Genomic DNA, 121,896 nt, shown 5'->3' with positions numbered 1-121,896 from the left:
TTTTCCACACAAGGATAGGCAATTGAAGTTTTATTTTCCCTTAAATGAAATAATTTAAAAACAGCATACTAAGCTCACTTGGGTTATATTTGTATATTTACATTTGTTTGATCGTCTTATACATGAATTTGGGAAAACTTTGCAAACAAAAAACCAAATTGAGAAGGTGGCCAATACATTTTCAGGGCACTGTATATTTCAACGGCCAACACCTGAATCCAAGGTTGGTTATTTCCTTTTCTAGGATAAATGGCAGTAAGTACAGGTATGGTCCAGTTAATAGATATAAATAATCAGTTGCTATAAAAAGAAACCTAAGTCACTGAGTCACTTATGCTTTTGTGAAGGTCATGTTCAGGCAGTTTTGTGGTTAAGAGTAGGAGATAAGGGAACTGCAAATACTACGCCCCGACGGCTCCCTTGGGAGAATCACATCACAGAAAGGAAGCGTAAGAGGAGATGCAAGACATTCAAGAGGCACTCGTGTCTGAAAGCTTTAAGTTGAGTAGCCTTTTTTCGAAAATTTGGGTTTGAGAGTTTGACTAATGTGCATTCTTGAAGTTTGCCAATGATAATTTTTAGATGTGCTATGATTAAATTTCCTGACACAAGCCTTTGAACACAAGTCCCAAGCTGAAAAGCAAGTGAAAATACGTCACTTATTTCCAAGCGTTTTTTTCCCTTTTTTGTTTTGCAGAATCAGGCAGGGTTCTCCGAAATCAATTTGAATAATCTAATGTGCAACTTGGACTTTAAATTCTGATGGTCCAAAGTGATTTAATACATCCATTGCTGTAAAATGAAGGTGGGGGGGGAAAAAACCACATACAAAAGTTGACTGATTTGACATTTATTCACTATCAAGCTAAGTGCTCCCATATCAAGATACATTACCTTGCTTTTACACTGTAATGTCATTAAGAGTTTACATGGTAGAGGGAAGAGTTTTATCATCTACGTTGTGTGAGCCCTATATAGCCCTGAAAAATAAAATACAAAAAACGAAAAAGAACAGGACATGAAATATAAGAAATCTGGTTCATGTGCAAAGAGCACACCACACACTGCAACGAGTGCTAACTGAGGTGAGGTGCCTGAAATCCCCCCCGCTTATCAATTCCACTGGTAACTTTTGTGCCGGGGAGGCAAATTGAGGTACAATCGGATGAGCTGCGGTCCCACAATAAAAACTGGGGGGGGGGGGAAGAAAGAAAAAAAAAAAAAAAAAAAAAAAAAAAAAAAAAAGTATTATCGTAGAATTAAGGTAAGTGGTAGAGTCAAAGGGATAAAATACATATATCGCTATTTTATTTTATTTTTTGGGGGGGGGAGATATTTCTATGAGACATAAAATGAACAAAACAGTCATGTGACATGTAATGGGACTGCTGGGTTGCAACGTCACCCAGGCTTCGACTGAGCCTTGAGGCTCTGCAAAATATCAGGGCGTCCAGTATATACACAGGTTTCCCGCCTCCTGCAACAGCCGTGTCTCTAAGTACTAAGCACAAGTGGATCCCTCACACACAGCTATCAGTGAGTCAGCTCAATGGGGCTATGTACACCGAGGCACAGGTTCACACAAACCACAGGCCTTATTTAAAAAAAAAAAAAAAAAAAAAAAAAAAAAAAAAGGTTGATTCATCCTATAGAGAAGACCTGAACCGCCCCACTCCCCCAACCCCAAAATTACCTCAGGCTCAACCCCTCACAACAAACACCAGCGCCCTCTCGTGACCTCCATCCTCCCTCAGATGGGTCCAATGTGGAGCTCAGCGAATAGTGTATCTGACGTACGGCACTTCAACGTCTTCGTCCGACAAGTCGTTGCAGCACAACTCGAACACCAGAGCTTTGACGTGCTTGCCCAACTTCTTCTTAGACACCTTGGTCACAATCTCAGTCATACTACAGGACAGAGAAGAGAGGCTCAGAGAGGACTTCAAACTGCAGTTATCAACTATTTTAAGAATACAGTATTCTCCTGATTTATTCATTGGATAAAAATTGATTTTGCAATATTACAACTATCACATTGAGTTGAGAACATGCATGTGAGATGCAGGTCTGGTGAGTGACAGTGAATGACAATGTAGGGTTGGCTGGCTGTTAACTGCCTGACAAATGAGGGCGTTGCGGCCAGCGGCAGCTTGCGAATTAAGGTGCTTCTCGAGTGTTTGTTCTCTTACCTTTCTTCCATTTTCTAAGATACGAGATTGTGTGTCAGGAATACTAGAAAAGACCCGCCCTACTCTGCCACCTATTGGCTAGCACCTGTTGGTCGGACACTTCCGCAACACACGCACGGCGGGCCTTGTCCCAAATAAATTACTAGGCCAGATTTCCGACACCACGCTTACAAATATGGACTCATCCCCTTGGCTCTTATTTATACATGGAGTGATGCGAGCGACTGCAGGAACAATCAGTGTGGAAAAATGATCTTCGACCGTTTTCTTTTGTAATCAAATTGTAAGAGTTATTCGTTGCAGTCCTAACTTCAACCTGTGATTACATGACATGGGAGGTGTACTCACGGCAGATCAAGCCTCTCTCTGAGTTTGGCAGCAGGCATGAAGAATGAGTAGAGCATGGACACTCCCTGAGAAAGCATGGTGATCTCCAACTTATGCTCGTTCTTAAAAAACAACAACAAAGTTTAGTTTAGTATAATAGACCTTGGGGAGAGACAAACAGGAGAAGAAGCCATACTTTAAAGAAGTCCAGAAACTGCCGCAGTGTCATCTCCTCTCCACTGGGCTGCAAGCCGCTGACCTCGAAACGATCCCATAACGTCCATTCGATTTCATAGTACTGTTAAGGGGGGGGGGAAGCAGAAATGTGATAGTTCGTCATGGCGTTCGGCCACACAGCCAACAAACGGTAGGCTTGCAAATCGTCTCCTCAGCACACACTGAAAACGTCAGCGTGAGAAGGTTAGTCGAACTCACTTGCACCCAGGCGGATGGATTGCATCTGCCTGGTGCATCAGTATTAGCATGGCTGGATCATCATGGGAGCCACTTACCGGTGGGCATTCCCCCCCCCCGTGAGCTACACATGCACTAAGTGGAAATGCGTGCAGCAAGCCTTCCTACCTTATGCCTGGGAGCAGCGATGGGCTCGGAGAAGGCGAAGAACGGCAGGGACAGATTCATGAACCCGTTCTTAAATGTCTCCAGCTTTTTATGCCCTTGGACGATCTTGATGAGCTCAAGGCACACCAGACCCACCACGGCAGCGGTGGTGGTGGCGATGGCGGGAATGATCTTGCCAGCTATCAGCTTGCTCTGGATGGCGGGAGGACAAGGACAAATACAAATCAGAGATAAGAAGGCCGAGAATGTAAAAGGTGTGACGGTTTCCAAGGTGCAAGCGCCCACATTATGTCTGTCAGTAGGGGGGATGTCATAATTCTCTGCCCTCAAGTTGGATGCTGCGACTATGAAGTCCATGTGAAAGTTGGTATCATCATCCTGTCGTCAGGGAGCACAAAGCAGCAGGTTGTAAGACCAACAGAAAATCAAGCCAACTAAAAAAGTAAAGGACGACAGAAACTGTACCTTTTCGAAGTCAATAGCGCAGAGCTTGAACTGAGAAGACTCTGGTGGAGGCAGCAGGACTTTCAGCTCCTCTAGTCTAGAGTCATCTGTTAAAGTAAAACGACATTGTATATTTAAAAAAAATAATAATAATAAAGGTTGGTAATGCATAGCTGTCACCCTAAAAAAAAAATCACTTCCAGAACAATGTGTCCAAATTTGCCTGAATTTACAGATTTCCAAATTTTGTCAAGAAAATTTCCATGAATTATGGCTTCAATATTTGTCATTTAACCTTGTGGTGCACGCAGTTGCAGCCTGAATCGGAGTACCAGTATGAGATTTTTTGTACGCGCACAAGTACTCGTAAGAAGCAATGTAATTACGTCTTCTCTTGCATGCTATTTATGTTGCATATTTATATTTCCAGTATCCACAACTGCCGCTGAAATGCTAAAAATGTCCCCATTGTGGGACTAATAAGGGTTATTTGATATTACAAATATGTATTAGTCATATATTATTAACCTGCCCATGTTCTGAAGTGACGTGTGCAGTGACGTACCAATTCATTTCCGGTTCAGATGATACGTCCTGTGTGGACACGCATTATTTTCTCTCTTTAAACACTTATTACTTGGCCTGTTATTTTCGAAGTTTTTTACTGTCCGCGAATACGCGGCTCCAGCCAGACCGATATGACAAGTGTATCGTTTCACCGAATCACTTATTTCAATGTTTTGCGACTGCATGACACGCGCTTAGCGCTTAGCATAGCTTTGACATCGTCTTCGCCTGTCAATTCCTCGTCCTCCCTTTGTGACACTTGTTAAGAAGCATTGTCAGAATCACTACCATGGAGGCGATGATCAGAGACTTACACTGCATTAACATTGGACGCAAAGAGAACGTTCACCTCTGCGGCTTGGCAGCCGGGGTGTCATAAAATAGCGTGCACCGAGCAGCTGTTCACTGGAAGCACCGGTAATGTCAGACGCTGGATTCCCCCCCCCATATCCTGACAATTATTGAACAATCAGTGTTATGGCCGTAACAATTCAGCATTCGGCGATTTCCGTAACAAAATAGACGTTCCGTAACATTTGGCAGCTCTAGTAATATTTCCAATCGTGCCCGCTTACCAACAGATGAATTGCTATTCTGTAGCTCCTGATCAGAGACGTGAATTTTCACCCCTGAACGCGGCGTAAAATTAGGCACCTTGACCTCTTGTGAGAACTTGACCACGTCCGCACGATCGGTGCAGCTTTCTATGCCATACGTCTGAGCAAACAAGTTGGCTGCAGCCATTATGTAGTCTATGTGCAGGTCCTAGAAGACAAAACAACTTCCGTTATTTAGGGGCTGGACGTGCCGCTTGAGAAGAAAGTCTGTCTTCAAACAGGTGGAGGACACAACAAACACTCACGTTGCTAGTGCTGAATTCTAGGGGGTGAGGACACCTCTTTGGACCAGACCAGAAGGGGGCGCCAGAACTGGTTAGCTGGAAGCCAGATCGCAAAGCGTAAATTGATGTAAAATATTGCAACAGGTTATACTACCGCACAATCACAAGCGGTAGTGTCTACACCATGCCAATGCTACACAGTAAACAATAGAATGGAGGACATCCAGCATTTTTCGTTTGACCCCTTCTGTCATAGGGACAGGGACGGGACGAGTCTGACTCGATTCACCTCCTGCAACAAATTGATGAAGAAAGCAAGCGCCTTCAACTTTTAAAATCTGACGTTTTGAGCCAATCTGGATTTGGAGCAAATAGACTAAACTAAGGTCTTTTGTAAGCCGTGCCAGGCAAAATTTCAAAACAATTTCCAAAAGGAAAGAAAAATTACCTTTGCATGCACTATTTAAATGTTTGTGCAGAACTGTAATGCTTATTAGTATTATAGACTTCATATGCACAAACGTGTCAAAATAAATTATGGTGACATAACATGCTCTCACAGGCATGAAAATAGAACTACAAAACTTTCAACAGGTACCCTATTAGGGTATTTCTACTTCCTACTGAATAAAGAAATGTGATTTCTGATAATGAAGTCAATACGGAATTGCAACAAATCAAAATCAATTGTAACCCAAATAATCCAAATTTAATCTAATCGTGAGGTTCTTAACATTACCCAGGCCAGCTATCAAGTATTTTTAGAAATGAGTAATCTACCCATTATCTTATCTTAAAAATGTTGCACTATTAAACAATTTGCACGCGAGGGGCATATTTTGTTGCTTGGGGTCACCATTCATTGAGTGTGTATGGCTTTAAAAGGCGGGGCCTGGCCTGCTGAGTGACGCGAGTGCCGGCGAATGAGACTAGAGTTGGCAGGCTGTGAACTGGCGTCTGCATGTTGAGGGATTCACTTTTGAGTCTTCCCGTTCGCTCAACGAAGCAAGTGTAAATGCACGGGCGGCCATGCCTATCCTTGACCAATTGAGTGGACCTTGCAATTTGTTCACTACATTAAGTTGGCAAACATAGATGTGCTATTGTGGTAACCATTGCACTGAATCTTCCTTAAGAGTGAAACAATGTCAAACTTGGGACTAACTTTAGTCCGTGTGGAAAAATGATCACTGCGAAGCTTTGAGGCAGGATTCGATTAATCGTAGCAGTCCTCAAGGTAAAAGAAAATTCATACAGTGAAATAAATACCTGATCTGGGGGGAAGTTGTGCAATAGCTGGCGGATGTTGTTGCTGTATTGGCATTGCCAGTGGTTGCGTGCCCAGGCTACACAGTCAGCAAAACTGTGGGGGCAGTCTGTGACTAGACTCTTGTAAACAGCCTCTAGCAACTCAGCTGACTGACCTCCGGGAAGTTTCAAGGTGCGCTCCATGAACTTGGGGTCTCTGCAAGAAAGAAAATAAAAATTAAAAAAATGTTAAATTGATCAATCAGAATTTATCAGGTTTTTTGGTTTTGATTACAATTTCTTCTCTACTAAAAATACCATAACGAGAAGCAATGTTCAATAAATACATGTTAAAGTTAAATTTAGTGTCATTGAATCAAAACAAAGTTAGTTTCATGCAAATAATGATGGCTAAATATTTCCCCCCCCCATTTTCTGTTCCGTTCATGACGACTAATAGGGCAAATGACAAAACGAAATATTTTAGGACATGAATGAGAAGGGTTACGGTAGCCAAAATGTAACAACAACAAAAAGGTAAACTTGTTGGATAGATGCTAGTCTGCTTTCTGACTGCTGTTGATATGCCATTGAGCAAGGCTCTGACCCGACCGCCTTGGCTTCAGAGGTGCAGTACTGTTTTGCGCACCGCTTTCACTTTCTTCATGCATGCTTTTGAGCTTGTTCTGTGTGGTGTGCAAAACAAATATACAGCAGAGGCCAAGTTAAAATTCCCCTGTAGGGATGATGAGTAAATTAGTACAAAACGCGTTATATACACAGTACTGAATACAACTGCACCAGAGCTTTAGTTTGCATAAGAGCATATTAACCAGTGGTAGTTTTAGTACAGCACCTAATAATTTCACTTAAAGTTGTTCGAATCGCAATGATTGTGATGCAGTGTGTGTTAATCTAATCTTAATAAATCACTTTTTTTTTTTTTTAACCACGCAACACAAGCAGAGCTGTGGCAAACCAAGTAGGTACAGTGCTGTGGGAAAGGGGCTACAATTTTTGACTTTTTCTGTGCTAAAGACTCCAAAAGCAAACAATTATTGCACAAGAAAGTACTTTTACAGGAGAAGCTAGGAAACCTAAAAGCAAAGGCCTGGCTGGGTTCCGCAGTAAACCAACTCACCACCTATATATTAAAAAAAAAAAAAAAAAAAAAAAAAAAAAAAAAATAGCAACGAGTGATGCCTGAGCTGACTTACGAGAGATACTGCAAGGCGTTCTCTGGTGGCTGCTTGAAAAGGCCCTCAAACTCATCGCGGGCCCACTAAACAGAACAAGTGGAGACATCAATAACTCGCTTGACTCAAACAATGTTTCCCTTTAAGAACAGCTATTATGCACGTTTACTCACTTGCAGTGTGTGCTCAATGGCATTTGGGAAATTCTTGAGGGTACAGATGGGGATGGACTTCTCAGGTGGATCCTGGCTAGAGCTGTACGACTCTGTAAGGAAGGGGATCACGACCTGCACATTGCCTTTGGTACCCAGAGTACCAGACTCTAGTAAGGGTTTACGGTAGTACACACACCTCCGATCCATGTACAAACCTGTGTGTGTAAAAATGAAAAAAAGAGATCAAACACTGGGAAGCATGGAGGGAGAAAGAACTATGTGGTTACTTACGTGCATCAACATTGTCCAGTGCATTGGCTACTCCATCAAGGCTTTCAAAGAAGTCGTCGTCGTAGATTCTCTCCGTGTCGGGGCCCACCCTGTTCTGGTGCCCAGTGATCTTGATGGAGGGGTTCATCTGTTTAACCGCTGCTGCAGCTGTATCACTTTTCATTTTCTGTTCACCACACAAAGATCAGAGCAACTGAATTGTTTGTGATCTGATAGAAAACAATCGGAAATGTGCTGAAACGAGTTCAGATCAAGCATAGCAAACTTGTACGCACAATACACGGGTAAAGCAGGAATGAGCTATTTAAAGAGAACCAGACACCAACCGTAACATCTGATTGTCTGAAGAGGAACTGTCTGTTGAGGTTAGACTTCTCTATGGTGTCCATATCTGTCACAATGACCTCACCCTCGCCACTAGCCAGTCCAATCATGGCAAAGTTTTTTAAGAGCTCACAACCAATGGCACCAGCTCCGACCTGGAAAAGGTCAAATGTGTCAGATACCCAAAATGAAACAGTAGAGATACAGCAACTCAGACAAAGACAATTCACCTGTTTTTTTTCTTGTACCACAGATGTATAATTTTAGGTGTGGAGTCTTCCTATTTATGCCTTGAGGAGACTCCACACCTAAAACTTTAGAAATGAGTAAACCTTTTGGAATAAAGGTGAAACATCAACAAGTTGCCTTGATTCAACCCTTGCAGATTACCATCACCTGGATGACTGACAATCTACACAGACATCAACAGAATAAAAAACGTTTCCTATTAAATGCATCACTAATTTAGAACAGCAGTTTATGTGAACTGACTGAGAATGGGACAATCAATGTTACATCATCCATATCAGAAACCAATTGAACATTTGTTTGAGCACCTCTTGCTTTTGGGATATAACTACTCTTTAGTTTTCATTTGGATCATTTCATAGCTGCATTTGCCATCAGCAAACCTGTCATTTTTACACAGCTTTAGCAACAGAAGGCCATTAATGCCAATGGACGGAATCTTAACGACAGACTCACCAGGAAGTAGCGTTGCTTGGCAAGCAAATCCTGCAGCTTGGTGCCAAAAACTGCAATCTGTCCATCGTATCGACTGTTCCTCTAGGGAAAAAAGCGTTTGTTAGCATTACGCTACAGTCTGGATCCATATTTGAGGGGGATTTGCTAACACCTACAGGGGCACACTCTTCCTCTGTGAGGACAACTCCCTCCTCTTCTGCCAGGCATTCCAATGCATCGAAGTACAACCACTGCATAATGGGCATGAATTTTCCTGTGCATGCCTAAAACATGGAACAAACGTAAATAATTTAAGTTGATTAATAGTTAACCAATAACCAACAGCTCGCAACTGACCTTCATAACTTCCTGTGCAGCCAGACCGCCAATGAAGGCGTTGACAGGCGCCAGGTCGCCAGCAGCAACATAGCACATCTTTTTGACGAGCGCTTCATCAAGCTGCTCCACTTTAGCTGATCCAGACTGAGCAGAGTTCAGCTCCTTGGCCAATGTCAACATTTCTTCACCATCAGCCTGAAACACATAGCCAACGTAGTTAATACTGTGCATAATGTACAGATCAAGTTCGACCAAAAAAAGTCATCAGAAAAGGCACACGGTGGTGATCACAGGATTGTTTTAGAGTCCTTGACCTACTGCCATTGACATTGACAAGGAGATTACCTGGTTCCATGGTGCAGGAAGGCGGTTGTGTTTTTTCTGGAAGGCGTGGATGGCCTGAAAGCCCACGTGTAACTGTGCTGGACGCTCAAACTTGCCAAAGTCTGTCATTATGAACTCTGGTTCAGCCATGGAGGAGGAAATGGATTTCTACAGCCCAAAGATCAATACAATGATGACTCACGAACATAACCGTTAAACATTACCAACTTCATTTTGTTTTAGATACTCGAATATGAACTATACTGCTCGAGTGGGCCAACAATAGAGATGACAAACTCGATTTTTGTAAATTTATGGTGGCATTGCACAACTCAACTTACAAAAGTGAATTTCTTGGGCATCTTGACCTGGGAAACGATTCCTCCTCTAACATAATCTGTAAATCCTGCTGTATCACAAATGCTGAAGGTGTAGGGCCCTGGATGACAACAGAACATGTCAGTCAAGTGACGGTTGTTTTAAGACCAACTGCATTCTCACAGATAGAAACAGGCCTTACCCAGAACTTTGATTTCGACCGGCTGGCAGCCATTTAGTTCGGTCATTCCTTGAACCTCCGAGAAGGTTACAAAGTCTCCGCTTTCAAAACCGTGCCGGGCCTCATCCAGGCAAGTCACAACACCTGGATTGTCCTGGTGAAAGTATCACGATTTAGTCAAACAATCAACACTGATGTTATTCCTTCGGTAAACAAAGCAGGTGGGAAGAACTAACCTTTGTGATCATGGAAATCATGGCGCTCAGTGGCTGTTCACCATTCGTGTCGTGCACTATCATCTCCTCGCCAAAGTCGCAAAACAGCTGGCTACAAATAAACAGACGCGTCAGACAACATCAGGCGCCTCGTGGAAGTCAACGATAAAGATCTTACCCAAACAGGCCCCGAGTATCTGCGACGATGATCTTGATGCCTTTGCTGTGGCAGAACTCTCCCACTTTCTGCTGCTCCTCCATCGTGGAGATCGTTAGCACTACAACCTGAGGTGCAAAAAAATGACCATTAAAGCTCTTATGTTTCCATACAAGAACCTTCACTGAGTTTCAAATAAGGCTTATACCTGGAACTTTGTCAGGAAGTCTTCTGTGAGCGCACCCGTATATGCCGCCACGGGGACGTAGTTGTTGAGTTCAGCCAGACGGGACTGACTGACTTCTGCTCTGTTCTTCCCCAAATCCTCCTCTCGAATGTAAAACTAACAAAGCAAAAAGAAAAAGACAAAAACAATCAAAAAAGCAATCAGACATCTATGCACACTCTAGCAGGTATTCTCAATCGGGAAAACTAGAAGTATCAAATAACCACAAAGAAAAACCTAAATTCTTAAGTCTCGACTTAAAGGGAGGGCAAGTTCATGACTCAACAGAAAGCCACCTTCAATGACGTCCGAAAACTGGCCCGAGCTCTACTGTGATCACAATTCAACCGGAGGCCACCCGCTGATAAATCTGGGTCAGTCTTTCACAGTAATTGAGGGAGAGGTTTGCAGTCGCACTGTTTTGAATTCAAGCAGTACAAAGCCTGTCGTCGCAATAAATCATGAGGGAAATGTGCTCAGTCATTGTAATTTAACTAAAGTTTATATTTGAAAAAGCATCATCCTAAACTCTGAGATGGCAAAATATTGCATTTAACATGATGAGTAAAGTATGTCAGTGGATGTTTATGGAACGCATTGCTGTGTGGCTCTGTGCATGCCAGTTGAGCCTGCACAGAGATATGGATTCTCAATTAGTTTCCGAATCCATTTTCCTTAAGTCAAGTTGCAGTAAAACATGCAAATCATAGGTGAAATCCATTGCCAAATCTAACCAGATTACACCAGTTGAATTTAAAAACTGAGCAAATGGTGGAAAAAAAAAAAAAAAAAAAAAAAAAAGGAGATTCTCCTTGCACATGCCCACTGACCTGAGAAGAGAGGTCTCGCCATTCTGCGACACCTTGGTCGTGCACAGTGACACTTCGAACTCCCCCCAGAATGACGGTCTTGGCAATCTCCACTCCGAGACCTCTCATCCCGGAGATGAGGACATTGGAGTTTTGCATGCGCTTCATTGCAGCATGGCCCAACACGTACCTTAAGAAGGAATAGGTGGGTCAATACATCAATGAAGTGCCGGTGGTGTCCTCATCACAATCTCAACCATCATATAAATGTAGCAGAATAATCAAACTCTCAAGTCCTATTATAAGTGGCCAACCATATGTATACATACCAGTACAAAATCAAGCATCTTAAAATGTGTTCCCTTCACTTTATACTTTTTTTTTTTTTTTTTTAAATCATTTTTTAAATTTTTTTATTGGATGTACGTGATTTTGGTTATGTCCCACACCACTCTGCTAACAAGTTTGTTTAAGGAGTCTTTCTTTACTACCAATTCAAATACCTTTTACATGCTTTTTTTTTTGGTCCACAGGTTATTTGATGAAACAAGTCATTTTGATCAACTATCTTCATAACTATATTAAACAGTGGATAGTTGCAGGAAATATTTACAATTATGTTTGATCATTTCCATCATGTGTGTATTTGGATGTTAAGCTGAGAAGGGCCTAGCTGAATCTGTGAACATTGGCACTTATTCCATCATTCTGGATTTACAATTGTCTGCAGAAAAGAAAAATCCTCCCAAATTAGACTTTAATCATTTTAGGTTTGTTTTCTGATGAAATATTTGATTTCCAGCCAGTTTTTGGCCCGCCCACATTTTGGACACATCACGCACAGAAGGAGATGGCATTTCCTCACTGAACTACTACATAGCCTGCGGTATAATTTTTGCTTATTTTGAAACAATAACGAGTGGAAATAGTGATCCATTTTTTAAAAACACTAAAACGCCTCTGAGGAAAAAAAGAACCACACAATCCCGTGAGATAAGCGTTTGCATATTCAATGATTTCCAAATCATGTTCAATCTATGTTGAATTGAATACACTACAAAGATAAGATATTTAATGTTCAAACTGATAAACTTTATTGTTTTCAGCAAATCATTAACTTTGAATTTTATGGCTACAACACGTTTAAAAAAAAAAAAAAAAAAAAAGCTGGGACAGGGTCATGTTTACCATTGTTTCATCAACTTTTCTTTTAACAACATTCAATAAACGTTTGGGAACTGAGGACACTAATTGTTGAAGCTTTGTAGGTGGAATTCTTTCCCATTCTTGCTTGATGTACAGCTTCAGATGTTCAACATTCTGGGGTCTCCGTTGTCGTATCTTACACTTCATAATGCGCCACACATTTTCAATGGGAGACAGGTCTGGACTGCAGGCCGGCCAGTCTAGTACCCGCACTCTTTTACTACGAAGCCCCGCTCTTGTAACGCGCGCAGAATGTGGTTTGGCATAGTCTTGCTGAAATAAGCAGGGGCGTCCATGAAAAAGACGTTGCTTGGATGGCAGCATATGCTTCTCCTAAACCTGTATGTATCTTTCAGCATGAATGGTGCCTTCACAGATGTGTAAGTTACCCATGCCATTGGCACCAACAAAGCCACATACCATCACAGATGCTGGCTTTTGAACTTTGCGTCCATAACAGTCTGGATGGTTCTTTTCCTCTTTGGCCCGGAGGACACGATGTCCAGAATTTCCCAAAACAATTTGAAATGTGGACTCGTCAGACCACAGAACACTTTTCCACTTTGCGTCAGTCCATCTTCGATGAGCTCGGCCCAGAGAAGCCGACGGCGTTTGAGTGTTGTTGATAAATGGCTTTTGCTTTGCATAGCAGAGTTTCAAGTTGCACTTACGGATGTAGCGCCGAACTGTATTTACTGACATTGGTTTTCTGAAGTGTTCCTGTGCCCATGTGGCGATATCGGTTTTTGATGCAGTGCCGCAGGAGGGGATCGAAGGTCACGGGCATTCAACGTTGGTTTTCGGCCTTGTCGCTTACATGCAGTGATTTCTCCAGATTCTCTGAACCTTTTTATGATATTATGGACCGTAGATTAATTCCCTAAATTCCTTGCAATTGTACGTTGAGGAACATTGTCCTTAAACTGTGCGACTATTTTCTCACGCACTTGTTCACAAAGAGTTGAACCTCGCTCCATCTTTGCTTGTGAATGACTGAGCAATTCAGGAAAACTCCTTTTCTACCCAATCATGGCACCCACCTGTTCCCAATGAGCCTGTTCACTTGTGGGATGTTCCAAACAGGTGTTTGATGAGCATTCCCAACTTTCTCAGTCTTTCTTGCCACCTGTCCCAGCTTTTTTAGAATGTGTTGCAGCCATAAAATTCTAAGTTAATGGTTATCTGCTAAAAGTTAATTTTATCAGTTTGAACATTAACTATCTTGTCTTTGTAGTGTATTCAATTAAATATAGGTTGAACACGATGTATGTGTGTGTATAATATATCATTTACACACACACTGGCAATATAATACAAACTTGAACAACGCGGTATTTGGAAACTCAAGCAAGCTGTCTTTTGTTTTTTATTTCCTTAGAGGTTATCATTTTAGAGGTGACCGGATTCTGCCTGAGAGCTACGATATGTAAAATATGAGTTAATACTCCCCGTTAATATAAAAGAAATATTTTTTGATCAATTAAGTAAAATTTTATCATTTCCCACAGCACACCTGAAGATAGTGACTCAGGTAGAATAGGGACAATTTTTCTGTTCTGGCCAATACAGTAAGGGAAGGACGATGGAAGACTTACAGTTGTCTGGAGTACAGGCCTTCATCAATGTCAGCGTCATTGCCATTCTTAGCCATGCCCTGCAGAGAATGAATGCACAGGAGATTATGAGGGGGGAGCAATGTCTCATTTTTGACTTGTCACGCACGGTCAGTAAGGGAGTGCGCTTACGTTGGCAGGTGTGTGGGACAGATCAGTTCTGACGGAGTTTGAGGAGGAGCAGTGGGATCCCGTCTTCGTCTCTGTTCCTGACAAGCGACGTTTCTTGGACAGCGGCGAGCTGGACATCTGCGGGTCACCCAAAATAGAATTTGGGTCACATTCAATGCCGAACAATCAGCACGGAACAAATGACAACTCAGCCACAGATGATGTGGTTCCATAATTGCGGAGGATGCCGTCGAGAATGATGCTACAGAATCCTAGCTGTTTTGGTGAGAAAGGATTTCTCACCCAGAGAGCAGCTGGCCTGGCTCTGAGCCAACAACAAATCTGCTAGACGACACATCGAACCTCGGAAGAGCTATGAATAGAATCATTATGCGCCGCTTTCATACTCAGGGACAGGTCTCCCTTGTTTTTTTTTTTTTTTTTTTTTTTTTTTTCCTCCGCTCGATTGTGTATGAGACCTGCTTTTGGAAGAGGAACTGTGACAGCTTGTGAACAAAAAAAAAAAAAAAAAAAAAAAAAAAAAAAAAAAAAAAAAGCGCTGAATCATTGAAACGTCCCTGCGGCTAAAAGTCCACTTGACAAGAACTCAGCCACACGCAACCCGAAAGGACGAGTCCATTCGGCCTTCTGACCGGGGAAAACACGCCCCCGGGACGTGCGGATTTAAGCGGCCGCAGGTACGTCGGAGTCCTCGCCCGCCCGTCGTGGAACACTTTCACCCGTGTCGGTTTACCGTGTTCGGCGGGTTGTGAGAGCCTCGAACGATCCGGAAAAGCAGCGAGGACACAATTCAAAGTTGGGCTGAGCGGAACAGTGGACGCGAGCTGAAAACGAGAGCGTACCGCACGCCGCCTGACGCTGCAGCGCGATGAAAGCGAGCGAGCCCGTTTCAGAGGCTTTAATACAACGCCCCAGAAAAAAAGCGCGTCACGGCTGCGTGCCACTAATCGCTTAAGTCGCCTGGCGAGCGAGCGGCAACACGAGGAAGCCGAGAGGCGACGGCAAACGCCATTAGCGCGACAGCCTCGGCCTAACAGGCCCTCGCGCGGCTCCCCGTCGCAACTTTCGCCAGCTAGCTAGCTAGCAAAAAGCCTTCGCCGAAGTTGCCGAGCGCAATCAACGGCGAGCCGATGCGCTCGCTCGTTAACAAAGAGGACAACGTTTAACGCACGCGACCCCGTTCGCCTTAAGTCAGCTCCGGCCGCCCCCATTGATTTCGCGTTTCTTACCAATAATCCTTCCCGGGGCCTTTCCAATGCGAACCCGCTCCTCGCCCGTTCCGCTCGGATGTCAGCGATGAGGAAAGCGTGTCGAGGGAGGAAAAGCTTCGTGAGAGATCGGCCTGCTCGCGTTATACTGTCGAGTCACTGCGTCGCTCGCAGCGCCAGGGCTCTAGTGCAATTGCTGGCTTTACGACTGCAAGACGGGAACAAAACCAAAATGGCAGATGGGGAGAAAGGGGCGGAGGAGGCGTGACGCGCGGCCCGAAAGATTCCACAGGAAAGGTCGGCTCGCTTGCACGCTCCTCGCGCACGCCGCCGCCCCATTGGCTGCGCGCACCCGCTCGCCCCGCCTCCGCCGACATGCGCGAATGGAAAGTAGCGCTTGTACTCTACTGTACAATCAACTGCAGCATCGATTAGTCGAGACATTCAACGCGAGTATCCACAAACAAACAAACAAACAAAAAACGCATGCAAATTGCACAGCTCTCATGCATTGCAACATTTTGGTTCCAGCCAAGTCACCTCATTGCGGACAGTTCCAAATCACGCGAGCCTTATTTTGCCTCTCCGCGCTCCACTGTCTGCATATTTAATCCGAGGACAAAAACTTGCGACTTGAAGCAAACGTAGCACAAATACAGGGCGATTGGACAGCCGCTGCTAAGAATGGCTAAATGCAAGTGTAAAAAGATGCGGTGCATTCTTCGCCATCGGCCAAATAGAGGTTAAAGGCGTTTATAGCTGAAGAAGATTATTGGGGGATGGGGTGCCTGCTTGAATGACAAAGGCACACGAACGTGTGGGCCGCACAATTCTCGGGGACACATGTCGACACGGGTCCCAGTCTGCTCATGTTTTCCCCGCAACGTGACAAAACCGTCACTTCGAGCACGTTAGGAAATGTCAACGGAGCGCACAGGCTGCATAACCCGAGAAGATGCTCGGCAATTCTGTGCCCCGCTCACGTCATAGCGTTGCTCACCTAACGTTTACTCGGCAATCGAAGCCATTTCCACTCATTTGTTTCACGAGGTCCTGGCGAATGGAGCTTGATGCAAATGACAGCGGGCATGTGCTTAACTTTTAGCACGTCTCATGTGAGCAGCAAACTGTTTCCCAGCTGCCATGGTGTGACGATACCTTGCCAACCAACAATAAGAAATCATAATAATTTTACGAAACTACAAGGAATGTCCCCATGCTCATCTATCAGACACTTAAGTCACGACGATTATGCTATAAGGGAGAATTGAACTAGTGCAGCGTTCTCGCAACAACGCAGCGAAAACGACTGCGTAGTTGTTAGCGTGCGTGCAGCTAGCCTTCAAGCTATCTAGCCACCCAATGACTTTTCCCAGCTTGTTCGCTAGCATGCTAACATTAGCCACCTAGCTCGGGCTAGCATTCACGAGACCGAGTGTGCACAACTTACCACATCCGATATTACTCTGCCTGGTCTGTAGTATTAAAAAAGAAAAATCGTCCTGTAGCAAAGAAAACGTCCGAACAAACCGCGTGACAAACTATCGTCGCCGTTGAAGGCAGTGAGGGAAGTGTGTCAGTTTTTCTTCTGGACGGTGCCCGCTGCTAGCTGAAGCGGTTCTTTGCCCCCTCACTAGTTCAGTCAGCAAAGCAAAGCAAAGCAGCAACATGTGCACGTTCAAGACGCAACCATCTATGCCTGTCCGAGGCTTCAGTCAAAGCCTTCGCAATGATTTACTTCAAGATGGAACTTCAAATCATCATGTAAGTTCACCCAAAATTATGCTTCTAAATTGATCGCGTTGTATACTTGCCTATTTTTTTTTTATCGTATTTGCGTAGTTTATCACGGTGTATCTTTTTTCCACCCCCGTGCCCTCAAAATGATGGTCTAATCCAAAGTGCCGGCAAGGTCAAATGGGAAATGTAGGCGCGTCGAGATCCTGCGTGTGAGCGTTGGCCAACATTCATTTGAAGCCTGTGTGCGCTCCAATCACATTTCACTCATTATTGATTTAAACTAGTTTAATAACACCCCCCCCCCCAATAAAAACATAAATAAAATATAACCGGTAAAGATAATATATATATATATTTTTTTTTATTGCAAGACTTGCAGACACAACATAGTTTACATAGAAGGGTGGATAGACTTGATCCAGGTGGAGGTACATCGACTCCAAAAAAGAATGACTGAACTTTAAATCTCTTTTTCATTTCTGATAAGTAAAAGTAAAATAAGTCGAGTTCTTTATATCAAGAAAATATATAGATTTTCTGACAACTTTAGCAAAGAATCAAGGGGTACAGAGAAAAGAAAATGGCTATAGTAAAATTAATAAAGTACAAATCGAAGGGCTTGAATAAGGCGCGTTGAGATCCTGTGTGATAGCATTGATCAACATTAATTTCAAGGCTGTACGGCCTATAATCACATTTTAGTCAATGCTGGTTTAAACTAATTTATTAATCACCTGCCAGTCAAAACATCAATAAATAAAACCGGTAAAGATGATATTTATTTTTATTTTTAATGAAAGACTTGCAGATACAATATATTTTACTATTGGGGTAGAATGGTGGATATATTGATCCAGAGAAAAGCACATAACATGAAGGTACATTGGCCCAAAAAAACCTTGAAGATAACGTAAATCCCATTTATATTTGTGATAGGAAAATAATTTGAGTTATTTCTTCCCAAAAGGCAAGATTTTTGAATGACTTTGGCAGGGGTATTTAGAAATTAGTAAATCTCTTTTGCGGTGATAAGGTTTCCTCAGTCCACTTGGCTGGAATTTCGACCTCGCTCTCAAATGAATGGCTACATTAAAAGGATGAAAGTACAACCCCAAGTCCAATGAAGTTGGGACGTTGAGTTAAACATAAATAAAAACCGAATACAATGGTTTACAAATCTTGTTCGACCTAAATTTAATTTAATCCACAACACAGACAATATATTTAATGTTCAAACTGATAAACTTTATTGTTTTTAGCAAATAATCATTTATGGCTGCAACACGTTCCAAAACAGCTGGGACAGGGTCATGTTTACCACTGTGTTTCATCACCTTTTCTTTTAACAACATTCAATAAACGTTTGGGAACTGAGGACACTAATTGTTGAAGCTTTGTCGGTGGAATTCTTTCCCGTTCTTGCTCGATGTACAGCTTCAGCTGTTCAACAGTCTGGGGTCTCCGTTGTCGTATTTTACGCTTCATAATACGCCACACATTTTCAATGGGAGACAGGTCTGGACTGCAGGCAGGCCAGTCTAGTACCCGCACTCTTTTACTACGAAGCCACGCTGTTGTAACACGTGCAGAATGTGGTTTGGCATTGTCTTGCTGAAATAAGCAGGGGCGTCCATGAAAAAGACGTTGCTTGGATGGCAGCATATGCTTCTCCTAAACCTGTATGTACCTTTCAGCATTAATGGTTCCTCTCTGATGTGGAAGTTACCCATGCCATTGGCACTAACACAGCCCCATTCCATCACAGATGCTGGCTTTTGAAGTTTGCGTCCATAACAGTCTGGATGGTTCTTTTCCTCTTTGTCCCGGAGGACACGGCGTCCGCAATTTCCAAAAACAACTTGAAATGTGGACTCTACAGAACACTTTTCCACTTTGCGTCAGTCCATCTTCGATGAGCTCGGGGCCAGAGAAGCCGTTGGCGTTTCTGGGTGTTGTTGATAAATGGCTTTTGCTTTGCATAGTAGAGTTTCAAGTTGCACTAATGGATGTAGCGCCAAACTGTATTTACTGACATTGGTTTTCTGAAGTGTTCCTGAGCCCATGGTGATATCCTTTACACATTGATGTCGGTTTTTGATGCAGTGCCGCCTGAGGGATTGAAGGTCACAGGCCAACCATGTTGGTTTTCGGCCTTGCCGCTGACATGCAGTGATTTCTCCAGATTCTCTGAACCTTTTGATGATATTATGGACCGTAGATGATGAAATCCCTAAATTGTACGTTGAGGAACATTGTCCTTAAACTGTTCGACTATTTTCTCACACACTTATTCACAAAGAGGTGAACCTCGCCCCATCTTTGCTTGTGAATGACTGAGCAATCCAGGGAAGCTCATTTTATACCCAATTATGGCACCCACCTGTTCCCAATGAGCCTGTTCACCTGTGGGAGGTTCCAAACAGGTGTTTGATGAGCATTCCTCAACTTTCTCAGTCTTTTTTGCCACCTGTCCCACCTTTTTTGGAACATGTTGCAGCCATAAAATTCTAAGTTAATGATTACTTTCTAAAAACAATCAAGTTTATCAGTTTGATCATGAAATACCTTGTCTTTGTAGTGTATTCAATTAAATATAGGTCGAACATGATTTGCAAATCACTGTATTCTGTTTTTATTTATGTTTAACACAACTTCATTGGAATTGGGGTTGTAGAACTGGAAGTGCTTGATGAATAATGTTAAAAGATGTTTAGACATGAGGACGTTTACCACACACAGCATAACAAGAATTAGGAAGCAAGTTACAATAAATCTATTTACAATTTGCAGGACATGATTCAAATAGTGATTTGTCATTTCCGTTGGACAACGTTTGTTTCCCGTTCTGCGCATTTTTTGTCCAACTACAAAAACCACCTGCATTCCAGAATGATGCTGTTGTGTCGTGAGCATACAATGCACACATTTTTCAAAATCATGCTCTTCGTAGCTTCCTTTCAAAGTTCTGTCTGTTCCCTTTGATTCAGCTGTTAAGAGTTCGGTGCAATAAAGATGTACTAAGAAGTCATCTCATCTTATCGTGTGCTGTCTTGGTGTGACAGAGTAACTTATAAATCAAGACCAACAAGAGAGAATAGGATTGATTTCCCATCCATCCATGCAGCCAGCCGTTTTCCGCACTCCCATCTGGACTGTTTGCCTGTCAATTGCAGGAGAATAAGATTATTGACACCCAAATGAAGTCTGTGGCATGTTCTGTACAGCATTTGATCATCATCACTTACTTCATAACCCTCTGCCCATCCCAGCTCTGGGGAAATGTCCAGAACATTCAGTGCCACTCTGCCCACACTCTTGATCTCCTGTAGCCCAGACCGAGGCTTCAGACGGCGGGGAGGGCGGAGGGTAGGAAGGAGGAGGGATAGTAAGGCGAGGGAGCGACGGCAGCGCGGGCCTGGGCGAGGTTGGCAGAGGTGGCGGTGTGGCCAAGGTTTCAGCAGAGGCGTGATGATGCGCGGTGCGTGCCCGGGAGGTGGCAGGCGAGGCGTGCGTGCTCCTGATGCGTAGCGTTTCGGGTGGGCAGTCACTGATTTGCTCCAGCAATGAGGGCATGTCTCCCTCGATCTTCTCCAGCACCGCCACCATTTGCTTTTCTATCTGCTCAATCACACTGTCCATTTGCCAGTCGCTTGTCGTACTGCTGCCCACTCCTCCGTGATGCAACCCGGTCCCGTACATTCCGAAACTACTTCCACTTGCATACAAGGTGCAGTATGGACTCCCATAGGACCCTGCCACCCCCACGCCTACGGTCCCAACGTCTCTATTGTACGGCATGGCGTGTCGGCCTAAACTAGCAGAGCTGCCAATTGCGTAGCAACCCTGACCTGCTGCAGAACCTTCGCTGGCAATATTAAACTCTGCACTATATCGGTCCGTTTGCTTGGCGTCCCTGTCCCTCCTCAACACAGGACTAGCTTCACCCCTTAACCTAACACCGAGACCTACATCCGGCCTAGCTCCCGGCGCAATTGCCGGAGTGACTGACGCTCCCGCCGGAGTGACTGACGCTCCCGCCGAAGTCTCTGCCACCGCCTCGGGCAGTTGCGTCTGACACCAGCTTCCGTCATTTCCATCCTTGTGTGTAGCGATAGCTGAGGCTGTGGGCGGAGGCCCATGAAGTGTTGCAGTCATCTTGCGTTTATTGCCGGGATCAGGGGAGGTGCAGGTCTGTTTCCTGTCAGGATGAGAACCTGAAGTACTGTCTGACAGCTCGGCGCGTTCAGCGGTGGTAGTGGGCGTTTTCTGGGATTCTATGTTTTCATCCAATTTGGCAGCTGTTTTCTTGGTATGACCGTCTTGCACTTTCTTTGTGCCAAGCTTATCGCAGGATGGCGATGCACCAACTTTAAGATTCACCTTTACCTCCTGCTGGTTTTCGACCTCCTGGTCAATGTCTGCTGGTCTTTTTTCAACCATTACCTCTAAAGGCACACCGCCCGTTATCACCCCGCCTTCTCTGACCCTGCCACCTTCCTCGTCACTTGTCACCTCGGACACCCCTTCTTTTACTTCCCCTGCACCTTCACCACCCTGTGCGTCAGCTGAACTGTCAATCGCCGACTCGGAGTTCTTCAGACGCTGCATGAAGGTGGTGACGCGGATCGCTTTCTGCAAAGAAAGGGAAAGCAAAAGGATAACAGAAACGTTCTTTACATATAGGCCCACTACTAATTGTGTCTCTGCAATACATTAAAACTTTGCTTGTATAATTATTATTAAAGCATTACAAAAAAGCTTTAATGTCTTGCATCTGACAGAGCTTATTAAGGCACCACCAAACTAAGCGCTGAAATGTGATTCGTGTGAAGTGAATTGTGCCTGTATTTGCTTCCAGGTGGATTTGATACAATGCACCCTGGTGTGAATCAGTCTCAAGACTCCATCTTCTCATATTCCTCATCGCTGACTTGATACATTCAATTCTCCTTTCGACTCCCCTGACTGTAAACACTGAAGGAATATGGGAAAATGTGGGATCTTAGAAGATGTTTCTGAACCAGGGAACTGATTATCCGGAAGTCAAAAGCTCCTGTAACACAGAAATAATGTTTATATGACGAAGCAGCTTCTAGTGTACTAGCGCAGAGGTAACATTGAGGTGCGATGTGGATTTTGATACGAGGAATGACAGGGGGCCTTGTACATGGCATCATTACATTGAAATGGTCCACAGTGGTTTCCTTTCCATTTTACTCTCCTTATCCACACTAGCATAAAATATTCTCCAACATCCCTCTTGCTGACCATCATGTCATTTGACCGAAGAAATGACCTGATTTTCTTTTTTTTTAGACGAGTGCAGATGAGGAGTATGAAAGGAGCAGAGCAGGCCACTTTGAAACTTTTGACTGTGAAAAGGAAAAGTGGGACAGTGGATCTCCTCTGGGACAGGCAGAGTGAAAAGTGCATGGACAGAGCTCATGAGGAGACCTTCACCAGTCAAGACATGACCAGCGCATCTTGTGGCCGACTGCCTTTTTTTCTTCATGTTTAATCCTTTTGGAGTATGCATCCATAAAGCAATCAATTCAAATGCACGCTCAGCCACAGAGAGATGCTTTTTCACTGAAACATGCCCGACTGAATGTGCAGTTCCACCCACGCTCTGTCCTTCCATTGTCTATCATAATGATCTACAATACCTTCAACTCCTGGGAATTATATGGGGAAAGAAAGAAGAAGTTGATGGCTGTTACTTGTGCTTTTTACGTCAGCAATACCACCTTTATGTTCCCCCGCTCTCTCCTTGACATAAACATTTCACACGATCTCACGTTATGATATACTGCATTACTGTATCTATTTTTCACGCTGCAATATTTTCTTGGGATGCGCTGATACCGATGCTGACACCGTACGTATTTATGCGTACTCAGACTCAAAAAAATGCTCCGATACTTCGACTACCGATATCACCTTACCAGCCCGACAGGTGGAGTAGCACCCATGTCAAAATGTGTAGAGATGACTTTAAAGTAAATACGAATGACAAAACTTTGTCAGCTGACTGTAAATTATGCTCTACAAAATGGAGGCTCACCTCCACTCGGGCGGCAACCGAGGTGGCGTTCTCAAGAAGCAGTCTTGGATTTCTTTTTTTTTTTTTTTCCTTTTTACTCACCTTTTACCTCATACAGAGGTAACATAGCATCTGTGTTCCGGCAAACTTTGTGCTTTCTTCTTACCTCATCCCACCTCTTTACTCGTTTTGTGTTCGGACTGAGACGCCACGTAACTGAAGTGCCTTGTGTTACAGGCTACATAGAGTAGAAGTGCAATGTGTGGTCCAACTGTTCGGAAAGCATACAGTTGGATGTTAAAGTGTCAGTAATAACAAGTGTTATGTTTGATGGCAAGACGTTATGACATTATCAAGTATTGCTACTCGGTTTCGGCGAGTACTCAAATGTAAGTACTTGCGCTCGGTCTCAAAAAAGCGGTATCGGTGCATCCCTACTAATTCCAATCATCATTACTATTAACTTTTACTACTTATACTATTGATACCATCAGTCTTCCCTTTTCTACTACTTTCTCCCTGAAGCTTAGCCATGGCTACTATCTGTACAGTAATGTCATTTTTTTTTGTAATGAGATGGAGAGTGAGCCTAACTTCCTACCCGCCATTTGGCCTTTGCAAAGTTCTTCTCAAACTGGGCGCAGACACCATCCTTGAGGTTCTTCTCTGATGCGCCATTACCTGCAATCCTGAAAAAGGCAGTCCTCAAAATGTCAGACAAAGCCCTTTAGTGTGTCCAAATACATTTGCTCTGCACCAATACCATTCGTGCCAAAGTGCATCTTGTGCTGTGATTCTCAGCATCTGATCCACCTCCATGAGACGACAGACAAGCTCCTTAGCTGAGAAGAGTAGAAGAAGAAGAAGAAGAAGAAGAAAAGTGACTTGCGGCTTTTTTTCCCTTTCAGTGCTTACCACAGCAAGACGCTCACGTGATTTATTGGGCACAGTCAGACGCAACGCACCACTTTTTTTTTTCTTCTGGGCTCGGGACCAACAGTGTGCTGACTGAGAATCAAACCTGTATGTACCACTACACTACCACTGGCCTTAGTTGAAAGAATCAACGCAACTAAACTCGACATAACGAGGAGATAGGGATGAACCGAGTGTTTACCAATAAAATGTCATACCATTTCAAATGGTTAGTATTATTGTTTTATATTGTAATTATCATTACTACTTAGCATCATTGAGCGTTAATGCCTATGTCCCTGGCTCCCAGCATTGCATAGAATAATATATATTCTGTGTTTGCTGTAGTTGCTTATCATTTGCTATTCCATTCAGCAAATCTTCCTGTTTAGTTTGCAGCTGCTCTAACAGCAGCTGCAAACTGCATTTGTGCCACCCACTGATCTTCAATGATTACTTCTATATTATTAATCAACATCGCCCCCCCCCCCAAAATCAAATAAATGTCGATTGATTTTATCTTTTGATTGTTTTCTCAAAATTCTTATGTTAAATGTCTCTCTCTCTCTTGCATTCCTTATGCTGCTCTTTAATTTGCTCCTCCCTCCTCCTCATTACATTTCACTGCATCTTTCCCATTCTCCACCTTTCCCCATTACATTCATTTCAGCAAGATTGTGATGCTATAGAGAACCATGATAATCTAATGTACTTGTGATGACACGCGCTCACTAGTTAATCTCTAAATAGCTATTTGTTGCCATCGTGTGGTCGAAACGCGTACCTGCAGGGGAGATGTCATCCCAGTATGGAGAATCAAACTCAAAATCACCAGCAACAATGCGACAGAAAATGATGCGATTATGTAGATCTGTATTCTCCTCTTCTGTCTCATCATAAAAAGGAGGGTTACCCGATAAGCTAAAAAACAAACAAACAAACAAACAAACAAAAAAAGCACGATCGTCACTTGACACAGAAAAAGACGTGTTGAAATCGGTTCATCTGTACAAGCGAGGAAGACTTACAGAATGAACATAATGACACCTACAGCCCAGCAGTCCACAGGTCGGCCATATCGATGACGAGCCACGACTTCAGGTGCTGAAGATTGGTGCGGAAAAAAGTGAACAGGTGAATCTGCGAATGCCGAATTGCGAATGTGCGAAGGTCCACTGTATAGATAAATCCCAATTAATAATCCTGGTATGTGATCACATTTTACCCAAGTATTCTGGTGTTCCGCATGGTTCTGTAATGGTCCCATTCTCAAATCTAGAAAGGTAGAAATCTCGCAGAACGACTTTGTTGTGGTTGTTCTCAGTGTAGTACATTAGGTTTTCCAGCTAAGTAACGTGGGGGGACAAAACATTGTACACTTTTAGAACAAAATAGAACACAATGTAAAGGCGCGTTATAACAAGAAAAGGGGACAAATACCCTGAATATGGAAATCCGACAGTGTCTGAACAAACCGACTGGAGCTTTTAGAGGTCAGCTCATTTCTTCTTTCTACTTTAATGTCAAATAATTTGGCCTTTGCAAAGGTCCCTGTTATATTGCATTTCACCAAAGACCGAAAAAGGAAATGCCTTGTTCTTTCTCGCCTTCAAAATGTTAATCGCTAAGGCGATTTCCACCGACAATGACTTCAACTGATACTATTGTGACCGATAACGATGCTGACACGTACCTGTAAAAGTCCGAAATGTAATGCCATGGATTGAATTGAAAACTAAGGGTATTTGTTCCCAATGCCCATATATTGTAAGAAAGCATCATATGCTGTCTACCAACCTCTTAAATAATACAATCATATAAATGAATGCATAGACATAATAAAATAGTACTATGTAACCTGGCTATACTGTAAGTAATAAGTCAATTAGTCTAAAAGAAAACTCCACCTTCAAGCACCAGAGGTCATTTGAGGCCAAATGGACACGTAACCGAATGTGTTGATCGTGAAGCCTCGAGAGATGGAAGAATAAGAAGTGGCAGAAGGTGAGCGAGAGTACCTTCAGATTCCTGTGGACTATGTTGAGAGAGTGCAAGTACGCCACTGCCTCCAGGACTTGTCTGATGACGTTGGAGGCGTCTCTTTCTGTGTAGTTGCCCTGGTCCTGAATCCAGTCGAAGACATCGCCCCCGGTGGCCCTGTTGCGCAAACACACACGCGCACAAACATCACAGAGAGAAGAACTTGCTGCTTGCTGTTTGGCATATGTTCCAATGCCATAAATTGCTTTTAACGCAGTAGAGAAATCCTGCGTTTGCATCTTTTTATGTCAGTTAGTCAGACAATCTGCTTCTACCGGCCCCAAGGTAGCGCTGTGAGGAATAATAATAACAAAAAAATGGGAGGCGTATGGGTCCTTACTTATATTTGGAAAGACTATAAACGATGGTTAAAGCAGTCGTGCCTTGCCACAAAGCAGGAGCCTGCAATAATCCAGTCTGTCCATCTGAATTCTCCTAACACAATCCAAAGGCCTTCCCCCAAACATCTGCAGTTATTGCGTGACAAGAAGTTGCAAGGACATGCTTGGCTGGCTGCACTAGGCGCCTATCGATCCTCTTCGGGTAAAACATCGCTTCAGGGGCACTGAGTTATGTAGAGTGTTAGCGAGAGCAAATATCTAATCAAATCTCACACCTCTCGCTGTTGAAGAGGGTTCGACCAGAGCACGCAGTAATAAGAGCAACCCCTTTGCCTTGATGGATTTCTGTGTGTGCTCCATCAATGCACTGCTACACGTCTAATTAAAACATGCATTGTTAACTACCCGTGTACATGGAAATAAAGACACTCACAGTTCCTGGATGATGTAGTATTCTTTCCGGGTCTCGAACGTGTCTATAAGCTGAAGGATGTTTGGGTGGTTGACCCTAGAAAAGCATCAAATGAGTCAGATCAATTAGAAGGATGCCAATTCTTCTCTCATGACAATACTGTATTGGTGTCGGAAGTAGATATGTAAGAGTAAAGCACGTGTTTCCCAACCTTGATTGAGGCGAGGAACATATTTTACATTGTAAAAATCTCACGATGTGATGGAAAAAAATAAAAATAAAAAATTATTATTTCATCACTCATTGTGAAATCTGGACCTATTTAGTTGAACACAAAGCTGTAATTAGGTTGGCCCTTCTGCCATCTAGGGGAAGAGAATCTAATTGTTCTGATTGTTATCATTAATTATTCAACGTTAATTGATTATTCATTATTATTAAAGTAACGCGCAAATGATTGATTCCTCGTTAGTCACGCCTTCTGTCTCAGACCGGTTGTTCTTCCTCGGACGCAGGCGGCTTTTGTTTTCACACATCATATTTATCATGTACTGCAGTCAAGTCATAATGACGGTTTCCACAAATATGGCAAAAAAAAAAAAAAAGTGATTTTTTTTTTTTTTTTTTTTTAATTTGAGTTTTCTTTTCTTTGCAAACTCCCCTTTAAGTGAAATTGGACACCTGACAAACTTTCTCGGCACAGTGGTTGGGAATCACTGCTGTAGAGCACAACTTATTGATGATTACGGAAAGAATGAAGGTAGAAGGTAAAGACAATCTCAACATTTCTCTTTCTGCCTCGCTCTCCTCCTCAATCATACTTCCTTCTGTGCACAGACTGACTGCGTACAATTTGAGGATCATGATCTCGTTCTTGGCGGCCTTGCGGACTTTCCTGCCATCTTTCTTGAGAAATTTCTTGCAGACAAAGACTTTGTTTGTTTGCCTGTCTTTAGCCAAGCACAGCTCACAGAACTCCTTCCTATTCCGCAAAAAATGAGAGAGGAGGAAGGAGGGACAAAAGAAACAGTACAGCAACAACATTATTAGAAGCAGGATTACTATTTACAGCATAAAAGATGATGTGAATTGAATTTTATACAAACATTGGGAAATCATCTTCCGATCCTTCGAGGTTTTAAATAAATTGAGAAGCAGTGAGATGCAAAATTAAAGCAAAACCTTTCACAGGACATCTGTTCTATTCTAGAAAGGCAGCAGAAGAAATGATCTTCATCTGATTATTATTTTTTCATTTTGACATGCAAATGAAATAGTTCTTTAAAAAAAAAAAAAAAAAAAGTACAATTAGAACACAGGCGTTCTCTTCATCACGTGATGAAGCGCACTTAAGTTTGGGCTTCTATGTGTTACATAAAAGATCTGCACAAATCTCTGAGGCCAGATGCTGATGTTGCCATATGGCCTGTGAGTGCGTGTGTGTGTCCGAAATGTTTGGAGTGGGAAACGCGGCAGTGATTTTCACGCCACAACCATGAGCAAAAGTCAACATTTTGCTTGGCTTTGCTCCGCAGAAAAAAAATCTCTTACATTTGCTTCGCACAACCCCCTTCGGTCCTTTTGAATGCACGATTTGGATTCTCAAGCCACAAAATTGGGGCTCCTGACATCATTCCCTTTTATGCATACTGTCTTTACGAACGGCAACGGCAATGAATTAAACATTGCAGAAGAAGAGCGACTCAAAACACATTATGCAAAGATTTACGGTACTTACGCTCGGAGGACCTGACCGATTTCATATTTGTCTGTCACATCGGATATACTATCGTAAGTCTGCCCATCACGCAGAGCAAGGCACCCAAATGGCATGACGGCATTCACCTACAAATAAAAATCACAGAAAGCAAACACAAATATGAGGAGCAAAGCATACATTATTTGGCCGATATTGTCAATAGAACGATGAATGATTTTTCAGGAATGCATCTTTAATGAAAAGGTACAGATCTAATTAAATAAAGGTCAACGTGCGAGCAAAATGGCATACTAAAGCTTCTGGTTGCAGGCTAGTCTTGTCAACAGAGACTCACTAATCTTCTCCACACTCTGCTGAATCCGTTGGTAATTTTCAACATCTATCAAGTTCAAATGAAGCTTTATTTATAAAGGTCAATGTCCCTCGGCGCCTGGAGCGGCTGGGGAAATGAGCAACACTGACTGCGGTTGAAAGCAAGTTTGAATTCATCTGTATATTCACGTCAGAAGGTGATTTCGTTTCGAGCCTACGGGGCTCGGATGAAGTTATATTTGACTTCACGCACACACTGTATATCATTCCAAAATAAGAGTGTCCACACACCGATGTGAGTGAAGTAGTGAATCAGCAATCAATGCGGTGCACCTTCTCACAGTCCTGCACCCACCCACGTCCGAGACGCTCCCTGGAAGCTAACGCCGCGCCGCGTCTTCTAACGCACGCTCCTTGTTCTACCGCAACATTCACCAGATGTACTTTTGTGAGATCATTCATACTGCACTTGTGTACTCTTGACCTTTCAATGGAGTGGATTGTTCTGGCCACTTTATCTGCATCTGTCTGAAAAGGAATCCGTGAAGCTGACCAAGTTAAAGCGATGGGATCACTTCAGAGGGAGCGCGGACGAACCGAGGTCATTAAGTGAACTAATAAGGCTGCAATGACTTCAGAATTGGGTTTTTGAAGATTAGCCGACCGAGGGAGACGAGAACAGATAACGAACGGAGAACGGTTATGACAGAAAACAATGGAGATCCTCGGGGGTGATGACATTTTCAGAGTGCTAATTTAGGATTATGGAACAAATCAAATCAATGCAACGACGGAAAATCCTCTCTCCCTCCGTATGCAACGTCACCGTTGCAGATGATCAGACTACAGGTGCTTCAAGGGAGGCGGGGCTTGCGAGAATTTTGTAATCCCACTGCTGGCCCGAATCTCTAATCTGTATCTCTAATCCGGAGCACTGGGATACACGATGTGTGCGTGTGTCTGCATGTGCATTCACGAATGTGTCGGTTTGAGCGAAGCACAAAGGTCAAAGCAGATATGTGCTCATCCGAGTTAGACTTGGATGATGAATGTTTGCGTGCGCATGCGCGTCCATATGTGCGCCGCGGTAATTCAGAGCAGGCAGAGAGGAATTGAGCGTTGGATTGAAAAAGGCCGAGAAGATCACGTAAGGGAAACGAGATTCCCAGAAGAGTTTCCAGGATGGCGAAAAATGAGACTTGATGCGAATGAAGTTGGATCAAAAATGTTTTTTCTGTTTTTTTCAAGGCGTTCTATCCAACCCTGCCCTCATATTCGCTCATACTGATTGATAATTTTGATTCACTAGTCGAGGCACATCCAATCCATTTCGTCAAGGGGGGGGGGGCACAAGTCTATAAATTTGTGTCCATGGCGCATTGGAGGAGGACGAGTCTATGCATATCTTTAGAGACATAAATGCGATTAATGTAAACGAGTAGCATGTTATCTTAAAGGACATTCTGTCTGGATGGAGATCATTATATCTATCAACATCAAATATTTAACACATCGCCCCAGACTTTGGAACAAATTTAATCACTAGCAGGAGCTATTGAACATGGTATCAATGCGAGCCAGTGTCAGTGAAACCTAAAATGACTCTTATTATAGTTACTTTACTTTATAGTGAGCACAGTTTATTTTGTGGGTCTGATTTTCATGTTGCTAAAGGTGTAGCTTCTAAAAATAGATGGTTTACATGTGAAACCATATGGTGTATTTTATTCAGGGCTTACAGTGGCTCCTTCCTTTGGGTATGCTTATATCTCTTGTGAGGTCACAGGAGTAGGTACGATGTAAAGATGCTGTAGAAACACTTTTGCGTGCAGAATACCGACTCTGAACAAACCTTGAAGTGGAGGCCGAGTAGGAGGCGAAAAGGGAGGAAGGGAGATGAGAAGAGAGTGGTGAGAAAGATGAAAGACGAGGAAAGAAAGAGGGGCTCTGCCACTTGGTGAACGTGTGGAAAATACCGCGGCAGTGCAAAAGACAAAACTGCAGAGGCAGATTTGAGACTTCGCAGCTTCCCAGCTGTGTGAGCGTGTGAACGTTTCCAAAAGTAAAAGTGTGTGTAGACATGTATACGGAATGTGTGAACATGTCTGTTTATGAAAGGCTACTATGGTTAAAAAAAAAAACAACAACAAAAAAACAACAACTTAAAAAAAAAAGTTTTCACGCATGACGCCACAAAAGAACATTTTGGAGATGAAAGGAAAGCCACACTGCAATGTGCTTAAAATACTGTCGGCTGCGTTGTGCAATATTGGAACAAACAAGAATAATGAAGATGATTTTTTTTGTTCTTTTTCTTTTCTGATATGAGTGATAAGAAATGTCAAGCTGGCATATCTCATTATAAGACATTTAGTCTGCATGAGGACTTCCTGGGAAACACACAAACACAAAGGAAACACGTCTCGCTGTTGTGTAAAATGTCTGTGGCTATGCTGAGTTTCATAACTGCTCTGAAATGATGACGTCAAGCTGAAAAATGAACAAATGCAACTTAAGTCAGTATTGGCGAGAGGATTGATTCCATTTAATATGTTTAGCCATTCATCCCAGGTGTTCCTAAACCTTTTCAGTTTAAGACCGAGTGGTGGGAATTCAGGGTCAGCAAAGTCTTATCTGCTGGCCTCCAACTATTCGAAGACCCACATATACAGTTTCAAGTTGAATACTTGTTTGGCAAAACGGCGTCATAACCAGACAGATGGATCGTTTTGCCACTTCCGCTCTCCTTTTCTCGCCTCGCACAAACATTCACATTTTAGCAGCGGGCGAAGGCGTTATGGTGGCAATTGCGCAGCAAAAGACAGAAGAGCATCAGGCGGTTACAACAAGCGTGCCAAACCAACGGATGTTGTACGACGCAAATGGAAATGACAACAGTGAAATGCGGCGGTCATCGCGGGAAACTTTACGACCGCTGCTCCTGCCGGGGCTTGCCTTGTTGTGTGCCGTGTTAGAAAACGAAATAAATACATTTGGGAGCTCCTCGGACACAGTTCCAACAGGCCTGCGCGCTCAGTGGAGTAATTGAGTCCTCCGCCGATTTCTCTTTTTCTCATGCGTAAATCGGTGCGCAATGCAATCGTTGCGCAAGTCTTTGTCGATCGATACTCGAGAACTCTCGTTCGCATTCGCACGGGTCGTGAAGAAAAGCGTGGGACACAACGACAGAGTTTGGGATTCGTCATTAGAAATGTTATGAGATTCGCAACCCCTTGTAAGCATCGCAGCGGGTTTAATTAAGAAACAATAACACAATCAATATGTGAGACGCAGGTGAACGCGCACAAGATATTTTGCCATTAATATCACTTTGGCCTGCGAAACATTCAAGAGGAATTGGTCCACTGATGACTCCCAAGCTCATTGCCCCAGTTGACAAGCGCGTGTTGGATATCGAGTCGAGTGCGCGGCGGCGGCGGCGGCCGCCGCCTCAGGTCGCTGGGCAGGCTTTATTACAACGTTGCGACGGGAAAGTGGCGCTGGAGCAAGACTTGCAAGGGATAGAGAGAATACCCGGGAGAAATGAAGAGACAGGCAAAGGGATCATCTGAAAATAAACTATATTGGGTACCACACATTATGAGGTACGCGTCAACATATAATAGCTAGCTTGTGTGTGTGTGTGTGTGTGTGTGTGTGTGCGTGCGTGTTGGGCAGTCAATTCAATTGCTTTTATTTCTTTCTGTTTTCACTGGGGTGCTTCTCCAGCTTGCACTAATTCCCTTACTGCTCATAGCGCCACTCTCATTTCAGCTCTTTATGATGTGTGCGTGTTTCGTGTAGTGCTGATCTTCGCCCCCCCCCCCCCCCCCGCAAAGAAATACAGCGTGTCTATACACACACACATGAACTTAATCAAGAAATGCCGTGTTCATCACACATCACAGAGAAGAAACGGTAAAATAATATATACACGCAGCCTGTGAATCTATTGACAAATAGCGGATGCGTATGTTACTCCCTTTCTCCAGCTGTTGTCTTTCATCAGGTTTTAGTCCCCTCATTAAGAGAGTCAGCCGGTGCAGGACTTGCACAGTAAGTGCATCCTCGGGGGCGAGAGTAAACAACAACAACAAAAAATGTATTGCTCAACATGCTTTCCCGGCCTTTCTGTAGAATCGTGCAATATGGAGGAGTCTGTGTGCTCATTTCGACAAACCGAAGAGTAAATCCAAGAGCGGAGACAAAAACTTCGAAAGATTCGGCTCATTTGGAGGAAAACCGATAGATGGGAGAAAAAGATACTTGAATACAACGGTTCAAAAAAATGTAAGGGTGATCATGTTTGAAAGACACTGCAAAAACAACTCGAGTTGTATTAAAATTGTATGAATTGGATAAATGATTAAAATGGATGAATTTAATTTGTTTCGATAAAACCAGGCAAATGTGGAGCTTGATAGATTATCTGTCAGTTATTTCCAAATGTTGGCGGTGAGGTGGAGACGATATGGTTCCAATTGAATATTCGTGGCATTCGCATAGTCAGCCATGGGTTGTAATTGAATTAAAAAGTGGATTTCATATTTCATGATCATCAAGGTTAAACCAGATGTTAATTAATGTCCCGATAGAATTTCAAAAAGTACATGTTCATTGCTTTAAAAAGTGCATTACTTTAAAAAAGAAAAAGAAAACAAATGAAATTTAGTAGCAATGGATTTATCAAGTTTACATACGATACATGCATAATAATACTTTGGTCCTTAGCACTGCGCACTAAGGGCTATTTTGTACACATTGTGAATACATTATGAAAGTATATTAATGTGTAACGTTGTGCAGATGGCATTTTTATGATGTCAAGATCCTCATAATGAATCCAAAGCAATTGTGCGTGGAAAAAAAAGATCAAGAAAATGAGAGCATACGTGTATGTAGTGCTGCTACTCAGCAGTAAAATTACAACCAATTATCAATCATTATTCACTATTTTAAGGTTGTGTGCAGATAAATTACAATGACATGTTCTTTTTCGAGCCAAGCCTTTTGCATTTTATATTTCACATGACGATACAGTTTGTACATCCGCTCCCATCAATGGCAAATGCCATAATGTCACGTTGTCATATTCTTGAAATGTATTCATTCATTGTTTCTGTTTCGTCTATAGACAACAGAGACAATGTACATGTATTTCTAATAATAACTCTCAAATATCTCCTTTAATAAAGGAGCAGTTATTACTTTTAGCTCTCTGTTGCAGTTGTATGTTCTTCGCGGATGATTCAAAAACATATTTCACCCTTCTCCCCCTGAGTGCAGCTGAGGAAAACTGAACCTATATATGCAAAGCTTGTGATGCAGAAACAAGGCGGTCGCCACACATGTTGCCCATGAAAAATATAAACCCACCGAATGAAACTCCTCCTGTCTACACGCGCACATCTCGCAAAGAATGAGAGCTTGAGCTCTCAGTTAAAAATTTAGTTGATGTGCTGAAATGAAGAAATGTGGAAAGCGGTGCGTTCGTGCCATTTAGGTGCACGGACGCACAAAGGCTCCGCAGTATACAGTGGAATATCCTTCACTGTCAAGACATTCGCCCCCGAGAATTCCCCTCGAATGGTCTGAGAACAGAACGCGTACACATCGACGCACACCTAAAGCTTAAAACCGAAACACAAAACACCGGCGGCTGTGTTTACATGGGCAGCAGTGTTCCACAAAATGCTCCACCGAGCCAAGACTTCATTTAAATGGAATACAGACTAACACCAGGTGTTATTGTTCTGTTCAATATTGTATTATTTACATGTAAGATCTTATTAAATGCTCGAAAAAGGGTTTCAATGGACTAAAAGTCTTTGTTGTAACAAAGCTAAGGGACTTTATTTCTAGAAGAGACCCCAGCTGCACTCATGCGTTACATGGTTTGACTGAGGCAGTTCTTTTCAAATCTTGATGCAGAAACCACATTAAAGGGCGTAACATGCACTTTTACTTGTACATTGGCAGTCGGCACCCACTCAGTGATGCCGCTCAAGTCTTAAGAAGGAAATTAGGACATTTGGTCTCGTGGGAAAGATAAAGTGAGAGCATGGGAAGGTTAACTGAAGACAAAAAAAAAAAAAAGATCATCTCGAAAGCGAAAGACGCGGTAAGGAAGATGAGAACAAGGGAATAAGGAATGCACTGCACTCAAACACACAGGTCACAGGAATTACTACTGTACATTGTATTCACCTTAATCTCTGTTTTGCTTCAAAAAACATCTCCTCATTGTTATCCATTTGAATGCAAATATGTTTGTGTGTAAATAAACATGTTTTTCAGTGAACCCACTTCCAGCATTGTGCTGTTTTCTACTGAACGAACTGGTGAGCGAGCGCCTCATGGAAATACGAGAGATGTTCAACAGTCTAATCCGAGCGTATGCTTGGAGTGTATTACTCCTTAAGACCGATTTACACAATAGGCATATGCAGCAAATAGACATGGCCATCACCCTTATGCGGGCTTACATGTTACGGAGGCGCACGGTGTGTGTCACCATGATGGAATTACCCTGCAGGCCCCGAGCTGGGCTCCTGAGTAGTACGCCGTTGAGTAGTGTACGATGAAATATTCACTGAGAATGTCGTGCAATAGTCCCTGACTTCAAATGTCTCCATCTGCATTGTATTACAAATAACCTCTGACTTGAACATGTTATCACCATCACAGGTAGAGGATAACTAGCTCAAAGCAGAAACAATTGTCATGGAATAACAGCCGAGAGGTCTTAATTCTTCTAAATTCTTGAATATTTGAAAGGCGCCTGCACATATCGGCAAGAATTCGAATTTGTTTAAAGATGAGGTGTCATATTTCTGAGATGAAACGAACTGGAGGTGTGGAATGACGCTATTAAAATAGAGCCTGCCCCCCTTATAAATGAGTCATAGGGAAGAGAAATGCCAATGAGTCCTCATTGATGTGTGCTCTCATTTACCTTTGGGAGCGCAACTTGATTGAACGCTATTTTAAAGGCGTACATTTCTTAGGAGTCTTTGTCGTCTTGATCACAATTATTGTGATTTTAAAATGAATAGACACTCATTTAATATCACATTAATAATGTTTATTATTGTGGTCATAATTCTGGAGTGGTGCATGATAGCACTGCATCAAATTTAGCGATGCTTCTAATATTTTGACGACAGAATTTAGAGATCAGCTACCCCCCCAACCACCGACCGGTACCGGCCCATGGCCCAATGGCCCATTTGCTACCGGGCCACACTGAGAATCAACCCCCCCCCCCCACCAAAAAATGTATTGCTCATCACAGATCGAAAGAAACGTTATTCCAAAAATCAGTTGCCTGTGACTCAGTATACATGCTGATCATCTCAGTCAAGTGTAAAAGTGGAAACAAGCTTGGAAAAATTACAAAAGTCTTTGGAGAGCCTCGCGGTTAAAGGGGAAAAGGTGAAATGAAAAGATGAAAAGCTGTATTTCGTTGGCAATATCAGCAGTCCTATTAAATAAACGGGTTTATCGCCACAAGTGATTTTCACGCAGCAAGTCCGCCCTGCGATAGGCTCGCAAATTCGCAAAACTGCCACAGAAGCACCGAACATCTTGCTTCCTTTTCAACATTCTCCTTGTAGCACCGCTGACATGAATTTATTCGCCGTTTGGTCGGGCTCGCACCGTAGCTTAAAGCAGGAAGCACAATTAATGTTCGTTTTTACAAGACACCAAATCCTGTTGAAAAGCATTTCAGGTGCAGGCGTGATGGAGCCAACAGAGAGGTTTATACTGAGAGCAGAAAATGAAATAGGGTAAAGAGCGATGAGGAATGAGTTGCGGCGTCAGACGATGAGATAAGCGATAAGATTGAGATGACGATGACAAGGAAGAAGAAGAATGAGACGCAGCCAAAGCGGTGTGGATGACAGACGTAAAGGGCATGAAGGAATCAACGGCATAACCGTTCCTTGGGAAATCGATCAGCCCAAGCCAGAAGAAGACTTAGTTTTGGGAAAAAGTCAGCATGATGGAGGACCAACAGAAGCAAAGCTCCTTCTTTGGTGATGGAGAGAAGAGAAAGAAAAGCAGTGAGGCGTGGATAGGAGTCATAAGGATGAAGACTTTCAACAGAGAGGTCTAGCTGAGTGGAAGACCCGTTCTATTTTGGGCAAGTGTGTGGCTATAGCCTACAGCTCACACGTTATGGCACCCAGTATACCTGTGGAGCTGGAATTCACTGCAGGGTTGCCATCTATGCGAGAGGGGAAACATTTTGCTCATTCATTCATAACGGTCTCCAATATTGAAATGGAAATTCGCCTGAACCGATTCGCCAAGGTGATGAAAGTCCCTATGCACTCATAGTGTGTCTAGTTTCACCCCTGACCCCTCCGAGGAGTTGTATTATACTGTATACTTACACTATATTGTATGGACTAAAGTAATGACAGTTTGGCTAGATTTCTCATGAACATTGGATATGTAAATAAGCTTTTCTTTGATTGGATCACTGTTCTCCTTAATTTGAATATGAAAAACACTTTGGCTCTGACTGGTAGTAGGCTAGATCTCGGCGGCTATCATCACGATAGCTGGGTTTTAAGCAGGAGGTGTCCGAGAAGTCACTACAGGGATAAGCGTTCATAGCGACATCGCTTTTCGATCCTTCGATGTCGGCTCTTCCAATCATTGTGAAGCAGAAATCCTCAACCGCTGGATTGTTCTTCAACCAATAGGAAATCTGAGCTGGGTTTAAATCATCGTGAGATAAGTTAGTTTTGCCTTACCGATGATGTGTTGTCGAAATAGTAATCAGAGATATAGCCCAAACCTGCCTGGATACCGATAGCTGCAGATGCTACATAGACAGTTTGTGCTAGCGTTGTCCTTTTTTGCCGACGTTTACAAAGTCCCAAAACGGCACAGTTCTGGTTCTTAAATCCTTAGAAATGTCTGCCAAAATAAATCGAATTGATTCCTCAACTCCTCTGAGGATTCAACTTTTAGCTTTGCGTAAGACGCAGTAGCGCTGTCGTTCAGCCATTTTCCAAAGTTGAGTTAAGTGGGTGGGTACCGACCACGAACAAGTGGGCAAACACTTGAATAATAAGTCGCATGTCCATGTAGCACTGACGCCTGAAGTGGATTGGCACATTTTTCTTGCCTTTTGAACGTAATCGGCTATTGCATACAATTTGGCTTGACCCAAAGAAAAACTGCCATAACTATTTTTATTACTATTATCCTTTCGATAAAAAGCCTTAAAGTGTCTGCTGGAACGTCAGGTGTGTTTACTTGCCTTTTCTCCAAAACAGGCCCAGTGTGGTTAATGTAACGCTCATTAGAAGAGATGCACAGGGGTGGCGCACCAAAATCTTTTATTTATTTCTGCCTATTCCCTTTTCTTTTGAGCCAGAAAGAAAGTAATTGAATTGAAATTAATTTAAATACCAAGAGTGGAAATCGCCTTGACTCTGCGACTCGAGACTCGACTGGTTTTGACTCGTTTACTTCCTGAGTGAAACAGAATATGTACTGGTCAGTGCAGCTGGACCCTTATCGGCACTAGAGAGCAACATATTAAATTAGCATCGCGGCTAATTGGCTAATGGCAAGTGTGGTGAACATCTCACCTCAGGCAGTGACGCACATGAACTGGCGGCACCTGTGACACATCCATCTATTTATAGGCACCTCGTGAGCAGGAGGCGCTGTTGAGCCATCAAATAAACCCATTTGTACGAATGGAATCATTCATGTTACCACAGCAAGGCCGTCACATGGAGACATTCTTCATTAGAACAAAAACAACCTTAATAGCCCCCCAACTTCAACGCCCATGGACGTGCATGCAATCAGCTTCAGCTGAAACGATGAAGGAAATGTTCGTGGGAGGTGATACTGTGAAAACTCGACTTGTACTTTAAAAACAAAAACAAAACAAAAAATTCAATTGAATTTCTCAAATTTGATGATAACTTGCTCAGCTGTCAGAGTCTTTGAAGTACTGCTTGAAAACACTGTGAAAAGGATATATCCAGGCAAGGCTTACACAGAAACAAAAACACAGCGAATATGCTCTATAAATACAGTGTGGAGGTAATGTTCATCGTGTAAAGTGGGCGGATTAACTGGAACCAGGTCAGAGCAAAAGCAGAGCATGCTCCAGCTTTTCTCCCGTTTCGCTGCCTTTCTCAGCATCTTGTTTTATCACTTCGGCCTTCGCTCTTGTCCACCCCGCAAAGTATTCGACAGAGCCGATTATCCGTCACCAGACATTCAGTTAATCAACAAGTCCAAATTATTATTTTTTTTGATTGTGTTTTTTTTAATGAGAACAAAAAATAGCTTAAAACATTTTTTTTTTTTTTTAGCAATTTTTCCCCCAAAACACCGAATTTTCTGTCTTGGATGCATGTTTAAACCATGCCGTGTTTGGGGGTTGAACAACTTTGGATTTTTTTTTTGTAGTCGACGGTAAGGTGATGGGAGTTGAGTCGATGTCGATTAATCGAGCGCAAATCAATTTGTATTGCTTTGCACTTTCGCCTCCCGATGTTTTGGGGATTTGCTCACTCACTTTCCCTGCCGTCCTCGGCTGCACTCCCCCCATCACCCCCCTCCGCCCCTCCGACGTGTTCATCCAATCACAATCAGAACACTTCATGACCTTGCGGACAGTCGGAACGTGTAAAACTCTAACACCTCTTCATGGAACCCAACTACAATGTCTGCAATGTAAAAAAATAAATACAAACGGAGGAGGAGAGAATGCTATGCAAAAAATGTTATTGTAGCAAATCTGCTGTTGTGTTTCGTGGATTGTTGTTCGAGTTTTCTAAGATCCGAGTGCCTGTGAGACCCTGAGGTAGTCCGATTGTGATTTACGATTGGATGGGTGAGGCCGCTGGAAAGAGGAAGATGAAGGCTCGAGCGTTTAACGTTAATTTGAACAATAAAGAGGTTATTCATCGTACACCGCTTGTCTTTGTTTTGTCGTCTAAGCAGACACTTCAGTATTTATTCTGTCTTCGCTGTTACAGGAGTGCGTTTGGTGAATTCGCTGAAGGCTGACATAATGATTTAGTCAGCTCGCCTTTTCAGATGAGCCTTCATAGCACGTTTGCTTTGATTTGATTTGAGGATAGACTTGCATATTTGGCAAGTGACCGTGCTACCGGTCTCATTTTTAGTCAAATATTTCCACACGTTTGAGGCACCGCTGCTACTTAACGCCGCCGATCGCCCGCCTGTTGGTTTCAGCGAGGTTGATAATCTCGCAAAACGTGATTGGCAATTAATCGGCTGCAAGCTATAATCGTCATTGCGCGTTAACTAGTCGGTTCAACCCCGATGCTGTGTCGCTCAGAGAGAACGCGCGTGATCTTCTGGACTCTATTGAGTGAACGAGCATCATCCATTCTCATCAATACCATTCACTATATCCTTGTCTCTCGTAGATGAGTCGATGCATTCATCCGTTAACGAGGAGCCCCTCTGCAGCACAGCGAGGAGATTGGGTTGCAAAGCAAAAAAAAGCCAAAGGCCAAATTGGCCGATTGGTTTCGAGGTGGACAAGGGAGCAAGTTTAATTCCTGGAGTTAGCCGGAGTGAAAAATGCGCCGTGGTGAAGAGAGCCGCCTTTGTTGTGAAGCACTACTGTATTAAACTCATCCATCCTGAGAGCGATGAGAATCAGAGCATCTACAGAGCAGTCATCATTCACCTGTAGCATCGCTCGCTTTGCATAATATAAGCATAAAAGGTCTTTTACGACTAGCGCAGCCAATACATACAGATGACGCCGGACCTGTTTTCATTCCTTTTCTCCTCTTGTCTCGTTTAGATCATTTCAACTGATCCGTTTTCAGCCCGGAACCTTCCTGTTTCCTATTTGCCTCGAGAAATAGCATCACCCGAGAGAACCCTATGCTCCCCCGTTCTTGACCTCGTCCATGCATTCAAGCGGATAAAGTAGGGCCGCTTGACACTCACCGTTACCTGACTAAACCATTTTTTTTTTTAAAAAGCAATGAAATCAACCGTGCTCATAGGATTCGTTACCTGTGCATTTAATTAAAACACACACACACACACATGTACAGGTGTCCATATTTGTCAAAGCAGGGGAACAGATTCCTGAAGGTTTCTTGGCATCCTCCGTCACGATGGGATGGTGAGCCGCAGTTGAGGGACTGATAAGCCAGTGCCATGTTGGATCCATCATTACAACAGCTTGGGGTGTTACGTAAGCGCTCATAGCTTGGGCTGAGCACAATAATAACGACAAAGGGCCAAGCAAGCAAGTATACAGGTCATGATAAATACGTTGAAATTACATCTGGACGAGGAGGAACCCCAAAAACGCATCACGGGGAAATTGGACCCAATGGAGTCGGGTTGCCGCCATTTAAGGAACAGAACCGGCACTGTTTTACTCTCACCATATTCTCTTTCTACCTTTCCGATGTCTTTCTTTCCTAGGCCGGCACGTTCTGGACATTTACGCAACAAATAAGGTGGAAGTGAAAGGAAACAGTGACAGAAAGAAAGCGAGGCAAAGGCCTGCAGCAAAAAAGGACTCAAAGTAAAAAGGTAAAGAGCAGATGGAGAAATGATAGATGGTGACTATTTTTAAAAGCACAGAGAAATAACGGTATATCAGTGATGTACTCCTTTTCTCTTTATTGCATTTTTTTTTACATTTCTATCCGATCCATATTCTACACTGTACAGTACTTCTAATCTCTCCTCTTGCCCCCCTGTACCACTACAGGGCTGCGAGGACAGTATAATTCATAACTAATTCATAGCTTCTCGCCACATATTGTACGTATTTACAAGGGCTTGAATACCGGTTAATTCCGTATCTCACCAAGACGCGCAGCATAACACATCTTTTGTGTGAACGATTAAGCTGCCCGCCACTTTGGTGGAAGACGGAAGGTTTTTTTTTTTTTTTTTTTTTTTTTTTTTTTTTTTTTTTTCCCCTCCCTTTTTCACAATTTGGCTTTCCAACTACAGCATTGAGTGAACATTCGAATTGCTGCGTATGAATGCATTTATTGTGAATTAGATATGCGGTACTCATCTAATAAATAGACATCACAAAGATAAGGCTCTCCTGTGCCTGGAAAAAAAAAAAAAAAAAAAAAACCCACACAAATAAATGAAGCCATCCGAGTGTACCGAAAAAGTTATTTTGCTTCTTTCACTAGTTTGCAATCTCTCTGTTAGCGGCAAAAAGGTTTGCATAAAAAGACGTGTACGGTGTGTGAAATGTATAAGTATAAGAACAGGACAAACTATAGCTGTATCTACAGTTTGCATACGCAAGATTTCATGAAGAATTCATGAGTTCAGCATCTTCTTTCCCATCTTGCGGCGATGTGTTTTACGAGTACCCGGTGTATTGGTCGGCGAGGATACGCATAAACCGTCCATCCATTCTCTGTACCGCTTGTCCTCACGAGGGTTGCAGATGTGCTGGAGTGCCAAGAAAAAAACCAAATAATGTTTTTATTGTGCCATCGTGGGAGAACGAATGATAACGAATGCCGGCTGGTCACGGGTTTCACCCGCTCCGCCAATCCCTCTCGTCTGAATGCTGCGTTTTATTTGGAGTTTTGTCCTGTCTGATCGTTGTTGTTCTATAGCTGCTCCCTTTCACCCTTTAACATTTGGAACCCAATCAAATCCATACTCAGTTTGAGGCAGATCTCTCGTCTGTCTCTCTGCCTTTGCGAATGCATTCCGGGCAATATGGATCGCGTGCCATCAACAGCAGTTAGTTATTCAAACTTATTTTGCTTGCATAGTGGCGTGCTTCTGCATTTGGGGAATGAGATAAAACTCCCTACGTGGCTTTTTCAGAGACGAATAGGTGCGTGCATCCGTCGTGTCAATTGCCGTCGCCAAAAAAACAAGTACTGAGGTCTTGCAAGTCAAGCGTGGCTCCGGCTTTGAATGCAACCAACCTGATGATTAAGAATCAGTTGGCCAGTGGGCGGATATCATCTGCTAGCAACACTGATAAGCTGTGTCGCAGTCCGCAACCCTTCCCAGAAGGCATCTATGATAAATCCAGCCAGGTGTCATCATCATCCTTGTTTGTAACTTTTACTATTTGCTCGCTTGCTCGACTGTGCTCTTCTGCCGCAATCTTTTTTGTCTCCACAGCAAACGGACGCACTGCTAGCGCTCATGTTCTCTCTTCTGTGTCATGTGCGCAAAAAAAAAAAAAAAAAAAAAGAAATACCCAGCTATTTATCACCAGGTTCATGTTCTGAACCAGGTGAAATTCACGAAATAGCAATCCCATATTTCTGGGATTATTTATACACATTTGAAATCTGTTTGGACGCCCCCAGACTTCGATTAACCTTCCCCACACTCACGTTAACCTCTATCATACTGACAAACACTTTCTACTGTCTTAAACGCCTTTTAAACTCTTAAACTCCTAATGCACAGCAGTACTGTACATTTTGTTCCTTGTATTATGTGTTTTAATGACTTTTTCTTTTGAGTCTTACAGTTTTAGGATAGGAAGCGTTTATTGTACCACAAAAAAAATGACAGCATACACTAAAAATCCTGCAAAATGGTTAACACACCACAAAAAAAAAAAAAAAAAACGTAGGCTAGATTTAAATAAAAATGTCAGGATTATGAGACAAGAGACTCAGCTGGCCGCAGATGAGATGCAAGTAAGCATAAAATGAACACGACATATGGAACCTCCGGCACTAAATTAAGTTCGGGTGAAACATATGCCGTGTTTCCAGCTTATCCTGAAGCAGACACTTATCTAACATGGGTGGTATGTGTGTTAAAAAAAAAAAAAAAAAAAAGAAGATGTTTGTTTGCTCACGTTCCCCTCGCCTGTATAATTACGAGTGTCAACGGGATCGTGTTCTCAGTAGCATCTTAAAGGAAAGCATTAAACCTTTAACCACGCAAAAAGCAGAGGGCTTTTATTCGTGCTTTTGTGCCGCGTTGTACTGTAATGAGATATTGATGTCTATACAGCACCTACACACAGCCTGCTGTTGGATCTCTTATTGATGAAATCATAAATCTGCTAAAATGTTATTTATCTGCTGTGGCCAGGACCACAATATGCGGCACTGTGCGGATCCTGTGGTGAATAATTTAAGCAATAATAATGCCCATGTTTGCTATTTTTGAAGATTTATGCAGTTTCTATATTCTATTCATTTAATAAAAAAGCCCTTGAACATAAAAGATCAGATTGAAGTCAGTTTAGTGCAATACCACAAATGTTATTGGTTCCACCATGTTCCTGTTTCCCTCTTTTCCAGATGAAGGACTTCAAGAGATCAAAACAAAGGCAGCGAGGGATAATTTTGATATGAATAACAATTCAATAGCAGAAACATGAAAACAAGAGCAAGAGAGGCAGCTCCTTTTAATGAGTTTTGAAAGCGGCGTAATATGGCCAAAGCGAGAAAGCTGTGAAAATTACATATCTGCAGAAAATTCATTCAGAAGCCTTTTCTCATTCAGCAAGGTCGAGAGTTCGGCACGGCAGAATAGAAAGCAAATAAAAAGCAAGCCTCACAGCTGCATGGAGATCTGCGCCAAAATAGAGTCCTTGGCCTATGGCTTCACTTTTCTAGCAAACATAATAGACATAGATTTATTTTCCGGATAACGTTCATTTAAAAAAAAAAAAATGAAATCTGAACTCTATGGGACCAAATCATGAAAATCATGCACTTATCAGGTACAATTAGACAATCAGAAGAGAGTTGCATGAAAACAGTTCACATGAAAATGCAGGATTTTGATTAACACTCGCAGAGAGGTATGCAATTAATATGTTTGTAAAAAGAAGGTCGTTTTTATACTTTGCAGCGGTCTCGCACAGCGTCCAACTGAGAGATGCTTCCAATATTTTGTACTTCTCATGGGACAAAATAAATATAAACATAAATATAAAGACTCAATCATCCAAAAATGAAAACAAAAAACATCCATTTTCCGAGCTGCTTCTCCTCACTAGGAAACAAACAAACAAACAAACAAACAAACAAACAAACAAACAAAAAAACATCAACAACACGAGACTGCGGATCCAAATGATAACCTGGGCTGCATCCGAAAAACAACAAAGGACGGCATAATCATAATCAAACTGCTTTTCGTTTTATACACTGTACACGACATAACTCAAAAGCCTTCTGCGTGCACAGCCCTCCTTTTTTTTTTTTTTTTTTTTTTTTTTTTAAACCATTAAAAAGTACCCACAACAAAAAGGGCAAAACACACACCTGGCTTGAAAGCCTTTTGTCCTTAAGGCATTTCTCTCCACTCTAAATGAGGTCTGTGGAGATGATTTCAAACGTACAATCCTGCAGGGGCAGCGACTAGATGGAAGAGATTCATAGGTAAACTGAGCATCCACACTCGCTCACTTTTTTTTTTTTTTTGTCAGATTCTCTCACATTTCAATCAGCTCTTTTTGGATGTGTAATGTTATAAATGGACGAAATGCAACTATGGACACGTCAGGATTATTTCAATGTTGCTGCAGGCACTTCATGCACAGATCATACTTTATAGAGCACATAACAGCACCCGCCCCCCATCCCTCTCTTTCGCTCTCGTTCAGCTATCTGAGCTGGCTGCTTGCACTTATTTCAAATGTGCACTTAAAACCTCGGAGCATCTGCCTTGATTCGACAATAAGCCTTCGGTCAACACATCCCGGGATGGCGCAAGTAAAGCGAACGCAACCATAAAGGACTGTTTTACTTTACATCCAACGATACAGTAATGGCATCTTTTGCATGATGTAAAATTACATGCAAATCAACAAGTTCCTTTATAACGCAGAAGAGTAACGGAACTATGGCACGATCATCATCATCATATTGACAAAACATTTCTTCAATGTTTTCGCTCGCTGCCAGCTGGAGCGCGAAAGTGTCCGTAAGACGCACATCATGCACCAGTGAGTTCTTACCTTAAGTTGCGGTGGCACTGGAGAAGTGTGGGTTGCGCGCCTTTGCAGCCAAACTATCCAAAATGGAAACGCTGAAACCTGTCTGGACTCCCAGGGAGGCGATGAACAGAAAACGCCAGCCGTCTGGAGTGCAAACGTGCTGCCGAGAAAAGAGGAGATGCAACTGCAGCTCCTGCTCGAGAACAACCGTCTGCGAATTTAGTGGGAAGAATTACTTTGCTCCCTTCTGACTGCCAGCCCTCCTCCCTGCTCCACTCACCCACTCCACACTCACTCACTCACTCACTGGGAAAGAAATCATCTTTCATGCGAGCTCACCATTAGAAGCCGTTTGAAGCCCAACATGCCCAAATGTGTCCTACAATCCAAAACTCAATGTAGCCACATCGGAGGAGTTAGGATTAAACTGTGGGATTTAGCCTCCATCATTTCATCCCATGCGCCGATGGACAATAACATCAGTGATTGGCGAACGAGCACCACTGTTAGGTGGGTAGAGATGGAGGGGGGGTGGGGGCGGTGGGGGGGCGGAGATTAAAAATCCATGGGAGTGTAAAGCATCACGCGGTGTCAAGAGGGGTCACTGGGGTCACTGGGGTGAGCTGTTTGGCACGTGAACGTGCGGCGTATGCGTACGCGTAAACGGAGCCAAGTCAGTGTGCGTGCTAACAGATGGCTACTGCACTGACGCACCGGCTAACTCCTGGGTTCAAGCGCATGCTTTCTTGGTTTCCGCGCGAGCCCGAGAGGCAGTAGTTATGTTTTATTATATATAGCAGTGCATATATAGACAAACAATAAACCTAAAATGCATCTTTTTGGTATATTGCTGGAAGTCAGAGTGTAACTCACAGTAAGACAGATTCCATTCGACTGTATCAGTACATTTATGTTTCACACGTTTTCAAAATGCAAAAATAGCTTGACTATGACAATGACCTCTCCTGGATCAGGGATATGAATACTTTACGAAATGTAAAACAAATTCAAAATAAATGTCATTAGTTTCTCCGATCTAACTTCTTAAAGTCACTCGCTTGTGTCTTTTAGCGGCCAGACGATGTCACACAAATGGGGCTCAACTGTACCCGTACAGTCACCTCGGGGTCCTGTAGTTAATGTAGATTCACCAATGAGGGACAACAATGCACTCATTTCGTACCTTATCTGATAAAAGTGGACTTGCGTTGACTAGATTGTCTCTAAAACCTGTCCACACACCACGTGTCACCAAAGAGCACCAGCAGGACTCGTAAAAAGGCAGACAAGAGGTGTGAGAGAGCCATTATGTTTTGTAGTGAATGGCTGTATTCTTAATGAGACGCACCTCCGTGGGTACTGTGCAACGCGGCTGAAAAACACACTTATCATTAAACCCCCCCGTGCACTGCTGGAAGAGGAAAACAAGACGGAAAGAATACGGTCAACTAAATTGTGCCATTAAACGGAAAGCAAAAGCGCAGCTGCGTGGCCAAAAAAGTCAACTGCGTCACTGGGTTTTGAGGACGTGCCAAATGTGTCACTCGGAGCTGGCGCAGGCAAGGCTTCAAGGCCAACAGACAGAAAGAAAGAACGCTCTCCTCGCAGAGTTACACCAAGGTTACACCAAATAGAGCCGTTAGTGTTATAGTAACGCTCGCTTACGATTGACTCGGGATTGCTCTAGTCTTTGTTCTCTGTCACTAGTCATCGCAAAGGTCAGAAACCGCAAACCGCCTCTTTAAATGTGCTTAAATCGGCGTAATTGTTTCCTATTGTTGTGCATATATGCTGCAGTCGTTATGCACATGGATTCACATGCATATTTTATCCCCGCGGGTCTTAATTTAGAATAAAATCCCACACAGCCTGTAATCTACCCATACGGCGTGGATTTTATTTTGGCATAAAGTAACACGATTAGGGCGTACGCACGCACACACACACACACACACACACACACACACATGGTGTTTTTACTGGACAGGCTCCCGCTTCCGTTCGACGGAAGCTCTCCTTCGTATTTCGTGCTTTCACCTTGCCAGCCCTCTTCCGCCACCCGCCAGTATCGCTCATCGCTTCACTGCCCATCCGGTCTGCTTTTCCTTCTTCTTTGCTTTCACTTCTTTTGACCTTCTCAAGTCGCTCTGACTTTTTTTGTGGCCTTCATTCAGAGCCAGTGTTGACCCACATCGAGACTTTTTGGCAGCTGTCAACTTACCAGAGAAGGAAAAGGGGAAAAAAGGCTGATGATTCATTTTTTTTTTTTTTTTTTTTTTTGGAAATGGGGTAAATCAACATTGTCATTCTTAAATGACAAAGATGATTATGTATAAGGCACATGTTCTGGTATCTGCAAAGTCGTTCAGGATGCAAATACAATTTAAACCTGTCACAAACTGTGTGTGCACCTGCTCCCACCATGAGAGATGAATAATATGGTGATATAGAATGGTTTGTCGCACATAATTAATGTAGCATAGGAGAGTTGGCCTTAATTGGAACGGCTATATTTGAGTTGCAATGTAGGACGGGCAAGTCCTCCTTTGACTTCAACACTGGTTTGGGACAACTTTTAAAATAAAAGGCAGTCGTTGAAATAAAAAAATAATAATAAAAAAAATCACAATAACAGGAGGAAACGACCGTGACTGCAGAAGCTTGTTTATTTATTTATTTTAAATCATACAATACCTGTATATATTTGTAATCAGACCTAGGCCATGCTTCTGTTTTTCTTCCACATTGTGGTTCTCATTAGTTGAAGTTTGTAACTAGCCGGTTTGTTGGAAGATGGTCAGCGAGACATAGCGCTTTTAGCGCGCTCGCCAATTACCTACAGAATACAAATGAGGAGAAGAAGGCATTCAGTGCCGACAGCTTCTATTTTGATCCTGCCTGATGAATGCTTTTCTCTTCAGCTGTCGACAGTCACAACTTTCCGAGACAAAGTTCCCAATTACGGTGCAGCCATAACCTTTTTTTTAAATTTTTTATTATTATTTTTTTTTTTTATTGTTCTCTTTGCAGTGCTTTTCCCCTCACGTAAAGGTGAGTCATCTCGCATCACTCACAGAACCACGCGCAGATGGGTGGAGGACTTTAAATACTTGGGGTCAACTGTCCAGAGAAATGGTGAGTGTGGTCAGGAAGTGAAGAAACGGGTCCAAGCAGGTTGGAACGGGTGGAGGAAGGTGTCAGGTGTGTGATGTGACAGAAGAGTCTCTGCTAGGATGAAAGGCAAAGTTTATAAAACAGTGGCGAGGCCAGCCATGATGGACGGATGAGAGACGGTGGCACTGAAGAGACGACAGGAAGCAGAGCTGCAGGTGGCAGAAATGAAGATGTTGAGGTTCGCTCTCGGAGTGACCAGGTTGGATCAAATTAGAAATGAGCGCATCAGCTGGACAGCCGAGGTTCGATGTTTTGGACACGTCCAGAGGAGAAATAGTGAGTATATTGGTAGAAGGACGGTGAGGATGGAGCTGCCAGGCAAGAGAGCGAGAGGAAGACCAAAGAGAAGGTTGATGGATGTCGTTGGGGAAGACGTGAGGGCAGTCGGTGTTCGAGAGGAGGATGCAGGAGGAGGGGGAGGCTTACATGGAAAAGGATGACGCGCTGTGGCGACCCCTACAGGGACAAGCCCAAAGGAAAAGAAGAAGAAGAAGAACCTCTTTCAAAGTTTCATCTACTTGTAGCAGCAACCTTGGATGACAAATTAAAGTGTTTTTCATTCCCATTTTGCAGAGAGTATGAATTCAGCCTTTTCCACAAACAATTCAAAAAGTGATGAGGGTTAAAGCGATTTGAATCAATGAAAGCAAAGCCAAGTAAAACCGCTATAAAATGCCATACAAATAAAATGCATTGTAATTTATTTTGGGATCACTAAAGTTAATATCTAACCTTCACAAAGAAAAGATGATAATAAAGATGTGCTCAAGTCAATGGAGGAAGGAAAAACAAACTTCAACAATAGCTGGCGACGGTAAGCCCTCTTCCCGAACCCGGCTGATTATTTTGGAGGCCGTGTGGGGACCTTGAGGGTCGGTGTCAAGGAAGTGAATAGTGCACACAGCCCAAAAGTGAAGCCGAATAATAATACAAAAAACTTTGTGACACGGATAGTTAAAATTGAGAGGTGGGCAGGAATGTGGGAGGAATGGTGTGATGGTCTCCAGATTCCTGAGGTTTTTAATAAGACTCTCCTCAAGGACTCCAGCAACGATTTGGGTCGAACTATTTCTTCCTTATGACAAGTACCCCCCCCCCCCCCACCCCCCAATTTTTAAAAAAATAAAAAAAATAAATCAAAAATATACCCATCAGGCATCATGTTTAATTCCAAGCCAGCTGTGACAGGTGGCCATGCTTATCTTCCAACTGTCCTCCTGAGCCTTGGCATCATGTTGCATGTCATGCTTTTCGATTAGTGACTCGCGCGAACATTTTTGTTTTGTTTTGTTTCGTTTTCTCTTTGGATCATTATTGTTTGAGGCCGCAGCCGTCGCAAGAGAATTAAACCAACTTGGTGGACTCAAAATGACTCTCACACAAGAGATTTTCACATTGCCCTTTTCTGCCATCTAGTGCTTCAGGTTGGTTATTTACCAAATTAGAATTAGAATTAGAAAGATCAGAAACAGTAACGATAACAAAAGGACGTGTTCAGTCAGAATGAAACATGGGTGTCAAACAAATTTTTGTTGCGGGCCACATCGTAGTTATGGTTTCCCTCGGGGGGCCATTATGACGGTGAACCCATGTAGCCTATGATCGCCTCATATTACACATGCACAACAAATTAATGGATAACTAGCTCTAAAAAATGATACCAAGAAACATGGTTTGCTTTTGCGGGGCACATATAAAATAATGTGGTGGGCTGGATCTGGCCCCCGGGCCTTGAGTTTGACATGAGTGAGGACAAAAGGTCAACACACTTTATACACTGCTAAAATGGCAAAATATGAGAGGATTATGAATCACTTTTCAACTTTTGATGTGCACGGTTCATGCCATACATACCTTTGCAGATTTCGGCCCAAAACATCAATTTTAGAGGGACGTCCAGTTCTAAAATTGTGTCACTGTTGTCGTCACATAAAGCTAGTATTTTAATAAGGGTGTGTAGACTTTCTTTTATCCATTGTACAGCATAAAAGTGTTTTTGGTGACCGTCCCTTCGTAATAAAATCCATGCTGTAGGCGCAGCTGTCAATCTCACCCTAGTGACGCCTGAGAAGGCCATTAAACTCGCTGCCAACGACTTCTTTCGCCACCTGCCAAGCAAAGATGGGTGAGCAGTCCGACGCAACACAGAGACTGAATCCCGCTTTCCTAGCGACGCGCCGGCAAAACCTCACCTATATGTGCGCGTGTCGTCAGCGGTAAGCTGACCGTGTTCAAGGAGATGTTGGCGGGATGCTGCGCGGGAATGTGCCAGGTCGTCGTCACCACGCCCATGGAGATGCTCAAGAGCCAGCTCCAGGATGCCGGCAGGCTCGGTGAGGTTGTTAAAAAAAAAAGGAAAAAAAAGGGAAAAAAAAGAAATAAAATGAAAAATTAAAAAATATCTATATTTTTAAAATTATTACTAAAAAAATAAACAAATCTGCGAATCACTCTGTGGGTGCCGAACTGCGAGTATGTGGGTGTCCAGTGCAGAAAAAATACATTGCACTGTTTAAAATTATTTGACCAAACAATGTTTGAAGACAGGCGGCACGGTGGAAGACTGGTTAGAGCGTCTGCCTCACTGTTCTGAGGACCGGGGGTTCAATCCCCGACCCCGCCTGTGTGGAGTTTGCATGTTCTCCCCGTGCCTGCGTGGGTTTTCTCCGGGCACTCCGGTTTCCTCCCACATCCCAAAAAACATGCATGCGAGGTTAAGTGACAACTCTAAATTGCCCGTAGGTGTGAATGTGAGTGCGAATGGTTGTTTGTTTATATGTGCCCTGCGATTGGCTGGCAACCAGTTCAGGGTGTACGCCGCCTCCTGGGATAGCTGGGATAGGCTCCAGCACGCCCGCCGCCCTAGTGAGGAGAAGCGGCTCAGAAAATGGATGGATGGATGAATGCGCAATAATTTTGAACGAGGTGTATAGTCTACATTTTGATGCAATTGTGAAAGTTCCTTTGCTTCATCCACCAGCGGCCCAGCAGAGGGTGAAGGCGAGTGTGGTAACGGGTCTAAAGATGGCGGAACCAGTGCCGTCCTGAGTCGTTCCTACAATGCTCGCCCCCCGCCTCATCTTAGGACGGTATCGGCCACGCAGATCGCCAGAGACCTGCTGAAGACCAAAGGTTGTACAGAGGACTTGGAGCCACGTTAATGCGGTGAGATTGTGTTTCATGCACAGTGGACCCCCGCTATTCGCGGGGGATAAGGACTGGGGCGGACCACGAATAGTGAAAACTTTTTTTTTTTTTTTTTTTTTATTAAACCCCCAAAATTCATGGATAAGCGCAGATAAACCACCATGAAGCGATTTTGGGGTTGGTTCCTACTTACAAAAGAAAAAAAAAACAAAGAAGTACACAAAAAAAAACAAAAAAAATTGGAAAAAAATGAAACTTTTTTTTCATCCACGGATGCCGAACCCGAGTGTATGTGGAGGTCCACTGTACTGATGTAAGTGCTCCCCTTCTTCGATAGCTAACATGCTTGTTCGTGTCCTCCTTAGGGACATTCCCTTCTCAGTTATCTACTTCCCTCTTTTTGCACACCTGCACCAGCTTGGTCAGCATTCGTCAGAAAACCCAACAGCGCGCTTTTATTGGCCAACTCGGATTGACTGCGTTTCTCTCCACCTTGTTCAGTGGTCAAAACAAGACTACAATCCCTGAAAAAGGGAACAAACGAGGAAACGTACAATGGAGTGGTGGATTGTGTCAGGTATGCTGGGAACATCTTATTCTCTCATTAATGTATTGCCACCCCGAGGTCATATGAAATATTTGCATTTCCTTTCATTGCAGAAAAATCAAGAGAAAAGAGGGTCCTGCGGCTTTCCTAAAGGGGGCCAGTTGCCGGGCGCTTGTCGTCGCGCCTCTCTTTGGCATCGCCCAGGTTGTGTACTTTGTAGGAGTTGGAGAGACGTTGCTTGGTTACACACCGTATAGCGTTTATTCTGCACAGACACACACATAGTGATGGAAAATTAGGAATTATACCACTGTAAATATTTTTCCGAGATATATTTGCTACTTTCTCGAAATTGAGAAAAGTGTAGCAAACTAAAAATGAACTCAAATTATGAGACTGTTACAGTTTCAAAAATCTAAGAAAAATAAATAAATATTCCATCATAGAATAACCTCGTTGTTTTTTATCATATTTGAGTTCATTTTGCAATTACACGTGTAAATAGAGAAAATAAACTGTTACTTCTCTTTGTAGCGTGTTTTGTTTTGGACGAGTGAAACGTTCTGATGCAAAGCGTCGGCCAACGCCGGCGTGCACGCAGAGAAATGCTCGCGCTGCAGTGTTGGAGTAACTGTCGTCGCGGTCATCCTGTGGCCTCTGCAACATCACCCGCATAACTCAAGCGTTCAGCTGTCTTTGCAAGTCAAGCGCGGCACCTCCTCAACTGTGTTGTTATCGAATACTGTTCGCTATGAAGTCATCAGGGAAATTAGTATACTATTGTGGGAATGACAGATTTCCCTGTCACATTGTAACACTTCTTAAATGGAGGGTCGTTTCAGCGCAGGTCAAATAATCCAAAGGGGGTTCCCTAAAAAAGCTTGAGCAGGCACACATTTATGGGAAAAAAAAAATCAAGGAAAACTGTTTAAAACATTTAGATGCTTTATTCTACTTCAAACACCTACCGTGTCAACCTGAGAAGCCCAGAATGGTAAGCAAAATAAATTAACAGAGAATTGAATAGAAAACGGCTTGTTTCGTGAGGGAGCATTGCGTGACATCGAGCGTATGCATGTAACGTGGCTTGAGGAGCACCGGGGGACTTTGGCCCCGGTGCACAACGTAACGTCCACTTGTTTGAGTGAGCGCTGACCTCATAAATGTTCTTTTAGATCAACAGAAAAAACAAAAAACAAACAAACATACAAAACGCCACTTCCCATTACACGGCCCATCACCTTTGTATATCTAGTGGTATGTCACTCCTATAATATCAACAAAATACGGTTATGTCCTACGTAGCTTGAATACATGTAACCGGTCACGCATTTTTAAAACATTTTTTTCCCCCCCTCTTACAGTTGAGTGCAACAACTAATACAACACCAAAAAACAAAAGAACTGGACTCATGCGTGCTACTCGTTGAACGTGTGCTCACGAAATGCAGTCCAACGTCACTATCGTATGTACACTTTTTTCTACGTTCTACATCCAGACAGGCAGCACATTGTCGCTAAAAAAGTTTGTCACTGAAAAAAGGCACATTGAAAGGCTGTTTTTGGCCCTATGGAATTATTATTATGATTTTTTTTTTTTTTTTTTTTTTTTTTTTTACGCAAATGCTGACTGTGCCACTATTTCCAAACTTTATCTACAAGCAGTACGATCGAATCAGCCACAAAAATGTACAGCTACAAAAACTTGACAGATATTTACATAATAGCGCATAAAGTGAATTAGAACCAACAATTAAAAAAAACCATAAAAATTTGATATTCGTGCCGCTGGCTTAATCCTCCGACCAAATGAGTTCAAGTCATTCTTACCGTAGAAATGTTGATTTGTTTTGTTTATTATTATTATTTTTTTTCATCCCCACAATTTTTAGAGTTGTATTGCAGACAAAGTTTTGTCTCATTTCTATCTTAATAAAAAAAAAAAAAAAATACAGATAAATATAGTTGCAAAATCAAAAAGGGGCAAAAAAACAAAACAAAAAAAAATGGCCGAAAAATAAAATAATAAAAATGGCTAAAATTACTGTCAAACATTGGATATGAAATAACCTAATCATATATCCCGTAAAGCGAAGGTAAGAATTTTCTTCAGTTTATAGCAAGATGTCAAACTTAGGCCCCGGGGCCAGATATGTCCCGCCATATCATTTCATGTGGCCCACGTAAGTAAATCAATTAAAAAATGAAATCACGTGCCTCTCCATCATGTTCCTCTGGACCGGGATTTCAAGTTGTCTTCACTCTTAATAACACTGAGAAACGGGAGGCATTTTAAAATGAAAAAGTAAGTCGTGACGCGGACAGGTGAACGTGTCTGGACCATTTGCAACAAAAGCCATGCGGGTGTACGAAAACCGGGAGAAAAGATGTCAACAACCGAATGAATATGAAACCCGAGGTTCCATAATGATATGATAAGGTGAAGATGCATTTATATGGTTGCACAGTCATAACGGCCTTCTGAGGGAAAACCTAACAGCAATTTGGCTCGCAACAAAAAATGAGATTGACACTCCTGGTTTTCGAGTAATCATGTTGGGGAAAAAAACGCTACTTGCTGGCTATAGACTCATGTCGGAATCAATAAATAAGCATGTCTCCCGAAAATGTTAACCTATTGCTTCTCTTCCTAAGACTAAGACAAGCGTATGGGTTGTATGAAAAACCTCGGACACTACCGTGAAGGTATGTGGGCTCAAATTTGTGTTCGCGCTTGCCAAACGGTCACAGGGGGAAGACGATCTGAAAGATAAGAAGGGGCAACATAACATTGTCTGTAACAGAAGTCGCCAAGTCCCATCTGCATGGTATGAAGTTGTGAAATAAAAGACCGCACGAGAAAATAAAGGGAGATCCTTTGAGAAGTGCTTCCCGGATCACTCGGCAGATGACGGTGACGATCTGAGTTGTTCAGATGACCTCCCTACTGTTACGTACAGCGCAGCAAAGCACCATACTGAAGATCATCCCGATGATCTGGAAGAGGAAAAATTCAGCTTTAGAAAAAAAACAAACCCAAAAACAGTCAAAGCTGAGCATGACTTTTGGTCGCGGTCCTCAAACCCTAACTCACCATGACGCCAGCGATGCCGATGCCAACGTACCCAATGATGAAGAGTTTACTGTTGAAGAAATCCTTTACACCTGTCTCGCAGTCCTGCATGATGGAGAAAAGAAAGAAAATGTCCTACTGTCACGTGGACGTCAAGTAAAAATATTGCCCGGTACAAAGGTTAAAAAACAAAAAAGAGAAGAATCTTACCTTTGTACCTGGTTCTTGATATGAACAGTTGTTAGCTAGCGTTCCACAACAGTTCAGCTAAAAGTGCACAGCAAAATGTTTTACAATACACAATAAGTGGCCAGACGCGACAGGAAAATTCTCGTTTTTGTAATGCGATGACAATATATCATTTCTGAGTCTCTTTGCTCAAATAAAAGCTGAAAATGCAAAACACACAAACAGGTTTCAAAAGTAAACAATAAGAGTTGCTTCTATTATTATTATTATTATTATTGTCAAATAGCAGGACCTCTCCTAAACCAAAATGAAATGAAAGACTTATTCATGTCATTGATAATGCTTGCAACTGAGTACTTTCAATCAGTTAAACGCCATGTAAAATTCCATGTATGAATAGTGAGAGAGAATAATTTCCAACTTACTACTCTTTGGTACGAGATGATCAACGTGCTGTTGTTATTTTCATTGTAGGTCGTGGCATAGAAGTTTTGGACGTCTTCGATTATCTACGAAACGAATTGTAAAGAAGTGCTGAGTAGGCCTGTGCACATAATCAGCTCGCCAGGCTATAAGGTTATTATTGTACCTTGTCTTTGTTTAAGAATCCAAACACGCCTGCTGCCACCTCAGCTCCAAAGATGATCAACAGACATGCAAAGAACTGTAAGAGATTCAACGATACAAAAAAACCCCCAAAAAAACAAAACAAAAATGAAATCTTGGTACGAATTGATTGAATCTCAGATGTTACATTGGGACTCACTGACGCCAGCAGACATTGAGATTCTCGAACAGCTCCGCAGCAGCCGAAGAAACCGACCAACATCACCAGACTGCCAGCTCCTATCAGGATGTACACTCCTGCAAGAACAGGGAAAAGCGACTTCACCTCTTGACGTGTCTATTTCTATTAAATGCCCCATTATTCTTGCGTATTAAAGAACCATAAATACGTTATGTTTCAACTTTAAAAAAAAAACCCTCAAATGATTGTGACATTTTGTGAGGAATTTCTTATGACAAATCCAAAAACACCACAAGTTGTCTGCAAATTCTCATGGGAAACAAATTGTTGTTGTTTTTTTTTTTTTTTTTACTTTTTTTTTTTTATCAACCAGCAGGGGGCAGCATCAACATAAACCTGCTAACTGAAACTCCAGCGCCTTTACCCTTTCAGATTGCAATGTCATGAACAGATAGCAAGAGATATTGTCCCGAATGTTGGTTATGTTTTCTAAGTAAAAACAGTGCCATCGCATGTAGTGCCTCCCAAAGAGAGAGGTTTGAGGAATGTTCAAGTGGAATAAACACAACCCCCAAGATGACCACATCTCCCATCAAGCTTCTCACTAGGACAAAGCGCATCATGAAGTCATCAAGCGTTCGGTGCAAGGATGTTCGGAAGCTTTTTACTGTATATCTCTTATGTCAAATATAATCAGAGCAGGTTGTAATTTGATGGGTTGCTGTGCAGCGTCTCTCCCAAGTTTCCAGAGGAAATTTAATTGGCGGTGGGACTTTGCAAGCGGCAAATGTTTACGTCTCGGCAGCGGTTTGGAATCTCGCGGTGCTCTTGTTTCGTCCGTGTTCACGCAATCTGTGATCTGTTCAAATAAATGCCATTGTCAGTGCTGTGGGTGTAGCTGGCTCTTCTTTGGCTCCGTCCGCACTTGTCACATCTGCCTGGTTTGCTGTTCTGGAACCTTCTGCTCTGACGACCAGACGCTCGTTTGCGGTCAAATGTCGCAACGATTCCGACTGCAAATGTTGAGACGGGGTTGACCTCAGATGCTACAATCGAGACGACAGCGGACGATAAATGTCGGAGAAACCCAATATGACCCTCATGATACTATTGCACGACTACAAAAACAGTTATTTCAAAATGCTCCACTACGCAGCATGTCATGTCGCGGATTTGACATCGCGGATTTGACTCATTGCCGTGATTATTCTCTTTACGTAGTAAATGCCTCCATTACTAAAGAAAGTTCCTGTCTGTGCACAGCGCTCATGTCTGCTTATTTGTAAAGCCTGCTGAGGCATCATGATGAACATCTTTTTCATTTTGAACTGTGGGGAAAATCACCGAACGTAAATGCTTTTCCATTGTAGCAAAAACGTGTGCACATGTGGCTTTTTGTGTGTGGTCACTGAGTGCTTGACCACAAGGCGGTGGTCGGAATATCCTTCGCGATGTCGGGTCTGATTCGTTATTTAGCAGGGAGTAGCACGGAAACATGTCAATGGCAGAAGAGAAGAGAGCAACGTGGCTCACTTTGTGAGCAGTTGGGGGAAACGTGAACGTGACAGCAGAGTAGTAGTAGCGCTTGCTGCCACGGTCAAACACAACGATGTGTCATTTGAACACAATTGGGAGAATACAGTAGTAGCGTTGCCTTCGTCAAGTATTTTAGCTTAATGCTGACAAATAATGAAAAATGCCGTCGATGGGCTGAAGAATAGCGTCTGTGTTATGTGTGTGTGGTGTGTTATAACCCTTTAGGCCACGGATATTTAAAAACAAACACGTGGACAGACAATATTAGGACACTCACAGGCATTTATTTCTTGTCCTATGTGAAAAAAATGACTAATGTTTCAGCATCTTATTGAGTCAGTTGTGCAACACTTCTTGGCGTGTGTCTCTGTGTGTATTACACTGCCCCCGGGTGGCCAAGGTGCGCACAACGGAAGGAGCAGCACAATGCCCATTGAATGAAAGCAAAACGTGGGGAAAAAAACGGTTTAATCCTTTAGTTTTGATTGAATGATGTAATTCCTGTAAAGTACAATATTATCACTGTGTATAACCACTGTGATTGCTTAGCTGGGCTTTTGGTTCAACCACTGACACGTGACCAATGTAACGTACAAGGTGTTTTTGGTACCTACCAATGAAGTACGTGTCTGGGGCCTTATCACCGTTGAGCAGGGACACGGTTTCCGGGTCGAAACGTAACCACAGTCCCACTGCCAGAACAAAGGATCCCATCAGCTGCGGGTTGGATGTGAGCAGAAAGATTAGGATCACATCAAATAGAATTGAGACTGAAAAAAAAAGAACATAGTGAGTAGACTAACAAATGCAAAAGGGACGATAAGCGGTACAGAAAATGGATGGATGGAGTGTAAATGTTTCCCCCTTAGTGGAGGAACTGTTTGTCTACTTGAATAGCTACGGTATGTAGTTTAAAGCTCATTCCAGATCTTGAGCTAATTTGGAAAGAAATCATTTCTATTAGAGGATGAGAGCTTTGTCTCAGTAGCAATCTAACAATGGAAAGAAAGATGGTAAAAGTGCAGGTTTTCTGCTTGACAGACGACTTGTTCTTTCGCGCTGCCTAATTGTGGTTTCCCACCAAAATAAAGCAAATGACGACAGGAAGTTTCCAGACGGGGCCCTCCACCCTTTGCACTTTAGCCGTAGTATATACAAGTGTAATTTTCGGTGTGGACAAAATTAAATGATGGCTCAACAGCAGGATTAAGTATTTGTCGGCTATTTGACCTGCTGCTCGGACCAACAAATTCCATTAAAAGGAGAGTTTAAAACACTCCGAGCCATCTCTGGCTTTCCAGTTGGCTGTGTTCAGCAGTGTGACACCTTGAGCCTAACCAGGCCATCCTGTCTGTTTGGAAAAGTGGTTTCATGCTGCTCACGTTTCCCTTCATTCCGCATATGTTGAACAAAAAGTGTTCTCCAGCCAGTGCAAAGTGTTATGGGACAAGCCTGAAGTCAAAGTCCTCCAGTGAGATTGGAGGCGCTGTGGAGGGCATAAAGCGTGGTTCTGCTCGCCTGACACGTCCATACAAAAAGCTTCCACTGCCTCATGTCCTCTGAGGATAATCCAGTCTGTACGCAGGCTCAAAACATGTTTATGTGCACAGGGAAACAAGACGAGGAGTATTATGCAGCGATAGTCACATGGTCCGTCTGTGTCCTAAATCTCAGAATTTCTCTCAATAGGTCGTGTGACAATTTCTGTGTCCTCACTCTGTTCGGTCCACGTTTGGGCATGACAAGCTGTTCTCCATCTGTAGTCTTGATGCCAGCCTCCGGTTCCACTCCCTTTCCTATTTATGATCTTTATACGAAAAGTTTGGCGAAATAAAGTCAAAATATTATGAGAAAAAAAAAAAAAAAAAAATCTGAAACTAAGGACGGAATGATATTATAAGAAATATTATATATAAAAATTACAACAAGAGAGAAAAAAACAAATTAAGCAACAATAGCATCGTTATTTTACATGAAAAATATAATAATAAATTGAGTATTTTTTCATTATTATTATTATGGGTTATATTTGATTAATTCATTTTTGAGAATAAAATGTACCTATTAGAAAAAATATGTCATTTCACAGGAATAAAGTCAATATGTTCTAAGCAAAAACGTAAGAATGAAAGAAAACTGTACCCAAGTAATGATACAATTAAAATGTATTTCACATCAAAGGTAAATGAAAATGACCTCAATAAAAGTTGAAAAATAAACAGTTATTCAAGATGTAATGCAAATGAAATTTATCAAGCTGCTGCTGCTTCAATAAAAGTGCAAAAACAATCGCAACTACGGCGGTAAATAGACGACTGACCTCTGTTTCGATACATGGAATCGATAAACGATGTTTACATCAATCTGTGCACGTCACACGTCTGTGAAACGGCTGGTCCCGATGAAATCAAGTGACCCTTGTAAACGCCAGCTCGGAATAGATCACGTCACGTTTAAACGGTTCACCAGAGATCTCCAATCAGAATGACCAAAAAAACGTCGACATGTAAACCCAGCTAATAATGCAAAAAGGGTTCGTCTTCATTTAAGAGGGATTAAGGTCAAAGCTGAAATCAGTGCATTCTTCTCTCTATCAAGATATTTTTCAACTCTTCAAACTTTCTAGGATTATTGCCTGGCATTAGAGCACAAATGAATTAGAATGCTATCCAATCCGAGATACATGTTCTCTGTCAACGTTCTACTGGCTGTAATTCTCAGTCAACGTGACATTTGAAATATGCCCTCTTGGGAAGAAGCACTGTGGTAACAAATCCCATTTTAGGGCACCAAAAAATGCCATCAACCCCCTCACTACTAACATACCCCCTGCTTTACCCCCCGCCCCCACCCAAACACTTTGCCTTGAATCATTTCCCTTCCTGACACCAGCCACACCCTTCCCCTCCCACGCCTCTCATCGCAAATCTCTCCCCCCAACTTTCCTCCATGTTTCGCCCCCCTCTCCGCCCCACCTTGTCCCACGCCCTCCCCCAGAGGACAAAGACCCGCTGTCTCCCTGCGACTATAGGGTTTGGCGCACAAAAGGAGGGAAACTGACATACACAATAAAGGAGAGAATAAAATGAGGAAGGGTCTACCCTGCCTATGGACACACACTACAGATGTGGCCTGTAACCACATGCGTAACGATACTACACACTCGCTCGCACGAATTGTTCGTCTGGTCCGTTCTGGAAGGTGACGGAAATCTCTCTGTCGGAGCTTCAATAGTTCTTTGATGGTGTAAAGGCAAGTTTTAAGGCAGTGCAGTTAAATGGTGTTTTCGTGAGGGAAAATTCCATGAGAGCATGGAGAACAGACACATGGATGTGGTCTCACTTAGGGACAGTCTGTGGAATTCTTTTTTTTTTTTTTTTTCTTCATAAAACAGGGTTGACTGTAAATTTAAGCTTCAGCTTCATTTTGAAGTGAACGAGATGAATGAATGAAAAAGACAAAGTTTAGGGAGTGTTGTCTTTTTGATATGTGGGCACGTTAAAACAAATGAGCAGAAGGAAAGTGTACATAACAGGGTGATAATTATGGGTGGGGTGAAGCCCATTGTACGCTAGAACATGCGAGAAAGTACGAGCGTCTGTGCATTTTACCCCCCAACATGGGGGGTAAAATAAAGATGATAAAATAATCATCTTTATTTGCCAAGTATGTCCAAAACACACACAAGGAATTTGTCTCCGGTAGTTGGAGCCGCTCTAGTAAGACAGCAGACAGTCAATCGACAGAGAGCATAGAGACATCAAGACATTGAGAAAAACAGTCACTGAGCAATAAAGGGATGCTAGTTATCTGGTAATGCCGGTACAATTTTTAAATTTTATTATTATTATTTTGTTTTGACAATTGTGCAAAAAAAATGCAGAGTCCTCTCGCACTTAGAGTAGTTTGAATTACTAATATAGCCGGTGCAATGACCATTGTGCAAAGGGCGCCGAGACTTCGAGGAGTGTTTGCAGTTTGAAGTGACTATAGCGCAATAATCTGGGACAATGTCGATTGTGCAAATGTTGCAGATACTCCTCAGTCAGTGGGCAAGTGGCGCAGATGCTACTCTGGCGTGAGTGGCCAGTATTGGTCAACAACAGATATGCAAATAGTGCAGTGTGGTGAGACTACTACAGTGAGTGCACAAGTATTGTATAATTGGCCCCACAGAAATGTGACAACAAACTCAAGACGAAAAAAATTGGCAGCATGTTGCAATGGAATTGTAGGTTAGCTGTTTAAGAAGTTGATTGTAAGAGGGAAGAAGCTGTTGGAATGTCTGCTAGTTCTAGTTTGCATTGATTGGTGGCGTCTACTTGAGGGAAGGAGCCGAAAGAGCCGGTGACCGGGATGTGGAGGGGGGTCCGAGAGGATTTTGCACGCTCTTGTCTTAGTTCTGGCAGCGTGCAAGTCCTCAAGGGTGGGAAGGGGGTACCGACAATCTTTTCAGCAGTTTTGATTGTCCGTTCAGTCGGAGTTTGTCCTTTTTCTAGCAGCACCAAACCAGACTGTGATGGAAGAACACAGGACTGATTCAATTACCGCTGTGTAGAACTGCCTCAGCAGCTCCGGTGGCAGGCCGTGCTTTTTCATAAGCCGCAGGAAATACATCCTCTGCTGGGCCTTTTTGGGGATGGAGTTGATGTTGATCGCCCACTTCAGGTCCTGAGAGACTGTAATTCCCAGGAACTTGAAGGTCTTGACAGTTGACACAAAGCAGCTGGACAGCATGAGGGGCAGCTGTGCCAAAGGATGCTTCCTGAAGTCCACGATCATCTCTGCAGTCTTGAGCGTGTTCAGCTCCAGGTTGTCTCGGCCGCACCGCAGCTCGAGCTGCTCCACTTCCTCTCGATATGCAGACTCGTCACCGTCTTTGATGAGGCAGATGACAGTGGTGTCATCTGCAAACTTCAGGAGTTTGACGGCCGGGGGCGTTGAGGTGCAGTTGTCCGTGTAGAGAGAGAAGAGCAGCGGAGAGAGGACACAACCTTGGGGAGCTCCAGAGCTGATGCTGCGTGTGGATGAGGTGGTCTCCCCCAGCCTCACCTGCTGTGTCCTGCCCGTCAGGAAGCTGTAAATACACTGGCAGTTGGAAGGCGAGACGCTGAGTTGGAGAAGCTTGGAGGAAAGGAGTTCAGGGATGATGGTGTTGAACGCTGAGCTGAAGTCCACGAACAGGATCCTCGCGTAGGTCCCTGCACTGTCGAGGTGTTCTAGGATGAAGTGCAGTCCCATGTTGACTGCATCAACCGCAGACCTGTTCGCTCGGTAGGCAAACTGCAGGGAGTCCAGCAGGGGACCTGTGACACTCTTGAGGTGGTCCAGCTCGAGGCGTTCAAAGGACTTCATGACAACAGATGTCAAGGCGACAGGCCTGTAGTCATTTAGACCCGAGATTGTAGGTTTCTTGGGGACTGGAATGATGGTGGAGCGTTTGAAACAGGATGGTACTTTGCACAGTTCCAGAGATCTACTGAAGATCTGTGTGAAGACCGGAGCGAGCTGGTCCATGCAGACTTTGAGGCAGGATGGGGACACATGGTCTGGGCCTGCCGCTTTGGGAATCTTTGGTTGTTTGAAGATGCTTCGTCTCACATCCTGTTCGTGGATGGTTAACGCAGAAGTCAGAGGTGTGATTGTGTTCAGTGGTGTGGCCGTGTGGGTGTGGGGTGTGAAAGGGTCCTTTTCAAATCTGCAGTAGAAGGTATTCAAGTCGTTGGCTAGTCTAGTCGAGATGATGATGAGGTTTTTGTGGATTGAGATGGGGCTCGTTGCAAACACAACTGAAACCATCTCAGTTTGTTTCATATTGGAGCTACCCTGGTTATGAAACATTTGCTGCTCAATTGATCGAAAAGGTTAGGGCTAGGGGTAAGAGTTCGCCTAACCTCGCCCAATCCTAATCCTAACCCTTTCCATTCAATTACTTAAAGACCCTGTCAAATTAATTCAGAAGGTTTGTTTCTAAATATATGATACATGTTTGAGGAGAGCTGCCGGAAACGTGCAAGGACAGAGAACTACGTAGTAAGAAATTCTCACCATTTTCGTTTTCCACATATTCTGGGCCCAGTGAATCATAGTCGCCCTCCCCCATGAAATAAGAACTTGGGTGCTTTTGTTATCCAGTGCAATGGCAACGTGCAGTTAGCTAGCTAGCTATGCCTACACCACGAAAGTACATCTTCCCTACGGATAGCCTGCTGGCGTGGCCGCTTTAGAGTGCCTCGTTGTCACCCCTGCGACAACCCGGTGGGCTATATTCCAGCCAGGCTTGAAGTCGATACACTACATTTTCATGGCTCAAACATTTAGTTATGTGTAGGCATACGAAAGATCCTAGACAAAAAAGCATCTGTACGTAGTAGTGCTATTTGCGGGACAGTTGACAGTTGGCTGGCCGTCTTTTCATCGCATTCAGAAGCCTCAGTTTGTATACTTGGCGATTTATTTCATCATTCACATTTAGAAAGCATATTTATTTTAATTCTACAAGGATTTTAAACATAGGAATAAGAATTAAAAGCTGAATTTTCATTTTCGTACATTGTGATGATGATAGAAAAGCTCCAAAGTGCATAATTGTGTAGTGCAATGTTTATCTTGCACTGTTTATATCTCTGGCTAAAGTCTGTGACAGAACAAGACACTAGTTGAACGATGCAGAGCGGATACCAGCAAGATATTTCGCTGTGAGCCGTTTACTGAAACATACACGACACACAACATAATGACAGGAGAATGTTGGAGGTCTGCAGACATTGAATTGCTGTGATCATGAGATGTGACAAATCGCTGTTATTAAGCGCGCACAGCGCTACCAAAAATAATAACCGTCGAGCTGTGACATCAGCACACGCACCCACATGACATCCTATTATGCTCACACTGATTTTCTGCCTTGAACTGGGTCAAGTTCATGCCAGCTGACCCTCTTTTTGCTGTGTGAGCGGGTGCGTGAACACGAACATCCCTCACCATCTCACAATGACCTTTTTATCTCTATGGGCCCTCACCCTCATCTTCTCTCACTAAATAAATTCTTCTTTTGGCCTCCGTCATTCGTGTGCCTTTCTCTGTGCATCGGCCACACCCATCGGGATGCACGAGTCATTATTCTATATGTGGAAATGGAGACACTCAAACGGAGGGGTCTGTTGCTGCATTTGGGAGCCAAGCGGCCTCTGCTGCTTGTCCAGGCTGGAGCAGAAGGCTGAAGTGATGCTATTGTCCCGCTGTCACAATGGATCCATTCACACTGAGCCTAAACACAGACGCTGGCTGGAAAATCTCTCGCTCACGTACACAAAGAAAAGTTCCACTCTGAGAACATTGCTCGCATAGGAAAGGTGACCACTCTCATGACCACCTGACTGTCTTAAGTCTCGTTCGGAAACCTCAAGTGATTTGTGCTAAAAGCGCCCCAAGCAGCTTGTACGTGCGCTCACTTTATCAATCGACTCCGCACTGTGTGCCAGTGATGTAATGTGGCGCCAACTGCTGACTTGAATTTCCTAGGTGACCCACAACCACTCCCACTCTTCATTCAGACTTTCCTTTAGAAAAAAAAAAAAAAAAGCAGGCGTCAATGAATACTATCCCCCATGTGGAAAATCTGATTTGGGGAGTTAAATAACAACAGAAAGCTCTGGCTGTCCCTCACGGAGTGAAACCACACGGAGTGACTGCAAAATCAAGCACTGAGGCAAGAGACAAACAGAGAGAGCGTGCATGTAAACAATCTAAACCACAAGTCACAGCTGCACTCGCTGCACCTGCATCCACGCACAGGTCGCACCAGTGCAACCTCCACCGGCACTTACCCAAAATATGAAGTTGAACAAGAACAGGAGATATTTCACACATTTCATCCCTCCTTCCACTTTCCCCATGTCAGCTGGCTTTGCTTTTATCCGCACAAAACGGCCTGAGGGAGGGCTGATTGAGTTGCTTGCGTACAAGATAGTCCCCGCGAGTCAAAACACTTGTGCATCAGGAGGCGCTGTCATGGTAGCCTCTCTCTCTCCCTCTCCCCCCCCTCTCTCTCTCTCTCACACACGCACACACATACACACAGTTCTTTCCAGACCGCCCCCTTCTATAATGCAGAGGGAGGGAGGGAGTGCTCCTTTGGGCTGGGGAGTGGGGTGCTGCAATGTGGATTTGGCAAATGTTCACAAAGCAGTGGAAAGAAAATGCTCTCTCATTTCTCCGATAGTCTTGAATAGATTGTAGTTACAGCTGCAATCATTTTAAGACATTGAAAACCAATGTGACTTGGGGCAATTAAAAAAAAAAAAAAAAAAAAAAAAAAATCTTACAGTTTCTTGTTTTCTAATAAGATAATCCTTTGGGCACGTCCTTGCGTCCCGTATGCTCATGCATATATTAATACAAGTATGCAAATCAGCCTTCTTAATGGTAGCACTGCCTCAGTTCATTTCTAAAGAGCAAGACATTCATTAATAAAACATCAGAGTACAAGTGAATCCTCACAAAACAATTGCGCTCATGTAGCGGCATGAAAACACAACCGAGTGATAAAGATTTTCCTTGACAATACGAAATGGCAGAAGCGTGAAATGATCAAATTGTACTCGACCAAACACATAAGCTAAATCAAGACACTAACTCCCAACTAAAAGTTATGAAATGGATTTGTTCCCTCTGTTGCTGCAAGTAATCAGCACCACCAGGTCCAACATAAATATCACCCCGAGGGAACAAACAGCAGTTCATCTTATCTCTCCGAGAAATGTGGCCACGCTCTGAAAATGTCCTCGGAGAGCAACAAAGCCAAGCTGAACCCTGTAGGAGAGGAGGAGTCAGACAAAAATAGGCGATGTGTACATGTATGCGTATATTCATGGACAGGCAGCTCGTCTGAGCCTGTAAAAGCTTTGGGGACTCCTGAAAGTCTCAGATTAGCTTTCATCCGGGAAATTGGGGAGGAAAACAAAACAATAAGCTTTAGGCTGGACCTGGCCCAGAATGGTGCCAAAAATGGAGAGACTGATAAGAGTGGGGACAAGCTTGTGATTGGTTGTGCACACTTACGAGCATGTGACCCCCCCAAACTAATAACAAACAATGCAGACTACGTAGGCAATAACACACCAGAAGCTTTTACAACTCAGCTCTGCTTATGGTGTTGATTTGAGTTAAACATACAATTTACGGTATAAACAATGCTATGGTGAATGTTGTGTTACAGAGTAGGGGAGAGGTCAAGGGTCGCCGTCAATTCTGGTCCTGTGTCACCTTTAACACAGATTTTGAGTCCAGTCGCCCTTGATTTATGTAAATATGAGGCCTCATTTTTCGCTGCTTTAAATGGGTGGGCGTATTATTATTTTTTTGTCTTGTTCGGCTGTTAGGTCAAGCAGGATGGAAAATCTGTATTCCTTTTATGCCGGAACAGTTTGACTGTGTCACAGTGGAGTTTTGAAGCTTCCGCTGTGGTTTCTTAGTGTTATCATTGAAGTCTATTGCGACTTCAATGATAAGGGTCGAACAGAAAAAAAAGTTTCTAGAAGGGAGAGAGAAACGAAGACAAAACACAAAGCACTAATTGTAAACAGGATGAGAGAAGTCAATCATGACATTATTTACAATAATGAAACATGAAATATGAGTGTTGCATGGGGCTGTAGTGCTATACCCTGTGAGGGAAGGACAGGACAAGATAGAACAGGACAAGGACAGGAGAAGAAGCATGCAGGATCGGGTCGTGAACCCGGCTGTACAATTGAAGCGTGGTGGGATCAATTATGTCTACAGGACGAGAGTATGAGTGAGGGGATAGACGAGAGTATGAGTGAGGGGATACACAAGCGATTTTCATATTCGTGAGTTATTTGTCGCAGTAAGTGCGTGACCCCCACACCCAGTGAAAGAGTCCCAGGGGAGTGAATTGACAACGTTTTACATGCACGAAATTGACAGAAGTGTCCTGTAATCGAGGGGGTAGGGCTGCTAGGCACTACTGCCTAACAGTCACCCCCCCCGTCCCCCGTCCCCCCGCCCCCCATTGGGTGGGCGTATTAATAGTGTTTTTTTTCCCCTCACCTCTTACACCTAAGACCATTTCCTCTGAGGTCAGTCAGTAGGGCTCGGAGCAGTCCCATGAATGACAAATTCAAAACAAATTTGACAAATTCATATTTGAATGACTATACCGGGTGATTGAAAACTAACTCCCTGTTTTTAAGTACTTGTAATTTATTCCTGAACTCTAATTCTTACAAGAAATGAACCTGGGAAGAAAATGTCTTGCATGGAGTTTTTTTTTGGGGGAAATTCAATATGGGCGCCAGCATGAGCCACCGGTTTCTCGAGCCCGCCTGGGAAAGATTCTATTTATGGTAGCATAGCGCCACCTTCTGGTTATACTGCAAGTGTGCAGATTGATAGCTTTTCTGCATCATCGTGAGAGGCCCTAAATAAGGTAAGTATAAAGAAGAGCTAAATTAACCTTTGAACATTCAGTATAAACGCCACAATATATTAGATAATACTGTCGGTGGCCTAATTTTCTGTATGGTGATATATTTCTTTTTTCTTAATGTGTAGTGGGATTTTTTTTTTCTGATGTAAAATGGACGCCTTGGTTCACTAAAGGTTGGGAAACCTGGTGTTCGAGAATCAAAATGTCCTGAATGGCTCAACATCTTACCTTTATGCGTTTGCATCGTTCTTGTCTCAATTATGTCTTCCGTTGCATTTCCCCACAACCGGGAGCACTGAAAAATCCATTTACGCTTTCATGTACCTTTTCAATTTCTATTTTGCATATGAATGCTTTGACTGTGTATAATAATTTCCTCTAAGTAATTTCCCTGCTCGACTGCACGCCGTACCAAGCAGCAATGCTTCTGTGCCAAATGAGTCCGCTGCATGCTTGAACAGTGATGTCAGTGTCAAAGTCCTCGAACTGTTGCATCAAACAACTGTTGCATTGTTTGCACAAACACTAGGTAAGATTAATTCTCATCTCTTTAGTCATATAGCGCATGTCCTTTTTTTGCAGAATGGGCGCTCATTCAGGCTCAGGGCCAGTTGCAATTTCAAAGGGAATTTAATTACGGAACAGAGGTGAGAACAAGTTTTGCAGTTTTAAAACGTAATCAGTCCAAATGAGCCTTTTCCAAAGAAACTTCTGAGCACCCTATTTGAAGGAAAAAAATGGAATAAAAAAATACATTTTTTATGAGAACCTTTTGTGGGTCTCTTTTCTAGAAATGAGGATCGTGTGCTTCTATCAGTGATGAAACCGCAACATTTGGAAACATTTAAACTTAAGGTGCAATTTACATTAGTGAAGCTAGACAGTAAAATGTATTGAAACTGTTAATAAAACTGTTATATTTGTACTCAATTGATAGAACTGAGTTGAACAATGGCTTCAGCACATCATTACACAGTCACTAAATTGATATACAGTATGTACTGTATACTGGTTGCTTTCGGACGGGTAGCATCCAAACATTATTATTAAACAACAATCTGATTATCAGAGTGAAAAAAAGAGCACAGGACGTCAATAATACAACTGTAGAGTTGGTCATTTCTTTTTAGCCACAATTCATGTAAAAATTCTGAATGTGCATATTTAAAATGGACAAAACAAACCAGGCAAGTACAGATGTGTTGAATAAATAACAATAAGAACAACAACACAACAACAATGACAACAATAAAAGCTTGAACTCGTTTGGTGTGTGCATATATACATGTATATACACACACATATACACATGTTGTATAATTTCATATTTTACTGTATAAACCATAAATATAACATGCAGTCCAGACCAGGACTTCTTGGGCTGAGGTAGGGTGAGGGGTGGGGGCGCCATAGGGGCCGGAACGACGAAGTCCTGTGTGTGTGTGTGTGTGTGTGTGTGTGTGTGTGTAGGCGGGGTCGAGGATTACAGTACAGTATTGGCAATAAAGCTGTAGTGGTGGTTTGGGAGAAATGTGTGTGCACGTGTTTCGCAATCAGTGTCCGAGTCGCCCCGCCCAAGACTTCCTGCTGAGGACGCACACGCATGCGGCGTTGATGCGGATGAAACGCCAGGCTGTCCGTTCCTTGAAGATGGTGAGGGCGCTTACGAATATGTGTGTGTTGGTGCAGTACGAGTTCCAGTGGCGACTGTCGATGCCGAGACAGCCCGAGCTGGTCGCTTTGGAGCCCTGTTTGCCACCTCGTCCCCCCATCCTTCCTCTGTTGACTGTTCCCGAGCCCCTGCGCGTTGGGGTCCGGCAGGTGGTCTCGTAGAAGAACTGCTTCTTCACCACGTTGTTGATTGTGACGTTGGGGAGAACGGTCACCTCATTCCCGGTGATGTCCGTGGCCTGGGTCATGTTGCCCACCCAGGTGTTGATGCTGTCGCACACCGAGTACTCTCCTCTGTGCATGGTGTGCGACCCCACTCGGCGCCTCACCCGTAGCCCCCTCACCCCTTCAGCGTCATATCCCTCACCCTCCAGGGCGTCGTGCGAGGGCGGAACCTCGCTGAAGACGACTCGCGGCGAGGAACGGTACCGTTTCTTGGAGAAGAGCTTGGGGTCCACCCCCGGGACTGAGGGGTCAGAAGTGTGCGAGGCTGCCCGATGACGCCGCTTGGTCCTGCGGTGGCCGGTCCTGTGAAATTCAGCATGCTGCGCCGCCGCCGCAGTCTCGCGCTGCTGTCCTACCTGGTGATTGGCTACTGTCTGCTGTCCTGCTTTGTGGTTGGCTAAGCCAGCGCTCTGGGCCAATCCACCGCCCATGTTCAGTACAGCCTGGACGCCGATCAGGAGGACCAGGACCAGTGGTGACGACCTCATGGGCACACGTCCTGAGACCAATACAGAGAGTTAAAATGATGTCCTAACATTCCTCAATATAAACAAAGGCAACTGGACTTGTGTGGAGTTTGAATGTTCCAGTCGAGATGGAACACCTTGGAATGCCCATGTGAAATCCAATGAGACATAAATATGGGAATTCTTTACCATAATCTTGAACATGTTCTCTCCTTACACCATTCTCTTCTTACTCTATGTCCCCAAAACATGATTCTTAGGCTAACTGTACACTCCAAATTGCCTGTAGGTGTTGACGTGAGTGTGAATGGCTGTGTGCCATCCAGGGCATGGTAATCTGTAAACGTTGAATCGAGGCAACTTGATCGACTCTTCTTGTTTTTTGAAGATTTGTTTTTTGTTGTAGGTCGTTGCCTGGTGTGGCTGGTACCAACCAATTGCTCAACTGCCTGGTGGCTCGTGTGTCTATATTGCATGCCCTGCGATTGGCTGGCGACCAGCCATGGGCATACATCAGCTGGGATAGGCTTCTCCCTTGACCCTAATGAGGACAAGCACTATCGAAGATATGGGTGGCTGGATTTGTGTAATGTTTTATTTAGCAACGTATATAACAACCCCAACTTCGTTGGAGTTAAACATAAATAAAAACAGAATACAATGATTTGCAAATCATGTTCAACCTATATTTAATTGAGTACACTACAAAGACAAAATATTTAATGTTCAAACTGATCAACTTTATTGTTTTTAGCAAATAATCCTTAACTTAGAATTTTATGGCTGCAACACGTTCCACAAAAGCTGGGACAGGGTCATGTTTACCACTGTGTTACATCACCTTTTCTTTTAACAACATTCAATAAACGTTTGGGAACTGAGGACACTAATTGTTGAAGCTTTGTATGTGGAATTCTTCCCCGTTCTTGCTCGATGTACAGCTTCAGCTGTTCAACAGTCCGGGGTCTCCGTTGTCGTATTTTACGCTTCATAATGTGCCACACATTTTCAATGGGAGACAGGTCTGGACTGCAGGCAGGCCAGTCTAGTACCCGCACTCGATAACTACGAAGCCACGCTGTTGTAACACGTGCAGAATGTGGCTTGGCAATGTCTTGCTGAAATAAGCAAGGATGTCCATGAAAACGACATTGCTTGGATGGCAGCATATGTTTCTCCAAAAACTGTATGCACCTTTCAGCATTAATGGTGCCTTCACAGATGTGCAAGTTACCCATGCCAGTGGCACTAACACAGCTGGGTGTTGTTGATAAATGGCTTTTGCTTTGCATAGTAGAGCTTCAAGTTGCACTTACGGATGTTGTGCCAAACTGTATTTACTGACATTGGTTTTCTGAAGTGTTCCTGAGCCCATGTGGTGATATTGATGTCGGTTTTTGAAGCAGTGCCGCCTCAGGGATCGAAGGTCACGGGCATTCAATGTTGTTTTTCGGCCTTGCCGCTTACATGCAGTGATTTCTCCAGATTCTCGGAACCTTTTGATGATATTATGGACCGTAGATGATGAAATCCCTAAATTCCTTGCAATTGTACGTTGCGGAACATTGTCCTTAAACTGTTAGATTATTTTCTCACGCACTTGTTGACAAAGAGGTGAACCTTGCCCCATCTTTGCTCGTGAATGACTGAGCAATTCAGGGAAGATCATTTTATACCCAATCACGGCACCCACCTACGTCTACGTAGAAACACAAACAAACTGGCAATTGCGGAGTCAAAACATGATAAAAGTATTCCTTTTGGCTTCCTTGAACTCAAAATTTGTACAACGAGCACCACTACTTGACTTTGACGAAGGATGTACAAAACAGTGCAGTACCGGAACAGACGACCTCGTAATGACTTTCGTCTTTTGTCGTGAGTTTGTTATTTTCGACTGCAGTCTCCCTCTGCCTCTTGAAGACATAACCAGGCCATTTTCAATTCTGTGTGGTCTCCACATCGTTCTGTCAACTCTTCCCGCCTGCGTCCACGCCGCTGCATCCAAATCTTGTTTTTAGCAAATAATTATTAACTTAGAATTGTATGGCTGCAACACGTTCCAAAAAAGCTGGGACAGGGTCATGTTTACCACTGTGTTACATCACCTTTTCTTTTAACAACATTCAATAAACGTTTGGGAACTGAGGACACTAAAGCTTTGTAGGTGGAATTCTTTCCCATTCTTGCTTGATGTACAGCTTCAGATGTTCAACATTCCGTTGTCGTATTTTACACTTCATAATGTGCCACACATTTTCAATGGGAGACAGGTCTGGACTGCAGGCCGGCCAGTCTAGTACCCGCACCCTTTTACTACGAAGCCCCGCTGTTGTAACACGCGCAGAATGTGATTTGGCATTGTCTTGCTGAAATAAGCAGCGGCGTCCGTGAAAAAGACGTTGCTTGGATGGCAGCATATGCTTCTCCAAAACCTGTATGTACCTTTCAGCATGAATGGTGCCTTCACAGATGTGTAAGTTACCCATGCCATTGGCACTAACACAGCCCCATACCATCACAGATGCAGGCTTTTGAACTTTGCGTCCATAACAGTCCGGATGGTTCTTTTCCTCTTTGGCCCAATTTGAAATGCGGACTCGTCGGACCACAGAACACTTTTCCACTTTGCATCAGTCCATCTTAGATGAGCTCGGGCACAGAGAAGCTAGCGGCGTTTCTAGGTGTTGTTGGATAAATGGCTTGTACTTTGCATAGTAGAGTTTCAAGTTGCACTTTCGGATGTAGCGGCAAACTGTATTTACTGACATTGGTTTTCCAAGTGTTCCTGAGCCCATGTGTTGATATCCTTTACGCATTGTCGGTTTTTGATGCAGTGCCGCCTTAGGGATCGAAGGTCTCGGGCATTCAGTGTTGGTTTTCGGCCTTGCCGCTTACATGCAGTAATTTCTCCAGATTCTCTGAACCTTTTGATGATATTATGGACCGTATATGATGAAATCCCTAAATTCCTTGGAATTGTACGTTGAGGAACATTGTCCTGAAACTGTTTGACTATTTTGTCACGCACTTGTTCACAAAGAGGTGAACCTCGCCCCATCTTTGCTTGTGAATGACTGAGCAATTCAGGGAAGCTCATTTTATACCCAATCATGGCACCCACCTTTTCCCCATTAGCCTGTTCACCTGTATCATGTTCCAAACAGGTGTTTGATGAGCGTTCCTCAACTTTCTCAGTCTTTTTTGCCACCTGTCCCAGCTTTTTTGGAACGTGTTGCAGCCATAAAATAAAAATTAAGTTAATGATTATTTGCGAAAAACAATAACGTTTATCATGTTGAACATTAAGTATCTTGTCTCTGTAGTCTATTCAATTAAATGCAGGTTGAACATGATTTGCAAATCATTGTATTCAGTTTTTATTTATGTTTAACACGTCCCAACGTCATTGGAATTGCAATCATTTATTGCGGGATTGTGTTCCAGAACGCACAAAGACGGAAATCCATGAAGTAGCAACATTTGAAGTTGCAATGTATGGTTAAATAAACCAAATATCTATTTTATTATTTATATTTTTAACGTTTATGTTTAAGACCGGCGGCATTGTGGTCAATGGTTTAGCACATCTGCCTTTACAGTTCTGATGACCGGGGTTCAAATCCCCTTAGTGGAGTTTGCATGTTCTCCCCGTGCCTGGGTGGGTTTACTCCGGGCACTCCGGTTTCCTCCCACATCCCAAAAAACATGCGTGGTAGGTAGATTGAAGACTCTAAATTGGCCGTAGGTGTGAATGTTAGTGCGAATGGTTGTTTGTTTCTATGTGCCCCGCGATTGTCTGGTGGCCAGTTCAGGGTGTACCGAAGATTGCTGGGACAGGCTCCAGCACGCCCGCGAAATAAGCGGAACATTAGATGAAGGAATGAATGAATGAATGAATGTATAAGAGCAACATAAAATATGCATGTGAGGTGCAGGTATTATTTTTGTCTACTTGGGGTCACCGTCCTTACGTTCTACACTGTAGTATCTGTGACTTTGAATGTGTGCGGCTTTAAAAGGCGGGGCCTGGGCTGTTGAATGACGCGGGAGTCAGCGAATGAGATTGTAGCTGACCGTTGTCAGCTCAGGTTAGCCGGTCTCTCGTCAAGTCGCTGGGCGGCATCTGTTGTGGCCCTATTAGCTCGCGTCTGAAGCTGCTTATGTGTTTATTGTGTTACCGTTTGTTCAATAAAGCGATTGAAAGTGATTATCGTTGGTCAGATGTGAGGGCATTACAACGCGTTCTAACAAGCAACACAAAACAACAAGCTATACTCGATTAACTAACAATGTTAACGTAAATGTGTCGGCTGCTGCTCTGTATGCCAGTTCTGCTTTACAGGAGACACATTACACTTTATCTCCTTTTTTAAGTGTGATATGATCTCAAAATTTGGACGTTCTTTGTCTTGTATGCACATTTTCCTCCCGGCTTGTGCTTATCGCTACGTGAGACTCCAGTAATATTAGTCCGTATATAGCAAAAAATCTGTGATATAAAATCAGATATGTATGATTTAATGTATATTCCAGACTATACTGTTTTTATTTTTGGGCAAATAAAGCCCTTTTGATGTACCTGACATTCTGCAGTCAGATCCACCGCTCTGTGGCAGTTCTCTATAGTATAACATTGTATGTCGTATATCATATGATGAATATAAAGTAACAAATAGAGGGTAGAGGGGATCTGTTTTTTTGTCTCTCTAACAAAGCAACCTCCTAAATCTTCACCCCAAAAGTCGCACCTGTGGAATGTGTCCAGTTAAAGTGGGAGCCCTCGGTGGACTCTAGAGCCAGACTCCAGTGCAGGCCGGGCCCCTCATGCCTGCCATCTGGACCTCCCTGAACCACAGCTCTGCAACAGGCACGGACTGTACACAAGAAATGCATAGGACACACATTTAGGATTCATTATTAAAATTTATGCATTAAAACACAAAAAAATGTCTGTAGATAATGACTTTAAAGGGCACCCTACAATCTTAGTCGCTGGGTATGTCATAGTCATAGAAGAAATAAAAGCAGACTCAAAAGTGAGAAAAAGTTGGACAGTAACATCAATGAGGATATTAGCTATTGATATTAAGAACTTGACTCCACCCCTCCCCCAAACACACTCGCTATGTTTACCTCTCAGAGCTTAGACTTGCCGCGCATTAGAATGCTCGACGTCGCAAATACGCTCACACACATCACGTCAGGTACAGGCAAGCTTGAAACCCAAATTGTAATGCTCAGTCTCGATTTGTTGAAAGGTTGTTTGGATCGCACTCGACTGTGAAGGTTATTTGAAGGAAAGCAAAACGTCAGCAAACACAAGCACATACACACACATACATAAATGCATTCGTTTTGTCACACATGAATTCTTTGCACGGATCCACACACACACATAAAGGGACAAACACACACACACACACACACACACACACATACTGACGTAATTGTCCAGTGAGGTGAGCTGTAAACGCAGCATCAGTATTGCTTGTTTCAATGTGCAAAAAAAAAAAGAAATAAAGATTTATTTCATAGTGTTAAGCCAACATTCACAACCTTAATTGAGCCCCAAAACATTTTACATTAGAAAAATCTTGCTCATTGGCAGTCCTAGTTTGAATGACGACCTGTGCGAGAGCCCCCTTTTGGTGCCCTCCCCATTCACTCCCCCAAGACGGGGATGCACAGATGAATTATGAACTGCCATACAGTATATTCTCAGAGGATTTAATGGTTCTGCATGTCAATATATGTTGCTGGCGTAGCTAGATAAACAAAGATTACAATACTGGGCTTAATAAATAATAACCAATTAAGTGAAATTGGAAAAGCACACCTGATATATTTCATGACACGGTAAGCGCTTGGGAGTCACTGAGTCATTTTGATAACTACCAACTCTTTTCTTTTTTTTTTTTTTTTTTTAATTAACTGTGATGGACCATTTCACAAATTTCACAGCATTAAATAATCTTACTCATCAAGGTATTTCTCGTGGAACCACTGTTTTGGCTTCAACAAGTCCATACACTCACTCTCGCACACAAATGGGTCTGGTCCAAGCAGGCAGTGGGTTGACTGATCCAGGCTGACGTGTAACTCCCTCTGTAGAAAGTCCAGAGTGCGCCAGGAGACTCCTAATGTTAAAAATATGTGGCATGTGTTTAATGCCGATGGAGCCAGCGCAAATGCTGCCGTGGGAGCGCAGGGGTCAGTGCGCTTTACAGAGCACCTCTGACTTAAAGGATTAATTACTCTCCCCATCCTTGGACGGTCTTCTGTGACCCTGGCACACACACACACACACACACACACACACAGTATGGACATGTCAAACATACGGTATCTGCTGCCACGCATCCATACACAACTTCGTGAGATACTCCTCAGGTTTTATTGTTTGCTGAAACAAAACGGTTTCACTCCAGAAATGGTTTGCTGATTGCATTGTAAAATGTAAAGTTTCAACCACAATTGCGGGCTACTAAGTGCAACTGGAAACGAAAACACAACAGGGAATGGTCCAGGGAGTTTTTCTTACAATAAGTATCGCAATATAATCATATGGAACTGATAAAGCTGAGGCAGAGTAGTGTGCCAGCTGGGCAGTAGTCGAAAGAAAAAAAACAACACAAAGTAGTCTTGCTCGCACTTACCATTCTGATGATGACAAAAGGTCTCCGGGTTCTTACGTGAAAACATCTCGCAAGTGACCAACACACGATGCTTCACATTACATTAATACAGTCCAGCATAAACAAAGCAGTTATTCAATATGGCTTTATGACTCATAGCTTGTAAGGTCCTTAAATTGGCACCGTAGAGAATGTTAATGACTTTGTGTCCTCTCTCCATCACTGGAAATCAAGACCATTCCCTGTGAATCACGTATCACCTTCAAATTCGACAGTTCCTCGCATTGTGGTTTTAATAAGACCAATGCATACACTGAAAAAATATAACAAAGCTGTCTCACGTTGAGTTTTTGTAAAAATTCCAATTGTTAAAAAAAATTTGGTTTGTGATTTAAATGTTTTTTTTTTTTTTTTTTACTGTAATTTACATTTACAGCTCGTCACCAAACTGAAATATTTCATTAGGACCAAAGGATTTAATTGAATCGAATGTGATTTGCGCGACGTTCTCAGTGATGATATGAAAAATGAATCAACTTTAAATTTGGTAATGTTACAGTTACTTTAAAATCATTTATGTTTTTAAACACTTGACTGCACAGCAACACGTTTTAAGTTATGCAGTGTGTACTTTTTTTCAGTGGAACTGAGGATGACGTGGCGTACCGTGTAATTGCTGCTCTTTATGACCTGGAAAAAACAATCATGAGGGAACATGAGAGGACGCGAGCGACTTGGCCCCAAGGCAAGGGAAGGCGGCCTCACTTTGACACATATGTCGAATGAGCCGATGACACGTTTTCATTTTGTCTGCTGGTTTCGCCGCTTGTTTGACTTTTCAAAACCTTCGCCTGCGTTTGAGGTCAAGCGCAGGACGAAACCCATTGTCAGCCCGAGCGATGCTCGTGCAGACGCGGCAGCCATCGTGGGTTGCAAAGCCCTCGCTAAAAGAAGCGCGTCAACGGCTTCCTCCAACAAACACACGCGCACCTCACGTCGGGCGGTTGATGACAGCAGCCTCAGATAGTCAAAGGGCGTGAAAGCGACGCTGACAGCTGTGGCGATAAAGCGAGGAAATGGAGAGGAAGCGAAACGTTCTCACTGTGTCTCTCATCAAACGACTCCAGCGCACTTCTGCCTTCTGTCCTCCACTGGAAATTATTAGTGAGAGGAATGACTGCCAGGTCAACACGCTCGCTTTCACACTGACACACACTTTGTGACAATAAATCTGTCTATTGGTGATGCGCCAGTCTTACAAAGACGAGTATTGGTAAAGAATGAATAGCATACTGTCCAATGATAATAGAATGAATTCACCTCATACAGCATGTGTGAACTGAACTGAATTGTCATCACAGTTGAAATTCCAGCAGCATTAGAAATCTCCCCGTTGACAAATAGCAAAATCGACAGAGTTCAAACAAGTCACCCCTTTGAAACTAATACCACGTCAATATGGTGTCGTCATACGCTTTTTATCACGCAAACGAATGGCATGCACCATCTGTTGTGGGAATGCAGAATTAGGTCAAAACCTGCAAGTGTTTTTAAAGAGGATCTAAATACAGTCTGAAAAAAAAAAATGGAAAAGGCAAGTGATAAATAAGATAAGTCAACATAATAAAAACAAGATGTTTTTTCAAGTCTGGGACACTGGGGCTCCTTTCAGAGAACATTAAACAGCTGGTGCCTCTATCTATCTATCTATCTATCTATCTATCTATCTATCTATCTATCTATCTATCTATCTATCTATCTATCTATCTATCTATCTATCTATATACATATCAAAATAAAGGTCAAGACATGCAATAGTTCCGACATCTTCACAAACGCATACACATTCATTGATACCGCAGAGAATATATCTGAGAAATTGCACGATTTATTTGCTGTCTGTTATTGTGAGAATGCAAAATGGCTGCCTCATCCTGGCCCTTCTGGTGCATTGCAACAGCATAATGAGGCTTCCTGCAGTCGCATTATCGGAAAAAGCTTGTGTGACCAATAAGGACCATTTGTTTAAAAAAAAAAAAAAAAAACAGTCACCAAGTGGTTAGCATCTGTACTTTACAATTTTGAGCTTCGCGGGTCGAATCTCGACTTTGGCCGACCAGTGTTGGAATTTGCAGGTTCTCTTTGTGGGTTTTCCCCGGGTGCTCCTGCTTCCTCCCGCGGTCCAAAAATCAATCAATCAATCAATCAATCCATCAATAAAAACATGCATGTTAGTTTAAACTGAAGGCTCAAAATTATTCACCGGTGTGAACGTGAATGTTTGTTTGTAAATAAAATAAAATAAACAAAAGCAAATAAGTCTATCATATTTAATAACAAAAGAGATTATAGTGTTAAATTTGCAAATCAAAAACCCACAGCCACCTGATCCCACAGAGCTGTGGTTAATATTTTAATAAAATCACATGAGATAGGAAACCTTTGTTTTCCTGCCAGCTGGTGCCTTAATAAAAAGAATGAGCACTGGGATCAATTGTGTGGCTTTTTATGGTATTATTTTACAATTTCACCAAATGAAATACTGGTGGCACACTTGGCGAGAGCGGTTAGCACATCCACCTCACAGTTGTGAGATTTCCCGAGTAGAGTTTGCAGGTTCTCCCTCTGCTTTAACAAGACCTCAGCAATGTATCACATTCTTTCCGTCAACAAAACAATACAATATTCATTCATTTATGTATGGTTTGTACATGTGCGTCTGCTGACTCGTAACTTTGTGGGTTTTTTTTCCTGACGTTTAAGATCGAGTAGAATAATTGGCTGCTGCGTCAGAAGTTGCAATTGGATTCAGAAACGTTGTGCCAAGCCTTCCCAGTAAAAGGAATCTGTCCTGGAACAAGAATCATTTAGACCGTTGGACGTGTGTCTGCGTATGGCTTCACAAGGAGAGCTCAACATGAAAACAGAACACATGACAAGGACCAACATTTAAACGTTAAGCCACTTGTCTTTGAAATTATGTAAATAGGGAATATGGCGCCTAACCATGTGGTCGCCTCGGTAACAAGCTCTCTAGTGTACATTCCTCCCCAGGCTAATGCGAATGCCGCACTGCTAACGCTCGCTGAATAAATAAACAAACTTGAAAAAAACCAGATTCTCCCCTCATTATTCTTGGGAACTTTAACGAAGCTAAACTCAACCACAAACTTGCTAAATACAAGCAGCACATTGACTACCGTACCAGGGAAAACAACATTCTGGACCACTGCTATAAGCTGTAGAGATGATCGTGGAGTTCAGGAGGCATCCTTCGCCACAGGTGCCCCTCACGCTCTCCAATTGTGTCAACCGTCGAGCCCTTCAAGTTCCTGGGAATTACAGTCTCTCAGGACCTGGAGTGGGTGATCAACATCAACTCCATCCTCAAAAAGGCCCAGCAGAGGATGTACTTCCTACGGCTTCTGAGGAAGCACGGCCTGCCACGGGAGCTGTTGAGGCAGTTCTACACAGCGGTCATAGAATCAGTCCTGTGTTCTTCCATCGCAGTCTGCTGCCACAAAACAGGACAAACTCCGACTCGAACGGACAATCGGGACTGCCGGAAAAATCGTCGGTACCCATCTACCCGCCCTTGAGGACTTACACGCTGCCAGAACTAAGCCAAGAACACGCAAAATCCTCTTGGAGCCTCCACATCCTGGTCACCAGCTCTTCCAGCTCCTTCCCTCAGGTAGGCGCTATCAAGCAATGCAAACTAAAACAAGCAGACATTCCAACAGCTTCTTCCCGCTTGCCATTAAATTGCTAGAGGCTAAGTGACTCACTGTAGTGTGTTTTTATGTCTCAAAAGTATTTTTTGTCAGAATGGCTGTCTATTGTCATACTAGAGCGACTCCAACTATTGGAAAAAATAAAAATCCTTGTGCTTTTGACTTAAAGAGGATTCTGATTCTGATTCTGATCAACAAGGCAGATGGAGGACCACAAAAATCACTTGCGTCTGATGATTTCTTTCTTTGTCGTCATAACTTTTGTTTCTGCACCTAATCTCTCAGACTGTGAGCAATGCAATTGATTGCAGTGCATTTCTCACTTGTGTTTGGTTGGCAACATTAGTGCAAAGTCACTTGATCCTCTTTATTCATCTGAATTATTGTGCCACAAGCCCAGAGACGAACAAAATAATTAAATATGAGTGGAAAAATACCAAGCAGTAAAAACAAACTGCAAAACAATGCCTCACTTACTGCAACAAGTTTGTCGGTAATAACAAAGGTGTTGATGTCAGCTTGGTGATACGTTCCTAAACGGCACTTCACTTGAATTCCTGCTCTTTGTGGCATCCACCAGTGTTTTCTCACGTGGGATTTGTTCTTAGTTTACAACAGATACTGCAAACACACAACAGCATACACATACTGCTTGAGTGCCAATGTGTCGAGCAAAAGGTCAGACCGACTTGCATACCTTTCTGAGCAGAGGTTACGCCACTCTATTCATTTTGAAATCCAGTCTCAGTCTGGCTGGCTGGCTGGGTCCAGAGCTTCCAAGGAAATTCAGTGACGGCGCGTCAGTGATTCATAAACAACTTACAGCTGTCATCGCATGTTCTATCAAAGTAGAGAGGAAATGTTATGAAACATTACATGTTTTATTATTGTAAGCCACCTGAAATCAGTTAGTCAGGAGAACCCGGAAGACTTCCCTGCTCTAAAATTTGACCAAAAAAAAGTCGCCTTTGTGATGCATTCTTGAGTGTAGCTGGGGAGTTGAAATAATTTTAATTGAGATTACAACGCTAATTAAAGGAATGTGATTCTGGTTAGATATTCATGAACACACAAATAGCATTCCCTTTAAATAATACCACTACACTCTATATCGGTGATTCTGAAAGTATGATTCTCTGGTAGATTGTGAACGAATCACCAAATTAAATACAAATAAAATATACAACATTTAATCTTGAAGAACTGTTGGTTTGTAAGCATTTATTCAAGTACAATTGTTACACTATGATGTGCTTTCCTTTTTAATTGTATAATTCATTAACTACAGTTTTTTTTTTTTTTTTTACTATGTTTGAGTGCAGTGTTAATGTTCCAACTTTTTAATTGTGTTACAGTGGTTTACAAAAATAGTACAGGGATACTTTTTGTGAATCGGTTTTGGAGGAACACTTTTAATGTTGGTAATTACGGTGATACTTGGAGAGCGAGGTATTTTTTTGAGGCGGTACTTGGTGTAAAAAGTTTGAGAACCAGCGCTGTATATCATCCCTCGACTGCATCATTTGACAGCCATGGTGTCTTGTTCTTTTAATCTGTAATTCTCGGTCCACAACTCACATTTACTTCCTTACATTTATGTATTTTAATGCTCTGGTCAGGTTTTGTATCTTCCCCAGCGGGTGTCGGAAAATACAAAGCACATTTCTTTGGATTGATACATTTGTGGCTGTGCCCTTATCTCTTTTACATTTTCCTTACGGTGGAATAATGGTTATCAAGTGGAATAGCAGGCTTTCTTTGGTTACAAAAAACCAAAAGAAAAAGTCTTCAATTTGTGGCCACAAATGTCTGACTTTGAAATGATCACATTGGGAGAGCAATGACACATCAATGAAAGTGATCTCTGACATGTTGGCTTAAGATGTTGTAACAGGCAACTCATTTTAGGTCCCCCATAATCAAGTTGACTTCTGTTTTGGAACACAGTGAGTGAGTGAGAATCCAGCCATGAGAGGTTAGTCTGGCAGTGAAGCCAAACCACACTCAAAGCAGCATGACGGTGCTAATGAGGTCTTCTCTGCTCCATCTTCGCTGGCGAGAGCCAAGCCGAGCCCACTTCCTGATGACTCTCCCAGTGCTCGAGCGGCAGACGTGGGAGGCCTCGGAGCTCGGATGGACACAATGCCTTACGTGTTTTCCAGACCTGTGTTTTATTATGACCTCGACATCGAGCAATCCGCTCTTGACAAGTGTTAAATCTGTTGGCAAAGCTCTACTTATGATTCCCTTTCGCTGATGATGAGAACCTGAGATCTCTGAGCAACGATGAAGACGAGGTCGGGAGGGAGAGGAATGAGTCCGAAATATCAAGGGATGGGGAGAGGCAACAAGCAATATGAGGGTGGGCAACGGACAAATAAAGGAACATTTGAGAACAAGGACATAGGAGGAGATGTAGCACTAAGGGACACATGGAGTTTCATTTAGTTTAACAACAAAATCTTTGTTCCACCTGTCAGCAAAGCCCACTGCACCAAAAGCTGTTGCAGCACATGTTGCATGTTGACTGCAAGGGAATCCTGCAGAGCAAACCCTCTCTCATTTCTATATGAGCAACACATCTTTGGTGTTGCGAATCTTCCTGGCCAGAGGAAAAGCCATATCAGTCGGAATCGCATTACAGGAAGCAAACGTTTTAGAAAAAGATCTCAAACGACTCACTCCGTGACTTGTTGCTCTTTATGAGCTCATACTTGCATTGCTTTGAATCAGTCTTTTAGAATTTGCAACATTAAATACCCTCTAAAAGGGGATTTTTCACCATTTTTGGCGTGGTTAAAACGCCGCCAAGTGACGCACTCGGGCGTCCGGCGTGAGTCGCCCCTCCGCCACTATATAACTTCTACCACGACAAGGTCGAGTTAGCCAGCTAGCTATGCCTACACCCCGAATATACATCTTCCCTGGATGCCACAATTCTCGGTGTCGTTATTTCAACACCTTAGCGAGGAGATGACGCTGCGGACGGGCCCAGAAGCCTGTTAGCTCGCGAGCTAGCTGGCGGCCTCTCGTTGTAGCGCGTAAAAGCCCCGCAACGACCCGATTGGATATACTCCAGCCACCAGAGGCTTGAAGCTGATTTTTTTTTTTCTCAAACATGCAGAGATGTGCAAGCATGAGTACGTTTCTTGACAAAGTTGCGTAAATTTCCAGCGAGGCTTGGTTTCACACATTCAGCGGAGAGTGAGAGTGGTGACTATGTCTTGACTTTTCATGAGTTTGAAGCCTTTTTTTTCTTTACCTTTTTAAGAAAAATACTTTTTCATTCAATTTTTTTTTTTTAATCATTCAAATTTGGCAGGGTTCTTAACGCTCTCCTCTGTGGTGTGTCAAATTCATAAGACGCTGAGTTTCACTTTCCAGGAACTTTAATGTTGAGGGACATTATGAGAATTGGCTTAATGGTGAAAGGAGTTTTGGGATTTGTAGTCTTCCTTGGTGCTAATTTTGTGTTTTACTTAGCTTGTCATGATACATTTGCTGTATGTTCATGTTGGGATACTGTCAAAGTGGTTCAAACATGTTTTTTTTGGTCAATATATATGAACGTTACACATGCTTGTTGTCATTGGTTTGGATAATTGATTTTTGACGGTGATTTTTTTTGCTTTCGGAAGAGCCCTTCACTCGATGCTGTAATCAGGTGTAGGGTTGACCTTGAAGTGCATTTGAAAGTAGTGGTTGTTTTTCTCTCTTTCATGTGGTCCTTTTTTGTGGGATCCTTTTGAATTGTCTTTTCCCAGTTTTTGAGGGAACGCAAAATAAACTAATTGCTAGGTAAAACAACGAATCCCAGATCTCCTCCTTCCACCATTCCATTGAGCCAAATCTCAGACTTGGGGACACGTCATTTTTCCATGACGCCTGACTTATGTTGTGCTGACATCCGATGCCGGGAGCACGGGTGTGGGCCCATGCATAGACCTGAATTATGTGTGCTATTCGTCACACATTAGGGTATGTATGCATGCATGGCTTTCTTTGAATATTCCCTACTGTGTCAAGGAGTTAAATGCACTGAGCAGTCAGCATATACGTAAATTAACCATTAACCATTCCAGAAGATAATTACGTTTTGAAGAATGCTTCGCAATGCCCCTGAAGTGAACAAATTTTTTTTTGCACTATGAAACATGTAGCAGAATCTTACTACAAGATACTGCACTGTACTGTGTACTGTACTGGAGGGGGGAGAAGACCATGCAGAATCCTTTGCCTTGCATGGCTCACACATCAAATAGGAAAAACAAAACAAAAAACAGCACATTAAATGAGCATCACAGGGTTGATTATTAAGTTTGCATGTTTTTTCTCTTCAGTTGGTTCCTTATGAAAAGTATGCAACAGGTTGATAGGATGTTATGAATTTACCCTGTGTTCCCATCCCCATGGACATTGCAAACGTGAAATGCATCTTGACACTGACATGGAATGCGAACAAAAGCGTCTCTAATGTAATTGCCATGGTGACACGGCTCATGTTTTGTTAGCACTGGGTTATGGCAACACTTTTAGGCCACTGCAAATAATGCTCTGCAAAAAGGGAACCAACTCCTCGGAGCGGCAAGCACGTGTGTATTCTGCTTATATCGAAATTCTGTAGTTAATACACACTATACAATCGTAGTTGTAATGATTCCTTTCTGGGTTAATGATTCATTATTCTGGTAGTGTTGCCTTAAAAAGTGCATGAAAAGAGTGAAACATTCTATGTTCAAGAGAGGTTTGTGTTTTGGAACAACAGTGGAATAAAATAAAAAAATGTCATCACAGCTGGAAGACGTAATGGCGTTTTCAAGGATAGCTACTTGGTATCAGCAAGTACTCAAATGTAAGTACAACCCCAATTCCAATGAAGTTGGGACGTTGTATTAAACATAAATAAAAACAGAATACAATGATTTGCAAATCATGTTCGAGCTATATTTAATTGAAAACACTACAATGACAAGATATTTAATGTTCAGACTGATCAACTTTATTGTTTTTAGCAAATAATTATTAACTTAGAATTGTATGGCTGCAACACGTTCCAAAAAAGCTGGGACAGGGTCATGTTTACCACTGTGTTACATCACCTTTTCTTTTAACAACATTCAATAAACGTTTGGGAACTGAGGACACTAATTGTTGAAGCTTTGTATGTGGAATTCTTCCCCGTTCTTGCTCGATGTACAGCTTCAGCTGTTCAACAGTCCGGGGTCTCCGTTGTCGTATTTTACGCTTCATAATGTGCCACACATTTTCAATGGGAGACAGGTCTGGACTGCAGGCAGGCCAGTCTAGTACCCGCACTCGATAACTACGAAGCCACGCTGTTGTAACACGTGCAGAATGTGGCTTGGCAATGTCTTGCTGAAATAAGCAAGGATGTCCATGAAAACGGCATTGCTTGGATGGCAGCATATGTTTCTCCAAAAACTGTATGCACCTTTCAGCATTAATGGTGCCTTCACAGATGTGCAAGTTACCCATGCCAGTGGCACTAACACAGCTGGGTGTTGTTGATAAATGGCTTTTGCTTTGCATAGTAGAGCTTCAAGTTGCACTTACGGATGTTGTGCCAAACTGTATTTACTGACATTGGTTTTCTGAAGTGTTCCTGAGCCCATGTGGTGATATTGATGTCGGTTTTTGAAGCAGTGCCGCCTCAGGGATCGAAGGTCACGGGCATTCAATGTTGTTTTTCGGCCTTGCCGCTTACTTGCAGTGATTTCTCCAGATTCTCGGAACCTTTTGATGATATTATGGACCGTAGATGATGAAATCCCTAAATTCCTTGCAATTGTACGTTGCGGAACATTGTCCTTAAACTGTTAGATTATTTTCTCACGCACTTGTTGACAAAGAGGTGAACCTTGCCCCATCTTTGCTCGTGAATGACTGAGCAATTCAGGGAAGATCATTTTATACCCAATCACGGCACCCACCTACGTCTACGTAGAAACACAAACAAACTGGCAATTGCGGAGTCAAAACATGATAAAAGTATTCCTTTTGGCTTCCTTGAACTCAAAATTTGTACAACGAGCACCACTACTTGACTTTGACGAAGGATGTACAAAACAGTGCAGTACCGGAACAGACGACCTCGTAATGACTTTCGTCTTTTGTCGTGAGTTTGTTATTTTCGACTGCAGTCTCCCTCTGCCTCTTGAAGACATAACCAGGCCATTTTCAATTCTGTGTGGTCTCCACATCGTTCTGTCAACTCTTCCCGCCTGCGTCCACGCCGCTGCATCCAAATCTCCCCCTCGGCCCCCAAACCGTCGCTGCGTCTCGCTCCCCCTCCAGCTGATGCCAACCACCTGTCTGCGTGGGACCTCCCAGGCCCGCACTCCATCTGTTCGCGGCATGCCACGTTCGCCGTGTGAGCAGATCTACGGCCAAAAGACATAAAGCTCCCAGTATGACCTGCAGCGAACGCGCATATGGTTTAATATTTACTGATGTGGGAGCAGACGTCGCCTAGGATACGCCTGACAAAAATGACTTCCTCATTGAAACTCATGAAAGCAAGTAGAATCAGAAAATCACATCCTCCCTTCTGTAAGAGACTACCCTTTACTAATTTGCTGTTCTGTACGAGTCTAATTATGACTCATCGTCGAACGTAGTGTGCCACATGGACATAATCCGAATGAGGGCGTAATAAGCGGCTTCGCATGTTGACTTGGGGCTAAGGCGTGTGTATGTGTCTGATGCGTATCCAACACAAACAAACATACATATTCGAATATACTCATTTGTCACAGACTTGTACAGACCACAGTCCTCGTGAATCACTTTTCTTCTGACGACAATGGATTACTGCCTTTATATGTAAATGAATGAGACTTTGCTGACTAATATAATTTGATGTAATTGGTAAATGTTACCAAAAAGAAGGTTTATTCTACATTATCCATGTTATATTACTTGAAGTGAAAAGGTACAAATAATAATAATAATAATAACGCATGCACTGTCAGTCGTAGCAAGTCAGTTTCATGTTCCAACAAGCAAAAGGTGATACGGTATGAAAGTGAAGCTATGTCAACACAACTTCAGCCAAGAAGATTGAGAACATAACAGCAGCACTAAACCAACACATTAAGAGCACTACTATGTTTTGTGAGCTGGAATAACGGCCGGCTAATTTCCACATCGATTAGCCACTTGTCAACGTCAACGCTGCCTGTGCAATCAGCAGACCCGTCTGCACATTTTAATTGCAGAGGACACATTAACATACATACGTGAATACATGGAATTAGAAACATGCACAAACAGGCAAATGTATCTCTTTTGACGAAGCACCTGTTGAAGCTGTCAGTTCTCTTGAATACGAAGGCATGCTGTCACAATACTGCTTTATACATATATTATAGTAGTGCAGATTCCAAACATTGTGGGCCGAAAAGCTCGTCAATATGGTTAAAACACGGGATCAAATAATTCTGTTCCATTGTGATTTAATGTGCTCGATCTAAACAATCATGGTTGCATTGGGCTTTTCTCTTGGTGGACTTAATTGCTAAGTTTACAATTTTGACTTTGAATATTTGTTTTTCTGTCTGTGCAGATGGTTTATGCATCAGCTTCACCTATGTGTCATTTCTTTCTCTTCATGACCTAATTGCTCAGCTCCTTCCGTCCCGTCGCATTCTTTTCAGTTGTGCCCCATTATGTCAATTAATCTGAGTCTATTTAGTTCTCCTGGGTTTGCTTTGGACTTCTTTTTTTTTAAAATCGGTTCATTGTGTACGGTCAGTTCGAGCCAGCTGTTGTTTTGTTGCTGCACGATCCCCAGCTTGTTCTGTTTTTGCTGTTTGCATACTTTCTTGGTTCCAACACGACATCTGCAGTACTACGGCTGTGTTCGGAATCACTCCCGACAGACTATATAGTGCCGTACACTGTATAGTGAGTGAATTTGCCATTTTATAGTCCTGTTCAAATATATAGTGAAGTAGTGTATCTTCTTCTTTTCCTTTGGGCTTGTCCCTTTAGGGGTGGCCACAGCGCTTCATCCTTTTCCATGTTAGCCTATCTCCTGCATCCTCCTCACGAACACCAACTGCCATCATGTCTTCCCCAACGACATCCATCAACCTTCTCTTTGGTCTTCCTCTAGCTCTCTTGCCTGGCAGCTCCATCCTCATCATCCTTCTACCAATATACTCACTATTTCTCCTCTGGACGTGTCCAGACCATCGAAGTCTGCTCTCTCTAACTTTGTCTCCAAAAGATCAAACCTTGGCTGTCCCTCTGATGAGCTCATTTCTAATTTTATCCAACCTGGTCACTCCGAGAGCGAACCTCAACATCTTCATTTCCGCCACCTCCAGCTCTGCTTCCTGTTTTCTCTTCAGTGCCACTGTCTCTAATCCGTACATCATCACCACTGTTTTATAAACTTTGTCCTTCATCCTAGCAGAGACTCTTCTGTCACATAACACACCTGACACATTCCTCCACCCGTTCCAACCTGCTTGGACCCGTTTCTTCACTTCCTGACCACACTCACCATTGCTCTGGACGGTTGACTCCAAGTATTTGAAGTCCTCCACCCTTGCTATCTCTTCTCGCTGTAGCCTCACTCTTGCCCCACCCCCCTCTCATTCATGCACATATATTCTGTTTTACTTTGGCAAATCTTCATTCCTCTGCTTTCCAGTGCATACCTGCATCTTTCTAACTGTTCCTCCACCTGCTCCCTGCTTTCACTGTAGATCACAATGTCATCTACAAACATCATGGTCCACAGGGATTCCAGTCTAACCTCATCTGTCAGCCTATCCATCACCACTGCAAACAGGAAGGGGCTCAGGGTTAATCCCTGATGCAGTCCCACGTCCACCTTAAATTAATCTGTCACACCTACCGCACACCTCACCACTTTTCTGCTGCCCTCGTACATGTCCTGTATTATTCTAACATACTTCTCTGCCACTTCAGACCTCCGCATGCAGTACCACAATTACTCTCTGGGTACTCTGTCATAGGCTTTCTCTAGATCTACAAAGACACAATGTAGCTCCTTCTGACCTTCTCTGTACTTTTCCGTCAACATCCTCAAGGCAAATAATGCATCTGTGGTACTCTTTCTAGGCATGAAACCATACTGTAGTTCACAAATACTCACTTCTGTCCTGAGTCTAGCCTCCACGACTCTTTCCCACAACTTCATTGTGTGGCTCATCAACTTTATTCCTCTAATGTTCCCACAGCTCTGCACATCACCCTTGTTCTTAAAAATGGGCACCAGCACAATTTTCCTCCATTCCTCAGGCATCTTCTCACGCACGAGAATTCTATTGAACAAGCTGGTCAAAAAGTCCACAGCCACCTCTCCTAGATGCTTCCAAACCTCCACAGGAATGTCATCAGGACCAACCGCCTTTCCATTTTTCATCCTCTTTAATGCCTTTCTGACTTCCCCCTTACTAATCATTGCCACTTCTTGGTCCAACACACTTGCCTCTTCTGCTCTCCCTTCTTTCACATTTTCCTCATTCATCAACTCCTCAAAGTATTCTTTCCATCTATCCAGCACACAACTGGCACTAGTCAACATATTTCCATCTCTATCCTTAATCAGCCTAACCTGCTCCACATCCATCCCATCTCTATCCCACTGTCTGGCCAACTTGCATAGATAATTTTCTCCTTCTTTAGTGTCCAACCTGGCATACATGTCATCATATGCCTCTTGTTTGGCCTTTGCCACCTCTAACTTTGCCCTATGTCACATCTCAATTAATTCCTTTTGCCTCTCCTCGGTCCTCTCAGTGTCCCACTTCTTCTTAGCTAACCTTTTTCCTTGTATGATTTCCTGTACTGTGAGGTTCCACCTTTCCTGCCAGAAGATACACTAAGTACTCTCTGCCTGCCTCTTTGATCACCTTGGCTGCAGTGGTCCAGTCTTCTGGAACCTTCTCCTGTTCACCAAGAGCCTGTTTCACCTCTTCCTGAAAAGCTACACAACACTCGTCCTGTCTCAACTTCCACCACATGGTTCTCTGCTCTGCCTTTGTCTTCCTAATCTTCCTCCCCACCACCAGTGTCATCTTACACACCACCATCCTATGCTGCCTAGCCACACTCTCCCCTACCACTACCTTACAGTCGGTAACCTCCTTCAGATTACATCGTCTGCACAAGATGTAATCTACCTGGGTACTTCTACCTCCGCTCTTGTAGGTCACCCTATGTTCCTGCCTCTTCTGGAAAAAAGTGTTCCATTTGCATCCTTTTTGCAAAGATTACCACCATCTGTTCCTAACAAGTTCATTTCCTGGATGCCGTACTTACCGATCACTTCTTCATCACACCTATTTCCTTCACCAACATGTCCATTACAATCTGCACTGCACCAATCACGACTCGTTCTCTGTCTGGGATGCTCAGAACTTCTTCGTCTAGCTCCTTCCAAAATTTCTCTTTCACCTCTAGGTCACATCCTACCTGTGGGGCATAGCCACTAATCACATTATAGATAACACCCTCAATTTCAAGTTTCAGCCTCATCACTCGATCTGATACTCTTTTCACCTCCAAGACATTCTTAGCCAACTCTTCTTTTAAAATAACCCCGACTCCATTTCTCTTCCCATCTACACCACGGTAAAATAATTTAAACCCTGCCCGTAAACTTCTAGCCTTACTGCCTTTCCACCTGGTCTCCTGGACACACAATATATCAACCTTTCTCCTAATCATCATGTCAACCAACTCCAGAGATTTTCCTGTCATAGTCCCGACATTCAAAGTCCCCACATTCAGTTCTAGGCTGTGTGCTTTCCTCTTCTCTTTCTGCTGAAGAACCCGCTTTGCACCTCTTCTTCTTCGACTTCGACCCACAGTAGCTACATTTCCACCGGCGCCCTGCAGGTTGACGGCGCCGGTGGCGGACTTTGTTAACCCGGGACACGACCGATCTGGTACGGAATTCTTTGGATGAACGCTCATATTTGTTTGGCAAAGTTTTAAGCCGGAAGCCCTTCCTGACGCAACCCTCTGCTTGGGACCGGCCTACAGTTTGCACTGGCTAGTGCCCCCCATATGGCTGCATAGTAAAGTAGTGTATAGGTTATCAAATAACCATTATCCTCTATATAGTGCCTTCAATGTAACCCATAATGCATCTTGATAAGTAGTGATGGTCACTAGAAAAGCAATATATCCCATAATGCATTGCACAGATCGAGAAAAAAGAAAGGACAAATGGCAGAGAAAGAAAAAAAATTCATAAAGTCCTTTGTATTAATTTGTAAACTACTATCAGATCAAAACAACATAATGTTATTATAATTTGTTTGTTCTGTGTATAAAGGAGGCAATGACACAAACGATTGTGTGTGGTAACTGTCAGCTGATGTCATGCACCTTGCGCTGGATCCTTCGCCACATGCTTCGCAATCCTGAGCTCCAGTGACCTCCAGTTCTCAGTTTTCCTCCACCAACAACTATCGTAACCCTGAGTTTGAACTCTGACCTTTCACCTCCCCGCTGAGCCCAGACCAAACAACTCAGCTGGTTCACTTTACACCAGATGTTCTGAGCCCACTCACACTTTTTTTTTTTTAAACGAACAGTGATGCACATTCGACAGGACAATCAGACAAACATGAAACAGTATGGGACATGGGGCAATTACAAAACAATTAAACAAACCAACAATCTAAGACAATACAAAAAGGAGAAAACGAAAGAGATTGGTGGATCGAGTTGTGCTAGGCTATAATGAACAAAAAAGATATATTAAAAAAAATACATGCTAGCCCTCCCCACTAGGGTAATGTGCGAGCTGGAGCAGGTACAATTCAGTTGTATCTAAAGACCCGCAAAAGTCATAATCGTGTTTTGTTTCGAAATACATAATTTTGAATTGTTGAAAACGTGCAAAGACTGAGAACAATAAACTGCTGAATTGTTGAGCTATAGCTTCACACTACTATTCATCATCTCAGTTGTCTTGATTTTTGGGGGCGTGGCTAAAACTGGGTCGCGCTGACGTCACCGAGCAAGAGCATGAGTTGGCCCGCCACCGCTAACTATATAAACACCAAGCGCCCTCATTCCATGCAGTGGCCATTCGGGCCGAATCACCACTTCCTTAGTCATAGTAACTTGGCCTCGTTCTTCAAGCATAGTGTGCAGTTAGCCATCAAACTATGCCCAAAATACATCGTCCCTGAAGTGTAATGTGTTTTGTGTTATTTAGGCTACAGTGTCTCTGTCATCTGCCCCCACGTGCGGCCTCAGAGAAGGCCCGTATTTGATTGATAGCTGAAAGTTCCGGGGAGTCGGGGTTTTCAGAGCATTCAGCGAAACGTTCATCGCGTATGGAAGCTGAAAGAATGTCTCGATTCTTCACCATTTTTAAGTCTGATATGACATGCTTTGCTATACTTTTATTCATTTATTCAATTCCCGGCTTGTTAACGGGACTATTTTCTGTGATGTGTCAAATTGACTTTTCTTTAAGTCCAATACATTTGCATTTAATCGTTCAGAAGTGTTTTTCAGGACTTTTATGTGTGTGTTTCCTACATTTAAACATACTGTTACTGTTCAAACTGCATGTTAATGTGGCTAACAAAAGCATTTTTTTTTTTTTTAGCTAGAATTTGGTGTAAAAGGTTTGCGAACTGTTGCTTTCGATCGTAAATATTTCTTCTTGTCTTGTTTGTTCCATCCAAATATGAATTGTTTGGTTGCAAATTGTTTGTGAACATTTTTATTGCCTCATCAAAATGCTCTTAAAAATGAGTTGGAATGCATTAAAATGCCGCAGACTGGACGGTTTCTCCAGAAAGCTTGGGGCAATTAACACACGAGATGTTGTTTTGGTAGCCAGTGCGGCTGTTACGGAAACAGTGAGGGCAGAGCGTCTGCCTGAAATAACACAGTGGTTTAAGCTGTCAGCACTCTTGAAAAATCACACAGGCACTTTGGAAATTTACTTGAACACATCCTGAACTTTGTCAAGATGGGTTTAACGCTAAGGACGGGTTGTTAGGATAGTTGTAACAGGTGATTTGTATAAAAGATAAATTATAAATCATGGCGGCACGGTGGGCGACTGGTTAGCACATCCGCCTCATAGTCCTGAGGACCGGAGTTCAAATCCCGGACCCGCCTGTGTGGAGTTTGCATGTTCTTCCCGTGCCTGTGTGGGTTTTCTCAGGGTACACCGGTTTCCTCCCACATCCCAAAAAACATGCACGGTAGGTTAATTGAAGACACTAAATTGTCCGTCGGTGTGAATGTGAGTGCGAATGGTTGTTTGTTTCTGTGTGCCCTGCGATTGGCTGGCGACCAGTTCAGGGTGTACCCCGCGTCTCGCCTGAAGATTGCTGGGATAGGCTCCGGCACGCCCGCGACCCGAGTGAGGATAAGCGGAACGGTAGATGAATGAATGAATGAATGTTTACTTTCACACTTGTGAAAATAGTCTTGCTATTGTCAGATGGCACCCTACTCAGGCAAAGGAATCAAGAGTCTAGATTTAGCATGTGCATCTGATATTTTTTCTAACGCAATATTTAGCCACTTTTTTTTTAGCCACTGATTGGTGTTAATAGCTTGTTTGTTTTTCCAGTTTAATGGAATTGTTTTCTTCGCAGTAGCTAACACGACAAGTAATGATGGTGAGTATTTGTTAGGGAGGTCGCCAAGTATGCACAATCTTCGGGAAAGTGGAATCCTGCAGTTTAAAATATACGAGAGTTTTTGTGTAACCGAAGACCAAAAGCATTGAATTGGTGTACATTTCCATATAGCACGAAAATAGGTGTTTGGGGGTATTTCTGGTGCATTGCACGCATATATTAGATGGAGCGAAGCCCATTTTATGCATAGTGTACTGAGTAAAGTTTGTTCTGCGGAGCACTCTATATTGTATAAGCCTTTCATTTAATGACACTGTCCATCCATCCATCCATCCATTTCCTAGCCCTCATCCTGTTCAGGGTGACCAGGAATACCGGAAAACGTTCAGACTGACAACCAATCACGATCACGTGCACACCTACGCTCGCTGAGCGGCAATCACCTCCACGCTGGCTGCTCAAAAGTCATTCGGTGACTCTGCGTTTTAAAATTGGCAGACACATGGCCCTCCTCCGAAGCCTCTCAGTTGGTATCTGACTGATAGCATTCATGTGAAAAATCCAAAACTTGTTTTCTCTCTATACACGAGCCTTCCACCCCTGTCGCATGCAAGCATAGGAAAAACTGCAATTCAGCTTCAAAGGAAACCTAAGATGGTCATGAATAATCATAGACATCTTTGTCTGCACTGGAAAACTGTTCATCTGTCTTCCATTCAGCCACCAATTTGTGTTTGTGTTTACTGCAGCAGAGCTTTGAAGAATCGACCTAAAGTGATATATATCAATATACAAATATTGACGAAAAAGTAAGCTATTCCATGTGCAATATAACAGGTAGGATATTTTGGTTATGGATATCTTGACCCCAATGTTTCACCAACGACATCAAAAATAGTCGACATCAGCACTAAATTAGAATATGATCGCCAGGGCTTGCTGAAATTACGATCATCCAGTGACTTTGAGTTCGGAACTGCGACGCTCGTGACCGTTCACGTCCTTTGGGGCGCTGCTCTCGGCAAGACCCGGCGGCCGTCGGTTCGGCCGCATGCGGAGGCACGGTTGTCGCGGTGGGCTAACAGCTAATATAAAAGCTAACCGCTGCATAACGCCACTCCTATCCATCTTCCTCTGCAACGTTCGCTCACTGGACAATGAATTAGATCATCTACAAATGGAATTAACATCAAAACACGTAACGCCCCCCCCCCCCCACGATCGACGGGGCTAGCTCGAGCGCGCATCAGCTAATGACGCGGGTCAGGCGGCTTCGCTCGGCAGCAACACGCTCCGCCCAGCCACAAATTGAAATGTCTTCAACATTAACATGAATGATTGCTCTTTCTTATTTTGTTTAAAATAAAAAAGTAGTATTGATGACACAATAAGAAGTTGTTTGTATTTACACATCCATTTATACATATCATATCATATCAATCTCATTATACCTGTGTATAGTGACAATAAAAGGGCATTCTATAATTGGACCAATTTAATCTAAAACACAATTCAATACAATATACATAAATTGGGGGTCCCCGATCCAGCTTTCCATCAGTTTGGGGATCTCTGGTTTGGGACTTATTAAAGACCCTTGATAAAAGCCATTAAAAAATGATATCAGTTATCGGTATTAGTATCGGTTTGGAGAAGCAGCAAGTTAGCAGTCAACAGTCTAAAAAATAGTTATCGTGCATCCCAAATATTTTATTTTTTATTTTTACTGGGAATTCACATCACACGGAATTCACATCACACTCAACTGTATATTTTTGCTGCATGTCTCACGGAAAACCAGACCTGATATACAACTGCAATGAACGAGTCAGTCCCCCTTTGCAGCTGTAAACTGTAGACTTTAACAAGATTTCAGAGTGTGTCACTTATGTTGGGCGAGAAGGTGTGGCTAGCTCTCTCTAAAGGTCGTTTCGATTGGTTTGAGGTCAGGTCTTTTTCAGATTTTTCCACACCAAACTCATGCAATGATGGCTTTGTGGACTTTGACAGTGGCCTTCCCCAAACTGCTCCCACAAAGTTGGAAGTAAAAAAAAAATATGATCAATTGTGCCAACCATTTGCCTATGTTTTTTTTGCTTTGAGTTTTTGTGTGCAAACACAATCTGTGGACCAGGTCCAGGAGCTCTGGATGTCAGTAGGCTGAGAAGTCATGTACAGTAACCATAAAATCTACAGCAACTTTCACTTTCCGCTTCCGCTGGCAACTCATTAAAAAGAAGAGAAACAAAACCTTTTTTTCATTTTCTCTTCCTGCACTTATGACTTGGTGTAAGTTTTGGATACGTGTCCTTATTCAACATAACTAACTAACTATGTAACCCTAATTTACCTTTTTAAAAAAAAGTGAATTTGCTCCTTACTTCTTAAAATATATTAAACAGGTCAGGAGTGGTTGGAGGAGGCTTTTAGTTTGAGGATGTGAAGTAAATTTGGGTCCCGAGTGACATTCCTCTCCTGTCAAAGCCAAAAAGGAATTCCCTGGTACGAGTGGCAGTCGTGAGGTCTCGCTTCCGCACACGCGCTTGGATACGGGCAGATAGGAACACATACGTACAATCTACCTGTCAGGGTATAAACAATGACGGTGGGCACAATTTCTGCAGCTTGGCCCCACCCTGACAAGCGCGAGGGGGGAACCACTACAGCGTATTTGGGATCGGACATCGGAGCTCATCACAATCTGCGAGCCCTTCCAGGGTTTTGTAACATGAGCAGAGACGCGGAGCGATAGAAAGAGAGGGGGAGAGACAGACAGACAGATAGAAAATAGGGGTGAGAGAAAGAAGGTAACCTGATGTCTCAGGGGGGTTTCGGAACACTAAGCTGCCTCCAATTGAAGTTTGGAGAAGCCACTTTTCTCCCAGTCCTCTCGTAACCACTCTCTATTTTGTCCATTTCCACTCTAGTTGTCCTAATTTGGAATTCCAGCAAACTTGAAATTCATCAGCCTGCCCAATTTTTACGAGTTACTAAGTAATTAGTATGCTTCATGTGTTTGAGGTGAGATTGTTATTATCCCCCCCCATCAGCGGAAGGTTCGTGCTGGCCTCAATGTCCACTCGGAGTCTCCACTTTCGCTCAATAACAGGTGTAAAGTCAACTCTGCTTTGGCTTTTGACTCTTCAATATTCACACCACACATGCTTAAATTTAAATGGAAAACTCACCACTCTGCGAGTGCTCCTTGTCCTTCTCTCCCAAGTAAGCGAAAACTTCCAGTGAAAGTTATTGTTATATTCCACCACACTCTCCTCCCAAAATCATCCAAAAGTCAGATCCTGCTCCTGATTTTAAAGCTGTGCATCCAGGTCTGGGGCCATTCACTTGTGTGTGTGTGTGTGTGTGTGTGAGTGTGTGTGTGTGTGTGTGTGTGTGTGTGTGTATGTATGTGTGTGTGTATGTATGTATGTGTGTGTGTGTGTGTGTGTGTGTGTCTCTCTCTCCCACACTCTTTGGAAAATGGATTGTTCTAAAACTTTAGTAACAGGAGTCCCAATACTGCTCCCTCCCTCCTGGTGATCCTCACTGCAGGTCCTAGTGCCGACCCCTCCAATGTGCGGCCACAAGGAGCGGGGGAAATGCAGTGGCGAGAAGTATCAACAAAACGTCCAAAATGTCCAAATGTCCAAAAATGCAAAACACTTTTTAAAACTGTGCGTGAAAACAACATTACAAATTAAGTCATTGAGTAAAATGCACATTTACAAAAGTAAAAATCACACACCCAAAAAAAAAAACCGCACACACACATTTGTAAAAAGCTAATCTAGCTAACAGAAAGGAAAGTGATTGCCCAAAACCAATGAAAACATTTTTCATGATATGTTTTAACGCCCAACAATTATCCCATTCCCACCTTCCCATTTACACCACACATCAATTACATAAACAATGGTGCTGATTTCAATATTAATGCATTGCTTCGGTGGCATGTTTATATTTATGGAAACCGGTTTCAGCTTGCTCTCCATTCCTTCCGAGCAGAGAGGAAATCAAAGGGCAGGAAAATGATGGTGTCTCCTGCGCCATTTTTACATGTGCATGCAGTGACTGCTAGGATTTTCAGCGAGTTTGCGAGTGCACTGTACGACGCGAAAACACAAGCAGAGCAGCAAACTCGTTGACGGCAAATAGGAAACGGAAAGCGATGCAATCTCTGACATCAGCCACACCCGGCATTCATTTTTGAGCCTCGAGGCTGTGCTGTACACAACAGTGACATTTCTTTCTCGTTTTTGCATCTTTCTTTTTCCGTCTCCTCTCTGTTGCTTCCAAGCGTCGCCGCGTCGCACGGCTTCTCTTTGACCCGAACCGTATCGCTGTCAGAGCCCTCGGCGCTGACAGAGCAGGCAGTCATCCCGCCCCTTTTCTCTGACAGATAGAAAAACGAGAGAAAGGAAGGATTGTGTGTCAGTTGCACCCCTTGAGAGTGAAGAATTCCTTCAATCTCACTTGATATGTGGACGCTGTTTTGGTGTTAATGAGAACACTTTATTGGGTGCAAACTAACTTGAGAGGGGTCTCTCTCTCTCTCTCTCTCTCTCTCTTACTTTATGGTCAAGAATGTTAAGTTCAAACCTGAGAGAGCATTTGCCTAATGTGGCTGTGTGGGCCCAAGCTCGTGTCTCTGTCAGGTTTGCCTAGGCCCTTGTTATCGCGACCGGGGCTGAAAGCGGAAACCCCCAGACGGCGGACTTTGCCCTCGCTCTCGACTCCGAGGTTGTTTCGGGGTGAGAAATGCTGAGGGGGGGGGCGGGCAGGCTGAAAATGCTCAGATTTCACACTTTGTGGCAGCGAGACCGCGTCAGCGATAGACGTGCGCACATTTTCTTTCTTTTTTTTTAACCTTAAGCTAGTTGAGGTTTTGAGAAACAAAAAAAACAAAAAAAGTTCATCATTTGACCACAATTAGTTCATCTGAAAACATAAAAAAACAAAACAAAACATTAATGCAGACATCAGAACTATTTGCAATAGTGCTTGTTCCAGAAAATGTGCATCCATCCATCCATTTTCTGAGCCGCTTCTCCTCACTAGGGTCGCGGGCGCGCTGGAGCCTATCCCAGCTGTCATCGGGCAGGAGGCGGGGTACGCCCTGAACTGGTTGCCAGCCAATCGCAGGGCACATAGAAACAAACAACCATTCGCACTCACAGTCACGCCTACGGGCAATTTAGAGTCTCCAATTAATGCATGTTTTTGGGATGTGGGAGGAAACCGGAGTGCCCGGAGAAAACCCACGCAGGCACGGGGAGAACATGCAAACTCCACACAGGCGGGGACGGGGATTGAACCCCGCACCTTAGAACTGTGAGGCTGACGCTCTAACCAGTCGTCCACCGTGCCGCCAGAAAGTGTGCAATTAATCCTTATTACAGTGCATGTGCATGCATGCGTACGCAGTAATAATTGGTATGAGTCATAATCAATTTACAGCTCTATAAATTCCAGAAAATTCCTGCAAGGACTTTGTAACTTGTTCCCGGTGTGCCCATACTCTGCAAAGCTGTGCTTGAATTAAAGGCACATCATTTTCATATTCATAATGTGAAACAATATATCATACTTTATGAGCAGTAAGCATCGGGCACTGCAGCTGGAACGTCTTTGGAAATATATTGCTTGATTCCAAGTTGGAATACCTCCGGTTTCCTTTACAAATGTTTCTCAACAGGTTAATCGAAGGTTTAGTGTGCCCCACTAAAACCTGAGGAGAACTCAAGCTACTGCAGACCACCATGCAGCTTTCGTGCTGCCCGGTGGACGAGTCAGTCCGAGTCAAAGACAGTGGAGAAGCGCTACTTTCACGTAAGGCTAGAAAATTTGTGTTTTGTCATTTTCCTGATGGGTTTGTGGCAAAAATAATGATGAGAATACATTCCATTATCAGAATCAGAATCATCTTTATTTGCCAAGTATGTCCAAAAAAAACCACACAAGGAATGTGTCTCCGGTAGTTGGAGCCGCTCTAGTACGACAACAGACAGTCAATTGACAGAGAACACTTTGGAGACATAAAGACATTGAGAAAAACAGTCACCGGTACAAATTATTATTATTATTTTTTTTGACAATTGTGCAAAAAGATGCAAGTCCTCGAGCACTTGGAGCAGTTTGAATGACTAATATAGCAATAGTCCGGTGCAATGAACATAGTGCAAAGGGCGCCGAGACTTCAAGGAGTGTATGCAGTTTAAAGTGACAGGTAGCGCGATAATCTGGGACAATGTTGATTGTACAAATGTTGCAGATCAGTGTGCAAGTGGAGCAGATGCTACTCTGCCATGAGTGGCCAGTGTTGATCAACAACAGATATGCAAATAGTGCAGCGTGGCGAGACTACTACAGTGAGTGCATGAGTAATGTATAATTGGCCCCACAGAAATGTGACAACAAACTCAAGACGAAACAATTGGCAGCATGTTGTAATGGAATTATAGGTTAGGTGTTTAAGAAGTTGATTGCAAGAGGGAAGAAGCTGTTGGAATGTCTGCTGGTTTTAGTTTGCATTGATCGGTAGCGCCTACCTGAGGGAAGGAGCCGGAAGAGCCGGTGACCGGGATGTGGAGGGTCCGAGAGGATTTTGCACGATCTTGTCTTAGTTCTGGCAGCGTGCAAGTCCTCAAGAGTGGGTAGGGGGGTACCGACAATCCTTTCAGCAGTTTTGATTGTCCGTTGCAGTCGGAGTTTGTCCTTTTTTGTAGCAGCACCAGACCAGACTGTGATGGAAGAACACGGGACTGATTTGATGACCACTGTGTAGAACTGCAACAACAGCTCCCGTGGCATGCGCGTTTCCGGAATGTGGAGGGAAGCCGAAGAACCCAGACAATTGTGACGCGAGCACGGGGGCAACATGCAAACATCACGCAGGACGACCCGAGTGAGGGAGGCAGACGAGCAAGCAACATGCAAACTCCACTGGGCTTCCTGATTGCCAAATCTAATTTCCATTTTAAAAATGTGTTTATCAGCATTCATCTTTACTGGTAAATTATCACTTCTCATCAGATGATTGACTGAGGCTCTATTTGTCCTTTTGGCACCGGTAGGCAAAATGTTTAAATGTCACCTAGACTACAACTGCCCGTGTGACATCCTGCACATTGTTGAGTTGCTGGACTTGTCCTCCTACACCCTCGTTGTGGCCTCGCGCTGACGTATCTGGGAGCCTCTTCACTCATTGACTCCACTGTACCCTTCCTCCCACGGGTTCTCTTTGCAGAATCCCGCTATTGTCCCGCCAAGGACGGCCGGTGGCGTGCACACCCTAGCGCCGAGCCCCGCACGCTCTCTCGTTCACCTTGTGCAGTACGCGCTACAGCAGACATGCCGCAGCCAAATACCTGAATGAGAAAACTGTAAACACTCACAGCTAATAATCCCAGAATAGGAAAATGGAAATCACCCATCAATTTTTTTCTAAATTATTTATTACTTCATTTTTATGGAACAACAAGTATTCAGTGTACAACTTATATAACAGTGTAAATTTACTTCCTGTCCCGTAATACCTCAACACACAGCCATTAATGTCTAAAGTGCTGGAACCAAAAGTGAGCTCAGCCCTGTAAGAAATTGTCTACACTGTGGCCAACATTATTTTGAAGCGCCACCCTTCCCCTTCTTTGGCGCAGAGTTCAGTAGAGCTTCACAGGTTTCCACGTTGCCATCACGGAGCCGCTGGATTTTAAAGACCTTGTGCTCCTCCGCCTTCCATTTGAGGATGCCTTACAAATGCTCAATAGGGTTTAGTTCTGGAGAGAGGCTCGGCCAGTCCATCACATTTACCCGAAGCTCCTTTGGCAAGGCATTTGTCGTTTTTGGAGTTGCCATGTTGGAATACCGCCCTGTGGCCCGGTTTCCGAAGCGAGGGGCTCATGCGCTGTTTCAATGGGCCGCAATAGATTGGTATTGACGCTTCCCTCAGTGAACTGGAGCTACGGCCGCTGCAGCCTCAGACGATGCTGAAGAAGATGGAAAATGAATGGAAAGTTAAAAATAATAATAGATAAGTATATATGTCAGTTTAAAGCAAAAACATCTGGCACTGCAGCTCCAACTCAAATCCTCTCGGAAAGAGCAACTTTAAAGACAACTTCCACAAATGACTAATGGCTACACATGTTCAAGATTAAATATAGGATGGCTTAGGTTTGCAGCAGTTTAAGTAGGATTGAAATGTGGCTGAAAATGTATGTTCATGGGAGAACAACTCTTTATCATGAATTTGAAATACTAATATATACTTGCTCCATCAAAGCTACATGTGTTTTCTTTCTGGGTCATTGTAAGCAACACTATTTTAGAGCTATTTAAACACATGTTTTAAGACCCGCCCGCTGTGCATTATGGCCGAACCTATGGAAGTTTAATGTCCAAATTGCCTGTCAAAAAAACCAAACAAAAAGCTCGTTTCATAGCCTCTGGTCCATAGAGGCAACTGATCAAAGACAATTCCAGTTACATGAGCGCCAGTCCATGACACCCGAGGACTTTCTGCAAAAAAAAAAAAAAATACCAACGTGTTGTAAGTGGAAAATAACTTGGCTCGAGTTCTTACAAACTCTCGTTTTCACGTCCCCCCCGCTCTACACTCCCCTTTGTCTCCATGGACTAAATTTGAGCCCTAAGGTCTCAACAGCTACCATTATTGACTCACATCCTTCTTTCTTAGCGCCCATGTGAGAACACACCCTCTCGTGTTATCATGCTGCACTAGTAATCACGTCTTCTCCGTCATTCATGTTCCATTTTGCTTGTTCTCATTCGGCTCATAGGAAACGGTGGCCTTTCACATCTTATTTCAGGCTACGTTGGACTGCTGCATATAAAGAACATAAACGAATACAACTTAAATTAACAGTAATTGGCCTGCTGTGCACCACCTACCATATTAAAAGGAGTACGCTTTCACTGATAGTTTGATATACTGCAGTGGGTGTTTGCTTTTTGACTTTGGTGCATTGTTTAGGTAGACATGCTTGTTGCAGTGAATTGCGCTGATATTGGCCTTGTATTAACCGACGCAATCTGTCCATTTACGGTGTAGTTGTATTGTCAGACATCCAATCGTTCAAGCTTTTGAAAAAGGCTTCATTTGATTCCCCCAATGGATGTTTGTGACCCATGTCCGAACTGGGCCACACGGGAGCAGAAGTTCAGAATTGTGCCACAGATGAGCCACCGCTGGTCCATTTCCAGCAATCCAGCAGTGACTTTTACAGTTTTCGCTGAAAGGGTTGTAGCATGGGCCAAGGGACATGAGCTTGTCAAATTTCATGACAGATCCATAAATATCCTGCTTTTTATACATCCGCTTTGTCTGAAATGTGACTTTCTTTGGATGTTAAACATTCCTGCTTGGGCTGAGTGAGGCGTGGGATTATGGGTGAAATATAACGGGTGAGAGGGAGCGATGAGAGCAGTGGAATCACTTGCGAGGGGAGAGTTAAAAGAGACACCTGGGGCTTGAACAAAGCAGCAGCTGGTGAGGCTTTACTTCTCGCAAGTCTTTGTTCGGGGTTCAACTGCGTCTGTCGATGAACTCTCGCATATACAATCACACCTGGGAATTCACTTGCGCACATGCATGCACACTCTTGCCTCCTCGTGTTGGTATAAAAAGGGACAATCGAATGCCTAACGGATTCAAACTGAGATAGTTTATCAGTGTGAAGAGCTGACCACACATTCGCTTTTTATAGCACAATCAACTCCACAGTTTCATATTGAAATTCTTGCGCTGACTGCGTTTCCAGCTCTGACAAATCTGAAAATTTCCCACCAAGACAGAGTGAAAGCTGTGTGGGAATGCCGTGGTTTAATAACCGTCAACTCGTAGTATCTGGTCCGCTCGACCAATGATCTTTTCACTCTAACACCGGGGATTGCTAATCAGCTTTAGTTAAAACGCTTTAGGATGTTTCCTAATCTTCAGAATAAGAATCATAATCATAATCATCTTTATTTGCCAAGTATGTCCAAAACACACAAGGAATTTGTCTCCGGTAGTTGGAGCCGCTCTAGTACAACAGACAGTCAATTTACAGAACACTTTGGAGACATAAAGACATTGACAAAAAACAATTGTGCAAAAAGATGCAGAGTCCTCTAGCACTTAGAGCAGTTCGAATGACTAATATTGCAATAGTCCGGTGCAATGACCATTGTACAAAGGGCGCTGAGACTTCAAGGAGTGTATGCGGTTTAAAGTGACGAGTAGTGCGATAATCTGGGGCAATGTTGGTTGTGCAAATGTTACAGATACTCCTCAATCAGTGTGCAAATGGAGCAGATGCTACTCTGGCATGAGTGGCCAGTATTGGTCAACAACAGATATGCAAATAGTGCAGCGTGGCGAGACTACTACAGTGAGTGCACGAGTAATATATAATTGGCCACACAGAAATGTGACAACGAACTCAAGTCAAAAAATTGCCAGCATGCTGTAATGGAATTGTCGGTTAGGTGTTTAAGAAGTTGATTGCAAGAGGGAAGAAGCTGTTGGAATGTCTGCTAGTTCTAGTTGGCATTGCTCGGGAGGGCCTACCTGAGGGAAGGAGCTGGAAGAGCTTGACCGGGATGTGGAGGGTCCGAGAGGATTTTGCACGCTCTTGTCTTAGTTCTGGCAGCGTGCAAGTCCTCAAGGCTGGGTAGGGGTGTACCGACAATCCTTTCAGCAGTTTTGATTGTCCGTTGCAGTCGGAGTTTGTCCTTTGTGGCAGCACCAAACCAGACTGTGATGGAAGAACACAGGACTGATTCCATGACCGCTGTGTAAAACTGCCTCAGCAGCTCCTGTGGCAGGCCGTGCTTTCTCAGAAGCCGTAGGAAGTACATCCTCTGCTGGGCCTTTTTGAGGATGGAGGTGATGTTCGTCGCCCACTTCAGGAACTTGAAGGTCTCGACGGTTGTGGTGAAGGATGCCTCCTGAAGTCCACGATCATTGCCACAGTCTTGAGGGTGTTCGGCTCCAGGTTGTGTCGGCCGCACCGCAGCTCCAGCCACTCCACTTCCTGTCGATATGCAGACTCGTCACCGTCCTTGATGAAGCCGACGACAGTAGTTTCATCTGCAATCTTCAGGAGTTTGACAGCCAGGTGCGCTGAGGTGCAGTCTGTCATGAACGCAACAGAGGATAGGACCCAAAACTGCACGACTCCAAAACAAATGGACAGTTTCCAAAAAGAGAGGTTTAATAGACGGGCATAGGTCGGTACACAGGCAGGCAATCCAAGAAAGGCAACAGTATCCAAGAACATGAGGCAAAGAGGCAAGGTAGATAATCGGAACAGGGTCAAAGTCTTACTGTGAGTCGAACGACAACGAACTGGCAATGAGAGGGAATGAGACACGAGGTTAAATACAATAGGTAATTAGGTGGTGAAGATGCTCACAGGAGCAGGTGTGTGTGAAACAGGGAGGGGAAGACAAAACCTGGAACACACACACACACACATGACAGTACCCCCCCCCCCCCCCCCCCCCCTTAACGGCCGGCCCCAGACGGCCCTGGGGCCCCTGGATGCGCAACGTGGAAGTCCCGAATGAGCGAATCATCCATGATAAACGCAGACGGTACCCATGAACGTTCCTCAGGCCCATAGCCCTCCCAGTCCACCAGATATTGAAACACCCTCCCCCTCCGACGAGACGACAACAGCCGCTTCACAGCGAAGACAGGGCCCCCATCCACAAACCGGGGGGGAGGAGGGGGCTTGGAAGGCGGGACCAGAGGGGACTCCCGGGCTGGTTTGAGTAGGCTGACATGAAAAGCAGGGTGGACCCGCATCGACCTTGGGAGCCTCAGCTTCACGGTGACAGGGTTGATGATCTTTGTGATGGGGAAGGGCCCAACGAACCTGGGAGCGAGCTTCTTGGACTCCACCCGGAGTGGAATATGTTTGGTCGAGAGCCAAACTCGCTGACCCACTTTGTAATTATTTATTGAGCTATAGTAATTGAGCTACATTATGTCTTTGTAGATCCAACCGGAGAAGGAGCTGCCAGCTATGAGGTCTGTTAGTGTTTCAGCTAATGTACTTTTACCTAATTTTGCAAAATGAAACTTCCAGTATTCTGAGATTTAAGTAGACAAAAGGTTGGAAAGGTGTCATGAACGGAACAGAGGCTAGGACCCAAAAATGCAAGACTCCAAAACAAATGGACAGTTTCCAAAAAGAGAGGTTTAATAGACGGGCATAGGTCGGTACACGGGCAGGCAATCCAAGAAAGGCAACAGTATCCAAGAACATGAGGCAAAGAGGCAAGGTCGATAATCGGAACAGGGTCAAAGTCTTACTGTGAGTCTGTGACAAGGAATGCTGGAACGTGACGACAAGGTACAACGAACTGGCAACGAGTGGGAATGAGACACGAGGTTAAATACAATCGGTAATTAGGTATGAACGAGGCACAGGTGGTGAAGATGCTCACAGGAGCAGGTGTGTGAGAAACGAGAGAGAGGAAGACAAAACCTGGAACACACGCACACACACACACATGACAGTACCCCCCCCTTAACGGCCGGCCCCAGACGGCCCTGGGGCCCCTGGATGCGCAACGTGGAAGTCCCGAATGAGCGAATCATCCATGATAAACGCAGACGGTACCCATGAACGTTCCTCAGGCCCATAGCCCTCCCAGTCCACCAGATATTGAAACCCCCTACCCCTCCGACGAGACGACAACAGCCGCTTCACACCGAAGACAGGGCCCCCATCCACAAACCGGGGGGGAGGAGGGGGCCTGGAAGGTGGGACCAGAGGGGACTCCCGGGCTGGTTTGAGTAGGCTGACATGAAAAGCAGGGTGGACCCGCATCGACCTTGGGAGCCTCAGCTTCACGGTGACAGGGTTGATGATCTTTGTGATGGGGAAGGGCCCAACGAACCTGGGAGCGAGCTTCTTGGACTCCACCCGGAGTGGAATATGTTTGGTCGAGAGCCAGACTCGCTGACCCACTTTGTAGTTCGGGGCCGGTGTCCTCCGACGGTCAGCAGCGGCTTTGTAGGACCGTCCCTGGCACAGCAGCATCTGTCCATTTTTAGAACCGGGTCGGTAGGATAGCGTGAAATTAAATCTAGTAAAGAACAGAGCCCATCTAGCCTGCCTCGCATTTAATCTTTTAGCAGTCTTAATATACTCAAGGTTCTTGTGATCTGTCCATACTAAAAACGGAGTCTGTGCCCCCTCTAGCCAGTGCCTCCACTCCATCAAGGCCACCTTGACTGCCAGCAGTTCACGGTCACCAATGTCATAATTTTTCTCAGCTGGGGTCAGTTTTTTGGAGAGAAAAGCACAAGGATGTAATTTATCATCCTTGAGAGATTTCTGGGAGAGCACTGCTCCTATTCCGGCATCAGACGCATCGACTTCTACCACAAACTGCTGTTGGAGATCTGGCAAAGTAAGGATGGGAGCGGAGGTAAAGCTCGACTTAAGTTTTTGAAACGCTGCCTGACAAAGCGGGTTCCATGCAAAAGGTTTGTGTGGCGAGGTAAGATCATGCAAAGGAGAGGCTATAGAACTGAAATTCTTGATGAATTTTCTGTAGAAGTTTGCGAACCCTAAGAACCTTTGTACATCTTTGCGTGACGTGGGAGTAGGCCAATTAATTACTGCATCGACTTTGCAAGGGTCCATTTTGACTTCACCTTGAGCCAGGACAAAACCCAGAAAAGAAACTAACGCCTTGTGGAACTCACATTTCTCAGCCTTAACATATAGTTGGTTCTGCAGTAACTGCTGCAAAACAGAGCGGACATGAATAATGTGAGTCTCCTCATCCGGGGAGAAAATCAAAGTGTCATCCAAATAAACAAAAACATAAACATTCAGCATGTCACGCAGGACATCATTGACGAGGTTCTGGAAAACAGCTGGAGCGTTAGTAAGCCCAAAAGGCATTACCAAATATTCATAATGTCCTGTTGGTGTGTTAAATGCTGTTTTCCATTCATCCCCCTCCCTTATTCTGACTAGATGATATGCATTTCTTAAGTCCAGTTTGGTGAAAACCTTGGCTCCCTCCAGGAACTCAAAGGCGGTGGAGATGAGAGGAAGAGGGTACCTGTTTTTTACAGTGATATCGTTGAGACCCCGGTAATCGATACAGGGTCGCAGGGTCTTGTCTTTCTTGTCCACAAAGAAAAATCCTGCTTCCGCAGGGGATGAAGATGGGCGAATGATCCCGGCTGCCAGTGATTCCTCCACGTACTCCTTCATGGCCTTGTGTTCCGGCCCTGAAAGAGAGAACAACCTGCCTCGTGGGGGTGTGGTTCCAGGCAGCAAGTCAATAGCACAGTCATAAGGTCTGTGGGGTGGAAGGGATTTGGCCTTGGACTTGGAAAAAACGTCTTTAATATCCTGGTAACAGGTGGGCACTTGAGATAAATCAGGATCCCCAGATGGGGTCTGTGGATTGTCCTGAGAAACATGACCCTGAACATCACATGGCGGCTTGAAACAGTTCCGGGCGCAATTGCTGCCCCATGACATAACCTGCCCAGAGGACCAGTCAATGTGGGGGTTATGTAATCTCAACCATGGGTTCCCTAAGATAAGGTCCTGAGTCATGGCGTCAAAAACATGAAAACTAATGCGTTCCGAGTGAGAATCGGGAAATGTCAATGTGAGTGTTTGAGTGCGGTGAGTGATTTTGCCCATAAAACTGCCGTCTGCAGCATAGGTGTTGCGGTGGCGTTTTATTTCAAAGGTTCTAAGGTGCACACGTTTAACGAGGATGGAGTTGAGTAAGTTTGCGTCAGAACCAGAGTCAATTAATACAGGTGTATGAATTTCTTGATCAGGAGAGCATAGTGTCACTTTAGGAAGAACCTGTGTAGGGTCTTCCTTCATCAAATTCAGACTCACCTCTCCCGTGCCCTTGCTACCGGCACCGGCAACTTTGACGTGACAGTTGCTCACGGAATGACCCAACTGACCGCAGTAGAAGCACCGCCCTTCCCTCAGCCGGCGTTGACGTTCCTCAGGGGAGAGACAGAACCTGCCCAGTTGCATGGGTTCCTCCGTGGGGACGTTAGCCAGTGGGTTGAGACCGGAACCAGGGGATCTGCCTTGGTTTGGCTGGTCACCGAGGCTTGTCCTCAAAGTGCGCGGTGACGCAGCCTTCCGCCGATCTCCATCCAGCTCGCGATTCAAAAGCCTCTTGTCGATTTTTACGGCGAGAGCGATGAGAGTGTCCAAGTCGGTCGGCAGGTCTAGCGGCACTAAATGATCCTTGACGGCGGGGGATAGTCCTTGAAAAAAGGCATCGAGTAGCGCCCGATTATTCCAATGACTCTCAGCTGCTAGAATGCGAAACTCAATCGCGTAATCTGACACCTTGCGCATGCCTTGTCGTAAGGTGACAAGGGAGCGAGCTGCCTCACGATCAGGAGTGGAAAATTGAAAAATTTGCTCCATAGTCTTTACGAAAAAAGCCCATGAATGACACGTGGCGGAATTGCGGCTCCATTCAGCAGTAGCCCACGCCTCCGCACGACCAGTCAGGTGGGAAATGACGAAAGCGATCTTTGCCCGCTCGGTGGGGAAGGCAGCTGCCTGGAGCTCAAAGTGGAGTTCGCACTGCGTGATGAACGGCTTAATGTTCCCAGAATTTCCAGAAAACCTCTCCGGTCGAGAGAGCTGTGGGCAGACAGCAGCGGAGGTGGCAGGTGGCTGCATGTTGACTGTTTCACATGGAAATACCGTGGCGGTATTGGGTGTGGTGCCAACTGGTTCCTTTTCTTGGATAATTTTCATAAGAAGTTCAAACTGTGAGGCCACCTGTCTCATCATATTGTCCTGATGCCTTGACAGTCCCTCTAGATGAAGGTGGAGGGCAGCAAGCTGCTCATCCTGCTTCGAGAGGCGTTGACCCTGCGCTTGAAGGGCTTTGCGCACCGGGTCTGAGTCTGCTGGGTCCATGTTATGGCCAGTTCGTTCTGTCATGAACGGAACAGAGGCTAGGACCCAAAAATGCAAGACTCCAAAACAAATGGACAGTTTCCAAAAAGAGAGGTTTAATAGACGGGCATAGGTCGGTACACCGGCAGGCAATCCAAGAAGGGCAACAGTATCCAAGAACATGAGGCAAAGAGGCAAGGTCGATAATCGGAACAGGGTAAAAGTCTTACTGTGAGTCTGTGACAAGGAATGCTGGAACGGGACGACAAGGTACAACGAACTGGCAACGAGTGGGACTGAGACACGAGGTTAAATACAATCGGTAATTAGGTATGAACGAGGCACAGGTGGTGAAGATGCTCATAGGAGCAGGTGTGTGAGAAACGAGAGAGAGGAAGACAAAACCTGGAACACACGCACACACACACACACACACACACACACACACATGACAGAGGTTGATGAGAGGGCTTGTTGTGGCAGCACATACCTGGCAAGCATTGACATAATCGATAACATCCCTCCTAACATTAGGCCACCAAAAGCGCTGTTCGACCACTGATTGAGTCTTGGCAATGCCTGGGTGACATACAGTGCGGTTCGTGTGAGCCCAGTGGATGACTCTTCCCCTTAAGGTCGGAACCACATAAAGCCTGTTTTCAGGGCAATCGTCAGGGCTAGGAGTGTCTTTCAGAGCCCCTTTAACCGCCGTTTCAATGTCCCAAACAAAAGCGGAAATAAAACATGACTTGGAAAAAACGTCTTTAATATCCTGGTAACAGGTGGGCACTTGAGATAAATCAGGATCCCCAGATGGGGTCTGTGGATTGTCCTTAGAAACATGACCCTGAACATCACATGGCGGCTTGAAACAGTTCCGGGCGCAATTGCTGCCCCATGACATAACCTGCCCAGACTACCAGTCAATGTGGGGGTTATGTAATCTCAACCATGGGTTCCCTAAGATAAGGTCATGATTCATGGCGTCAAAAACATGAAAACTAATGCGTTCCGAGTGAGAATCGGGAAATGTCAATGTGAGTGTTTGGGTGCGGTGAGTGATCTTGCCCATAAAACTGCCGTCTGCAGCATAGGTGTTGCGGTGGCGTTTTATTTCAAAGGTTCTAAGGTGCATACGTCTAACGAGGATGGAGTTGAGTAAGTTTGCGTCAGAACCAGAGTCAATTAATACAGGTGTATGAATTTCTTGATCAGGAGAGCATAGTGTCACTTTAGGAAGAACCCGTGTAGGGTCTTCCTTCATCAAATTCAGACTCACCTCTCCCGTGCCCTTGCTACCGGCACCGGCAACTTTGACGTGACAGTTGCTCACGGAATGACCCAACTGACCGCAGTAGAAGCACCGCCCTTCCCTCAGCCGGCGTTGACGTTCCTCAGGGGAGAGACGGAACCTGCCCAGTTGCATGGGTTCCTCCGTGGGGACGTTAGCCAGTGGGTTGAGACCGGAACCAGGGGATCTGCCTTGGTTTGGCTGGTCACCGAGGCTTGTCCTCGAAGTGCGCGGTGACGCAGCCTTCCGCCGATCTCCATCCAGCTCGCGATCCAAAAGCCTTTTGTCGATTTTTACGGCGAGAGCGATGAGAGTGTCCAAGTCGGTCGGCAGGTCTAGCGGGACTAAGTGATCCTTGACGGCGGGGGATAGTCCTTGAAAAAAGGCATCGAGTAGCGCCCGATTATTCCAATGACTCTCAGCTGCTAGAATGCGAAACTCAATCGCGTAATCTGACACCCTGCGCATGCCTTGTTGTAAGGTGACAAGGGAGCGAGCTGCCTCACGATCAGGAGTGGAAAATTGAAAAATTTGCTCCATAGTCTTTACGAAAAAAATTACACGCGGCGGAATTGCGGCTCCATTCAGCAGTAGCCCACGCCTCCGCACGACCAGTCAGGTGGGAAATGACGAAAGCAATCTTTGCCCGCTCGGTGGGGAAGGCAGCTGCCTGGAGCTCAAAGTGGAGTTCGCACTGCGTGATGAACGGCTTATGTTCCCAGAATTTCCAGAGAACCTCTCCGGTCGAGAGAGCTGTGGGCAGACAGCAGCGGAGGTGGCAGGTGGCTGCATGTTGACTGTTTCACATGGAAATACCGTGGCGGTATTGGGTGTGGTGCCAACTGGTTCCTTTTCTTGGATAATTTTCATAAGAAGTTCAAACTGTGAGGCCACCTGTCTCATCATATTGTCCTGATGCCTTGACAGTCTCTCGAGATGAAGGTGGAGGGCAGCAAGCTGCTCATCCTGCATCCTACCAGAAATTATGCATGAGGATGGAGCTGCCAGGCAAGAGAGCTGGAGGAAGACCAAAGAGAAGGATGATGGATGTCGAGAGGGAAGATATGAGGGCAGTTGGTGTTCGAGAGGACGATGCAGGAGATAGGCTTACATGGAAAAGGATGACGCGCTGTGGCAACCCCTAAAGGGACAAGCCCAAAGGAAAAGAAAAGAAGAATTTGGGTTGAATAGAGACAAATGACTGGCCTACATTTAAAAAAATCTAAAGTAAACAAACATCTAGTCGAATGTAACATATTGATAAGACTTCCGGTTACAACAGTTGGATGAGGCCTACTGAGGCCTGTTGCGCATGACAACCTCACCGATTTTTTCATCTCCATGTTTTGGATGCAGGTTCGAGAAGCATTATTAGTGATTCTCAACTGTTGTCACCCGCATGTTGCTGATGTTGCAAAGTCACAACCCACTTTCATCTAACTTGAAAACAAATTATTTTGTTGAAAAACAGCCTCTGAAAACATGCACAATATATTACCTTTTTTAAATGCCGTTTCAAATGAGTTTGCTGTACCGCCAAAGTCACTTTGCTTGCTATGACGTCCACCAGCCAGGCTGGGGTGCACTATATTTGTTTACAGGGTAAACTAGCGGCTCGAGAACAAGGAAGTAACATTTCTTGTCACTCTTCTACCATACTCGAAATGGGAACATGGAGGCTGTGTTGTTTTTCAACATTTATATGGAAAGAATAACCTGTTTTTGGTCAATTGATCCACATTGATCCAATAGAATGCGGAAATAAACGTATATTTTTTTAGCCGTGTATGAACAGTCTTAAACATCCGATGAATGATGAGTTATTTGTAATAACAATCAGTTGTTGGTAACATTTTGTGGCCACAAGGAGAAGAGCTGTTTGCTCCCTTGCCTCGTTCAACTACTTCCTGTTTCCTGCTTTGGTAACTAAAAGTAGGAATCTAGCCCCATCGTCGTAGAGGAGGCGAATTACAACCCTTCCACTAATTTGGTTCCACAATGTTCCAGTTCGTCGTCCATCCATCCATTTTCTGAGCCGCTTCTCCTCACTAGGGTCGCGGGCATGCTGGAGCCCATCCCAGCTGTCATCGGGCAGAAGGCGGGGTACACCCTGAACTGGTTGCCAGCCAATCGCAGGGCACATTGAAACAGACAACCATTCGCACTCACAGTCATGCCTATGGGCAATTTAGAGTCTCCAATTAATGCATGCTTTTGGGATGTGGGAGGAAACTGGAGTGCCCGGAGAAAACCCACGCAGGCAGTGGAAGAACATGCAAACTCCACACAGGCGGGGCCGGGAATTGAACCCGGGTCCTCAGAACTGTGAGGCTGACGCTCTAACCAGTCATCCACCGTGCCGCCTCCAGTTCGTCGTGTGGTGTGTTAATAATCGAATAAAAACATCAAAAGCCATGCATATTGGCCAGTTAAACGTTTCAACGTATATCCAAAAAAAGTTTGCATGCCCTGCCCAAGAATTAATGCAAAAAATGACAGTGAAAGCTCAGCCAACCACTCATGAAATACTGAATTGTCAGCCATTATTACTGACAACACACAACAATAGAAAAAAAAGTTCCATATTTGTTAAGAAATGTAGTTTGGTTATAATACTTAAGTATAACAGTCTTAAGGAAATGTATGGTCATGAGCAGGCCCCGTGTTTTGCAATTAGCTTTACCTGTTGATGTGAAGTGATATTATATCCAATTTAAATTGGATATAATATTTAAATCCTTAACATCCTTAACATCCTCCGTATTAACATTAAATGTATTAACATTTTGTTTCAGTTGTTGATGGCGAAAATGCAATTTTGTCATTTAATTTGCTTCATTTTACCTAACTTGATCGCTCGTATTCCAAAGTGATGCTCAGGTCACCTGGGAGATCTCAGCTTTCTTACGGAAAGGCTAAATAAGTGTTGCTATTGGACAATGACTTCATTATAAAACTCTAAAAATATTTATTTTTTGTGATTATTCATTGTTCATGAATTCATATTAAAATGTGCAAGTGGACATAATGTCAGAGAGCACTGAAGACTTACCAATTATTCAGAAATAAGTTACAAATTGCCCTGCGATTGGCTGGCAACCAGTTTAGGGTGTACCCCGCCTCCTCATTTAAATATTTAATTGATGTGAAAGATAAAACTGTGCTCCCTACTTAAAGAGCTGATGTAATATTCTGTTGGCAGTAACAATGAAATTGCTCAAAAGGGAAAAGAAACTGATCTGTTGTTATCAGTTTAATATCTGATACGTCCCCTATCTGGGGACCATATATAAAATTGATTTTTGGAACTGGGAGATGGAATAGGGGCTCGCTCCGTCCACTCCACGCATCGACCTGGTATTGCAGTACCTCCAGGAACTGTGCAGCCCCACAACTTGGTCAAAGTAATGAAATGCTTTACCGTGCACACCCAACAATCATATGACATGAAGTGTGCAGAATGTAGTGTAAAAGCAATGAATCTCATTTCGGGGGTTGGTCGCTCTTGGGATTCAATGGGTCGCAGACAACTATCAAAAATTTACGTGCATAGTTATTCAGATTTTCGGTACAGTACGCAGGCGTATTAAGTTCCCACATGGAACATCGTTGAAAAGTGACAAGAAATGTTGCTTCCTTGTTCTCTCGGTAAACAAATACAGAGCAGCCCAGTCTGGCTAGTGGACGTCTTGGCAGGCAATATGACTTTGGCGGTACAGCAAACTCATCTGAAAGGGCATTCACAAATATAATATACTGTACATATACGAGTAGGTCGCGACTTTGCAACATTAGGAACATGCGGGTGACAACAGTTGAGAACCACTGGAGAAGGCTTTTATTCACCTGTGTAAAAAAAACATCCAATTGTAAGTGTCTCGGCGGCACGGTGGAGACTGGTTAGAGCGTCTGCCTCACAGTTCTGAGGACTGGGCTTCAATCCCCGGCCCCGCCTGTGTGGAGTTTGCATGTTCTCCCCGTGCCTGTGTGGGTTTTCTCCGGGCACTCCGGTTTCCTCCCACATCCCAAAAACATGCATGCGCGGTTAATTGACGACTCTAAATTGCCCGTAGGTGTGAATGTGAGTGTGAATGGTTGTTTGTTTGTCTGTCCCTGCGATTGGCTGGCAACCGGTTCAGCGTGGACCCAGCCTCCTGCCCGATGTTAGCTGGAATAGGCTCCAGCACGCCGGCGACTCTTGTGAGGAGAAGCGGCTCAGAAAATGAATGGATGGATCAGACGAATGCATTATTTCGTCAAGAACTACTTCCAATTATGTTTACATTCGATTTTCTTGAATTAGTCAAATCATTGGTCTCTCTGAAACCCGAATGGGTGGTTTATTTGTTTCTGAGTGTGAATGACCTCACTTTCAACTTATTTGATCGTCTCTCGATGCCGCTGTGCATGATGTAACCATTTCCTGTCTCAATTTCATCTTTTATTCTCATGAACATGCATGCACACAAAATGTGTTCTCTGCTTTTAACCCATCACAGTGAACACATACACATGTTTGTGGAACACACGAGAGGAGGGGGCAGCTGAAGCACCCGGGGAGCATTTCGGGGTATCAGTGTCTTGCTCAAGGACACCACAGCCGTGAGTCCGGGGGATGTTGGCGGATGGTCCAGTCGGGGTTTTGAACCTAGGTCCCCCACGGTGGCAGGTGACGATCTTAACCATTGGTTCACGGCTGCCGGTTTTACAACGTTAGGAACATGTGGGTGACAGTTGACAATCACTGTGAAGACCACTCGCCTGCTTGAGTATTAGCCAAGGTTGTCATGCACAATAGGTCACAGTAGGTGGCAGTAGCGTTTTGACACAGCAGGTCAGGCTGGGGGAGGCCACCTCATCCACACGCAACATCAGCACTGGGGCGCCCCAAGGTTGTGTCCTCTCTCCGCTGCTCTTCTCTCTCTACACGAACGACTGCACCTCAGCGAACCCGACTGTCAAGCTCCTGAAGTTTGCAGATGACACCACTGTCATCGGCCTCATCAAGGACGGTGACGAGTCTGCATATCGACAGGAAGCGGAGCGGCTGGAGCTGTGGTGCGGGCGACACAACCTGGAGCTGAACACGCTCAAGACGGTAGAGATGATCGTGGACTTCAGGAGGCATCCTTCGCCACAGCTGCCCCTCACGTTGTCCAGCTGCCTTGTGTCAACCGTCGAGACCTTCAAGTTCCTGGGAATTACAATCTCTCAGGACCTGAAGTGGGCGAACAACATCAACTCCGTCCTCAAAAAGGCCCAGCAGAGGATGTACTTCCTGCGGCTTCTGAGAAAGTACGGCCTGCCACCGGAGCTGCTGAGACAGTTCTACACAGCGGTCATCGAATCGGTCCTGTGTTCTTCCATCACAGTCTGGTTTGGTGCTGCTACAAAAAAGGACAAACTCCGACTGCAACGGACAATCAAAACTGCTGAAAGGATTGTCGGTACCCCCCTACCCACCATTGAGGACTTGCACGCTGCCAGAACTAAGACAAGGGCGTGCAAAATCCTCTCGGACCGTCTGCACCCCGGTCACCAGCTCTTCCAGCTCCTTCCCTCAGGTAGGCGCTACCGATCAACGCAAACTAGAACTAGTAGACATTCCAACAGCTTCTTCCCTCTTGCGATCAACTTCTTAAACACCTAACCTATAATTCCATTACAACAAGCTGGCAATTTTTTGACTTGAGTTCGTTGTCACATTTCTGTGGAGCCAATTATGTATTACTTGTGCACTCACTGTAGTTGTCTCGCCATGCTGCACTATTTGCATATACTGGCCACTCATGCCAGAGTAGCATCTGCTCCATTTGCACACTGATTGAGGAGTATCTGTAACATTTGCACAACCGACATTGTCCCAGATGATCGCACTACTCGTCACTTTAAACCGCATACACTCCTTGAAGTCTCAGCGCCCTTTGCACAATGGTCATTGCACCGGACTATTGCAATATTAGTCGTTCGAACTGCTCTAAGTGCTAGAGGACTCTGCATCTTTTTGCACAATTGTTTTTTGTCAATGTCTTTATGTCCCCAAAGTGTTCTGTAAATTGACTGTTTGTTGTACTAGAGCGGCTCCAACTACCGGAGACAAATTCCTTGTGTGTTTTGGACATACTTGGCAAATAAAGATGATTCTGATTCTGATTCTGATTCTGATCAAACTGTTGTACCCGAAAGTTTTGTCAGTGTGTGACATTCGACAAGACGAATGCATTATTTTCTTCAAGTCCTCTAATTATGTTTACATTTTTTAGATTTTCTTTAATTAGTTAAATCATGGCAGCACGGTGGTGTGAATGTGAGTGCGAATGGTTGTTTGTTTGTATGTGCCTTGCGATTGGCTGGCAACCAGTTCAGGGTGTACCCCGAATGGGTGGTTTCTATGTTTCTGACCCCACTTTCAAGTGATTTTATCGTGTCTTGATGCCGCTGTGCATTATGGGTATCCATTTACTGTCTCAATTTAAACTAAAATTAGAAGCATATTTCTTCATGTATTAGCACACAGTAGCGTTTCATCTAGCGTTTGTTCCGGCTTGCCCCTTATGTGTATGGTTGTTCACATGCTTATGACGACACCGTCGCTTGACATTGCGTGCGCGGGAATGACTTGAGTGCTCGCGCAGAGTCAAACTCATACTTATCTGGCAGGGAAGACACCATGATCAAGAACGTGGTTCAGCCATTGCACTTTGGTTGTGTTGACCCTGCGAATTCCCCAAATGTAGGAATCTCGACTGCATAATTACTGGTAATGGCAGACTGCGTTCGCGCTCTCCCCTGATCATTGGTTCACGAAAGAGAGGACAGTGTTTTCAATCGTGATGTAGTTGTGTGGTAATGAAGCCTGGTACTATGTTACTGATAGTAATGAGCATTTGAGTGTACTGAATTGTTCAAAACTGTTCATCAAAAACATTTGTTCACGTTCAGTTCTTTTTCACATAGTCATTCAAGTGCTTTCTTATTCCGTTAATGATCCATCCCCGAAGCTCACGTTCACCCAACACATTCACCGAAGGACTATGTGTTGTTGTTGTCATGTATTGTAAACAAGGAACGGCGGGGAGATTATTCATTTACTAAAACAAAAAGGCAAAATTATGACCTGCCTGTCACTCTTCATATTAGCATTAGCATATTACTCCAATTCTAAAGTCTTTCCACTGGCTCCCAGTCAGCTGTAGAACAGATTTTAAAGTTCTGTTACTGGTCTCTATATCACTGAATGGTTTAGGTCATGAATACATTAATTAAATGAGTCCTTGAAGACTCCTTGAAGTCTCGGCGCCCTTTGCACAATGGTCATTGCACCGGACTATTGCTATATTAGTCATTCAAACTTCTCTAAGTGCTAGAGGACTCTGCATCTTTGTACAATTGTAAAAAAATAAATAAATAAAAATAAAAAATGTACCGGCATTACCAGATAACTATTAACCCTTTATTGCTCAGTGACTGTTTTTTTTTTTTTGTCAATGTCTTTATGTCTCAAAGTGTTCTCTGTCAATTGACTGTCTGTTGTCGTACTGGAGCGGCTCCAACTACCGGAGACAAATTCCTTGTGTTTTTTTGGACGTACTTGGCAAATGAAGATGATTCTGATTCTGATTCAAGACCCCGACCGGAGCATCCGCCAACATCCCCCGGACTCACGGCTGTGGTGTCCTTGAGCAAGACAGTGATACCCCAAACTGCTCCCCGGGCGTTTCAGCTGCCCCCTGCTCCGGTGTGTTCCACTAACAAGTTTGTGTGTTCACTGTGATGGGTAAAATGCAGAGAACAAATTGTGTGCATGTTCATGACAATAAAGGTGATTCTTCTTCTTCTTTGCTTAATTTCCTCACTATTTGTAACTATTTTTTCTGAATGTCTTCAGTGCTCTCTCTTTGACATTATGTGCACTTGCATTTTAATATGAATGAATTAACTATAAAGACTCACAAAAAATATATATTTTTAAAATAATTTTATCAGGAAATCATTGTCAAATAGAAACACTCATTTTGCCCTTACATAAGAGCGCTGAGATGTCCCAGGTTACCTGAACATCACTTTGGAAAACAAGTGGTCAAGTAAGGTTCGCTTAACAAATTAGATGATAAAATTGCCTTTTCGCCATCAATGACTGAAAAAAAAATTTAATACGGAAGGCAGACTCCTGTAAATTGTCAACCTCCGAGTGACTAGTCAGAAGATTTTAAGGACGCTAAATTGGACATGATGTCACTTCACATCAACAGGTAAAGCTAATTGTGAAACAGGGGGCCGACTCGTGACCATACATTTCCTTAAGATTATTATACTTAAGTATTATAACCGAACTACATTTATTTACAAATATGTATGTTTTTCTTTTTTTGTATGTTTTCAGTAATAATGGTGTAAAATAGTTAAATATTTCACGAGTGGTTGGTTTTGCTTTCACTCTGTCGTTTTTTGCATTCATTCTTGGGCAGAGCATGCCTTTTGGATATAAGTTGAAATGTTTAATGGCAAAAATTCATGTCTTTTGACGTTTCTGGCATGTCTTTAATCGATTATTAACACTTATCACATGACAAATTTGAACGTTGTGTTCCCAAATTAGTGGAAGGGGTGTAATTCGCCTCCTCTGCGACGATGGCGCGAGCGTCCTACTGTCAGTTAGCAAAGAAAGAAACAGGAAGTAGTTGAGCGAGGCAGTGCCATTGATGTTTTTTCGTCAAAATGTTGAGCAAACAGCTATTCAGCTTGTGGCCACATCATTATACCAGCAATCGACTTTTATTCCAAATAACTCATGATCTCTTTGGTTGTTTAAGACTTAATACACGGCGAAAGGATATGCGTTAATCTCCGCATTCTATTGGATCGACGTGGACCACGTGACCAAGGAACACGAGCATCTGACAACATTATTTCGATATAAACGTTGAAAAACAACACAGTTGACATTCGTCTCATAATTGTTGTTTGGCGTGTCCATATGTGACTCATCTGTGATTATCATGTCGATATGTGCCACCATAGCTTTGGCTTGTAGGCTGGAGAATGAGGTCGTCTTTTCTGGCATTATGTTGGCATCGCTTCTCGGCCTTTTGGCTAAGATCAAGTGTAGTATCTGTTCTTATCAGTTTAATATCTGATATGTCCCCTATCCGGGGGCCAAATATTAAATTGGTATTTGGAGCTAGGAGGTGGAATAGGGCCTTGCTCTGTCCACTCCATGCATCGACCTGATATTGCAGTACCTCCAGGAACGGTGCACACCACAACTTGGTCAAAATAAATATCAATTGAGCCATCATTCTAATGACTTGAACTATATTTAAAGCAGTGAACAGAAGGTAAAGAAGTAACTCTGGGGTCTGTCTGTTATTCTGACCTTCAGTATTGTGTGGAGGTGTATTAAGT

At 43.7% G+C, this 121,896-nt stretch overlaps 4 protein-coding genes, 1 long non-coding RNA gene, 2 other non-coding genes and 3 pseudogenes across 12 annotated transcripts; 5 read left to right on the top strand and 5 right to left on the bottom strand.

The window, feature by feature from the left end:
• Nucleotides 1-834: 834 nt before the first annotated feature.
• Nucleotides 835-17,240, bottom strand: uba1 (ubiquitin-like modifier activating enzyme 1). 3 transcript variants are annotated; one of them, XM_061697067.1, is made up of 26 exons: nt 17,027-17,240; nt 14,369-14,485; nt 14,219-14,277; nt 11,439-11,607; nt 10,591-10,725; nt 10,404-10,510; nt 10,247-10,337; nt 10,032-10,164; nt 9,853-9,950; nt 9,533-9,679; nt 9,206-9,382; nt 9,025-9,132; nt 8,870-8,950; nt 8,167-8,319; nt 7,841-8,006; nt 7,568-7,764; nt 7,416-7,480; nt 6,220-6,415; nt 4,972-5,046; nt 4,685-4,874; nt 3,564-3,649; nt 3,384-3,476; nt 3,099-3,290; nt 2,713-2,814; nt 2,538-2,638; nt 835-1,908 (listed from the first exon to the last, which is right to left on the bottom strand). In XM_061697067.1, the coding sequence occupies exons 2-26, from the start codon at nt 14,483-14,485 to the stop codon at nt 1,773-1,775; spliced, it is 3,174 nt and encodes a 1,057-aa protein (XP_061553051.1). In that variant the 5' UTR covers nt 17,027-17,240; the 3' UTR covers nt 835-1,772. The 3 variants fall into 3 exon arrangements, with proteins under 3 accessions (XP_061553051.1, XP_061553042.1, XP_061553060.1); XM_061697058.1 differs by lacking the exon at nt 17,027-17,240 and adding an exon at nt 15,598-15,823; XM_061697076.1 differs by lacking the exons at nt 835-1,908; nt 17,027-17,240 and adding an exon at nt 15,598-15,824 and having other exon boundaries at nt 2,545-2,814.
• LOC133414306 (small nucleolar RNA U6-53/MBII-28) lies at nt 2,900-3,020 on the bottom strand. Its single transcript, XR_009769989.1, has one exon. It is a non-coding gene; the product is annotated as a small nucleolar RNA U6-53/MBII-28 (small nucleolar RNA).
• On the top strand, nt 14,944-23,759 carry LOC133413136 (uncharacterized). Its single transcript, XR_009769836.1, has 2 exons — nt 14,944-15,045; nt 22,633-23,759. It is a non-coding gene; the product is annotated as an uncharacterized LOC133413136 (long non-coding RNA).
• camkvl (CaM kinase-like vesicle-associated, like) lies at nt 17,652-48,155 on the bottom strand. 3 transcript variants are annotated; one of them, XM_061697096.1, is made up of 13 exons: nt 48,085-48,155; nt 46,069-46,207; nt 28,806-28,912; nt 27,918-28,049; nt 27,089-27,163; nt 26,293-26,431; nt 25,500-25,620; nt 25,303-25,378; nt 25,059-25,195; nt 24,123-24,201; nt 23,961-24,048; nt 20,562-21,948; nt 17,652-20,476 (listed from the first exon to the last, which is right to left on the bottom strand). In XM_061697096.1, the coding sequence occupies exons 3-12, from the start codon at nt 28,898-28,900 to the stop codon at nt 20,563-20,565; spliced, it is 2,328 nt and encodes a 775-aa protein (XP_061553080.1). In that variant the 5' UTR covers nt 28,901-28,912; nt 46,069-46,207; nt 48,085-48,155; the 3' UTR covers nt 17,652-20,476; nt 20,562. The 3 variants fall into 3 exon arrangements, with proteins under 3 accessions (XP_061553080.1, XP_061553072.1, XP_061553087.1); XM_061697088.1 differs by lacking the exon at nt 48,085-48,155 and adding an exon at nt 46,387-46,519; XM_061697103.1 differs by lacking the exons at nt 28,806-28,912; nt 48,085-48,155 and adding an exon at nt 46,387-46,519.
• LOC133395151 (mitochondrial glutamate carrier 1-like) lies at nt 32,468-53,200 on the top strand (annotated as a pseudogene).
• A 652-nt stretch (nt 53,201-53,852) lies between these two features.
• Nucleotides 53,853-66,500, bottom strand: LOC133398861 (tetraspanin-2-like). 2 transcript variants are annotated; one of them, XM_061670077.1, is made up of 8 exons: nt 66,291-66,500; nt 59,076-59,178; nt 56,944-57,041; nt 56,767-56,841; nt 56,603-56,686; nt 56,199-56,255; nt 56,010-56,093; nt 53,853-55,912 (listed from the first exon to the last, which is right to left on the bottom strand). In XM_061670077.1, the coding sequence occupies exons 1-8, from the start codon at nt 66,357-66,359 to the stop codon at nt 55,847-55,849; spliced, it is 636 nt and encodes a 211-aa protein (XP_061526061.1). In that variant the 5' UTR covers nt 66,360-66,500; the 3' UTR covers nt 53,853-55,846. The 2 variants fall into 2 exon arrangements, with proteins under 2 accessions (XP_061526061.1, XP_061526046.1); XM_061670062.1 differs by having other exon boundaries at nt 56,767-57,041.
• A 3,067-nt stretch (nt 66,501-69,567) lies between these two features.
• On the bottom strand, nt 69,568-98,730 carry ngfa (nerve growth factor a (beta polypeptide)). Its single transcript, XM_061670027.1, has 3 exons — nt 98,457-98,730; nt 76,029-76,154; nt 69,568-71,309 (listed from the first exon to the last, which is right to left on the bottom strand). Exon 3 carries the CDS (start codon nt 71,296-71,298, stop codon nt 70,468-70,470), a length of 831 nt encoding a protein of 276 aa, XP_061526011.1. The 5' UTR covers nt 71,299-71,309; nt 76,029-76,154; nt 98,457-98,730; the 3' UTR covers nt 69,568-70,467.
• A 16,973-nt stretch (nt 98,731-115,703) lies between these two features.
• On the top strand, nt 115,704-115,882 carry LOC133414225 (U2 spliceosomal RNA; annotated as a pseudogene).
• A 3,254-nt stretch (nt 115,883-119,136) lies between these two features.
• On the top strand, nt 119,137-119,283 carry LOC133414393 (U1 spliceosomal RNA; annotated as a pseudogene).
• Nucleotides 119,284-121,564: 2,281 nt separating this feature from the next.
• Nucleotides 121,565-121,755, top strand: LOC133414456 (U2 spliceosomal RNA). Its single transcript, XR_009770033.1, has one exon. It is a non-coding gene; the product is annotated as a U2 spliceosomal RNA (small nuclear RNA).
• The last annotated feature ends 141 nt before the right edge of the window (nt 121,756-121,896 follow it).

This window comes from Phycodurus eques, chromosome 1 (assembly GCF_024500275.1).
Source record: "Phycodurus eques isolate BA_2022a chromosome 1, UOR_Pequ_1.1, whole genome shotgun sequence".
Lineage (NCBI taxonomy): Eukaryota > Metazoa > Chordata > Actinopteri > Syngnathiformes > Syngnathidae > Phycodurus > Phycodurus eques.
The sequence above is the reverse complement of the archived record's forward strand: the minus strand, read 5'-3'. Positions and strand labels throughout refer to the sequence as shown.

Bases quoted from the DNA above. Each gene is read 5' to 3' on its own strand.
- uba1 (XM_061697067.1), bottom strand. From the start codon at position 14,485: ATGTCCAGCTCGCCGCTGTCCAAGAAACGTCGCTTGTCAGGAACAGAG. The intron at 14,278-14,368 runs GTAAGCGCACTC...CATTCTCTGCAG, and splicing joins TGTCCCACACACCTGCCAAC to GGCATGGCTAAGAATGGCAA. The intron at 7,765-7,840 runs GTAAGTAACCAC...TTACACACACAG, and splicing joins ACTGGACAATGTTGATGCAC to GTTTGTACATGGATCGGAGG.
- camkvl (XM_061697096.1), bottom strand. From the start codon at position 28,900: ATGCCATTTGGGTGCCTTGCTCTGCGTGATGGGCAGACTTACGATAGT. The intron at 28,050-28,805 runs GTAAGTACCGTA...TTTGCGGAATAG, and splicing joins ATCGGTCAGGTCCTCCGAGC to GAAGGAGTTCTGTGAGCTGT. The intron at 27,164-27,917 runs GTACGCAGTCAG...ATGCTTTTCTAG, and splicing joins GAGATCATGATCCTCAAATT to GGTCAACCACCCAAACATCC.
- LOC133398861 (XM_061670062.1), bottom strand. From the start codon at position 66,359: ATGGGGAAAGTGGAAGGAGGGATGAAATGTGTGAAATATCTCCTGTTC. The intron at 59,179-66,290 runs GTAAGTGCCGGT...TCCAACCCGCAG, and splicing joins TGTTCAACTTCATATTTTGG to CTGATGGGATCCTTTGTTCT. The intron at 56,687-56,766 runs GTACAATAATAA...TTCGTTTCGTAG, and splicing joins GATTCTTAAACAAAGACAAG to ATAATCGAAGACGTCCAAAA.
- ngfa (XM_061670027.1), bottom strand. From the start codon at position 71,298: ATGAGGTCGTCACCACTGGTCCTGGTCCTCCTGATCGGCGTCCAGGCT.